Consider the following 133,725-nt stretch of genomic DNA (forward strand, 5'->3'; position numbering starts at 1 on the left):
AAGTTGAGACATGCAAACCACGGAGCGGAGTTATCCATGTACCCAGTACCAAAGTGTTGCTTGCGGGTTGTAAGAAAATGTATGTAACCAGCCTACGATAGATAATTGTGAGTTTGTTTTACACTAAACGCCGGCAAGAAAAATTAGCACTTGATATCTGGCTGGATATGGCAATGTTCTTTTTTCCTTGATTGATACACATTTTCTTATTCTACGTCGCTTTTTTTCGTTCGCCCTTCTAGAAAGGCAAGGCTAGCGCAACATATAGGTGTGAACAAGGGTCAAGAGCCGGAGATAAATTTATAAAGTCCTTTCATAGATAACGCGTTGACGTAATACAATTGAAGTGTTTGTTACATATTATAGGCATTCAAAGCAATTGTAATGCCTTGTTAGCTACGTCATGCGAATTCTGTCAATATCATTCTGGCTTGGCGATTTTTTTTTGTCTCCCTGTATTGCTGTGTGCATTCATGATATACAAATAACATTGACTATACAGGTACTTGCATAGATATATTCCTAAGACTGCGAAATAATTTCCAGTCAGAGAAAGACTCTGGTCCCGGACTGAGCATGGGTGTTCTTTGTGAATGTCCTTTCATCAATTCCATCATATCATTACTCACCCTCATCGGGAGTAGCAGAAAGCGAAGTAAAATAAACCCAATCAATCAAGATAGAGAGAACTAAAAATCCTTTAAAAGAATTAAAATACTTGTTTTCTGATGTTAAAGTTCACAGGAAGCTGATACTTTGTTCAAGGATTAGCCGGACTGAAATTATGGTTTTGCAGGCATGGGAAGCAAGCCCTTTTAATTGTAAATGTGCGTTCTACAATAAACTCTGTGAGAACAAGTTCCAGCATGTTTGTGGTTGTTGTATGAACATAGTTGTATATATTTACTTACTTATTGGGTTTCTCATGACGAAATTAAGTTTTTGTAACTTTTTTTTTCACTTAACCATGTTTACATTGAAATATTTGCATATGAAAATTAGCAAACAACATATAAGATATTGCATAAAGGGGAAATATATTGAAAACTGGAAAGATCAATTATTAAAAAAATACATGAATAAAAATCTAACCTATATGCATGGACACACACCAAAACACACATAGACGCACAAACATGCAGACTTATGGTTTATTGATAATAATTTGAAAGTTGGAATTTTGGGTTGGTTCAGGATTCCAGTGTCGTGCACCTACATGTATACATGCTGTGCTGTGTGTATCACTTGGTACAACTTCTGTGTAATGTTTCACAGCTTTTCTAGCATTTTTAACACTTACGTTTCTTTGGTAGGTTGAGATCAACTCTACTTTCCCATCCTGGGCAGTGTTTACTAAGTAATCACCATTTCTAACCAGGGACACGGAGAATTAAATGTGAGTATTAAAGGAAGGTACTTCTACATGCTTTAGAAAGTTTTTTTTTGTTATTTTCAGTATATTGTGAGAAATATTTATCACCTTTTAACTAGTTAACATTTTCATCAAACCTATGTGATAACATTGTTTCGGCTTACCATTACTGCTGGTTTGTTTTGATGTGCCATAATTTTGAATGTGATTTACAAAACAATTGTTTGCAATTAATGCAAACATGAATTTTAAAATTACAAAATTGCCTTGTTATATATGCATGTTCATAGCTGACATTATTGGTGACTAGAATATATCTTGGGTGCAGTTAAATTTCAATAAACATTCCTGCCTAATAACCTGTCAGGAATTATGAATATTTTTGTCATAATTCATGTCAGATCTAAGAATTTCACAATTAAGCAAGTGATAGAGGTTGTGTTAAATATTATACGTATTATGAAATAGACAAGTATTTACATAATATTTTGAATTCATTTGTGCATGTCTTGTGTATGAAAATTGAGGAAGAGATTTTAAGGGGGACATGTTATGAAAAGTGTCATACAGGAGATTTGGGTAATGGTGAAAACCCTCAAGCTCCCGACTTTTGCAGAATGACTTTAACATTTATGTCCAAGGTAAAGAATTGTGTTGTCCTATGAAATTTTTGTCCTCTGGTTTTCTTTAAAGTTTGAGTTTTTTTTTATATGTATAGAGACTTGAACAAGTATTGGTGCATATCAGCTCCTGTTTCACACTGAAATTGTGATGTATGAAAAAAATATTACAGTTAGCAGATGGAAGCTCTTTAACGCTTAGCTCTGTGGAGCCACTCAGCATACACTGATGTAGCCATGATCATCAGAGGCCTATATAAGGGTTAGGGTGCCAGGATTCAAGTTAGTCTGCTTCCTGCACCCACAGGTTTGAAGTGGACTGCTTCCTGCACCCACAGGTTTGAAGTGGTCTGCTTTCTGCAGCCGCAAGGTTGAAGTGGACTGCTTCCTGCACCCACAGGGTTGAAGTGGTCTGCTTCCTGTGCCTGCAGGGTTGAAGTGGCTCACCACTCTTAAGGAAGGCCTTCGACATTTGGATATCAATGGCAAGTCTCTTCCTCAACACTTAACCCTTCACTCCTTTCACATGTATATCCTCTACTCTAAGGTGGAGTTCTACTTTTCATCTGGACTACTGTTTTATCCATACATTATCCTACCTTGCAAGAGTAAGGCACAAGTTTTTTTTTTTATTAGGAATAGAATGCTTTCCTAGCAGTTAGGCTTGGCTGGATCTTTGCCCAGTGCCAGGCAGATTTATTCACACTTCCCTTTCCTTTCGGAAAACTGCTGTGATATTCCAAAATCTCTGAAATTACTTCAACTTAGAATTCCTTCTAGAGCATTGACGTGAACTTGTGTGGATTATTTTCCCTATTATCTGTATAGTTTGCAATAGTTTCGTGATTGCATAAGTGCAGTAATATATTGATAACTGCAAAAGCAAACCACATGAACATTCACGTTCGTGCTCTAGATGGAATTCTAAGCTGATGCAATTTTTCAGCGGTTTTTGGAAAGGAGAGGACAATTTGAAAATATCTGCCCTGGCAGCGGCCAAAGGTTTATTCAGCCAAGCCATAATAAGGAGTTATCAGACTCTTCTTATTTTAATAAAGCATGATAGACAGTACAGAGTTGATTGGTTCATGACACACATTTAGTTCTTAAATTTATTGTTATTTTCTTAAACCTGTGCATATAGCACCAAGCCATGAAGGCACATTTAGGAAATGTAAGTATAAGGCCCCACATATTCTCGATCTTGGATATTTTGCAGGTGATGTGAGCACCATGCTCTTGCTGCCTTTCCCCTTGCCTAGAGTTGCCCCCTGGTACCCATTTATTTGAGGCTGAGTGAGTCCCAGAACCACTATGTGGGGATAAGGCAGGGAAAATTCAGACCTTAGATCACCCACCCTGGGAGTTGAACCCTGGTCTCCCGCATGGAAGACAGGCACCCTACTGACTAGATTTCCAATACTCATATCACATACAAATATCCATGCAATTAAATCTTAGTTTTCTGCACTTCATTGTGTCTTTTCGGCCCCTTGATGAATATCCCAGAAAAGTATAGAAATGTAGGGAAATTAATCTTGGTTGCAGCAATGCAAAGGCCTATTTTGTAAGAGGTCAAAGGTTTCATTCCCGGTAAATAGGAATTATTTGCCGTAATATAACTTCTGTGTGTTGATTTTATTCAGTAGTAGGAAACATTTGAGAATCTCATTCATGTCCTTACTTGCAGTCCCGTGCAACATGTCAGGACCTAAACTTGTGGCTCCATTTGTGCGAGATGAAGCAGCAGAATTCGAGCTCCTCCACTGGGGCTTCCATGGAGGGGAACGCAACTCACCAAATTTCAGGGCACATGTTGTCAAAGAACCTGTTGACGAGTGTGGCCGGTACGTCTCTCCCAGACTCAACACAGAGATTGTTACGGAACGAGGACATTCTTGGGGATCTGGAGAACTTCCAGGACTTAAGCGACTGGTGCAAGACTCCAGAGCCCACATTGGATATGGACACTTCTACAAATTCAGACATGACTTTGGCTGAATTAACAAATCAAGGTGAGTCCAATTTAGATGTTGAAGTCCTTAAACTTGCTCGTAAATTGCGTTTGGTACAACCTGTCATGTTTCCTGCACTAGTGATCACTCAGCAGTTTCTGTGCCAATTAGAAACGAGGAAACCATCGTCTGCTGGACAGGGATGAGCAAATGGAAGCCAGAAGAGAGGCACTTATGCAGATGCTGTTGCCACATGTTTTGTTTGGTCTTGTTGAAGAAGCTCATTTTTTAAGCATATTGCTGGTTTGTGTGTTATCTTAATCGCAGGCTGCCTCTGCTTCCCCCAAAGCAGAGTTCACTCAGTCTACAGCGGCAGCGCTGCAAGGTTTCTGCTAGAACTGCCTTTATTTTTTTTTGTTTTGTTTTGGGCAACCCGCTCACTGATTTATTTAGCCACAATCACTCAAAAAAGAACTACCACTCATGAGAGAGTTACCATGAAATCCAGTGAATAGTAGTCGAGCCTTGTCAACCATATCTGTTTCTTTGCATCTGTTTCTTTGCAAAGAGGTGGATAGGGGAAGAAGAACCACACATTCGGGTCAGTTTGACGTTTCTGCGTTGAGCAGACTACAAAATTTCCCTCCTGCAGCGATGGAAGTCCAGATGTACATTCTACTGTTGCCAACTTAGTTTTTTTGGAGCAAGGTTTGTCCAAATCACGAATCGCATCAAGTACTTATCTTTTCGGTCTCAGTTGTAGTGAAAGCCAGCTTTGGCTTTGCAGTCTAGCTCTTGTGGCTTCAGAGAAATTGTATCCCCGTTTTAGGCTGGATTTAGCTCTTTTCTGGAAATCCAATGTGACGACACTTGCTGATCCGGTAGGCTGCACCAGCAACAGGGCCCCTAAACAGGCATATGAATAACCCCATAGCACACTTGCCCCCAAGTCTTTCCCCGCTGCTCCCTTTGCATTGGCGGGCACCCTTTCCTCTTGAGGGCAGCGGAACGGCCTCTCTCTTCGCTTTTGTCGGTTGCAGAAAAAATGTCCTCTGCAATATACTCAAAACTCGGTTAACTTATTTAACAATGTTGTGGTTTTATTAAGAAAAAAACTTTGTGATTTCTTTATATTTTCTGTTACCTGCGTTAACACCGGTTACATGCATGCCACGCCTCTGGACAGTAGTCAGAAACGTGGTAGGTTGTACCAAACACAGGTTAGTTAATAATCTTGTCAGTCAGTATGTGTGAGTTAGAAATTTTAAAGCTTCCAAAAAGTTCAATTTTCCAGCTCCTCTCCCTTATCTGCTTTACTTATTTTCTCTCAGTAATGTATAGCTTCATTCCTTTCATTAAAAGAGAGAGAGTGAACAAAACTGAAAGGAAAGGTGTGTGTGTGGGTGGAGGGGGGGATATGAAAGGGAAACTTTAGTTATTGTATATGACTGCTCTCGTGGTTGGATAGATCTTTGGCCAGGAACAGAGTAGCCTTTTTTGAACTTTCCTCTCGGAAAACAGCTATAATATTCCACAATCTGAAAACTTACATTACGAAGCATTCACATGCATCCTTGTTTGATTTTGCTGTTGTGTATGTATTTGTGATAATTGAATAGGCTAACGTAGCCATGAGACAATTGTGAATATCTAGGCAACAGCGAACGACTCGATGATTCAAGTTAATGTTCAAGGCATATGTAATTTTTCAGAATTTGGGATATCGTAGTGGTTTTCCAAAGGAGGAAAATCCGAAAAAGCTAGCTAGCATACGCCGAAAGTCCACCAAGCCTTAAGAGCAGCTTTACAACTTGTTGGAAAATGCAGTTTCTACTTTATTAATAAATAAAAAACGGGAGAGACCTTCAGTCATTACCTGCTTTCAATCCTTGTTCCGTGGTATGTTTGTACACCATTGGTACCAATGCCAACTGAAGATGTGTGCCACGGCCCACATTTAAGTTTTGTACTTGAAGACCGGACCCTACCAAGGCAAGCCATACTGGAATAGCAATAATTTAAAATGGTAGGTTAGGTGTTGAGCTCACTATTTCATCAGCATCTTGTCTTGAACATGTAGGTGAAATTTCCACAACAATCTGATCCGAATAGGTAGACCAACAAGGACATTGTGATTTCTGATTTGCCTTCTTTAAACCAGTATCTATATGCCTTTCATTGTTTATATATAATCTCAATGTATACAGCATAGAAATTGAATTATAAAATGTCAACACAACCTCACTTCCACATAGTACACCCTGGACTGCAGACTTACGAGGCTCTGGCGACCCCCATGGACAGTACTGTGTTGTCCTGTGTTTTGTCCTTATTTGTGCTGAGTCCCCTTTTTAGCTTACCAAGATGAGGGAAGTTTTGTTTTCAGACATGCTTTTATTTTTGTTAATATAAGGGGCTGGACCCCGTATCGTGTGATGGGTGCAAAATAGCCTACATTATCAAGTAGAATAATTCATATCAGATGATAGGGTGAGCATAGTCTTTCCCTGATTTTGAGCATTATTACACAAAAGATTCAGAGACTTGTTTTTTTTTGTTTTGGAAATGGCATTGAAACACAAACAGTTTATATTAGGCACAGACATGTTTTAAAACTGTCCCACGGAAAATGGAGGGGATCTGATGGGAATCCATTCCCTCTTGATGCAGTCAAGAAGGTGTAAGGTTGCTAGCATTTTTGTTAGCACTGAGACGAAACCACTTTGAACTGATAGCGATACTTGCACTGATTCCTGAACATATAATGATTAAAAGATGTTGAAAATATTGAATAATAGTAACCTGTAGGTATTCCACTCTTAATTATATGCATACATTTACCATATTTTTAACTTTAAAATGTTGAAGAATTAAATCTCAAAATTCAGTTTTTTCACACATAAATGATAAGAAATAGGATGAAACTTCAAATTTTGCATAATTTCCATGATAATTAGACCCACGAAAATGTTGCATGTCAATTTGCAGACCCCGTGAAAGACAAAAATGCTGGAGTAATATGAGCCGGTATTTTTAAATAAATTCCAACCGATACTTTCGGATACCGATACATCGACATTGGCTTAGCCGTAATATTTATTTCAATTTCTGTGCTGTGTACATCATGTGCGTGTGATATTTGCTAAGAACTATTGTGCACTCATTTGTTTGATTCTGCTAATAAATGCTGTTTTTATGTTTCAGAACCTGAACTGACAGAGTTTTCGAACTCGAACCAGTCTTTACATGATGATAATCTCGATCCTTGGGGATCTCCTTACCCACTCAACGTTGAGTCACAGAAATCCGTTCTTGATGACCTTTATGACGAGATCCAAGATGAAAATAAGATGCCTGTAAATATATCGGAATCATTACCAGGGGTCAACAACACTGGCAATATTGAAACTGGAAATGATATTTACTCTCAATTGAATGAGTTTAATACGATGATTGATTTTAATAAACTAAGCGAAGAAATGATCACGAGTGACGTGAACAGTAGTTCTGTAGAGTATAATAACGAAAATATCGGGGAAAATGTACCCCAGATGAAGCAAGAAGCTGATGATATTAAGAAACAAAGCTTCAATGTTGCCGAGGTAATAGAGATGCCTGCTACCGAAGGAAGTAGGCCAACAGTGATTTTAGTCTTGACCGTTCCTGAAAATGGCATTATGCCAACTGTTAATTTGCCCGTCACTATACCAGACGTAAAGCCTCAGGTTTCAAATGTAAACGAAGTGAAGGTGCCCAGTGGCAGTCCTAAGGGACTTGCAACAATCCCAACCGTGACGGCAGGAAGCACCCTGTGCAACCGAACCAGTAGGAAGATGGAGGAGAAGCCTCTGGGCGAAGCCAGGAGAAAGCTGAGCCAAGGAAATCTGAAGCTGAACCTCAACAAGAAAGCAGCGACTTGTGTGGTTCCCGACACACCAGAGGTCATACGCCAGCTTACAGATGTCGATGAGCGTTACGATCTTCTATCTTTCATATGCAATGTGAGTATATTTTAAGAGTAGTGTAATTTTAGATGCAGGAAAACCTTGTAAATATGAACCTCCAAAAAAATGTTGACTTCAAGTTATAAAGGGTGACTTGTGGGAAACGGACGTTTATCAAATGAAGAGTATGCAGTTGCCGTGCAAGAGAAATAGAGTTTATAGGTACGGAACGTAAGGGCAACAGTTAACATTTGAGTTGACATAGTCGGGTATGGAAAAATGATGTCACGCAGGTGGCGGCTAAGAGTTCCATTCTCCGCTAGAAGTCTGCCATGACGCGGGCCAACAGCTCAACGTCAATCAAATGCACCTCGTGCGTAATGCCAGCTTGCAACTCCTGTAATGTGCAGGGGGTGTGACACACTTTCTTTCAAGTACCCCTATAGGAAAAAACGAACTGAAATGGCGACTGAAGTTCTGCTGTGGTGCGATGACAGACTCCCCATTTCAAACACATGTTTCATAAGCGAACATGCGGTGCTGTATAATCCACTGCTGCATTGGAACCGAAACAGCAGGCTGCCCCGAAACGAATGGCCCCTTCCTGAGCTCCTTTCCTCCACTACCAGCTGTCTACTATCCACTTGGCAAACAGTCAGTTTCCGACAAGTCATCCTGTACAAACATCTTACTCAGTCTTATAAGACTATAAATGAAGGATGGGGAAAAAACTAGGTAATAAGTCAATTTTCTGTCATAAGCGAGGCAGTGTTGTCATTTCCTGCCATGTTGATGATGTACTGGACTTGACAACATATTACACACATTTGACACTACCATTCTTCAAAACATATGTTTTTTTTGGTACATTTTCATGTCCAGCAACATTTTGAAGTAAAATTTAATTTTCCGTACCTGGTTTTTTCCCGGATCCTTCAAATTATGTTCAAAATGGATATTTTAAACTCCGAGTTTTTACTTAATATATCCTACTATTGTTTTTTATATTTTTCTTGTATGTATGCATTGTAGAATAGTTATTACAAGCATACAAACAGTTTTTCGTTCTGACGTTTCGGAAGAACACACGCTGAGGTGTATTATATAATAATTATATTATATAATGTCTGCAGAAGTCAGTGTGTGTTCTCCTGAAACGTTACAATGAAAAGTGTGTTTTTATGCTTGTAATATGTAACAGTAGACTAAAAGAGAAAAAAAAGTGTTCCCCTGTGCATAGCACCACGCCATAAAGGCGTATAGGGGGTGCGGGGGTAACGCCCCACACTTTCTTGATCCGGTCGTGAGTGGGGGTGATGTGATCAGCATCACGCCCCTGACCGCCTTTACCCGCCAGGGTTTCCCCCAGGTACCCATGTTATTCGACGCTGGGTAGGCGCCGGGGCCGCTTCCACCGTTAGAAAAGTTCCCGGATTTGAACCGGCCGTGGATCGAACCCGGGACCTTGAGCATGGTAGTCAAGACGTGTTACCGACTGAGCCACCGCGGCCACAAGAGACTAAAAGAGAGATTATGCTATTATTTTTTAGTTTCAAAGAAACATATTGGTACTTTAAAGAAAGGAATATATGTTATGCACACTGAAATATACGATCTTGAACAATAAAGTTCAGTGTCAGGATTCAGAAAACTTTGCCATATATTGAGTTTTTTTTTTTTTTAAGTCCACTTTATGCACAGAAAGGCTAATCAGGACTGAACCTACAGTTTCAAGTTGGATCTGAACCACTAGTTGCCTCTACGGGGTATTGAACCTGAGAACCCTTGATTACAAGGTGACATTTCCACTCGACCAGGAAGGCCGGTGACATAATTTTATGAAACCTATTTTACTGTCCTTGAATGTAATCCCTGTTGAAGGAAACACATTTCTGTGTACTACAAGTCCTAGAAACACGGACTGAGATGCCTCCTCGATGTTGCCTTGTAATCTAGAGGTTCCAGGTTCAAGCCCAAGTGGAGGCAAGTTTCACGGTGTTTCAGACCCCACTTGAAGCTGTAGATCCAGTCCCGATTAGCCAATCTTCAGCAAGAGGTGTACCTAAATCAAAATTTGAGCATTCTCTTGTTATCGGAACAGGCAACACATATCACTTGAATGACTGCGTAAACCTTCAGTCAACCAGTCTTCTGACACGACATGTCACTGTCACTCCTGTGTGGAATCCATGTCAACCTTGAAAGATTCTTTGTGATTGTCCCTTCATCATATCATTGCTCATCCTAATTTATGCTATTAACCAAAAGTCGCAGAAGAGCAAAGTAAAATAATCCAAATCAATTTGAAGAGAAGGTGAAAAATGTCAAAATTTAATGTAACTGTACCTGTTTGAGTAATGCAGCTAAGGAGTTTCTGCAACACATCTTGGTTTCAACTTTGTGTGTAAGCACTGTTCCTCTGGTACCAACACTTAATCAACTGCCTTTGCTTGTGGAATTACATGAAATATATGTGCTTCTTAGGCGATTACTAAATTGTTGCAACATTGTGAAACAGGGTGCAACATTTGCAGTCCTTGGTTTTATGTGCTTTATTCCCATGTTGCACCACCTTGTGTGCAGGAAAGTAGAGATGACGAACAAATTTCCTCAAAATTGCACTTATTCCCTCGAAAATGATTTTCATATTATAGGGCATTCCTTGAGAGCTTTTTCTTGCTGTCTGATCCTATATTGATTTGCATATTTCCCGGTGTTATTTGAGAAGGTTTGTACTTTACAGTCCAATAGGGTGTTGTGAGACAGTCCTCCACTTTCATTCCTGAATAATCACATGTATGAACTTCCAGTGGAGTGACATAGGTTTTTAATTTCACTGTAGTAATTTTAACATGGAGTACTCCAACCAGCACGTTATATCTATATCCAAACTTCTAATATGTGAACAATATGTGCTGTCAAAAAGAAAGACGTTAGTTTTATGAAACATTTGCAACTACAATCAATAAAGCTCGATTTTTTTTTTTTTTTTTGTTTCATTTGTATGTTATTTATTCATTCAGTGAAAACTAATCATCCTATGAACGTAAAATATGTACATAATGCAGATGATATATATTCCATCATGTCTTTTCCTTGCTACAGTGGAACCCTGATTTTTTTAAGGGACAAAACTGAAAATAGTCAAAAATACAGAACTTAAAAATCCAAGAAAAATTTTTATCATTTTGCTATCGTGTTGCCATCAAGATAGAATGTATACTGTAAAATTGGTGTTCTGCTGTATAACAGGATTAGAATTGTTGCATTGCTTAAATTTTTAACCATACATAGTCACTCATGTAAGAATTTACTCTTTCCTAGGACAAACAAGATGCGTCACAACTGTGGTTGGACACAGAGAATGAAATCAACAGTAGAGTAGAAAGTGAACCTTTATCTGCACAAAATGTGCAACTAGCAAGACCAGTTGAAGTTGAAACATGCAACAATGCAGTTGGTGTTTCACCAGTGCAAGCTATGCAAGTAGTTGAACCAGTACACGTTGAGGAGTGTAACAGTGCACTTCAAAGTGGGATTTTGCCAGTGACCATACCAGGAACCCAACCTGTACACGTCGATAACACAATATTGCCTATTATTGAGATCTACAGTGAAGCAAGTACATCGTATGATGCCCAGAGTCCTTGTATGTCAACCCAGAGCGAGAGTGACAGCCTAATTATTCCAGTAACGAAGACTGAGACTTTGCAGGACAGTATTCCGAGCACCAAGAGGCGTCGCACGCACAAGAGGAAGCAGGATGCCGACGAGGCAGAGTCTCCACCGAAGAAGAGATCATCTCCCGTCGTGACCGTGAAGGAAGATACCGACGAAGAGTATTACAGTGATAGCCGCAAGTATAGATTGCAACGGGATCGTAACAATGAGGCTTCTAGGAAGTCTAGGCAGAACAGGAAGCAACGGGATGTGGAAATGAACAATCGTGTCGAAGAACTAGAAATGGACAATGCGAGACTTAGAGCGCGGGAGCAACAATTGGATAATTTGGTGAAGACTCTACGTGACATGTTGCTGCAGCAGGTTTTGCAGGCAAAGAAATAATTTTCAGAACAGTTTTGATTTGTAGTTAATTATCTTGTATGGTAATTGGAACGTGTTAATCAAGTATTGATATTTTGTATCTTTTTTAGATTTTTTATTGTTTATTCAGTTGTAATGGATGATACTTAAATCAATGGGTCAGCTAGAATTTAAATCTGTACCCATGATGGCATAATGTAAATAAATGGTCAGTCTATGTAAGAATGTTAGAACAAGAAAGAAAATGTCAGTTTGGTTTGATAGTTCCAATTAAATAATTTTGAGTGAAGAATCTGTTGTTTTTTTTTAAACACCTAAACCTTACAGCTTGTGCCAATATAATTGTTTTTTAAACTATATTTTTGACAGGAATTAGTGTCACAGGTTAAGATAATGAAATACTTTAATGTTGTTTGCAGAAATTATAATTTGAATGAAAATTCAAAAGATCAATACTGAAAATTATTTTCCTAATAAAATATGTTATACGTTTGGACAGTTGAAGTTTGTGCAACTTAGCTAAACAGAAGTGTTCACTTCTGGCATTGGATGAAAAGAAAATGGTTCAATTTATATTGCAACTGCAGACAATGCATTGCTGTTTCACTCAGGTGATTGTGGTTGTGAATATTTGAGTTATGTGAAAAATCAACAGAATTACGCTAGTACACTTCATCACGTTCACACAGTGCCCTCAGTGTGTCCATTGCTGTTTTTTTTTTACTTTATCTTGGATGAAAATATTCTGATTCTTGATCAGGTGTTGACCTATGCCATGCTGGCATTATTCTTTCTATTCTTGAGCTCAGCATTGCGCAATGGAAAAGAACATTGTGATAAGATAGTTTGCCAAGTTATTACATTTGCTGCCAACTGTACACCAGAGAGAGATGATTTATTAGGGAGAGAGATCACACTAAAGTGACAAGTTGCACTTGTTTCTCTGCTCAGTTCGCATGATACAGTAATTGCATTAATCAGTTTTATTAGTCACCAGAAGATAAAGTAAAGAGAGATTTTGATATGTAAATCATGTAAAATTTGTGCAAGCTATTTAATCTGGTGAGAGAATGTAGGACTCGTGTGCACGGACTTCAATCAAATTGTATACACTAGACTTCCCACCCATCCTGGATAAAACAAAAGACCTGCACATAGTGGGTCACAATGAGATCATGGCTTGGTAATTTTTTCTTTTAAAAGTCTATGCCCGGATTAAAAAAAAATTCCTCGTAAATACCTTTACAGTATTTAAAACGTTATACATGAATTAACATATGCCACTGAAATTAAATATTGATGAATAAATTCTGGCATAATCATGTATAGTAATAGGTCAATTATGTCTAGGCTTGTTGACAATTATAGCATTTTCCAATAAGAACGATATAATTTTACAATGAAATAAAATAAATACTATTTCTGATACAACTACACTTTTTATATTAATTTGAAGCATAGTGTATTACATTAGGTTTTGAATTACGCATCATTTAAGTGTGTACCTCGGCGAATTCGATGTACCCAATTTTCGATGACTTTGTGCAATAGTGCAATAATGTGAGCCTAATGTCACAAATGCAGCATTCGATGTTCAATCTTAATGCATCAAGGGTTCGTGGTCTGTTTGCATAGACTATACATTTCAAATAACCCCACAAAAAGCAATCTAAAGGACTTGGAATCCCAAATTCTTGGAGGCCAACTAACAGTTGTTGCATTTCTTGAAATTATCCTTTCACCAAACTCTTCTTGCAATAAGTTGATAGTGGCATTAACAGTGTGACATGTGGCACCGTCTTGTTAGAACCACACATCCTCCAAATCAATTTCATCTAAATTTGGCCACAAAAAATCTGTTAACATCAATCGGTGCTGCTTATCAGTCACTGTAACTGCATCTCCTACCTAGTTTTGGAAAAAAAATATGCATAAACCACACCATACAGTGACCTTTTGTAGATGCATGGGCTTCTCGCAAATCTCTTGTGGATTGTTTCCACGCCAAAAACTACAATTTTGTTTAATATACCCACTTAACCAGAAATGAGTTTCATCTGAGAAGATATTTTTTTACCCAAAATTATGTTCAATTTCAAGTTAAAAAAAAGAACGTCAATTTTCATAAATTTTTTGGATAATAACCAAACGTTCTTGAAGCTGGTATTTAGCCATGATGAATTCACTATACTAAACACAAATGACAACTAGTGACAGTTGCAACATTTGAAGCATAGTCGCCAGTTCATTTCAAAATCATATCATTCTTATTGGAAAACACTTTATAAAACTAATGGATGCAAAGTGGTAACATCACATTGTGATCAATTGATCCTGGGTTCAATATCAGGTGGAACCACATAGTAGTTTGGATCCCACTTTAAAACTGTAGGTCTACTCTTAAGGAGTCTATTTGTGCATAAAATGGACTCTCAACTCAAATATGAAATTAGAATTGTTATTTGTACACCACTTTCAGCAGAACCTCTTGTCGCCCAGTATAATTAATACCAGACAGGCGGTTGAGACACTGCACAAGAGTATCCTACCAAGCTATTGCAGCCAATCAACAATCTTGATAAACTTAATATATCTACAAATCAGAGGCTCAAAAATGATGCAAGGCATCCAGTTGGGCTCTGTTATAGTGTGTGAATGAAATATAACTACTCTGGGTGAAGTATTAACTGTACAGTCAACAGCAAAGATAATGGTGGGCAAATTGTCCATTGCTAATTTCATTTCATTTGTATTCTACATCCTGCATTGTTTTAAGGAATGAAACTATATTGGTTCGAAGCAGGCATTGTTCTCTGCTTATTGACATCTTTATTTCAATTCATTGCCATCACATTGTGCAATACGGGCTGAATGAAAGTGGTGGTGGACAATTCGCCTACTGTTTCTTTTTCTGTTGGGTGTACATGTGAGAACAAACTGTCAATACTATGCACTGTGTTGCACAACAACCCACCCAAAAAGTCCTTTGCCCATCTGAACAAATACAAGAATAGGGTGACCAGAGAGACACATTCAAAAAAGAGGACAGAGCATGGCGAAAAAGGAGGACAGAGTCATAAAAAAGAGGACACCGCAGAAAATTGCACCACATTTTCCATAACACACAATTTAAGCAATATTAAAAAATCTTAGCAACATTTTGCTCATATACTTTTCAGGTGATCTCTTTCAGTAACTTCCTCTTGCCTTTAAGCAAAGAAAGCTATCGCCTAATCTGTTATTTAACAAAGGACAAAGAATATCTACAATAAGAAACACATATTTTTACCCCTTTTGTAATTCTTGGATATTAGATGAAATATCCCCACAACTGAATGCAAATGTAACAAGTAAGATTTATTTTAACTTATTTCCCAAAACCGAATTAACATTTTAGGTAGTTTAGATTGTTTCAAGAAATATGATTTTAATGCCAGGAACATTTCTAGCACACTTTCAAAAGCAGGGGAAATTGACAGGCACCTTACACTTACCTCATATTCGTTTCTTCCATCCTTTTCTTGCAAGATCATTGTTGATTTTACACTTTCAGATCATTGTTGATTTTACACGTTCGCTTCATTATTTCATGAAAGTAAATATTACTTAATAATAAAAATTCTCACTATGCGTTTCTGTATCGTCTATAAATAACTCGAAAAGGAACTGGCCGATCTTCATAGTGGAGTGGTTAGCACACTGTGCCACAATGCCAGGAGTCCTGAATTCTAATCCCGGACCTGCTATGGGTGTTCTTTGTGAGTGTTCCTTCATCAAAATCATCATATCATCGCTCATACCCATCTTCGCGATTGGCCAAAAGTGGCAGAAAAGTGAAGTAAAATAAACTAAATCAATCAACCGAAAAGGAAGTGCACAGACTCAGTCGTTAGGGTGTCTGACTACCATGCAGCAGCGTAGTGTCCACGTAAGGCTTGTAAGTCCACCTTACAAGCTGAAATTATTGAAGAAAACGTATTTCATTCCCGTATTTAACGCTTGAACACACATAGCAATATCAGACTTCAAGTAGAATTTTTAACGAAACAATTGAGGACTTGTTTTGTTTCGAGTTGTTTCTCTGTAAGGCCTCTTGAGAGGACTTGCGTGCGGGTGAATGGAAAAAATGATTTGGACTCGCCCATGGCAGGTGTGTTTGCTTACGTAGTATCTTATCAACCAATGACAGGGCGCCCCGGTTCTCGCGCACTGTAATGCACATTACGAGTGGGTGCTATCTAGCGAGATTTCTGTCCCCGCTGCGTCTGTTTGCACGGTCAGAAGAGAACCAAGAAATTCGACTCCCGTATTGTTTCAACAATGCTTGACGGGCGGTGTAGCTAACAAAACGGATGTCATTTTAAATGTGTAAACTAACTATTAAGTTCACAAAGAGATGGTTTAATGTTGGATATTACCTTCATTAGAAGCAGCGAAGTTAAAGATAAAAGAGGAATGTCTGGCAATTCTAGATCCGGCAGCACCCGCAAAGTTAGGCGCGTGCATCCCAGTTGCCCGTAATGTTAAAAGCATGCGCGTAATACTTAGCGTTATAATTTACAGATATTTTTTTTACCTTTTCCTTTGTCTAAGTTGCTTGATATGCTTTTCAAAATGTGCGCAAATATTGTAACCATGATAATGAGTAATATTTTTGAATGCATTTGCATTTGCAAATTGTATCTTACGCATTTCCCACAAATGGCTTTTTAGTGAAACAAAAAGAATAATAAGAATAAAAATATGACATGGTCTTTCCAGAAGAAGAGTTTGTGTGCTTAACTAAGCTGTATGCGAAATTTGTCAATTGCTACCAGTTGAAAGTTGAGCTATAGGTAATTTATTCTGAAGCCGAATATTGAGTATAGAGTGTGTTTGAACTACCCATTTGAATGAAGCTGTTGAACAAGTGTACTGAAGTGTACAAACTAACAGAATTCTTCCCCACTGTTCCTGCCTCAAGCTCGTCGGTGGAAAAGTAGTTTTCTGCACTGAAGAGGATTCACACATTTCAACGCAGCACACTGACTCAGGCAAGGAAATCTGACTTGGGACTGATATCCATTGAAAAGCAGCTGCTAAAGAAATTGACCAGAAACTCCCGATTCTACGACGACGTGGTGGAAGTGTTCAGACTAAAGGATCGTCGGATCGAGTTACAGTATAAATGAGAATTTTCATTAAGTAATACATACATACATATGCTATTATTGTTAACATAGAGTGTGTGCATTTTGTTTGAAATTGAGTATGCCCATGCATGAGTTACATTCAAATAGATTCTATTTAGTTAAGATATCTTTGGGTTTTCTTTATCCAATATTCAGATCAGGTTTATCTAAGGAAGCCTTACACCTTTCATAGAATCATGCTACGCCACTGCTACCATGCGAGAAAGAGGTTCGATCCCCGGCGGGAGAGATCCAGGATTTTTTCTACCTGTTCAAGCAGCTCCGACGCTCACCCAGCGTCGTATTAAGTGGATACCTCGAGGAAACTCTGCGGGGTAAGGCGGCCAAGGGCTTGGTGCTCACCACATCACCCCCACCTTCGGCTGTGATCAAGGAAGTGTGGGTTGATTGATTGATTGATTTTATTTTACTTTGCGTTTTGTGCCTCTTGACTAATTTGCGATGGTGGGGATGAGTGATGAAATGATGAAATTGATGAATGGACTTTCACAAACAACCAAGCCTGAGCGGGATTCGAACCCGGGACCTTTGGCGTCGCAGCGCGATGTGCGAAGGAAGTGTGAGGCACTAACCACACCCCCTATACTCCTTCATGGCAAGGTGCAAAGCACAGGGGAGCACTTTACTTTTACATACCATGTGCGTTCCTGCAGTCTCAAAGGGCGAAGCAACGAGTTAGAATAATACTAATGACTAGGGTATGGATTTTTTCCTATTTTATTTCTTTTTAGTAAAACAGGCTTTAATGTTTAAGTTCGTTTCATGGTGTTTCTAGTCCAAAAACACATTTTTATAGTGCCTATAAATGCCCATTTTGAGGGTGAGTGCCTATTTAGCTTAATCGTGCCAAAAAATCGCTATTCTGCAATTTTTGCATACTTCAGGTTTTTATTACGTGCCTTTGGCTTTCCCTACATTGAAAAAGGTTTTGTTGATGTTATCTGATATTCGCCAGATTTGAGGGTCTCAATTGGAACACTGTTTTCATTTTCTTTGTCACAATGATGCAAATTGTTTTTTCATCATTTGTTCAAATCTGCACAGTCATAAGAATAAACTCTTTGTGTGAGAATTACTTTAACTGATGATTCCCCACAAATGTGAATTTTGATCAAAAGAGTATTAATAGCACTAGGGAACAGCCATTTTGTATCCTGTTAGGTAGTATGTGTTCTTAACTAATTTTGGCATGCTGATTTCGGATTTGCCACTAATTTTTCTCCATCACGTATCATTTTCGAGATACGGGTGACATATTTCGTATAATATGGGTAATGTATGCACCGCTAAATTCTGCTTTTCTTGTAATCTGTCAACACTGCAAACTTTTTGCATGCCAAATCATCATGTATACCTTCAGTCGTGTCCTATGTGTTGGTATGTGAGGTTTATTGTAACCCTATGTGCTACAATAAAATATATTATTCCATATCGTAATAAATAAACATGCAGTTTACAGTGTTTGATTTGTGCAGTGACACAGTGGACTATGCTGTGATAAACTATGTTGACTGAAATAACCCCTTAGCTGTGTATATCACCCTGACACATTCTGTTACATTTCTGAGCAATGCATTCCAAAATTTCAATGTAAAAACATCACAAATTGTGTAAAGATAGTGTACCGACTGTTCTTTGGTTGTCGCTGGTAGATCATGGCCTCCCATGGCACATGTCATAGCAGTGATGTAACACTAAGAGAATGGTTGAATGGTATTCATTCAAGGCTTTTTGATATCTCTATGGTATGGATTGAACCAAGGAACCACGTTATTTTTGTCGCACTGAAATGCGTGGCTATTTCTAGAAGAATAAAAGCATGCGTATATGCCGATGTGCCCTTCGCATTGGTCGGTAGCACATAGTGAGGGATTCCCAATTCCTAAATCAATATCCACCACAGTGGAATTGAACATTTCTCGTGACCAGGAAGGTTCTTTCAAATATAGAAGATAGTGTGAGATAGAAAAATACAGGTAGGTTGCTTTTTTGCACCATAAATTTCAAATCTTTTGTTTCATCTGGAAATCAATTGAATAACATCGCCAGATGTCGGCACACCTGGTACTTGACTCTGACACGACTAATGTTGCCAGTACAATTCGTAATTTAAAAGAAAACAACATATTTTTATGAACATGACATAATCAATCCTATAAATCATCTGTAATGCACAGAATTACTCCCACATCCCCTAATGTGCCTTTATTCCATGGTGCTACATGCACGGGGAACTTCACCTTTTTTCCCTTTTTAGGCATAGAATGTATAAAAATGTATCGTTCTTTTATCAATTCGATAAATACGCATTGAGACCATGGACACACATCGAAAATTATTTTAAGCAACTCCATATCTGTCTTTTATCCATGTTTTTATTTCCTTCGTACAGCATATTTTTTACACCTTACAAGCTTTTATTCCATACTGAACGTTCATGCAGAGAATTATTTTCATGTTTAATGTTTATAGAATATCCATATAAACAAAGTTAATAACTAATACAAGGTTCGTGTCTCTATCGTTTTTTGTACAAAAGTTAAGAACATTCAAAGTCTCTGTTCCGTGACTTTTGGTACACCCTGTATATCTCGAAAATGTGACGTGATACACAAATTTTGAGACCTTCTCTGAATTTCTAGAACCGAAATAAGTAAGGAACGTGCAATTTCATCCAGGATACAGAAAAAAAGTTGAAATTTGTTCCCTAGTGATAGTTCGTTAATCGTTATCACACTTTTGTTGCTAATACAGTATAACTCTATCAGTGGCGTGCGGTGACATTTTCCGTTGGGGAGGCAGCAGGGTGCGAAATCATTGAAGACTGGTGGGAGGGAGAAAGATCGTAATCTACAAATCACCCTCCCCCACAAACATTCATATAAGTTATATGATATACATATTTATAATGTTATTAAAAATAAACATAAATTACTAAATTAAAAATATTATTATTATTATTAATTACAAAAAAGAAATAAAATTGTTATATATGATATATTATAACGTAGCAAACTACTTCCTTTACTAACTGGTTAAAGATGTTAATAAATTATGAAATAGTTGAAGTGGTTTTATTATGTGTAAGTTTTTATTTAGATTTTGCTTTATGTTAATATAAATCAATTAAATTTCATAGTTGTTATTGTTTTTCATTCTTTTATTACTTTTATTGTGTGTATTGGTGTAGATTTGTTAATGATCTCTTGAGAGAGAAAAAGCATTGAACACTCACAACTACACTAATATGTGTATGTTTTCGATATTATTCTTAGTACAGTATATTTGAAATTTAAAGTAATTGCTTATTTTTCGTTTGTTGTAAAAAAAATCTCCCCCCGAATTTTTTGGTGGGGGGATTTTTGAGGGCAAGATTGTTGGTGGGGAAATCCCCCGTCCTCCCCAGGATTTTGCACCCTGGGAAGCAGATCCATAAAAATTAAGAAAACCAAGAATTCATTGCTTCTACATGGTATGTTACACTCAAAAAATGAGCACTCTACCTGATACTGTTTCCATAACGTCTCTAAGGGAAAGATGAATGTCCTGGCGCAGTTGTTCATTTTTCGAATTTCGGTTGGTCTGTTGTCGCAACAAACAAATTTAATGCAACAAACGATCGGGGATGATTAAACAATTTTCAAGATTTTCACACATTGCAATATTCACAAATCCACTTTGGCACCACGTAGTTCTTCCCGTAGTAAATAGTATACAATGCCAACACTAAAGTTTTTGAAGCAAGCAAATAGAAATTCTCCCGCCTGAGAAACCGTAACTTTTCACTTCGCAAAGCACTTGAAAAAAAGTGTGACCGCGGCCAGCAAGTTTTACCAGCTCTATTTGGCGGATGGGTCCATGGACATATTAGCTGTCTTAATAGACCGAACGCTCGGTAACGTTTATCTTCCCATAGAATATGTCATCCGTGTGTCAGCAATCATATTTTTGTGTTTCTCCTGTGTTTAGAAAACTTTAAAGTTTATTTATGAATATAAATTTTAACTAGTTTGGTGGATATGCTATGTCGCTGACAGTATACAGCGCACTTGGACACTTATCGTGAAGTTCGCAACACTGAGGTCACCAACCGAGTGAAACGATGGCTCTCTGGCTTTCGTTCAGCGCTTGCTCATTGGGAAACCAAATTTCCCCCTACATAGTTTAAAGTCCCATTGAATCCGTCAAGGTCGTCCGTTGGTTCCCAGGGACCTTGATGACATTGGCTGCCTACAGGCTGGCCAGTGGCCAGGGTGATGTTACGCACAAACCAGAGTGCACGCGCATGAACTCTATATTGTAAGAAAAAAACTGAAAAGAGTTCTCATTCATTTAATGTTCCTTTTAATTTTAGAGTGCTTATTTTCGTGCATTTTTTTTTAATATATAGTGCCTTTTTAAGTGCCTATTTTCATCATATTGGTGCCCATTTGAGAGGTTTTTAGTGCCTATAAATCCACATCCTTCTAATGACTCAGACAGAAAAGTGAGCGTGTTGAGCTCCCAGATGCTACGTGAGCATTGCTCGAATACTTAACGCACCCCAAGTGCAGCACATTTGCAATGGTCGATGCCATACTCTTTCCAAAAAAGGAGGACATTTACCGATGTAACCGATTTCTAAAAAATCTGCCCGGACGCTGGACAAACACCTAAAAAGGACGACATGACCAGATAAAAGAGGACATCTGGTCACCCTATACAAGAAGTATTAATGAGCATTAGAAAAATAGGAATGTTCCAATAAAAATATATTTTTGTCTTAACTGTGTGCATATTTTTCTTGTGAAGATTGTTGCTACTGGAAAGGCTCTGAAATTATTACCCTACAAGAAGTTTTGTATCTTTGGATGTACATTAGTGTACAGAGTTTGGGTAAGATAGTGAAAATCATAGCAACATATTGTGAGTGATACTACATATTATTTATAATAAATTTTATTCCATATTTAAGACTTGTGATCAAGTTAACACTTCTGTCGCTAGATGGATGGCAACATCGATTTACAGCCAAACTGCACTCTTTCCGAGCTGGAGTACAAAATCATGCATGATATGGTAAATTAATATAAAAATACAAATGAATGAGAACATCTTTGTGTTACATCCATATAGTATGCAAAAGAACTTCAATTCATGAGTAGGTTCTAGAAAAGAAAATAGCAATAAATACCACTGTGTACAAAAGAAGAATTGAGTACAAAGCTACCATACTTTTTATTCCATTTTATTTCCTCAAATTACTTCCTACCATGTAGTTCAAGGTTTTTCTCAATCTCTATGAAATCTATATTTCTATTGAACCATATGGAACATTTATTTTCCATGATCATTCTGTTCAAGATTTACTTCAAGTCATAGTTTCTCTAATGACATTGATTTTTCGATTCATTTTGCACAATTTCCTTTATTTTTACAATTTTTAGTTCTAGCTTGTGTGAAAATTCACGTTTTTATGCAAGGAAACTTTAATGCAAAATAAACAAAAATGCTTTAAAACTTTTCTAACAAGACATTAAACACAGAGATCATATATACACATGATTTTGTAACACCCCTGTGAGCCAAGAAGAAAGAAGTGTGCTTGACTGGAGTCCGGACCCCCTGCTCCCCCCCCCTGGAAAGAGAAAAAGAGGGGGCAATTCTTTCTCTCTCAAGGGAAAGAAACACAGATAAAAGAGGGGAGAGAGATATAGAGAGGTGCTCTCCCCCTCATTAGAATAAAGAAGCAGTGCTCTCTTCAGTTAAAAATTCATAAACTCTATGTTCAAGATCATTCATTTGAATTATGGAGAGAAATCCAAGAAGTATATCTTCACTATTGTATGTGTTTACCATTTTTTCTTTCATCTTTCCTTGAATATACAGGGTGTCAAAAGTCCCTTAATGGACGTCCTACTTTTTGAGACCTATTTTCTCATATTTTGCTATTTTGACAAAACTTAATCCAGTTTTACTTTTTTTAAAAAAATGTATTTTTTTTGTCATGCACACACTAAAGAATTAACGGAGAATATTTTTCATAATGAAACAAAATAGTTTTCCACTTGTCATAGATGGAAGAACTTACTTTAATGATCTTTTAAGAAATTAATTTGATCCATTTTAATGCGAATACATGTTGTTTTCTGCGAAAATCTCTGTCCGACATGCTGTTTCTGCTGCCACCATTTGCTTTCTACACGAGATCACAATGTTCCGTGTGTTAGATGACGTAAACCCCATAGTCAGTGTTTCAAACTCGCCGTGTTTTCACTAGAACATGACATGTCGAGTATTTTAATTTTTTTAAACTTTTTTTAAACTATGCTTGCCTAACCTAACCTTACGGAAAATGGTTTTTGGGGCTAACGTCAATGGTTTTTGGGGCTAACCAATGGCTTCGAGGTATTAGCATAATTTCAAAACCGGGCACAAAAGTAGGTATTTTCCGGTGAACAAGATTGCAACACTGCATAAATTGACAAAACACTCGCACAACGTGCGATGAACCAGTACACTGCCGCCATAATGTGTGTAAGGTAACAAGAAGTACTCGTAAATGTAAGAAATATACATTATTTTAGAAATGCATTATTTCACCTCAGGAAATATTCCGCATTCCAAAAGAGTAAAGCCCCTTTCACACGGAACTGGATTTCTAGTTGGAATGCCCTAGTTGGCGATGAACTGACTTTCTGGGTAGTAATCATGGCCGCCTGGCTGACTACTTGACTGGTTTTGAGGAATAGGACATGTTCTAATTGCTACTAACTTCTTCGACTAGATTCTGTGGAACAGCCAATGAGAGCAAAGTTCGGCCATGTGAAGATATTCTCTGAGTTTGTAAAGTAGCCTTTTTTTTTTGTCTGTGGCTTCCGAGTGCATACAACACGAAAGGCATGTTTACAATTGAAAAAGCTAAAATATTCTTCCATACGTCTATAGTAAACGTTGTAAAGTACGTATTTTATCAGCGCCGTTCTTCTCTACCTAAAACCATTTAATGCTATGCGATATTCCTCTCGGTTGGATAGTTATCGTATTTTAAAAGTGTGAAGTGATACGTTGTTTACATCTCGCGCGGCCGCCATTATGGGAACGAAAGACTATCGACAAGTACGGTATAACAAGTACCGTGTGAGGCGAAAACTATCAAATGGGTAGCCAGTCCAGCGTCAACTAGAGCATTCCAAATAGAAATCCAGTTCCGTGTGATAGGGGCTTAAGTTAGCAATGTAAAAAGGTTCGAAATATATGACTTATAGGTGTCACCCCCATAGTGAACCAGTACCAGAAAAGAAGAAATCCCTCGACAATGGAAAGAATCCATCATGGTTAAAAAAGGTGATAAAATTAACTCCAATAATTCCCATGAAATTTCTCTACTCTCAGCATCATATAAAATATTATCTAACATTCTTTTAACAACACTAATCCCATATCAGTGTGATTCTCACTGTGGATTTAAATGTAACGGATCAAATTTTTCACATCAGACAGACACTTGAGAAAAATTGGGAATATAATCAAAATGTCCAGTAGCGTACGCAGGATTTCGTCAAGGGGGGGGGTTATTTCTAAAACTTTCTCCAAATTCACATTACCTTTGATTTATTATATTTTAATTAAATAATAATAATCACAATTAATTAATAATACTTATAATTAATTAATTAGCTGAATTACTACTAATAATACTACTAATACCACTACTACTATTATGTAGTAGAGATATACATAAATATACCATTTATGAAAACAATAGAAAGAAATTACTTTCTAATCATTCAATTTTTATCAAATCCTGGGAGCATTTTTTTTTTTTTTTTTTTTTTTTTGTCTGGTCAACGAAGTGAGACATTTCAAGGTGAAGAAAATCCATAAAACAAGAAAACATATTAAAATAAATTGAAATAATCAAAGTATGGAACTCATCCAAGAAGCTGCGGTGGTCTGGTCGATAGAGCATCTGACAATCATGCGGGAGATCCGGATTCGTTTCCCGAAATTGGTTGGAATTTTTCCGGCTTCTTCCCCTTATAAATGTCCCCGATAATTCACATCTGGATTGTCTCACTGTTCTTACCAACAAAACATTTTCCAATAGTTAAGCTTATTGTCTTTGAATAATTGTCTAGTCAACAAGGTGAGACATTTTAAAGAGAGACATTCAAACGTGCTGCGGTAAATAATACAATGGTGACTGTATTCTTGTCCGCCTAGCCTTTGTCTATACATTAGCCTCTAACAACGAACCAAGAACTTTCTTTAGTTAATTCTCATTGTTCACAAAAAAAAAAAAAAAAAATACATGTTCCTTGAACACTGACGTACGTAGAGGCATGGCCGATGGTTAGAGGCACATACTTTTGGTAAATAAAAAAGCAAAATTTCAGTATAAAAACAGAGTCAATTTCGGGTTCAAAAGCTGTAAATAAAATGAAATTTCGTTGTTATAGCGGTGAAAAAGCGGTATATAAAATTACATTTTGGTTTTAAAAATGTGAATATAATCGCAATTGATTTAAAAACTGCACTATTACACAAAATTAACATATCCCTTCTAATAGCACATTAAATCATTACCAGAATATTAAGTTTATTCCTGTATAGAGGAGTCCATTTTTGCATTTCAAATATTTACAGCAAAATTAATAAATTTTCCGTGAATTGCATAACACACAGGATACTTCAGACTTCAGAAAGTGTCGCGTCGGTATATAAACGGTAAATTTCATGTTTAAGAGTCTATTTAGCATTTTGCAGTTCATTTCGCATCATTTCGAGACAAAACAGGGTAGGAAAATGCACCTCACACCTTTCAGAAACCTTAAAAATTAACATTGCAATGTGTTATTTCAAATTTCGTTTTCTTTTTGTCAAAAATGAAATATGCATGCCTCTACCGATGATGCTACAGCCCCTACCAAAATTTTGAGAAAATCAGAATTTTCAAATAAAAATCCGTTAAGAACTTTAAAAAATCAAAATGTGTAAATACGAAACCTCTTTTAAAGTGAGCCCCGATTACCATTTTTGTCTTTGAATACAATTTTAATAGACTGAAAAGCTCCAAAAATACGAAGTATTTTATTATGCATCCTGCCCTCCAAAACGAAGCCATGTGTTATCCACATTTACTATTCCGGCCCCTCCCCCCCAAAAAAAACTGCGTACGACATACAAAACATTTTATTTCTCTTTTAAATCATAGTTACCCTCATATTTCACTTTCAAGAACTTGTGCTTATTTTCAAGGCATCACTCTGAAAGACGCGTGTGCTTGGAATGCTGTGCTTTTCTCCATGCTACATGGAAATAATAATTCAAATTATTATTATTATTATTATTATTATTATTAGTAGTAGTAGTAGTAGTAGATGTAGTAATAGTAATAGTATTGTCCCAGATCTTTGACTGTGGTAAATTGGCCATTTAAATTTTTTTCCACAGCATTTTTCATAATATTTCACAAGCTCAAGGGGGGGGGTTTAAACCCCGTAACCCCCCCTTGCGTACGCCACTGAAAATGTCCGTCAGCTATTCATTGATTTTAAAAAAAGCATATGATTCGGACAAAAGAGATAAATTATGTAATTATTACCTGAGTTTCAAACACCTAAGAAGCTCATTAATATGATAAAAGTATGCAACAGTGAAACAAAGTAATACAGTATTTGTGTTGGTTTTGTATCTGACAAATTTACAATTCATGATGGGTTAAAACAAGGAGATGCATTCTCTCCATTGCTCTTTAATTTTGCGTTAGAATATGGTATTAGGAAGGTAAAGGAAACTAATGAAGGACTAAAATACTATAATGGTGTGACACGGTTGTTAGCATATGCAGATGATGTAGACTTACTAGGGGACGGGGGCGCCGACTTGTCAAAATTATTGGGGGGGCTCTGATCACTGAAATAAATTAATGAATGACTCACTCCCTCCCTTTTTTAAAAATAAAAATTACGTCTTCGTATAGGAGTTTTTAAGCAGCTATTACTGTGTGAGTCTGTTAAAAGAGGGCCCGTGGAAAATGTGCTCCTTGCATGTAGGCAACCCTGGTACACTGAAGAGAAGAGCGGGGTAGAGACCAGTCCAGGATATTGGTGCCAAGCAGTTTAGACAACATGACATAGAGGGGGTTGAAAAGAAAGTGTCCAGTAGTGACCTTGAGGCAGGCAGCGTGCAGGTCAGTTCAGCGGCGAGGAAAGTTGTGAGTCTGGTTTGGTGGGTCAGCATGGTGTTAACGGTGCAGTACCGTATCTTTGTTGTCGAGACGTATGCACGCCTCGGTTCTTGGAAACAGTGTGCAGATTTGTTTACGACGGAGTTCGCGGTGAATGGAGTTCCAGCGAAGGCCCCAACCAAATCAGTAATGCAAAATCTGATTGCAAAATGGAGGGAAACCGAATCCGTGCTGAAAAGGCCAAAAATGCGTCCAAAGATTGAGGCAAAGGTGGGGGACGCAGCGCAGCTAATGATACGCAGTCCACGCAAATCATCTCGGCGTTTGGCACAACAGTTGCAGGTTTCCCAGTCAACCGCTATGCGGATCCTGAAGCAGGACTTGAACTTGCACGCATTCAAAGTAACCGTGATGCATCAGGTGCGGAATGTGGACAAAGCAGCTCGCGTGCGGTTTTGTGAGTGGTTTCTGTCCAATATTACTCCGGAAGTGCTGCTGGATGGTTACTTGTTCATTTCCGATGAAACATGGTTCCATCTGTCAGGGTACATAAACTCCCAGAACACGCGACACTGGTCAGGTGACAATCCACACGTCTTCATGGAGGTTCCACTGCACGCCCAGCAACTCTGTGTCTGGTGTGCGTGTCGTCACGCCGCATCATCCCCGTGTACTTCCATGAGACTGTGAACTCGGCTCGTTGCATCAGTAACATGTTCAACGTGTTTGTTGAACAACTGACTGCGGATGAGCGAAGGAACGCTTACTTTCAGCAGTATGGAGCCACGGCGCATACAGCATGTGCAGCGATCACGCGCATTGAGTCAGTGTTCCCGCATGATCGCGTCATCAGTCGTGGCACGAACCAACCTTGGCCAGCTCATTCTCCAGATTTATCACCCTGTGATTTCTTCTTGTTGGGAGCTCTAAAGGGACAGGTGTATAGCAACAAACCTCACACACTCGAAGAACTCCAGGACAACATTATCACAGCTATCCAGGCCATTCCTCAGGATGTCCTCGCCCGTGCTTTTCAGAACATGTGGTATCGTCTGCACACGTGCCTCGAGGTCAACGGAGGACATTCCAGCACCTCCTGTAGGTAGGTTGTTGTCACACTGTACTGTATTTATAGAAGAGATGTTTCATTCATTTACGTTTATGTCAAGTTGTCTAAACTACTAGGCACTCATATCCTGGACTGATCTCAACCCCACTCTTTTCTTCGGTGTACCAGGGTTGCCTACATGCAAGGAGCACATTTTCCACGGGCCTCTTTTAACAAACTCACCCAGCATATTCCTCATGCAAATGAAATGTAACATGAAAAACATTTAGAAAATGTTTCAAAGTCTCTATATGTCTTTTGTGTCTGCTCATTTGTTTTTTTAGATAATTAACATTTTTATTGAAAAGTATGTATTTACATTAAGAGGCTAATCTAACAGTTTTATGCCGGCCTCGGTAGCCGAGCGTGTTGGGTGGTCGACTCAACTCGCTTTGATATAGAGGTCTCGGGTTCGAGTCCCGGCGAGGGCATGGGTGTGTTTTAATGTCCGCAACAGACATGTGACGGGTTGAAAATAACCTTAGTGTTGATGTACCCATAAAATAACGAATATTTAACATTTTTATTTAATTATTTACATACATGCTAACACAAATCGCAGGAAAATAGATTTACTTTCTTTTGTTCTTGCTACAATATTTTACTTTTTTAATTGAATTTTGCAATAATAGAAAAATTAGCATGTACACTAAGATATAAAGTGACATACACAACAAAAACATATGAACATGTTTAAGAATATAGCAAAAGTTGCTCTACGCACTGGGTTATTTTTTTATAAACTCATTAACGAGCGGTCTCAGGTCCAAATTACCAAGCACAGTTTGATGTATGTGGAGTGCCGCTAAGCTGTTTAGTCTCTTCTGCCCCATTGTAGATCTCAAATATGTCTTTAGTCGGCGAATAGCAATGAATAACCTTTCGGCTGTGGCTGTCGTCACTAGCACAGTGCGGAGGACCATCATGAATTTGGCAACTTCAGGCAGAAGCTCCTGGAGGGTGCTGTCTTCCAAAAGAAACTTCCTTATGTCACGCATGGTAGTTAGAACCACTTTCATCTGTTTGGCGATATCACCAAGCATGGACATGTGTAAGGAGAGCCTATCCAAATCTTGACGAAAGTATTCTCGCGTTTGCTGGAAGTTTGTTGTGCAACTGTTCACAGCTGAGATGCATTCTTTCTCTACGGATGTTACTTTTTGTACTCCTGTAGATTCATGTCCTTGTTTAACACATGATTTTGCTGTGTCACACACGTCAGTGTACAGGATGGCTCAATAAGTCACTTAACACCCTCAGTACAAGGCCACTGGGGCATGGACAGTGGCGGCTGGCCAAGTGCAACAAGTGCAGATGTTTTCACCTAATTTTCAAATTAATATTGACATTTTTCATTTGCTTGTTAAATTAAACTATTTCCCAGCAGAACGCACACGATAATACTCAAATAACACGCCGCTCGGCGCTACGCACGTATTGAGTTCGTCCCAACCCAAGAGCAAACACCGCTAGGTTGCGGAAAACTTAGCCGGTTGTCATGGCAACGGTGACATCACCTAGCGTTGGCCTTGAACGGGTGTCGCCTTCTAGATGAAGCAGTTCTCTCGTCGGAGAAAACATCGCATCCAGTGCTTGTGGCAAAATCTTCGCGTTCTCGCGAGATCTTGTTCCGCGTGTGTGTTTCGCGTTTCCTATCGTGTTTTGTGTTCATGTGTTGAGCTGTGGTTTCTACAATGAACCCAGTAAATGACTTAGTGTGTAATTTGTTGCAGACACCATTTTCCAGATGGACGGATGAAGACAAAAAAGACGTTTTAAATTGGGGGGGGGGGGCACTGGCACTTACTATTTGTTTTCATTGCCTATAAATATACTTCTTCACCTGTTATTTTAGGCACGAACCGCTACAATGTGAAAATGGCGATGACCAATCATTGCCTGGCCAAGGGGGAACCACATTGACACCACCCACACGGTCGGCGGCCATCTTAATGTCCGCCATCTTGAATTCAACTTCAGAATTTTAAATGGAAAGGGGGTCGTGCGACATATCAAAATGGGCTAGAATTTCACGAGAAATGCAATGGTGAAGGTGTTTTCGACGTATCTTTAACCAGTAAAAAGTTATGACTGAATTCTTGTACCAATTGCTCCTTTTCGAGGTGTTAGAAAAATGCCTTAAAATTTGTTTAGCGCTTCGGTAATGCATCGAGATCAAAGTGACGTCTAGGGAGAGAAGTTCGCATGCCATTGCACACGATTTTAATCGGATACATCCATGAAGAGCTGCGCATTATAAATGGTTGTCGCGAACAATTTACAGTGTGACGCTTCCATTGAATTAAAAGTCCTTCACAGTGACAAGGCTAATGTTTATGTTCAGAAGGAAGTTCATAAACAGAATATGCGACCCTTGTCATCTGATAACTAACTTTGGACAAAAACAGGTTCATAACGTTCCCATAAGTGTTCTTCCCTATTGAAAAAAAACTCTGTAAAAAGTACCTTCTTTCATAAGCAAGGATGAAAAAAACTGTTTATTTAACAAATCCAAGTAGCCTTAAGCATTTAAGGTTCCGTTGATGGAAAATTGACTAACCAATCGTGTTCCACACAGCACCCCACACCATTAACTTACCAACACTAACCATTCAGCTTTGATCTGTCGAAAATGGGTTATCAGATAAAAAGCATCGAATATTCTGTTTATAAACTTCCTTCTGAACATAAACATTAGCCTTGTCACTGTGAAGGACTTTTAATTCAATGGAAGCGTCACACTGTAAATTGTTCGCGACAACCATTTATAATGCGCAGCTCATGGATGTATCCGATTAAAATCGTGTCCAATGGCATGCGAACTTCTCTCCCTAGACGTCACTTTGATCTCGATGCATTACCGATGCGCTAAACAAATTTTAAGGCATTTTTCTAACACCTCGAAAAGGAGCAATTGGTACAAGAATTCAGTCATAACATTTTACTGGTTAAAGATACGTCGAAAAAACCTCACCATTGCATTTCTCGTGAAATTCTAGCCCATTTTGATATATCGCACGACCCCCTTCCCATTTAAAATTCTGAAGTTGAATTCAAGATGGCGGACATCAAGATGGCCGCCGACCGTGTGGGTGGCGTCAATGTGGTTCCCCCTTGGCCAGGCAATGATTGGTTATCGCCATTTTCACATTCCATGCCGCAGTGGCCTTGTACTGAGGGTGTTAAGTGACTCATTTATAATGTTATTTTGGAGTGTAGAACTTGTGAGTTTTGGCAGTATCAGGATTTTCGTGTGATGCTAGAATATTTGAAATATTTTTCCAGTCTGAAATGCCGTGAGTTGCGATGTTTATCCTGCCCTTGAACAACCTGCATGATGCCCAATTAACGGCACCAGTGCTGCACGAATATACCAAATAATTCCGCAAAATTGATTCGCCATTTACAAGTTTACGAAAAAAACACTATTATTTAAAAAGTCTTTTCTTACCTGCTATGGGTCTTTGCGATTTAGAAAAATCGTTTTCAGCATTCTGATTAATTCCACGTCTTAGAAGAATGTCAATTGTAGACTCATTCAGACACCACTCGGCAGGATCGTCACTAACGAAATTTGCACTCTCACTGCCACAATCAGAAACTCCTACGAACTGAGGGGACACTACCTCAGGTGCACTTTCTTCCTCCACTAAACCCACAATATTTTCGACATTTTGCGTTTCACAGAGTTCACTCGATGTAGCCGCTTCCACTTCAATTATTGAACTGCTTTCGGAAATCACTTGTTCCTTTCGCCTAAAAAACGTGTCCACTGTATCAAGCTTTTTCTGTAAGATTGCTTCTCCTTCACGCTTTTCGTTTGCAAGTTTAAGATAAGCCGCCCCACTTAACTTTGTTCGCTTCATGCTGCGTGCTGCATAAAAAAAAAAAACACCAAATCGCAAACGCACTAGCAACAAACTGAATGCACCAGCCAGAGAATACAGTAAGACAAAAACTAGTTGCGGTCCACGCGAAAGCTGCACTCACTCACTCACTTATAAGCAGTGTTTATGTGTTTATTTTTTTTAAGACTGGCATTGTTACAGATGCGAGTTTCAAACAATCAGTCTTCTTTCCTTCCTGGCCATTAACAAAAGCTTAGTGGAAGATCGAGGGGTATGTATTTACAAAAAACAAACCAACAAAGGCTGGGCGGCTTGCATTGTAATTGTAAGCGATAAAAGCCACAGCACGGGTTAAAAACAAATTGATTGGCAACTGAAGGAGGCAGAGCAGACGAAACATTTCTTGATAACATATAAATCTGATACATCAAGGTTTATTTCGTATGAAGCAAAAGTGTTGCAAACCGTTGATTTGAAACATTGGTTTCATAGGTCTAAATTGTCAATGTGTACGTAAGACACTTTTTATTATTCTTGATATTCTGGAAAAAAGATTTGCCGCCCCCAAGAGCTGCCTAGTGGGCCTATTTGGTAATCCGCCACTGCATACATAATCGCAAAAATTTAACAGATAGTGTCACTTATTTAAAAAATGGATTTGCGAATCAGAAATCTGGTTCCCAGTAACATATCATATGATGATGTCTACGATCATAAGTAGATTAAGACCATCCTGATTTAGTTTCGAGAAATTACCACACTAATATACAGATCCTAAGTCGATGACGAAAATGGGAAGGCTGAGTATTTGCAGTAAAAGTTTATTTATTTTACAACTGAGGGGGTTGGACCCTGAGTCTGGCTAGTTAGCACATCGCGCTGCAACGCCAAGGGTCCTGGATTCCAAGCACATCGCGCTGCGACGCCAAGGGTCCAGGGTTCGAATCCCGCCCGGGCGTGGTTGTTTGTGAATGTCCATTCATCAATTTCATCACTCATCTCCATCTTCGCAAATTAGCCAAGAGGTACAAAACGTGAAGTAAAATTAAATAAATCAAATCAAAAAATAACTGAGGGGGGCAGGGACTAGCTAACTATTGTGAGTCCATCCCACTGTGGCATCTTCTCGACATTTTTTTCACTAAGCCCCCCCCCCATATTTACTTGCAGGGGCACGAGAGATCTGCGCTAAGGCACTGGCTAAAGCCATAAACCTTCGGGTTTAAGAAGGCTAGAGAGTTAGTTAGTATGTCATGTAGAATTGCTCATTAAAAAAAATGAATGCCAGAACTAGCACACCTTTATTTTTCTCATTTCTTTTGTTATATAGTGGCGACGTGCTTAAGTAAAATCTTTCGTATGTTTTATCAAGTCAATTAAACAAGAAAGAACTTAGAGGCATCAATAAGGTAAGTAAATAAATAAGCAGTTCACTAAGTAATAATTAAAACAGCCCTAAAACAATACAGTCAATACACATACGCATGTCCCGGTGGAGGCACATAGTGATTCGGATCCCACTTTAAACTGTAGGTCCAGTCCCGATTAGCCTATCTGTGCTTAAAGTGGGCTTAAAACAACAACTCAATCAATCAAACGCATGTCAGGTCAGAGGCGCAACCAAAAAATTTTGTGTGGGGTTGGGACAAGTACAGAGAAATGTGCCAATAATAATAATGACATTATTATTATTAGAGTAAATATTATTATTATTAGAGTAAATTTTCCCGCACAATGTACTTTTGAAGGAGAATGCATGATGAATATAATTATATTTTTGTACATATAACATGCATAACTTTCATGTACAACATATGTGTTTCACCTATGCAACATGTTAACACTAAATTGTGTACACATTCAAAGTTTCTTTGATATACAACATATTATTTAGATGCATTGCATAATCAATTCTTCTGCCTCATAAGAAACCAACAGTAAAAATCATGTAAATTTTCTCTGAACAATTGTTCATGCATTTAAGACAAAACTGTTTGGCAGCAACAGTCTGAAGTACATAGTTGGTCTTTCTTCTCCCTCTGGTAATATACAATGTGTTACAGAAAAGAATCATGGGAACGACTGAAGATGACCGGACCCTCCTCCGATTTTCTTCATATTTGGCATACTCACTAATTGAGGCCTCCTAATCACGAATCTGAAGTTAAAAGTGGTCGGAAACTTCTAGAAATTGCAAAATAAGCGAAAATAAGGTGTTAGTTTTCGGAATGGAAACAGTCTATTTTTGCGAATTTTTTTTGTTTCACAAGCAAATATATATATTCCTGATACTACCACGACACCAAATTTTAACTATGTTTGCGTAACCTAACCACACGCCAATGGTTCGTGGGGCTAGCACCAATGGTTCGCGGGGCTAGCATCAATGGTTCACAATTATTTTGCAATTTCTAGACGTTTCCGACAAATTTTAACTTCAGATTCGTCATTAGCAGGCCTCAATTAGTAAGTATGCCAAATATGAAGAAAATTGGAGAGGGGTCCGGTCATCTTCAGTCATACTGAATCATGTTCTGTCCAGATTATCCTTACTGTGCATAAGGTCCCGGGTTCGATTCCCAGTGGAGGCAAATAATGGTTCGGATCCCACTTTAAACTGTAGGTCCAGTCCGGATTAGCCTTACTGTGCATAAAATGGATTTAAACCCCAACTCAATCAAGAATCATATTGCAAACTAACCGAGGAAGAAAATTTTTAGATCTAAATTTTTGCAAACTGAAAACAATATTGATTTAATAGGGTGCAAATAATTTCATGGGGCACCATTGGGTAACAGTTCCTTATATCGGAGACACATTTCTTCATTTTTACAGAAGAAACTACTTACGGAAATGAGTTTCTCTAAAGTTAATAACGTTCGTCGAGGTATTTTCTTTCATCGTGGAATCTATTTGACTGGGAAATCATGTATTTTGCAAGAGAAATATCTCACTGATGCACAATTGCCATTGCTTTCCTACGTGAACTGGATGCTCCATAACCCCCTGTCAGTGTTTCCAACCTTTTTTTTTTTTTAAACTATGCTTACCTAACCTAACCAAACCTAACCTTATCGGAAATGGTTCGTGGGGCTATCCGTCAGCTACCCGTGCATAATGTACAATTTGCACACGTGACGAACACGATACTAGGTATTTTTTGATGAAGGTTGGAAACACTGCATAACCAGAATGGTAGTCAACCTGTGCCTTCCATATTGTGTGTTAAGAAAGCATAATGGCACCTTGAACTATGTTCCGCAATACACAATTGTTAAGTGTGAACTATGCGAAACACAAAATATCCGATTTTAATGTGTCTCTGATATAACGAACTGTTACCCACCATTGCATTCTCTTTTACAATATTTAAAATTTAGACTGTTCATGCCTCTGAACTTAACGACACTGTAAGAAAAGCAGATATTGCGAGCGAAGCTATCAAGAAAATTTTACAAAAAGTAATTTTATGTTTATAAAATTTTAAATTGATAGGGCTATTGCCTCTTGTGCCCTCTTCCCTTGCAGGTACCCTTGTCTGTGTGGAAGAAAAAGTGCAAGATATACGTGAAAACAAATTTCATTACCTGTAAGTTCTCGGGACAACACCTCTCACTCATTTATTTCGTCATTTTTGACATTCGTACTTAACTATTGTGCATTGCGAAACATTCTTTAAGGTAAGATTTTGCTTTTCTCACGAAAATGATTTCAATTTCTAACATTAACAGTAATTATTATTCTTCCTTTGTTTGCTTCCGTAACACACAATATGGCGGGCACAGCTTGACTAGCATTGTGGAATTCAGTGTTTCCAACCTTCTTACACACAAACCATTCACACACAGCCCCACAAATCATTCACGGTAAGGTTAGGTTAGGCAAACATAGTAAAACTTTGGGGTCGTAGTTATATCAGGAATGTATATTTCATTTTTTCATCTTCTTGCAAAACAACGGTGTGGTTGGAAACACTGACAGGAGGTTTCGTCATCAACATCCGGTTCACGTAGAGGAAGAACGGCAATGGTCTTCAAAAAATGCATAAATTCCCGGTCCAATAGATTCAACGATGAAAGAAAATACCTCCACTAACTTTCAAAATGTCACAGAACTTCATTTCGGTAAGTAGTTTCTTCTGTAAAATTGAAGAAATGCGTTGTCCCGAGATCATACAGTTACCCTAATTTCATCTTATGTATACTCTTGTCCTTCTACTCTTAGATTCTGGTAGTCCCTGCTTTTTTTTTTACTTCAATATTTGCCCCCCTTCCCCCTAGAATTGATTTACGTCCAAGGTTGGGGGGCAAACAATATCGTATGTATATATTTTCTAGCATATTTAGTGCTAAAGCATTGTTTTTATGCTGCATGAGAGTCAATATGTTTTACTGAAATAAAATAAGATGCAAATTAAAAATAAGTTTATTTATTTTGAAGAAATTCCAGTTACAGCACAGGAGGCCATTTTACACTGAAATTGTCAACAATGAAAAAGCAAAATAATAATAATAAATGAATCACACGGACTGGATTTCCAATGTCCTAGTTGGCTCTGGACTGGCTACCCACCTGCTAGTTTTGGCCTCACAGGACACTTGTTACCGTACTTGTCGGTACACTTTTGTTCCCAAAAGGGTAAAAATTTACTATCCTTCGGACACCTCTAATTTTTTCGTTTCGTCAATTTTTGACATTCGTACTTACGTATCTGCTTCGCGGAACATTCCTGAAAGTGTATCAACGTTGTTTTGATGAAATTTGAACTATGTTTCCTAACCTAACAGAACTAACCTAACCACGCGCCAATGGTTCATGGGGCTAGTGCTAATGGTTGGTGGGGCTAGCGCCAATGGTTTGCAATTATTTGCAATTTCTAGATCCTGATATAACACGACACCACATTTGAACTATGTTTCGTAACCTAACAGAACTAACCTATCCACGCGCCAATGGTTCGTGGGGCTAGCTATTCTCCGTTGGAAAATTAATTTTCAACGAACAACATGAATTTCAGCTATGAAACATTCCCACATCACACAAAACACCTTCCCGATGTTCGACAATGCTACAGGAACTTATTACGGTGAGTAGTTTCTTCTGTAAAAATAAATAAATGTGTCCGAAGGATAGTAAACAAGTACCCTGCTGTTATTAACAATTAAAAAAGAAAGGCATGAACTAGAAATTGGCAATACAGAAAATATAGTAATCAATGTGTACTGAAGAAGCTTTTAATGAACTCGGATATGCATAGTCATCCACGAGATTCACAGGATTCATTCATAAAAAATAAATGTCAAACATTTAATACACGTGTAATAATAAGGATTTTCATTAATTGCTAATCATATTTGTCACGTACAGTCACGGACACTTCTGGGTTATAACAATTCCATTAACTTTCAATGGAATCGTTCCAACCCAGAAGTGTCCATGACTGTACAAATCTCATCCTTTTGCATACATACCTAAATATTAATGAACTGAACACGAATGCACATCATATCTTAATTTTTCTTTAACGGGAAGTGAACAAAAGCAACCAACACTCTGAAACCGCAGACAAGAAACTTTTCTTTGGCAAAGTAACAGATTATCGTCACATTGGCAAACTTCACTCTGATTGGCTGTTCCACAGAATCCAGTCGGGAAAGCCAGTTTCAATTAGAACATGGCCTAATTGTTAGAACCAGTCAAGCAAGCAGCCCAGTGGCCATGATTTCCACCCAGGTAGCCAGTTCAGCACCAACTAGGACATTCCTACTGGAAATCCAGTTCCGTGTGATTCGGCCTTTAGTAAAACCGTACTAGTATCTCACAGATACAGCATAACCTTTGTTTTTGCTTTTGCAAGTGCGACTGAAGGAGGGTTAAAAGAATGATAGAAGGCTCAGTAGAGAATCATTCCGAGAAAATAAAATCTTGACTATGTATTGAATACATGGTAAAAAAAACAACAAAAAAAAACAACTTGATGGCCCATCAGCTCAACACACTTCAAAAAGAGAACTTTCTCATGCAATCACACAGATTTACTCTTTCAAATTAAAGCACCGCAAGTAGCAGGATTAAAATACAGGGCTACTACAAATGATTCATTCGATTTCAAAGTTTTCCACTTACAGATATGAATGATACATGAAAGTAACTGTAAACTCACAAAGCTTTCCTCACATTCTACAAATGTTCTGTGTGTGCCCGTCTGGCCATATGACACACATCCAAGCGGTAGTCGAGTTCCTTCCATACAATTTGTAGCAGTCCCCTATCAGTGGTCATCAGAGAAGCATTGATGCGCTCCCTGAGCTCTACCAGCATTCTTGGCAGTGGGGGTACGTAAACAAATGCTCTGTTTACATGGTGGTTCTTTTCTCTACTCTCTTCTGAATGCACGCTGCTCTGCAATAACAGATGAACATCTCGCGTATTCCAACACACAAGAACTCTTTTCTCGGTTTGTCACCATTTTATACAGGCACTGCACTCATGCTGCCAACTGGTGTGTCATGATGCTAACTTGGTAAGTTTACAGTTATTTTCGTGTATCATTCGTATCTGTATGTGCAATACTTTGGAAAATACAGTGTTTTGAAATCGAATGAATCATTTATACTAGCCTTGTATTATGAACTCCCCATACACATCTAACAAATCAAAGCAATGAAACAGTACTTAAAAGATCGAGCACTGTATAACCTTCTTTTTACAAATATAGTGTTGTAATCCTGTATTGTATGATATGTTCCATACTCATATATGGGTTAACGGAAATAAAGAATTTATTATTATTATTTCAGAATAACTTCAAACCTGGACCATCTCAGCACCAACTTGATCGATATTTTGAAACTGATTCACGATACCTTCTAATTTTTAATTCCTCTATCATAGCAAGATTGTCATAATACTACCACAATCAATAAGTTCATGGACTGGTGTCTCAAGTGTAGGCAGCCATGCAACATGGTGTATAGTTACACAGATCCACATCACCCCTCAAAATAATTGGACACTATGCACATCTGCCAACATTGGCATAACATGTGGCACGTACCATGGCTAATCCCTACTGCTGCTGCAAGATCGTCTACCATTTATGTGTGTTTGGCATGCACTAACATTGCAACTTCTTCGATCTTGCATTCAGTTCACCTCGTTTGTGACCAACCAGCATGCACATCATTCTCCAAACTGTCTCTTCTCTGCACAAAGCGCTGGTGACACTTAAACAGCACTGTGGCCCAAGCATCGTTGCCAAACTCTTGCTTCATCGTCTGAAATGTTTCACTGGCGGATTTGCCTAATAGAACTTGACATTTGCTCGTTGCTCAAACTGCGACATTCTCGTATTTAACTACCCTTCACAACAGAGACCGTAGTTCTGCTTACACTGCATGCATGCAACTGCCTCTTGCTGGACCAAGAGAAGAACTGATATGGCACCATCCCATGGTGCAACCTTTCCCCTGTAGTGCATCACAGCGACACTATGCACCCAGTCCACAAACTTATTGACTGTACTGCGTATTTGTTTTGTCTGTACTTCAGAAAACTGTCTTTGAAAATAGCCCAAGTTGATGGCAAATCTCTTAATATTCTTCCCCAGGTAGTCTGGAAGCTGGTAATTTGACCATGAGGCTCGTCTTTCTGGGAACAGCATCCTGTTACCCCACTGCCATCAGGGGAGTGTCGTGCACAGCTTTACAGTTCGAAGGTAATAATCAAATTTAATAGAATATACACTGTGTAACAAAAATACAGGGCAAAGCTTCAGGAATTCATTCCTTGTATGTCAAGAAGAAAAGGAAGCTATGTCAGTACGGGTCTGTAAATGCATAATTTCTAAGTAATATGACTTACATGTATGATCATAGCAACTTCAATACATGTATTTGCTAGGAATTGCACATTTCCTGATCCATGTTCATATTGCACCTTCTCAGCACATGAGGAATCCAGTCCTGAATCCAGTGCTTCATATTAATATGCACATATACAATAATAGAAATGTTGTGTTCTGTATGTGTACAGGATAGGAATGAAATGGAGGCAACCAATTCTTTGTAGCCAAACTACTCGAAACATAATGGTGAAGTCCTGTTTTTACATTCCTGAATTTTACATTTTGCTGATTGGAAGTTGTTTTCACCTCGATCTCCTCTGATTGGGAGTTGTTTTCACCTCGATCTCCCAAAGAAGAGCAGAATGGATTTGATTTAGTTTTGTTATTTAGCCTCGCTTTTCTGCCACTTTAGCTAATCGCGACGACGAGGATCAAGGATCACTGACGATACGATCAAATTGATGAAGGGACATTCACAAAGAATAACAATGCCCAGGTCTGGATTTGAACCCGGGACCCCTAGCATCATAGTACATTGCACTAATAACGATTTTACCACAGAAGTCTGTAAGAGAAGAATGGAGTTCCTGTTCAGATGAAATATTCGAGGTAAGAAGTTTAATATGTAATTATTCTCGCACATAAGCCTATATAAATATTTCACAATATGGGCCTCTATATTTTATAAATGACCATGAAATACTTGAAATCCTTTCCTTACCTTTTTCTATATTAATGAAACAGTGACATTTTTATAATTATTTGAAAATTGTAAGGTAGTTTCTAATCACAATGTCACATCACTTCAAAATCCAAGAAATTGAACATAAAAGAGCCTCCCATTTGAGCATTATGATATGAAGAGATAGCCCAGGTTTTGAATCCAGCATATGCCACTGTGTGGATCCCACCTTAAAATTCCAGGTCTTGTCCCAATTAGCCTATCTGTGCATAAAGTGGACTTAAAAAAGAAGGAATTAATTAATTTAACTAAGAATAAACATCTCATGATTTTTTAATTAATTAAATAAAAAGGACATGGCAGAACACCCCTGATGCCCCTATCCAACAGTCAACTTCTATTCAGTTTCCCTTCTCAAATATTACTTTTAACTTGGTTAATTAGGATTCTAAGTGTGGTGTTAGCTAAAACGTTCGAGCACATGAATAATAGTATTATATTTTGTTGATGAAATCATCTAATTAGGCCTGTGGTTAGTATTATTTAACGGTGCCCCTATTGACTTTGTCTGGAAAAGTCTTGAAATTTTGTTTTTATGAAATTTAGACACCCTGCTACTGTCATTTAAAGCCTCATGTCATATATTTGATAGGATACGTGCACTCTCATATGCAAGGGGGGGGGGGAGCTGATGGGGGCTACAGCCCCTCCCAAAATTGTGAGAGCACAAAATTATCAGACGAAAGAAGTTGGGAAAAGATCAAAGTGGTGAATGCAAATTCTCCTTAAAATGACCCTCCAAATACAATTTTTGTTTCTTAACAACTTTTAAAATGAAGGCGAAAATAGCAGTTACATAATATTTTGTAGTGTATCCTGCTCGTACCTAGAATGCAGCTATATGATATAACTTTTAAAATTCCAGCCCCTTCACCCCCTGAAAAAGAAATGTGCATTCACCAATATTATTCACAGTATAAAAAGTATAAAAAACTTACGTGAGTGAGTATAATAGTCGTAAAACTCCTTGCAGACGACGTTTCGCGAAGCTACACTTCGCTTCTTCAGGTCTATCTTTTCAGTATATAAAATACTTCGTCATATATGTAAAAATGAATCCAGGATTAGGTAAAAGAGGGTATTGGGATATGAAATTTAAAATTACATGAAGTTAAAAATGCCATGAAGGCTAAGAGATAATTCTAAAAGAACGGTGTACCCATATTACCATACAGAATGATAGACCTGAAGAAGCGAAGCATAGCTTCGGGAACATCGTCTGCAAGAAGTTTTACGACTATTATACTCACTCACGTAAGTTTTTTATACTTTTTATACTGTGAATATATTTAGTGAGTAAACGCACAAATTTTAAAAAAATACCAATTTTATTATCGATGATGTTCGTGTTCGGTGTACCAAGCACAGCCATCCATTTCATCATTCATCCTTGTTGTTGCGATTAATACAAGAGGTAGAAAATCAGTGTAAAGTAACCAGATTAGAATCGAAGAGAAATGCAGAGAATAGCCAACCAACAAAAATCAGTAAGAACAGTTTCACTATGACACTTAATTACTACTTCTGTGTACTAATAAAGCTATATATCCAACATAGCATTTTGTCAATAGATAAGGTGCATTTAAAAAAAAGGGCCAATTGTTTATATCAAACAAAAAATAAAGTGTAACAACACCGTAATAGTGGTTAGAAACATACATAAACACTTCATCTTTCAACATAGTCACCATTACTTACGTGAAATTTTAAACTGCGTTTACCGCATCCATCATGAATAGTGACCATTATTTTCCAAGCACTTTTGGTATCCTGGAACAAGCTTCTTAATAACCTCTGCATAGAAGTTTGCTACCTGGGAATTCAGCCAGTTCAACACTACCATTTTCAACACCTCAGCTTATTCAAATCATTGAAATGAAAGCCACGTTTTGATGTACAGGAAGAGGTGATATAGAGCAACCACAAGGAAAAGAACCTTTGGCCAGAAGTACCTTCCCCTCCATCAGTTCAACTCGTGCCTTAAGGAAGCATGCTCCACTCTGTTCCCCCCCCCCCCCTTTGTGGGAGGATGATGCACAGGAGTCTAGGGTCTGTGCAGGCTCTTTTGCCTGTGGTTTCATTATGGTTACTAGGTGGAAGGTCTGGACTATATGGGGAGTGATCAAAAAGTTTCCACCTGAACCTCTGAATTGTCTAGACAGTGAGGGCAGCATTGTCATGGTCCCAGAATACAGTTGCTATGACTTTTTCGTGCAGATAGAGTTTGAATTTTTTCTTCTGTGGTGGGTATGAATGCACGGCACCATAGCCATATTTTTTCTTCACTCATTACACTTGGACGTAAACTTCACACGATTCCCGATGACTTTTGGCAGCATTATGATCTTTGGCATTAAGAAATTGAATCACAAACCATACTTCTCAACTGGCAGGATTGTGTAATTGTTCAGCCATTTCAGCAGGCTCTAACTCATAGATAACCAACAGCTCACTAGTGAAAATGTGGTTGCTGGGTGGTCCATGTACCAGCTGATGTTATTGTGCAGACACGGTCCGATCATTGTTGTCGGTCACTTTTTATAATTGGCCCTTTATTTTGAAATTTGTGTTGTAAGTGAAAGTTGACAGAATGAAAGAGAAAAATTGAAATTAATTTCAATAAATTAGTCATTGTTAATATTTTTCTCTTCTTTTTCAGATGGCTCTGTGTGGCTGTTTGACTGTGGAGAGGGCACACAAATTCAGCTGCAAAAAAGTTCAATAAAGCCTGGGAAAATATGCAAAATATTTATAACACATCTTCATGGGGACCATGTATGTTTATGTACCTAATAGAGGTAATTTATAATAAGAACGTTTATGATTGAATCCCTTTACTACTGTAGTTAGATTGAATGTAGTATTTTCATGTGAAATATGTTTGGTTGCATATATTTTCATGTGAAATATCTCTCTCTTTGTACATATTATGTTCCATATTTTCGTGTTGCAAATTGAATTGTTTTTGTGATTAATTTTGAAGGACTACTGCCTTTATTAACATTAACAGCCATCCAGGAACAAACAAAGCAGTGACACACTCACTCCTTTCCAGGTGCCATAGCTTTTGTTAACCCCTTGAGTCTGGATACGCTATCTGCAATGTGCTTTTGCATTGCAGAAGGTGTGTATTTATGCCTTATGTTTGCCTCGACTAGATTTGACTGTGGATGGTGTATATATACACATCCACCCAGATGTTGAGAACATAACAATCACGTTAGGTGAGATTATGACTAAAACAACATCAGAAAAGAGCAAAGATGAAAAAGAAGAAGGAAAATATAATTTATGTTAAAGATAAGAAAAGTTATCTGGTCTCATGCCGTGCCATACTTCATAGGTAATAGAGGTGTTTCACTTGCTTTCGGCCTCTTAATTTCGCTCATAAAAATCAGACTATTGGTCATAATGTGATGAAATTTTCTACGGTCATACCTTGGTGTATGAGAAGTATGGTGACATCATTGGAGATGGCACCACACAGTCTCTAGTCCTTGCGTGAGCATGCACGTTCATCTGGGTGATTCTGCCATTAAATGCCAATCGTACGGACGTGTGCTTTCAGTCTGAGTTCTTGGCCCTGTTGTTATGATGCACCTGATAGTGTGAAAGTTTGAAAGTTGAAAGTTTGTGCTTACAAGCAGTGGTTCGTGATTACAGTACAGTATCAAAGCAGTACAATATGAGTTGATACTCAGTTGAACAGCATGTGTTTATCATTTGCACATACTGATAAAGGAAAGGCCTGTCGGAACATGCCATGGACTATCATGGAACTGCAAGAAAGCATTGAGAACGAATTTGATGCTGTGGCTCCTGATGTGTTGGTGGCTACCTTCTGTGACATGGAGAGGCATGTGCAATCATGCTAATGGCGACCACTTCAACACTTGCTAGGGTGTCACCATGCTTCTCATAGACGAAGGTATGTCCGTAGTAAATTTCATTACTTTATGACCAGTAGTTTGATTTTTATAAGCGAAAATCAGGGACTGGGAGCAAGTGAAACAACTGTAGAAAACTGAAATATGATTCAAGAACAAGGTTTGTGTGATGTGGACAATTTTTTTGTATTTTTTTTTAAAAAAGGTTTGTTTTTGTTTTATGCATATATAGTGTAATCAGGACTGGAAACTATGGTTTGAAGTGTGATTCAAACTACTGAGCAATGTGCCTCCGCTGGATATTGAATATGGGGCCCCTTGATTACAAGGTGACAATGCACCATGCCATCAGGCAATCCCGACTTGCACTAGTTGTTGATCTCTGAAAGCAGTGACGGTGAATGAATCAAAATAAAAAAGTAAAAAGTGTTCCCCTGTGCTTAGCACCATGCCATGAAGGCATATAGGGGGTGTGGGGGTAAAGCCCCACACTTTCTTGATCCGGTCGTGAGTGGGGGTGATGTGATCAGCATCACGCCCCTGACTGCCTTTACCCCCCAGGGTTTCCCCCAGGTACCCATGTTATTCGACGCTGGGTGGGCACCGGGGCCGCTTCCATCGTTAGAAAAGTTCCCAGATTTGAACTGGCCGGGGATCGAACCCGGGACCTTGAGCATGGTAGTCAGATGCGTTACCGACTAAGCCACCGCGGCCACTGAATCAAAATATGAAGAAGAATAATAAAAGAGTGATGAAGGGAAATTTTGTTTTTTAAAAAACTCCATTTTCCATTAGTGACTTGTTCAGAAAATTCCACACTTAAGGGGTTAATGAATGCAGTAGGTAAGGGTTAGGTAAAGTTCCCATTGCACTTTGCACCATTCCATGAGGCATATATCCCCATGGAGGTGTACTGTCCCACACATTCTTCGATCACTGCCATTTTGGAGGTGATATTGTGTCATACCCTTAGGTATGTTGAATCGAACTGGGTGATGTAGTTCACTAATCATTCATCCTCTACAATGGAGCAACTCACTACCCATGGTGAGCCTGATGGTAAGGTGCAAGAGGTAACAACTACATACATATGAATGGCAAAACACAACACTCGAGTTTTAACCCATTCAGACTGGATCAGCATGGCTGAAGGAAACGGTCAGTGGTCAGAAGTAGCGAGCTACTTGTAGCATCGCTACTGTAGCTAGCTACAAAATTTGTAGCTGTAGCTGTAGCGACGCTACATTTTGAAAATTGTAGTTGTAGCTGTAGCGAAGCTACAAAATTCCTGTAGTTGTAGCGAAAATTTCGCTACAGCTACATTTTTTCTGGGCATTTTGAGGTGAATTTTGAATGTGGCAACAGCGTCAGAAAAATCGACAATAACCCTTAATTTTGCAGGAGGTTCATAAAGACAGCCTATTACATGGAGATACAGATTATCTATATTGTAGATTATAGATATCTGCGTAATTTATTTAATTAGTATCTGAAGAATTCAGATATCCAGATAACTAACTGACATATATGAATATAATTCCTGCTAACAGCTACGTTTTTTTAGCTGCATCGCTATTTTGGGGAGAAACATGCCTTGTTTGCTGCACCACTGGAAAAAAGTGCCTCGTTTGCGTCACCCCCGGAACAAATCCTGTGTATATTCATGGTGTAAGAGACACCAAAATGTCATTAATTGCTGTGTAAGACACAACTTGCAGTGCAAAGCGAGCGATGGAATTTCCACTGCACTGACAAGGGAATATCGCCAGCAATAAATGGCTCAGTACGTTAACAGCATTGATCATCGTCAGTATATAGGATCTCACCAGCAAGAAATTATTGTTACAAGAATGATAGAGTTTCTGGAATTACAATTATTTTCGCGGTAGTATTTGTTCACAAATTTTAAAATTACAATACATTTAGAACACTCAGGTTTACACGACAGTTTGCTCAATAATTTTATCATATTGTAAAAAGTATGTACGAGTTATTGACTTTCCTGCAGAAACGACAATTTTCTTTAGTTAATATACATAGTTTTCAAATTTTTGTATTTCTCCTACTTTTGCGTCACTTTCTTGTAACTTTTGCTAATCATGACACATCATCATCATTATCATCCTTCGCTGTTTCCTGTCTCTGGCTGGGTCAGCATAGAAGGCAAGCCTCTCCATTTTTTCCTGGTCTTCCACCACTCCTCTCTTTCCAAGGTGTTCCAATCTTGTCTCCTAACACTCTCAACTATCTGCTCTTTCCACCAACATCTTGGTCTCTCCCTTGGCCTTATTCCCACTCCTTGTGCATTATAAGCTCTTACTGGTAGTCTTTCTGCATCCATCCTCTTCATGTGTCCGAACCATCTCATCTGTGCCTGATCTATTCTGTCCTGAAGCTTCACTACACCCACTGTCTGTCGGATTTCCTCATTTCTTATTCTATGCCACTTTCGGCTAATTGTGAGAACGAGGAAGAATGATGGAGCAGGAGGATCTCATCCTCCCAACTTGGCATCTTTCCTAGATTTTGTTTCGAGTCCATTTTATGCATAGATAATCTGATTGAGACTGGATCCGAACCACTATGTGCCTCTGCTGGGTATCGAACCTAGGGTCCTTTTGTAGTCAAAAGGGCTACAGGTACTTTTCATTCAAAATGCTGACTTGATATCAGTCTATAAAAATGAAATATTTATTCTCAAGAAAAATATGTTGATGTGAACATAAATACGTAATCCTACCAAATTTTATTTGGGTATAGTTGTAATAATTAATTTGGGTAACACCCTAATTGCAATATTCATATATCAAATTTGAATTGATATGCCACTTGCATAGGTATGGTATTCTCAAAAACTATAGTAAAAATAAGTAACTGAAGTAACATTGCTATCAAAATTATCGAATGACTGGAATCATGATAATAAATAATAGAATCTATTTACCAGTAGTAGGGTATTTTTTTAATAACCATATCGTTGTTTTCATTTTTTTATACAGAAGTAGCGCAAAAAGGAGCGAAGTAGCAAACAGGAGTAGCGTAGCGAGCTACTTTTTGGTAAATGTAGCTGTAGCTGTAGCGAAGCTACATTTTGGAAGAGTAGCTGTAGTTGTAGTGAAGCTACTTTTAAAATGTAGCGTTCTGATCACTGGAAACGGTATACCTGTCTGTATGGCAGCTGAAGTTCTGCGAAGTATGGTCGTGACTGTACAAAGATTCTGACTTGAGACTCGCTCTAACAAGTTCTTCCTCGGATCGTACTCCTGCTTCTTCCCATCTAATCGTCCTAACTCTCCTCTCAATCTTCGTTCTAAAACTCACCGCAACTCACTCACCACTGACTCCCATCCTCCCAGACATTTATTCCAATCTAATTTACTCAATAATGCCGACTTAGTTACCCGTAGTCTCTTCCTTGATTGCGGTTGTTTGCACCTGTTTGCAACAATTGCGATCAAGGAAGCTCGGCAATGTCTGACAAGACATTCCTTAGATGTTTCTGGATATTTCCTGTCTGGAAAGGTGATGGCTAACTAAATGTCTGGAATTTGGAATTCTTTGTACTTTACATTTTCAAAGATTATACAGATCGTTACAATATGATCAACACCATGCTCCAGCTGCTTTTACCCTGCAGGTACTAATTTATTTGAGGCTGGGTGTGCCCCAGAGCTGCTTTATGTAGGGACAAGGCTGGAGAAATTCCAACCTTAGATCACCTACCCTTGAAATCAAACGTGAGTCTCTTTCATGGCAGTCAGATGCCCTACCAACTAGACCGTTGCAGTTTCAATGAATGAAGTGAAATTTATCAAAAAACAAATTAAATTTGCAACATGAAAATATGGAACATCACCTATAAAATATAGAAACTGCATTTATCGCACCCACCGTGAATATCTTTCTCCTGTTTACAGGATTTCAAATTTGTTAAAAACTGGAATCGTCTAGAATTTATTTCTGTCTGATTTTTCCTTTTGCAAACATGAAAACTTTAGGTTACATTGCAGTTCAAAGAATTCATTCATAACACACATAAGTAAATGTTCTCATGTATGTACTGTTCAGTATTTGTGTATTAGATCATCTAGAATGAAAGAGCATCAGACACACCTTAGGTTCTCTCATAAATTCTCAATCATAATTCTATCTTGTTTACTTTTCATTGAATTTTTACACTGCCGTGAATTTACATTGTTCCATGTAAAATTATATTTTCATATCATTCTACAATTAAACAAATAGTGTATATGGACTATTTTTTACTTAAATATTAAAATCTATTTTGATGTAGCAATTTATCTAGAATATGATTTCAGTAATGTTTGATATGTGGAAGCCCCAGTGTCCTGTAGTAAACCACATGCAAAGAATTATTTTTATCTTGCGCCACTGTAGCACAGGCTCACAGGCAACTGCCTCCTTACGGCTGCCTCCGATTTCAACCTATACTTTGATATCTTTTTAATCCTTCTTGCTAGTTCACTTTATAAGCCCCGAGTTGCAGTCCATAATTTATCAAATATAGGTGATAGCCTATTGTCAGCCAGCAAAGCCTTGTGCCTAGGAAAGCTTCTTTCCACTTTGAAAGGAAGCTAGTTTAAAAGAAAGTTCTTTATACATTGAAAAGGTGGCCAAAAAACTGATGAAATATGTTAATCATGTAGAAATGGCCACCCTAATTTTTATTAGTTTTCCATCACACGATCTTCTGTGTATTTCACCCTTACCAAAAGTCATGAAAATCTTAAGGCTTAACTGCAAATTGAGAATTTTCCCGTTTGTTTCTTTTCAGCTGTTTGGACTGCCAGGGTTGATTTGCACTTTAGGAAACCAGGTACAGGAAAGGCCTTCATTTAAGTTGGAAATCTTTGGGCCACATGGACTGAGAAAATTTGTTAGGAATACCCTGAGTCTTTCCAGGTCTCCACTGCCATTTGAGTTTGTTGTAAGTATCAATTTAGCATAGGAAATAGAGAAGGAAGCTTGCCAAACTATTAATAAAACAAATAGTCAAAATGTGTAAAGAAATACAGTATGTAAATAAAGTCATGGTGGGGTTTCAGAGCTAAACAAAACAAAAACAAAGGATGATTATTACACTGCATTGAAGAGTAACTCAAAGAGTTTCCTTACATGTTTAGTACAGTTTGATGTGGCTTCCGTTTGTTGCCCTACACACATCTAATCGATATTCCAATTCTTTCCAATTGAGGTGTAACAGACTGGACAGCTTCTCTGATTCTCTCTGTCAAATGATGAATGTCATTGACACGATCATACATTGTTTGACGTAGCCCCAGAGATAAAAATCTAAAGGCATCAGGTCCGGCAATCGTGATGGCCATTCCTTCCATCCACCCCTTTCTATCCACCACTGTGGAAATGTCTTATCCAGAAACTCACGAACAATGTTGCCATAGTGTGGAGGAGCACCATCTTGTTGAAAGATGACTTCTTCACCTTCATCTTAAATTTGTGACACTACATATGATTCCAACATGTCAAGGTAGTTGTTCGATGTCACTGTAGGCTCAGCAAAGAAAAATGGGGCTATAACTTGTATCATGTGAGAGGGCAGGCACACCAGATGTTCACTTTAGGACTGTTACGTTCATGCTCCATGTAGTCATGAGGTTGTTCATTAGCCCATATTCTGATGCGATGTCGATGAACATGACCGCACACATAGAATGTTGCCTCGTCACTAAACACAATCTTCTGCAAGAACAGATCATCATTGTCCATTTCACCAAGCATCTGCACAGCAAAATCAAATCGTGGATTTTTTGGTTGGGTGGATAGCATGTAACAACTGCAAGTTTGTAACCCGTAAAATGGAGACATTTCTTTAAAACTTTGTGAACTGTAGTCTTCTTCAGATCTAGATTTCAAGCACAGACATGCACCGATTTCTTGGGCTCCTTAGGTGCTCTCCCATACAGCTTCAACAGACTCGTCACTAACTAATGGCCTCCCGGAACATTTTGCATCCAATAAACTGCCCATTTCCTTAAGCCGGCGGTTCCGCCGGCGAATGTTGTTTTCATGTGTAGCCTCTTCATTGTACATACAACGATATTCAAAACGAACACGCATCACGGATTCAAATTTCGCAAGCCAAAGGACACATTGAACTGCACCGTCCACATCTTGACTGACATAATGGCGTGATTTGCTTCACCGTCACGTGATTACCTGCACGTGCATGGTAAGTCTTCGCTACGCTTCCAAAACTATTTGAGGAGTTACTCTTTAATGCAGTGTAATAATCATCCTTTGTTTTTGTTTCGTTTAGATATTATAGGACTCTGAAACCCCACCATGACTTTACAGACATACTGTATTTAAATATATTTATTGTGTTCTTCCTAAAGATTTGCATAACCACTTTTTGTACATTAAAAAAAAAGATTATTATTTTGCATGTATTTATTTATTACTTGCCTGCAAGTAAAGATGGATCCAGTTAATTGTATTAGCCCTCATTGATGGCATAGTGGTAATGCTCTCACCTTGTAATCGAGCAGTGGCGTGCATTCAAGGTAAGCTACCGAAGCACTGCTTTGGTATTCTATTCGAATTTTGCATAACTCTCAGGATAATTAGACTCCCTGCAAATGTCGAGAGACATTTTTTCGGAGCCCAAGAAGGACTAAAATGCCGCAAAGCAGTGGCATGTGGTGCTTTTATGAAGGCAAGCCTGCCCCTTGATGTACTATTGTTTATTTAAAAATTATATATTCAGTGCTTCGGCTATCTAAATGGTCACGGCACGCTACTGTAATCGAGTCATGGGTTTGATACTCAGTGTAGCCATACATTGTGCTTAAACTGTAGGTCCAATTCCGATTAGCCTAAGTTGACTTACAAACAAAGCCCACCATTGCTGTATTGCATTCCTCATACTGCCTCTCCTCTCCCATGAAGAAGAAGTCATCTCATGTTACCTGCTATACCTGTAAACCAACTTTCTTCACATATACTCAGAGCTCGAAAAATCTTCTTCAGAGCTACACGCCAGCTCTGAAAATCAGGCGCCAGGAAACCACCTACTAGCAATTGTGCACAGGGTGCGAAATCATTGAAAACTGGGGGGGGGGGGGGGGGGGGGTAGAAAGTTCTTAATCTCTCCCCCACATGTGTATTATTAAAAGTAAAAATAAATCACTCAATTAATATTATATTATTATTTTTATTAATTACATAAAGGAAATTAATTTGTTACTTTTATACATATCAGATATTGCAAAGCAGCTAACTAATTCCTTTAGTAACTGGTTAAAGATGTTAATAAATTATGAAATAGTTGGTGGTTTTATTATGTGAAAGTATTTGTTTTGTTTTTGCTTTATGTTAATATAAATTAATTAGATTTCATAGTTATTCTTTTCTTGCATTCTTATTTTACTTTTATTGTGCATATTGATGTTGATTTGTTAATTATAGAGAGATCACAACCACACTAATGTGTGTGTATTATTCTTAGTAAAGTATATTGGAAATTAAAAGTAATTCCTTATCTTTTGTTTATTGTAACAAAACTCTACCATCTGGGAATTTTTGGTGGGGGGATTTTTGAGGCCAAGATTGTTGGTGAGGGGGATTTCCCCTGAGTGCATACTATAAGAAGATGAGCCGGCCGCTGTGGTGGAGTGGTTAGCACATCACGTTACGATGCAAGGGGTCCCGGGTTCGAATACTGGCCTGGGCATGGATGTTTGTGAGTGTTCATTCATCATATCATCACTCATCCCCATATTCGCAAATTATCCAAAAGTGGCAAAAAACTAAGTAAAATAAAACAAATCAATCAATCTATAAGAATCTGAGCATCACTATTAAAAACATCGCTAAATCATGTGAGAAAGCGGGTTCAGGTACAAGGAGTAAGAAATTGTTACTGATTGTATGGAATCTTCACAACATTGATAAAAAAATCATTTGCTAACTTACGCTGTACTGCAATTTGAACTTAGAATTTTCAAAATTTTGTACATGCAAACTTAAAAAACGGCAATATTACAGCAAAAGCTCACAGTCACCAGGCTCACATTTTTAGTCGCCATGGTGACCTGGATTTTTCAAGCCCTGCATATACTCTATGTGATGAGAAGTATCTGGACACCCACCTGAGAATGAAGTACACCTGTGGGCCACCCTCCATCGAGAACACGGGCAGTCAATATGGTTTTGGCCCACCCTTAGCCTTGATGACAGCCTTCACTCTCGCAGGCATACTTTCAATCAGCTGGCGGAAGGTTTCCTGGGGAATGGCAGCCTATTCCTCATGGAGCGCCGAAATGAGAAGAGGTATCGATGTGGGTCGGTGTGGTCTAGCATGAAGTCAGTGTTCCAAAACATTCCCGAGATGTTCTATGGGATTCAAATCAGGACTGTGCACATGCCAGTCCATTAGTGAGATGATGTTGTTGTCAAACAACTCCCCTGCAAGCCCTGTAGTAAGAACAGGTGCTCGGTCGTGTTGAAAGTGTAATGATCATCCCTGAACTGGTCCCCGATGGTAGGCAGCATGAAAGCAGTTTAAATGTTAATATAAGCTTGTGTAAAGCAACAAGGGTGCCAAGCCCCCTCCAGGAGCTGTAACCCCGCCACCCAAGAATTTCACCGTTGGCACTATACAGGCTGGTAGATGTCGTTCACCAGACATTCGCCACACCCACACCCTAGCGTCGAATCGCCACATTGTGTATCGTGATTCATCACTGCACACGACTTTTTTTTTTACTGTTCTATGGTCCAGTTTTGATGCTCGTTGCACCACGCAAGGTGGCATTTGGCATTTGCCTGTGTGATGTTTGGCTTATGGGCAGCTGCTCGGCTATGGTAACCAAGTTGCCACACCTCACGCCGAACAGTCATGGTGCTTGGAGTAGATCCTGATGCAGTTTGGAATTCCTCTGTGATGGTGGCGATGAATGATTGACCATTATGCTGTACGACCCTCTTCAACACTCGACGGTCTGTGGAGGTCAACATGGTAGGTTGGCTTGCATGCTTTTGGGTTGTACAGGTCCCTTCATATTTCCACTTCGCTATAACATCGAATAGTGTACCTAGGGATGTTTAAGAGGGTGAAATTCTCGTGCACAGACTTCTTACACAAGTGGCATCAAACCACCTGATCATGTTGAAAGTCTGTGAGTTCCTCAGACCATTTCATACTGCTGTCTGCTGTAACGGTCAAGTATTTGAATGTTCCTTTCTTTATTTCTACATGGCTTTTGAGTGCGATTTTCGACGGAGATCACTTAATGAGATGTCTTCACTGTCTTCGTGTCCTCTAAATCCCTTATTTGGAGTAAGGGCAAAACGATTAAGGAAGTGTGGATTGTTTACTTCTTAGCCATGACCATAAGAAGCATCCCCAAATATGGACCTTCCTGCGTTTCACACGAGGCAATAAAAATAGCCCTGTTGAAGGCCACCCCTTAAGTATAAAAAGCCCAGAAAATGGGTAAAAATGTGGCAGATCTGAGATGTGGCCTGAGCCGCTGTCCAGCCTCCGATCCACGATGACCATCCACCCAGCCGAGTTCAGGCTGTCTCCAGGCACTTAGAAGAACAAGAATGTACTCTTACAGCTTGCTAAGTATCGCTAATCTACCTTTCTTTCCAAGCAGCTCCCTTACCTTAACACTTAGGCAGAGATACTCTTCATATATCAACAACAACTATTCTTTGTAATAAATCTTGTTACTGTTAACCATTACTATATGTCTTATTGTGTCTATTCTTTACAGGTTCTCCCACTTAGTATTAAGACTCTACCAAGATGATGATGCAGTCTCTTTCAGCTATAAGGCCAGCCATCCGAGTTACATTCCCTAGTGGTAATACGGGGTCTCTCCTCATACTGCTGCATGCGGCACCTTAAAATCCACTCCCTAATTATGAGAAATATAGATTTCAAATATCGTCAGTACTCATAAATTTTGTATTGGTAAAAATTTCCATGTGTTTGTTCATCCTTTCTGGTAAGCAGGTTGTAGTGTACTTTTTCAGAAGTTATGGGTTAGTGTTCAGCATGCTGTAACATATTTTTTATATTCCTTTGTACCTATTATTGAATTCTGTCTCAGCAATGTTTTACAGTTTTGCTGAAGTAATATGTTGTTGCAGGTTCATGAATTGATGCCTGAAGCTGGACAATTTCCAGAAGACTGGGAGGGCTGGAAAGTTGATCATGATTGCGATGAGCATCCACATCTTCAAGAAATGAGTGGGAGGTGTATAAGCAACGTGGACCTTACATGGGATGTGTAAGTAGTGCATATCAACTCTTTATCTACATTCAGGATTGCCAACGATCTGCAAATCATAATAAAATAACCCATGGTAAAACTGCCCATTTCCGTGTGCCGTGGTTGGAATTCATCCAACCGGTTACGGGGTGACGTGTGGTCAGCACAATGTATCTCCAGTCCTTGCTGTAGCTTTTCATGACCAGGTAACGCTACTCGTTTGTAGCTCTCCAATTTCCTCATGATGGTGTGTAGCCACTGGTCCCATGCACAGGCCGATATCTCAGGAGAAAATTGTATAAATCGTGAAAAGGCTGAAAAAGTCTGGGAAATCAATGTACGAGTGAAAAATTCCTTGAAAAGCCAGGAAAGATGAATTGTATTTTTTTTTAACTCATTAGACTTTGGGAATGAAAGTAATTTCCACTTCCCTTTTAATGACGGTAAATATTCTATATAAAATGTGCATATTTGTTCATTCATTTTCAACAGTGAAAAATGTCAGAGAATTGGTTTTGCCAAAATATCAAGGGATCCTGGGTTCAGATCCCAGCCTCAGCATATGTGAGTGTCCCTTCATCAATTTTGTCATATAATCACTCATCCTCATCGTCACTCTTAGCCAAGTGACAGTGATGCTATATAGCGTAATTCTAATCAAAACAGATTGTTGTTGAACAAGCACCATTAGGCCTTTGGGAGGACAATTAGAGACAGGTTCAACCAAAGGTGCAGGAAATTCTCAAGTTGGGAGAGGCGGAATGAGTGGAGAAATGTCACTATCAACACGATTGTGTTTTCAAGGACACAGATTGTTGTTGTGGTACAAGGATGCAGGTGCAGTGGCGTCGCTAGGCCCTTTTTGGGATGGCTTCAGCCCCCCCAATCCCTCGATAAGCCCCCCCAATTTTTAGCTATTATTACATACAGTATTTCGAGAAAATATATTTGAACAATTGTTAATGCAGGAACATACCTCTAGATACATATTCTGGGAAAGAATCGTTTCGTTGTGACATAGTTTTTTTTAAAACCATGATCTTACATCTGACACGTCATGTCTTTAGCTGGCAATAGTGCAAACGATAGCCGTCATTTGTTCTACAGGGAGGTTATTTCAGTCGTTTACCGCCAGAGTGTCGGCCGTTCGGCGGCTTCTTCATGCAACAGGTCCCGGCAAATTGCGTTCAGGAAGTCCGTGACAGAAACAGCTTGTTTTGTAATGTTTCCACTTTTCACAATTACAGTTACAATTACAATTGAAATAAGCACGTACCTTGTCGCAAGGATGCTGGAAATGGTGTCCTCCCAAATACAAATATTTCAGGCACCTTATTTCTGACATCTAATCTTGGATTAGACATCGCTACTTTATCCTCAGTTGACAGAAATAGAAGATAGCATCCCGGCGCATAAAGCAAACCGAAAGGGTAAAATGATATTTAAAAGTAATAAAAATAATGATCACTAACCTCCTGTGTTATAAGAGATGTTGAAAATGACCTCCTTTAACAGCAATACAACACGTTTCTTAGGTTCAAGAGATCCTGTCTATCGTAATTCCCTGACCACTTTTCTGCAAGAATTCGTTTTCACGTAATTATCGTACATAAAAACTCTCTGTTCAAGACTATATTTGTTTAACGACATAACTAATGAATGAATAACAATTAACACACAATAAAGCACTAGCACTGAACAGCACAGCAACTCAACACAGTATAAACAACACGCATACTGATAAACGCAAACAGAAGTGAACATGAGCGTAGACTCACAGTCACTACGTCTGGTAGCCGACAGTGTTGCTAACCATTTTCCGGAATTTTCTTTACTTACAACAAATTTTGACTTGTTTTTGAACCCTCAATTCTTGAGTGGTTTTTGTGACTATTAAATTACAAGTGCCGATCGCTGAAATCATGGTTGCAAAAAATTACTAAAGAACTTGACATACACCATCACATCCATAGTACATTTAATGAACGCCATTCCAAAAGGCATGTTTCCGAACTTATGCAGAATGTTGCAAATTGCAGTGACAATTCCTGTGACATCAGCATCGTGTGAGAGGAGTTTTAGCTGTTTGAATCAAGATATTTTTGCGTAATAGTATGGGCCAAGACAGACTTTCCTCACTTGCAATACTGGCTATAGAAAAGGAAGAGTGTCATGAATTGTGTGTAGATTGTGTTATTGAGAATTTTGCAACAAATTCGAACCGCAGAGTATAGCTGATACATAAAGACATAGTTCACCAGCATTAGAAAAACAGGACAAGAATATCCATCTGTTTTCATAAAAATTAATGCAGTAAGTCTATGTTAGTTTTAATTCCTTATGCTTGTTATATATTATTGTCTTATTAATCACTTTGCTATTTTCAAACATTAAAAATATTTACAATAGTAATAAGTCATGTATCTGGTTGCAGCCCCCCCAAAGCAGATGGCCTAGCGACGCCACTGTGCAGGTGGTATGTAGCAAGCCTTTTCTGGTTTGACACTGTGTGGTATGATGGATGTGAAGGCATCGCCCACTATGTTCTTTGGTTACACACTTTCAACTATTACTTTCCCCAAAGTTTGAAAAGGTATTTGGTGTTCACCATTTTACCACTAGTAATAATCTTTTTTTTAAATTTGTAATCGTACGTCCTCCCAATAATGAAGTGTATTCATCCAGCAGTGAAAGAAGCTGAAAAAAAAGTCCTTAAATTGATTTCATGAACTTTCAATCATCCTTGTTAATATCTAGCTCGATTAGCTCAATGCTCTATGATGCCAGAGGTCCCAGGTTTGAATCCCAGCCAGGCCATGACTAACTAACTAACTCTCTAGCCTTCTTAAACCCGAAGGTTCATGGCTGCAGCAACAACGGCCTTCCATCTGTTCCTATCTTGAGCAAGATCTATATACTCTTTTCCATCCCTACCGATTTCTTTTAGGTCCATCTCAACGTTGTCCCTCCATCTTCGTCTTGGCCTTCCTACAGGTCTCTTACAGCCTGGCCATTGGTGTTCTTTATGTGTTCCTTCATCAATTTCATCACTCATCTTCATTGTTGTGATTAGACAAAAGTGGCAGAAAAGGCACACTAAATCAACATTATTAAAAATCTAGCTCGATTCTGGATACAATTTTAAATTTTCCAAAGCAACGTCTGAAATTTCCTGTGTGGGGAAAGCGGGCTAGTGATCTCGAAGATTCACTGAAATATTTTCTATTTTATTTAAGTTATCAGTCAATTCTGTACTGGTAAAAAGTTTATTGGTCCGTCCCCACTGAATTAAATTGATTAAATTACCAATGTACAGACATTTTGTTTGAGGTGAAGAGGGACATTACGCACCTGTTGTGCATTTATTTCAATATCGTCGGATTGGGCACTGCTATTTAAAAAAGGTTATAGTATGCAAGAGAGTATTAATTTCTCTCCATGTTGCAAGTGGAAACTGTTTTTCAAGTTGATTAGTAAGCTAGGCACGATGTTTGAAAAATACGATTAATAAGTATTTACAGAATCACGTATTCCCTATGGGAAATTAAGTTCAACTTCAAATTACAGCTAATCAAATGCGAGTTTCGACTTTTACTACTATGACATAGTTCAACGTGACCTTTATCCGTCCATGTACTTTTCTACGACATTGGATGTTTGATATTCCCGAGAGAATGAATAAAATAATGGTCCCATAAACCTAATGCATTTCTCCTTCCTCCTACGGCCATCCTGGCAGTGTTGCCAAACCTGATGTGCATAAAAGAGCTAAATTTCACCATTAATTGAGTTAAAGATGACTTTCAAGGAGCTAAATTAATCAAGGCTGCATAAAGTGTGTCGTAGGGTAATTTTAGGTGTCAGAGCTATTACCGTTAGCTTTAAAGTGATGACAATGTATTCTTAGTTTTCACCGCCTAGATTTGGCGGCATCACCCATCTCAATATTCCACTGATGCTCATATGAAATCGAAAATAAAGGATTCCCGGATAACAATATATAAAAGTACCTGGGGAGGTAAGAGGGGTTGTGTGGCGCAGCATATATATGAATATCATGCCACGTGCAAAATGTACACTCATGGCAAAAGTTGGTCTATGTGGGCCGGAGCCAGTGGTGGCATCATAGTGGGGCAGAGAGCGGGTGTCACAGTTCACAGCCAAACGAGCGCACGAAAGAGCCAGATCTGGCTCCAAAAGAGTGAAGATGCCAACAGTGATTGGCAGCTGCCCCAGTGAGAAAGACTTAGGGGAAAATGTCCTTCTCCCCCTTAATGCAGATAGATTTACAAGGTGTATAGGGTGACCCTTTGTGAAGTCACCCAAATGTCAATTTCTTTTCCATGCAGTACACACTGGACTGCATTTTGCAGACTAACGAGGCTCTGGCATGTAGACTCACGGCAGGCTTGTGTTGTGTTGTCCTTGTACGTTTGTGATTGTCCCTTCATCCATGTCACCTTATCACCATTCGTCCTTATGTTCGTCATAGCCAAAAGTGAAAGAAAAGCAAGTAAGGTAATACAAATCAATCAAGCATCTAGCGTTACAGTTAATTAATCATACTCCTAGTAAATGTAACAATATTACTTGTACAAATTATGATTGATTGATTTGCTTTATTTTACTTTGCTTCTTGTTCCACTTTTTGGCTAATTTGCAAAGATGAGGATGAGTGATGATATGATGAAATTGATGAATGGACACTCACAAACATCCATGCCCAAGCCAGGATTCGAACCCGGGACCCCTTACAAATTATGACAGATCGTGATTGTTAACCTAACAGTTGCCAACGACAATACTGTATTAATGAATAAAATATGTTTCAGGTATGAAGATTCCCATGTCACTGTACAAGCAGGGCCTATTGACCACCGGGTTCCCTGTTTCGGATACGTTGTGCTGGGGAAGGAGCAGCCTGGAAAGCTGGATGCTAGGCGGTTGGTGGAACTTGGAGTCAAACCGGGGCCCTTGTATGCGAAGATAAAAAATGGGGCCACGGTGACTCTAGAGGATGGGACGATTGTATCCTTCACTGGGCGAAAACTCTTTGACTTTTACTTTCGTAGTCAAGTTGTTTCGGTTTATCTGGTTACTTGGTTTCTGTGCCTAGATGTCTTTTCACAAGCTCTCTAGTGTGAAATGGGCACAATTGATAATGTTACAAAGTATGCTTTTAAGTGTATACATTATTTTCTTTCGGTATGAGAAGTATGAGTATGATATTTCATATTTTTTAGCTATTTACTAGGGATGGGCCAATACCGATAAAGTACCAATATAAAATTTACCGATACTGATAACTAGAGCCCAGATTTGTATGTAATTACATATTCTATTCCTTTCTACATACACACTTTGAATAGGAAAATGTCAACGAATTATATAAGTGACATGATTTGGCATAAGTTTCATGTTACATATTTTTACATATTTGCCAGGATATTACATATTTTACATATTTACTTTACATAAAACAAAATATTCATACTATGGGAATGAGAGACGCGAGATAATTCAGCAGCACCTATCAAATGCAAAAACTGCCCAACCCACCACCGGACTGCCAAGCATATCAAATTCCACAATCATAAAATTGAGAAAGTACATATCAAATTCCACAACCATAATATTGAGAAAGTACATGTCAAATACAAAGCACACACTCTCATAGACACAAAAATCAAAGAAACACACACCATCATGTACTACAACCATGAACTGAACATAGATAGTGGCCAGGCACACCACGCCTGGCTTCCGTTATTGCAACAATTAACACCGCTGAACAGCAGATGGCATATACGCAGACAAACAGGCGACAGCAGCACACCTAGCGGCGATTTAGGAAAAAAACAACAGAAACTCGCCAAGAAACAACACAATGAATTCCTACGATAATGGTAGCAGTGGCTACCGAAATTAATAGAAAATAATGTAAAACATCTTCGCGGAAAACGTGAGTACCTTAATTATAAAACAAAATATTTCAGTATATTTTCCTATCTTGAGCCTTTTTCCTATATTTTTGACCTCTGAAACATGATGAAGACAATTTGTACAAGGTGTACAACTTTGCTTCCGCAGTGTTTCCCCAAAAATATGACGCTGGAATGAAAAATATTGCTTACCCAGGCATTATTCAAAGTATTGTCCATCGCTGGCCACTACTTTCTCCCATCTTTCGGGCAGCGTACGAATGCCGCGTCTAAAAAATTGTTCATCTTTGGAGGCGATCCACGAATCGATCCACTTTTTGACTTCTTCATAAGATCGGAAGTGTTGGTCAGCCAGTTCATGAGCCATTGATCTAAACAGGTGATAATCAGAGGGAGCGATGTCTGGAGAATAAGGCGGGTGGGGTAGGACGTCCCATCTTAATGTTTCCAAGTACGTTTTCACCACTTTGGCAACGTGGGGTCGTGCTGTCATGCTGCAAAATCACTTTGTCGTGCCTCTCGCTGTATTGCGGCCGTTTGTCCTTCAATGCTCGGCTCAAACGCATTCTTCTTGAGTTTGACGCGAGTCTTCAATCAGCAATGTCTCCAATTCTGCATCTTCGAAAACTTTCTGTCTTCCACCACTATGCCGGTCTTCGACGTTAAAGTCACCGTTCTTGAAGCGTTGAAACCACTCACGACAGGTTCTCTCACTTATAGCGTCCTCACCATACGTAGTGGAGAGCATTCGATGAGCCTCAGCCGCAGTTTTCTTCATATTGAAACAAAAAAGTAGAACCTCCCGCAAATGGCGAGAATTTGGCTCGTACACTGACATTTTCAATCGCGAACAACTTCACGATGCACACACCACTCGACTAATGTTTGAATGGGGATATCTTGACAGAGGTCCAAGCTAACTGCGTGATGTCTGCGATCTGCTTCTTTCGACCGCTACTTCCTGTTGTTGCCACCTGTCGGAAAACGGCGGAAGCAAAGTTGTACACCTTGTAGCTCATGTGATGTCACATTTACTAATCAGTGAGATGCATAGTGCTTACGGCACTTCCAAGTCGAAAGACAGGCTGAAAACAAACAAACAAAAAAAAAACATACAGAAACTGTTATTTATCGAAAGATGCCGAAGTGTAGTGGTTCACTCTGTAACAAAAGATATGTAAGTCCTGTGTGCATTAATTCTTCTGCCCCTACATTTACATATTCTACAATAACTTGCAATGTGAAAAGTAATTAATAGTTGACAAAATTGGTTTCTTATGTACACATTGCTCTGCCTTTTTAGTTTATAAATTTGACACAAATTTTAATTTGAACAACTCATGTCCTTAAAATTATGTTGAATATGTTCAATAAAATAAATATCTAGCAGGATTCTTGAAATTGCATGAATATTCAATTATTATTATTAATATTACATATTCTTTGATGCTACATATTGAGCTTGATATCCTTTTGATAATACATATTCAGGTACATATTTTATCAATTATTGCTACATATTTTGTACTTTGATATTACATAAAAATCCAGGGCCTACTGATAACTGATATAAAATTCCAAATGGTCCTTGAAGAACCTGAATAGTTCATTGATTTCCTCAATAAATGTGCATTTCCAGGTGACTGCAGTGCAAAAGAAGTTGCATATTTAGACATTTACTTTTTTTAAAAGTAGGGCATTGAGATCATCCATGAAAAGAACAAAATTGCAGAATTTTGCACTAAATTAGAAGATAATTACAGATATATCGGATTAGTAAAATGATCAGTAATTTTACTGATAAACTGATATATCTATGAGGGCTAGTCAAAAAAGAATGAGAATGAATTTTTTACTTATGAAATACATTAGGCAGGGTCCTATATCGAGTTGTCTGCCAGTCCTGAAAGACGTGCTGGAACCCATCTTTTGACATCGTCTTCAGAACCGCCTCCGTCTTCTTCAGAACGGCCTTTGATGAGTCTAAACGCTTGGCCCTCAGCTCCGATTTCAGACGTGGGAACAAAAAAAAAAAAAAAAAAGTCATACGAAGCTAGATCCGGGATGTATGAATGGTGCAGGATACATTCAATGTTTGTCGAGCCTGATATTGGGCAACAACGTTGGAAACGTGAGGGCGTGCATTATTCTGGTGTAGCCGCCAACCAGATGGATGCAGCTCAGGGCATTTTCGACGGACATGTTCAGCTAGGGTCTTCAAAACTGTCACGCATATGCATTTGAAATTTTATCTGTCAATTCCACGAGACACGTTCTTCTCGCGTAAATTTGTTTTACTGCTGCATGTTCACTGTGTGATATAAAAAAAAAAACATTCTCACTCTTTTTTCACTAGCCCTCGTATATCAGCCGATACCGATACAGTACCAATTAATCTGCCTGATCCCTACTTTTTACTTTCGAAGTTGGGACATGAGACATTTTCAGTTTCACGTATGCTCTGGGTAACTCTGCATTTACTTGCTAACAAAGACAGTAAATTTGGCCTGCTTTTATTGTGAAGTTGCCTGTGTTTTCTATTTTTGCAACAAATATTTAGATGATTTGTGGTTGAATGGTGAGTTTACTTTTACAGTTGGAAGTAAGTCAACATTAGGAGCTCCGGTGGTGTAGTTGGTAAGGCATCTGACTGCCACTCAGGAGACCCAGGTTCAATTCCATGGGGTGGGTTACCTAAGGTTGAAATTTTTCAGCCTTGTCCCTTCGTAAAGTGGCTTCAGGATTCACCCAGCTTCTAATAAATGGGTATCTGTGGGGGTAAAGGCAGTCAGAGCATGTTGCTGACCACATCAACTTTACCATTACCTTAAATCAACTTTGGTGTGAACATCCATTTGAGTCACAAATAGTCAACATCTTTTGTGGCTTTTACTAGTACAAATTGCTACTACTTTGTGTAATTCTATTTCAGTTTGACTGTAGGCATTTACATTTTAGTTCACTTCTGAAGGAAATTATTTTCTTAACAACTCAGATTCATCCATCACAAGTAATTGGACCTCCAAAACGAGGACGGAAAATTGTCATTCTAGGTGATACCAACAACCCTCTCAAGATGGTCGATATTTCAAGGTAATGTGCACAGACTTTATCCTCTCACACACATATACATACATGCATGCATAGGCACCGACTCCATAGGGCTTGGGGGGTGCTCGAGCCCCCCCAATAATAATGATGTTGGGGCAGAGCCCCTCTAATAATTTTGCTTAAGAGAATCTAATGTATTATTTTGCTTCTCTTGTAAAGTTTACTCTGTATTGTGCCACTTGAACTTAACTTTAAATACACATTTGAAATGTTCTAGACCAGTGGTTTCCAACTTCAAAATGTCCGAGGGCCAAAATTATATCCAGCAGTTGATTGGTGGGCCGCATTTTTTTTTGGGGGGCGGGATTAAAAATTACAAAAGTTGTAAGTACTGAACTGAAAATGTAGTACTTTCGCATGACCTAAATTTCTAAAATGAGGCAATAAAAACAATGGAATCAGAAATCAAAATTGCATAATTACAATTTATTTCACAAAAACCCAATACTTATGGATGAATTGAAAGAAATGAAAATCACACCATACAAATAAGAATCCTTCATAGTAAGTGTTCAATGTGAAAATTGAGGCCGATCTATTTGTTTTATTAAAGTTGGAATGTCCACTTCAATTTCTGTATTTGAAAGTCTCGGAAGGTGAAGCAGTGAAGAATCTGCAGTTGGCTTCTGTAGCGGTTCTTGATGAACTTCATTGAAGAAAAAACACTTTCACACGTGTATGTTCTGCCGAACATCGATGTCATTCTTTGCCCAAAACTACGAAGGTTTGGAAAGCATTCCTTTGAGAGGTATTCGAAAAACTCTGACTCCTTTTCTTGCCTAGTTTGAAGGAACACATCGCCTTGCAAATCACACAATTCAAGTTGGAGAGAAGCTTCTTGTTCTTCGGTGTTAATGCCAAGAGGATTGCTAAATAGCTGAATGCTGCTTTTAAGTCAAACTGGAGTCAAACTCATCCATTATTTATTTCATATTTGCACTGAATTCAGAAAAGTCCAGTCATCCAGTGTTTCTTCATCATCTGCTAGCCGTCGACAGCTTGGAAAATGAAAAAGGTTATTCCTCTCCAAAGTACCGTTGAAAATCTTCAGTTTATTATGAAACCCATTTATGTTTCCCATTAAATGTGACACCAGCTGGTTTCTTCCCTGCAGTTTCAAGTTCAGTTTGTTCAGATGACCTGTGATATCTGTTAGAAACGCCAGTTGTTTAAGGAAGCCCATACTCTGAAACTGTTCCAGTTGTGTTCCAGTGAAGTGGTGGGAAGCGGGCGAGTACAATCTGCATAGTGAAGGGGTGGAATGAATGGTGTGAAAAGAAAGTTGCGTTATTTTAGATTCCTCTGATGATCATTATTGACTGCAAAATCAATTTTACCTGTGATATTGTCTTTCTTCACAGAGCTTCCGTTCCTTCAGTAAAAATAGAACGTATTTTAATAAAAATACATAAAATTAATGTATTTTGCAAACTGTCCTCGTGGGCCGCATGCGGCCTGTGGGCCGCCAGTTGGAAACCCCTCTTCTATCAACTTTGGGGGGCTGAGACCGCTAAACCATCAACTTTGGGGGTCTATGACCGGAGACAGCAAAACACATGACTTATTACTATATACTAAGTATATAATTGAGTATTGTTAACATTTTTACTAAAAAGAGTTTCTAAATAACAAGGTTATATGATAATTATACCAATATGTTGTTTAGTGAATTCTCAACAATTTGAGGTCGTAAACACAACTTTCAGGCAATATTGATATGTACGATATTTAGTTATCCTCGAAATCTCTTCCTCTAGTCCAAAGAATAAGGGGAAAATAATTCTTTGAGTTTATTTAACACTGGCTTGCAGTAAAGTACGCAAGGAAAGCTTATGAAAAGTCTGTATTGCAAAAGTGGGAACGGCTGTGATCAAATGCATTATTGCTAAAGCATGGCGTGCTATGTGTTTTTTATAATTGCAAAATTAAATTTAAGAAGTAAAATATTGTAGCAAGAACAAAAAAGTAAAACTATTTTCCTGCGATTTGCGTTAGCATTTATGTAAATAATTAAATAAAACTGTTAAATATTGTAAATATTCGTTATTTTTATGGGTACGTCAATACTAACGTTATTTGCACCTGTCACATGTCCTTTCTTTACAAGTCTGTTGCGGACATTAAACACACACCCATGCCCTCGCCGGGACTCGAACCCGAGACCTCCGGATCAAAGCAAGTTGAATCGACCACCCAACATGCTCGGCTACCGAGGTCGGCATGAAACTGTTAGGTTGGCCTCTTAATGTAAATACATAGCCTACTTTTAAATAAAAATGTTAATTGTTATAAAAAAAAACAAATGAGCAGACACAAAAGACATAAAAAGACTTTGAAACATTTTCTAAAAGTTTTTCATGTTACATATAATTTGCATGAGGAATATAATAGCTGCTTAAAAACTGTTATACGAAGACGTAATTTTTATTTTTAAAAAAGGGAGGGAGTGAGTCATTCATTCATTTATTTCAGTGATCAGATGCCCCCCCCAATAATTTTGACAAGTCGGCACCCCTGCATGCATGTATACATGTGCAGTGGAACCCAAATTTTACATTGCCACACATTATACACTTTACTTTTCCAGTACTCCATAAAGCAAAATTTTTCAAAATGTTCCTTAACCTTTAAACAGCCGAGCCGGTTTTCGAAAGTAACCCCTCTCTCGTCGTGGCCTTTGAGCGCGATTTTTAAATTTTTACACTTATTTCAGAAAAACGTTATATCTCTGAGACTATTTGAGCAATCTACTTCGGATAACTTTTGTTTGAAAGTAAAAATATCGAAGCACGCGGCCGTGTACAATTCAGAAAGCCCAAGTGAGAAAAACGGGGTTGGGAGGGGCCAAGTCCCCAAATTTCAATGAAAAAAAAATCTGGCGTTCGCCCTCTCTTCTCCCGTTATTTTGAAAAAACTGCGCAAACTTTTGCATTGTTTTCAAAGAATAGACCTTTTGCAACAAAGTGAAACTTGTTTCAAGTCTCTAGTCCTCATACAGGCTGAAAAATGATGCTATATGTACAATCCTGCATTTTGGCAAAAATGGCTAATTTGCATATTAGAGAATAAATTCGTATATCTCTGAGACTATTTGAGCAATCTACTTCGGATAACTTTTGTTTGAAAGCAAAAACATCGGAGCACGCGACCGTGCACAATTCAGAAAGCCCAAGTGAGAAAAACGGGGTTGGGAGGGGCTAAGTCCCCAATTTTCAATGAAAAAAAAATCTGGCTTTCGCCCCCTCTTCTCCCGTTATTTTGGAAAAAGGGCGCAGACTTTTGCATTGTTTTCAAGGAATAGACCTTTTGCAACAAAGTGAAACTTCTTTCAAATCTCTAGTCCTCATACAGGCTGAAATATGATGCAATATGTACAATCCTGCATTTTGGCTAAAAATAGCTAATTTGCATATTAGAGAAAGAAGAGGGAGGGGGGTGGGTGGGTTTTCTTCCACATGACATTTCAAAGTCTTATCTCAACATCTGTCAGCATTTACAACCTCATATACAAGTATGAAGGTCCTAAAAGCACGTGAATGTTGTAATCGGCACCATGGGTCATATATGACACATCGGCTGTTTAAGGGTTAATTATAAGTTCTTGAGTTCTCATGAAAAAATGTAAATTTGAGATTCCAATGTTTTGATTGATTGATTTATTTTACTTTGCACTTCTGCCACTTTTTGGCTAATCGTAAAGATGAGAATGCATGATGATATGATGAAATTGATGAAGGGACACTCACAAACAACACTCATGCTTAGGCTGCGATTCGAACCCATGACCTCTGCCATTGTAGCATGCTGTTTTTACCACTCCACCCTCGAGGTCTGATTGAGGTTCCAATGTAAGAGTTATTTCCATCTGCACGTTTAATCAGAATACAAGTTCCAAGGATGTTAATACAGTTTACACTGCTTTATAAACTCAATTCTGTGTTATATGCAAATTACTCTATGTCCCGACAAAATATAATTTAAAACAATGTTAATTAAATACCATTTGTATGTAATTCATTTATGTGTAATTTCGGTGTTATATGCAGTGCTCAAAAAATCTTCTTCAGAGCTAGTCGCCAGCTCTGAAAATCAAGCGCCAGGAAACACTTACTAGCAATTGTGGATACTATAAGAAGCTGAGCCAGCCCCTGTGGCGGAGTGGTTAGCACATCGCGCTATGACGCTAGGGATCCCGGTTTCGAATCCTGGACTGGGCTTCGATGTTTCTGAGTGTTTGTTTATCAATTTCATCATATCATCATTCATTACGATCTTCGCAAATTAGCCAAAAGTGGCACGAAAAGCGAAGGAAAATAAAGCAAATCAATCAATCTATAAGAAGCTGAGCATCCCCGTATTTAAAACATCGCTGAATCATGTGAGAAAGTGGGGGGTTGGGGACGAAGAGTAAGAAATTGTTACTGATTCTATGGAATGTTCACAACGTAGATAAAAAAATCACTTGCTAGCTTACGCTGTTCTGCAATTTGAACTTAGAATCTTCAAAGTTTCGTACATTGAAATTTAAAAAATGGCAATATTACAGCAAGAGATCACAGTCGCCAAGCTGAAATTTTAGTCGCCATAGCGACCTGGATTTTTCTAGCCCTGGTTATATGTATTAATTTTCATAAAATAAAGTTGAATTGTATGTAACCAAGCTACAACAATGTCACAGACGTGACAGTTTTCAGTTGCTACTGGTCGTCTATGCAGAACAGAAAGAGGAAAAGTTGCACCTTTGACCAGAAAGTTAAATTTATATGAGAAGTGGATGCTAATCCAATAAAACTAAAACTGAAATAGCTGCAGATTTAGGCATCGTCTATGCTAAACTTTGCAGTCATTAGTAAAAGAAAATCTATTTTTGACGATTTTTTAAAAATTGGGTAGTAAAACTAGTGTCTACTGTATTACCGTATTGGCCCGAATATAAGCCTCACATTTTATCCAAATTTCAATTGTGAAAAATTAGGATGCGTCTTATATTCGTGACCGTAAAGAAATTATGACATTTAGTCAAATCATATTCTGTTAAAAATGTGCTGATTTCTCATTTGAAATAACGATAATGCAACAATAGCATTGTAGAAACTGGCCGCATTGTATATACCATAATGTTATCCAACAATAGCATTGTTGTTTCTAACTGGGCATTGTAAAAACTGTCTGCATTCTTGATAGCATACTCTTTGATTTTATTAAGATTGTGTTTGCCTAGGGCTGAGCCGATACCACTTTGAACCGAAGCCGATACTCTCACCGATACCGATACCGATACTTGTATAATTTCAATTTAAAATAGAAAAGGATAATTATATATGTGTGTGTGCACGCATGTAATTTTTATTATTATTACATTTTATACGTATGCATTTCTGACGAGGGGCAATAAATAAATTAACCCACCAAACGATGCTCTCTTCCAACGATGCATCTCAACTTTGCAGTATTTTTTTTTTAGATAAGTGACAATCGATCAGATGTTTCAAATATGTGAGAAGTATTAAGTGCAGCTAAGAACGAGGCAATCGTGTCGTCGTTGTCCCCTCTCCCCCAATGTTGAAAAATGAGATCATGCCTCTTCAACCTGCTCTAAAACTAAGGGATCACTCTTCCCAAACTAACATTAAATCATCAGTGAATGCATGAATAATTGGCGATTTACCAGCCCCGGACATGACGTCTAAAACTAACAGTAAAGCTGTAATGTGAAACCAATCTTGTCTCTATTTGTCCTTTATCAAAAATAATAAAAATTAGTAAACAAAATTTAAGGAGAGAATGAAAACTTACCAGTCTCTTACTTCTATATCAGGCGATCGACTTCAGTACAGTGTTATTCCGACGTGACTTTGCTTTCGATAATATACTATCGGAAAATGATTTCTAAAAGAAATAAATGCAAAGTTCTATCGCTTGGCATGGAAGGAAATCCAAATCCATCACTACACTTTCCAGAAAGTAACTGCCATCAACTGTCATTCAAAGAAAATTATTCCCTTGTCACGTTGCCTGTGCTCCCAAAACACCCCTGTTGAAACCCAGTTATTCAGGTTGGGACAAACAAAAGTCTCTAAAATTGGAAAGGAAAAGGGGGATTAGCACAGGCATTTGATTGATTGATTGATTGATTTAGTTTATTTTACTTCGTGTTTTGTGCCTCTTGGCTAATTTGCGATGATGGGGATGAGTGATGAAATTGATGAATGGACATTCACAAACAACCAAACCCGAGCAGGATTCGAACCCGGGACCCTTGGCATTGCAGTGCGATATGCTAACCACTCGGCCACAGGGTCCAACACACAGGCATTTGAATTTCCAGGAATATGCTACGTACTATGTCTGAGACACGTCCACCACTCACACGGGCGATGACTGTTTTCACTGCGGGAGGTCTCTAAAGAGAGAGATGTCCACAATACACCAGGTGCGTCGTTAGCTACCGGAACCTCATTTGGATTATTGTTACACGAGAACACATCTGTATGTAGGAACAAAGCTTGGTAGACTTTGAAGGAACTCCTATGGGGATAATTTCAAGTTACCCTTGATTTGCAAAATATTTCACCGCGAGTCTTATCTGCATAGGGATCTTTGTGTCGTGTACTTGCTGTTCACGGAAACTTGAGTACAGGTTCACTTAACAAATGCACAACTATTTTTTTTTTTCAAAACCAAAGGTAAGTTGGAAGAGCTGAATGAACCAGTATCATCCAGTATTGGTGCAAAAATATCAACCGATACCGATACCCATCTTATCAGCCAATACCGATATGTCAGTATCGGTTCAGCCCTAGTTTGTTCTTCTCTAAGCTCTGAATCTGCCAGTAAATAGTTACCGGTATTTTCTTTTCTTCCCTCGGCTTATATTCGGTTATTTTTTTTTATTTTTTTTTTCGCTCCTTCAAATTTTAGGGTGCAGGTTGTATTCGGGGCAATACGGTACTTTAGCATCAAATGTTCACTAATAAAATGGCAAATGTAATGTATTTAAGAATCAAACTTTTAGATTCGTTAATTTACTACTTTATGACAGAAATAACCTGTATTAAACTGTATCTTGCTTGTTCCTCAAAATAGATACAGTTACAGTATTTTAATAATGATATGACATCTGATTTGTAAGTAAACCTCAGTAATACATATTTTCTCTTCACCCTGACATATGTATAACTCAGGTTCGACTGTATTAACAGCTGAGAAATCATTAGTACTCTCATGTTAGGTGGTGGAGGCACATGGACAGTGGTTCGGATCCCACTTTAAACTGTAGGTCCAGTCCCGATTAGCCTTCCTGTGCATAAAGTGGACTTAAAACAACAAATCTCATTTTGGGGGTGTCTCATGATTGGGATGACTCATAGGGTTTTCAGGGTGGCTACTCACCAGGAATTCCTTGAATTCTACGTGAATTTTTCTCCATAGACATGAAAAATTCCAAATTTTATTAATCCAAATCCCATTGAATTTATACGTATTTATTAATGCCCTGAGGCAGATTATTCACATTTTTTTTACCGAGGAAGGAAAATAAAAGAAAACTGCGTGGAAAATAAAACAGAATTCTCCCAATTCCTTTACTTTGTTAGCCTCCTTTGTAGAACAATCTATCTCACAGACGGAAAATTATTGCAAGATACCTTGAAGTTGATTAGGTAAATTTGAGTTTGAAATTCTGATACAATTAACAATTTATTTTCCTGTAGTTTACGGTTATTACAAGCATAAGAAAATAGTTTTTCTTTGTGACGTTTCAGGAGAACACACGCTCCTTTCATCAGACATTTATTTTCATTTTGACTAAAGATACAGTTATAACAATGGTTAGTAATTTTTTAAACAAAAAGAATCCCTTATATAATGGATGTTGTCAATGTTACATTGTTGTAATATAGCAACTTAACTGTGAAAAAAGCAGTCTGTTTTATTTTTATTTCAGATTTTTTTTTTAATAAATAAATGAAATAATGAAAATGGTAACATAGATCCAGTATGGAGTTTTCTCTTTCACAAGTGGAGTAAGCCACCATCTTTAAAAATTTAATGTTACAGAAAACATCAAGAGACTTTGTGAAAACAATGATGAATTTGAATTACCTGATGATATTTGGGATTCATAATTTAAAAAAAAAAAATCTGAAATAAAAATAAAACAGACTGCTTTTTTCACAGTTAAGTTGCTATATTAAAACAATGTAACATTGACAACATCCATTATATAACAGATTCTTTTTATTTAAAAATTACTAACCATTGTTATAACTGTATCTTTAGTCAAAATGAAAATAAATGTATGATGAAAGGAGTGTGTGTTCTCCTGACTTGTGTTTGTAGATGTATTTCGAGTCCGAGTATGTGAAATGGCAAATATAAACTCTACACATTAAATAAAATATATATGCCGTTTAATTGAATTGAATTAGAATTTTTCGATAAATTGGAATCGCACAAACCCTTTATATTGCTAATATATTCGTGACTTGTGTGCACATGGGTTGTGAGAGGAGGTAATACGTAAGGTTGAAATAGAGAAAACATCTGCTTGTACCCTTGAATTTTTGGAAAGTTTTCCTTGAAAATCAGGAATTATACTTGAATTTTATTAAGGTCATAGAGTGGCCACCCTGGTTTTCGATCATCCACCATCCCAGTGTAGAATTCAAGTAAATATAGTTCCCTCTCCTCAGAAATTAGAAGTAGTAACATTAGTGGAGCAAAGATCAGTACAGAACTCTGGAGAGTGGATTAGAACAGCAGATTTGTAGTAAAATCAAATGTATGTCGTAGGTTCAATTCCCACCACACCTGAAGACGAGAGAAGAGGCACTCTCTCGAAACGTAGTGTTAGAATGAGTACATTTAAAAGCACTAAACAGAGGATAATATCAAATTAGCGTTGCGTGCAAATTTGATCTATGTAGATTATGTGTATGTAAATGATAGCAGAATAAAATATTCGGAACGATAGTCGTTTCAAAACTTTCCATACAAACTGATGCTCTTTCATGATTTGTTTTTGTTTATTGTAGCCAAGATACCACTAGATGGATGAATGTGGCCATCACATAAAGAAAATTATTTCAGCTTTGTAGATTAGCGCCATAAAGAAAAATATAGAGTGGTTATAAATTACTGAAAAACAACACACTGTTGAAGCAACCTTTTTGTTGCAATTGATAGAGCAACAGTAAGAGTTTGTGTCAACATGACTGAACGTACATGACACTATGGTGGTAAGGTAGGGAACCTCAGTACCAAGATAGCTACCGTACAAGAGAAAGTTATGTTCATTCTTTGGTTTCGTGAAACCAAATTTGCAAAAGCTGTTCCAAGATGTTTTCGCTTAGAGTACAAGCATAATCCTCCTAGTAAGGACTCCATATAATGTTGGTCTCGGCAATTTAAGGATACAGGAAGTGTTGAACGTAGGAAAGGTGCTGGCAGACCACCAGTCTCGGATCGAGTGAGATGCTTTTACAAGACGTTCGGATAAATCAACTCATTGCATGTATTTTAAATAAAACTGTTCAACATGATCTATTAAAGATGACAAACTAAATATGAGCACTTAGTTCTTTTTTTATTCATGCCTGAAATGTATTCAATAATTTATAATCACCCTGTATCATGGCAGGCAATACTTTTAATCTTTATTACCCAGAAATTTTCTGGTTCAACTGTTAATGGGATTTGTTATTTACTTGTTGCAGAGACTGTGATGTTCTTATTCATGAAGCAACGTTGCAGAACGATCTTCAGAGCACGGCTGTAGAAAATGGGCATTCCACACCAGAAATGGCTGTAAAATTTGCTCGTGCTGTAAATGCGAAGGTTCTTATATTGAATCACTTCAGTCAGCGATACAAACCAGCTGCACAAGAGCCGGAGGAAGAGGTTAGTTCTCAAAGGAATATTAGCATTGAGCCAGTATAGAGCGACCACAAGGAAAAAACCTTGGACGAAAAGTCCTCGTGTAGCTTTCCCTTCCTCCCTTCAGCTTGGGCCACAAGGAAGCATAGTCCACTCTCCCCCTCCCCGTCACGCGGGAGTACGGTGCCCAGGAGTCGCGGATCTGCGCAGGTTTCTTTCCTTGTGGTTCCACTATACAAGTCAGTGCAATCAGCATCGAATGAATCCTGCATTACATGCATGGGGTACCAGTTGCAAGATTGCAACACTGTGAACTATAGTGCACATGGGTGCTTTAGCATAGCTGAACATTTTTTCTTTGTCTTTGTTCTAAGTCCAGTTGTCTTGTTTTGTTGCATGCACCTAAATATGTAAGTAGAAAAATATCAAACCGAGAAAGACAGAGCACAGCAGATTCAGATGTTATACCAGGGTATCTACCAGTCAAGTAAGTAGAGAAAATGTCAAGAAATCAATAAGAAGTGAAGAAATTATACATGTGGTCACATTGCTATCACAATAACTAATTGATTGATTTAGTTTATTTTTCTTCACACTTTTCTGCTCCTTTGCCTAATCGTGAAGGTTAGGATGAATGGTTATAAGTTGAGGTGGATGAAGGGACAATCAGTAATATATATTGTAATGTACAGCTTTTTTCTGCTATATGTAAATATAAATTTTTCGTGTATGTGTATAGATATGTTTTTACATTGGCCTGCCTCGTTGCTCGCTCCCTCTGCCGGTTGAGGAACGCGTTCTTCGGCACCCTTGTTCGGCTACAGGAATGCTTTTTATTGCGAAATCCACTTTCTCCAATTTCACGGGTACGGGGGGAATTCTTCCTAAATATCGGCATGCACCGTTATTCCACCCCCAATCATGCGCTAGCCTCTCCCGGTCTTCAACCAAATTCTGTTTTTTTGTATTAAAAAAGGAGGCTAAGTCCTTCGTTACTGACGACATGTCGCAACGTAGGACCGACGCCTGATCTCTCCTTGAACCTAAGCGCCGGTGGGCATCGTTTTGCCGCTTCTCCTGTCCAGAAATGTATAGGGAAGCTTTGATTCATTGCTTTCCGCACTTGTGTCCAAGGAGGGGTCTGTTTTTTTGCCGAAAGGTGCCATGCCAGTGTTGCCAACCACGTTTCGCTTGCCCGCAGCAGCGATTGCAAACCCCCTTAGAAATTCACCATCTACTTATCTAAATTATACTTCATATTCCGTGTTGAAAACGTTCCTTCAATCACAATCGGCATGAGTTCAGTGTAAGAATATTAATATGGTGTTTAGGGGTAGTTCAGCTTGCAAATGAGAACCATGTATTTGTTATTAAAGGGGGGACTTTGATATTGTATTAAGATGTGTGTATTATTTTATTGATAAAGGGGGAACATTTATGTTCAATGAGACAGTGCATTTGGGGGTGATATTTAATTAATAATTGCACAAGACATGCAAATGGAATAGTGGGGATGAAGATTTTGTTCATCGGTGTGTGCGTGTTTGCGTGGAGGAGTCCCTAGATGGCAGCACCGGACGGTAAGGACATCTTTGGGGCCCCGACGAGCAACAGCCCCAGGGCCGCTTCCAGCAGTACCATGGGTCCAAGTGTGTCTATTGGTCCCCATTTAGATTCGGTGGTCATTCCAAAGGAGTGGATGATGCCAAAATATGTGGCAACCCTGGAATCGAGGGGGACCGGAGGAGGACAATTTTTGAGAGAGAGGAGACAGTTGACTTAGAATCGCGGTGAGATAGAGAAGGGAGTTTCTAGACACTTAATGTACTACCGTTAAGTTATACTCAAGTAGTTCCGGGTGATATCACTTGGGTGATATAAAGAAGTACGTTTGAACTGTCGGTCACGTATGTGTTCGAGTGCCCGTGGACTGTGATACCGTACGGAAATGTAACCTCGCGCACTGACCGCAGTCGTAGTGTCGTTGCCCGAGCTTCCTTCCCCATGCTGTCGGGACTCGACCCGAGGACCCCACCGTGACCCTGCACACGGACCAGCGCTGGACGGAGGACGACGTAGATACATTGGCCGGACCAAGGTAGGATTGTGGCCACCATCCCCACAACAGTGATTTGTGAGTGATAGCGCGCAACACTATTTTGGGCCCAGGGGGGAATGTGTTGGGGTACGTTGGCCAACGTAGATGGTTGCTTTATGTTTGTATATATATCTTGTGTAATAGGGTCTGTACAGTATTTTCATGTGTCTATATAATATATGTATAAAGTCGACTATTTGCTTTTCTCCAATGCATCACCCTCTTCTAATGCAGAGCTCGTGGGCATTGGCTGGCGACTTGGTGAGGTAGACGAGCATATCAAAATTTATTTCAACTCCAGCGACTTTTTGCTTAGTATCCATGCTCTACCGGCGCGTCTACCGAGCTACAGCCGCAGCCGTGCATCACAATATATATATATATATATATATATATTAAACTAACTCTCTAGCCTTCTTAAACCCGAAGGTTCATGGCTGCAGCAACACAGGCCTTCCATCTGTCCCTATCTTGAGCAAGTTCTATATACTCTTTTCCATCCCTACCGATTTCCTTTAGGTCCATCTCAACGTTGTCCCTCCATCTTCGTCTCGGCCTTCCTACAGGTCTCTTACCATCAGGTTTCCCAACAAGAATCCTGTAAACTCTTCTTTCCTCTCCCATTCGTGCCACATGGCCTGCCCACCTAAGTCTTCTTGATTTAATCATTCTAATAATATCTGGACATGAATACAAATTATGTAGTTCTAAATTACACAGGGCCACATGGGTTCTGTTGTTTTTATAATTTTGGGTGTTTTGCATGTATTTGAACTTGCTGATGCTGAAACTGGCATTAGTTTTCTCACATCACGCAAGAATTTTTTACAATTCATGATTTATATATATGTGGGTTGTGGTATGCACGTTTCAAGGCACTTGAAGTGATTGTTGCTAGATGTCACTGGTACGTTTCAAAATTATTCAACAAGTAATGAAGACGAATAAGCTTTAAGTACAGAGAAGTTTTGATTTATTTAAATTAATTAATATGTTTCTTGCCTAAATGCTGAAAATAATACTATGTAAAACATTGATATATCATTTGAAATTAATTTTATATGTAACTGTCAAAAGTCCTAATTTGCTTCCATGGTATGTAAGATACGTTTGATCTCCTACATTAACATTTGGTTGTTCAGTGTGGTACATTACTGTGGTGTGGCCATGGCATCTCGTGGTTGTCTGAATAGCCCAGATGTGTTTTGCTACATCTGCAGTGAATTTGTTCCCCGGGTACAGAGACAGGAAATTACAGATTTTGTAAGAAGAGCATATTACACATACTTTAAAATGAAACTAGGAGATCAAGATAAATCGTTGGCCCCACAAAGGTATGTAGATCATGTGTGGAATCTTTACGAAACTGGAGCACGGGAAAGCGGCCATCTATGCCATTTGCAATACCCATGGTGTGGAGGGAGCCTCAGGATCACAGCAATGATTGTTACTTCTGTTCCTGTGAAATTGTAGGTCGAAATATTAGAAACAAGAAGAGGATAGTGTATCCCAATATTCCCTCTGCAATGAGACCTGTGTCGCACGGTCCAGACTTGCCTGTACCGACACCTCCATCAAGTCTTGAGTGTGTAAGTGATCCTGGTTCAGTAAGTGATTCAGTGGAAGGAAGTGAAATGGAAGATGACATTTATGACCACCCTCACAGATCTCGTGATTCATACCGTTCACTCAAAGCAAACTCAATGATTTAGTTAGAGACCTAAATTTATCTAAAGAATCAGCTGAGCTTCTTGGTTCCAGACTTAACGAAAAGAACTTGCTGGCTTGTGGAACAACATTTTCCTTGTACAGACACCGAGAAAAAGAGTTTGTGCCTTATTTCTTGAAACAAGATTCTCTCGTGTTTTGTTGTGATGTGTCCGGTTTGCTGACTAAGTTAAATTTTCCTTGTCTTTCAACTGATTGGAGGCTATTCATTCACTCGAATAAAACAAGTTTAAAATTTGTTCTGTTACATAATGGAAATAAGTTCCCCTCAGTTCCTATTGCTTATTCTGTGTCACTAAAAGAAACCTACAGCAATATGCAACTTGTTCTTAATAAAATTAAATATGAGGACCATGGTTGGTTGGTGTGTGGTGATCTTAAAGTTTTGAGCATTTTACTTGGACTACAATGTGCATATACGAAAATGCCATGTTACATCTGTGAGTGGGATAGTAGGGCACGAAATTACCACTGGGAATGAAAAGAATGGCCAATATGGAAAACGTTGAACCATGGTTCAAAGAACATCGTACAACAACATTTAGTCAGTCCTGAGAAAGTTGTACTTCCTCCTCTTCATATCAAATTAGGGCTGATTATACAATTTGTGAAGGCACTTAACAAGGAAGGACAATGTTTCAAGTTCATATGTAACAAATTTCCATCCCTGTCATACAGCAAAGTGAAAGAAGGTGTTTTTGTTGGACCAGACATTAGGAAATTATTGAATGATAAAGACTTCAAGGAAACAATGACTGTAGCCGAAAGAGATGCTGGGATAGCATTTAAAAGTGTAGTGTTGAACTTCATGGGAAACCATAAAAGTCCTGATTACAGAGAAGTTGTTGAATATGTTACTTAAATTTCAAGAGCTGGGTTGTAACATGAATCTCAAATTACATTTTTGGCATTCACACCTTGATAACTTTCCACAAAATCTTGATGAATTAAGTGAGGAACAAGGCGAACGGTTCCATCAGGACATGAGGGATATGGAGAAAAGGTATCAAGGACGTTGTAGTGTTAGCATGATGGCTGACTACTGTTGGACATTGTACAGAGAAACGCCAGGAGAAAATCACAAGAAAGTTAGGAAAGCTTACAGAAGAAAGTGTGCTAAACAGAACTGAAAAATATGTATTGTGTAACGATTTTCTTGTGTGTATATTATAGACTGCTATATGTCGTTTTCTATATTATATGGGTCCTTTGTGTCTGTCTATATTCATTTTAAAATAAACATGTTGATGCGTTTAGTGTGATAAGCTACTTATTCTGATTGAAGAAGAGAAAAATTATAATAAAACAGTATGCAATATTGGACAAAGCCCAAATTTTGAAATTTGATTTGTAAGAAAACCTTGCATGATAGAGAAAAACGAATTTCATATTCGTGATCAGCATGGCACAAATAATAAAGTTCACCTATTAAACAAAAAACAACATTAAATTGAATTTAATTTGCGGCCCTGTGTTATGTAACCTTCTCCACTCACCTGTCTCCTCATCCCTTTTAGGTCCAAAGATTTTCCTAAGGATCTTATTTTCAAATACTCTCAATTTATGTTCCTCTTTCAATGTAAGGGACCAAGTTTCACATCCATATAATACTACAGGCAAAATTACTGTTTTGTATATTTTAACTTTTAGTTTCTTAGATATTAAACGAAAAGACAAAAGTTTATGAAGAGAGAAGTAACATGCATTTCTTGAATTAAGCCTACTTTTTAGTTCCTCTTTAATATAATGTTCATTTGTTAATATTACTCCTAAGTATTTGAATTTGGAAACTGGTTCAAACGAGTTGTTATCAATAATTAGATTTTGATTATTACCTAACACTTGGTTTCGGCCTGTAAGCATATATTTAGTTTTCTCTTTGTTAACTTCCAAACCTATCTCTTTAGCAGTTTTGAAAAATATTTTAGCATTATTCTTAATTGTATTCACATCATCCCCCAGTAAGTCTACATCATCTGCATATGCTAACAACTGAGTCACACCATTTAATTTTAGTCCTTCTTTAGTTTCTTTTACCTTCCTAACAGCATATTCTAAGGCAAAATTAAAGAGCAATGGAGATAATGCATCTCCTTGTTTTAACCCATCATGAATTGTAAATTTGTCAGACATATTAATACCACACGAATTTTACTTTCTGTTTCACTGGTGCATATTTTTATCATACTAACAAGCTTCTTAGGTATTCCAAACTCTACTAATATATTATATAATTTATCTCTTTTGACCGAATCATATGCTTTTTTGAAATCAATGAATAGCTGATGGACATTTTGATTATATTCACACTTTTTTTCAAGTGTCTGTCTGATGTGAAAAATTTGATCTGTAGTTGATCTGTTACGTTTAAATCCACATTGATAATCACCTATAATTTCATTAGCATATGGGGTTAGTCTTGTTAAAAGAATGTTAGATAATATTTTATATGTCGTTGAGAGTAAAGAAATTCCACAGTAATTATTGCAGTTCATTTTATCACCTTTTTTAAACACAGGAACAATTATGGATTCTTTCCACTGTTGAGGGATTTCTTCTTTATTCAATATTAAACAAATTAATTTATGAATTTTACATATTAATGAATTTCCACCATATTTAATTAACTCCGCTGGTATTAAATCAATGCCAGGTGCTTTGTTATTCTTTAGCCTTTTAATAGCATCTTTAACTTCAGTCAAGTTAGGTTCTGGAACTAAAGGTTCTGCTGTGTGTACTTCATTCACTTCTGATTTATCTCCTACATGGACATTTAAAAGGTCATTAAAGTAGTTCTTCCATCTATTTAGAATATCGTTTGGGTCAGCTAGAAAATCACCGTCTTTATCTTTTATCAAGTTTACTTTAGGTTGCCACCCCTTTCTAAATTCATTTACAACTTTATATAAATATCTGATATTTTTGTTTTTGCTGTTTATTTCAATTTCGTTAATTTTGCTTTTCAAGTAATCTCTTTTTTTACTACTAAACGTGCAGTTAACTTCTCGCTTTATTCTATTATAATTGCTTAGATTTGTATCATCAGAGTTATTTAACCACCTAAGTCTAGCCTGATTTCTTATTTCTATTAGATTATGACATTCATTATCAAACCATGGCTTACTTTTTCTTGGTTTATGGTATCCTATACTTTCTTTAGCTGCTGATTCTATTGCATTACGTATGTGCTCCCAATTCTTATTTAAGTCTGTTTCATTTATATTTTCATCGTCATTTAAATCCTGCAAAACATCAAATCTATTTGACAGTTTAATTTGGTAATCTCTCTTAATTCTTTCATCAGCAAATTTTCCTGTATTAAATTTATAACTTTTAGATTTTGTTGCTTATGATTTATCACTGCGAGTCTTTCTCTTAATTTAGCAATTACTAAATAATGGTCACTGGCACAGTCAGCACCTCTATGTGTACGAACGTCAATTATACTAGTATGCCTTCTCTTATCAATGAGAATATGATCTATCTGATTATGAGTTTTACCATCTGGAGAAGACCAGGTATATTTATGGATATCTTTATGTTTAAAAGTGGTACTTTTCACAATTAAATTCTTTGAGGTTGCAAAAGTAATCAATCTTATACCATTATCATTACTTAATTCATGAAGACTTTCTTTACCAATCGTGGGTTTAAATGTCTCTTCTTTGCCAATCTGTGCATTACAGTCACCTAACAGAATTTTCATATCATACTGAGAAAATTTATCAAAGACCTGTTCTAACTCTGCATAAAAATCATCTTTAGTATTATCATCTTTATCTTCCGTTGGTGCATGTATGTTTATTAAAATAATTTTACACCACCTACCCTGTAAAACTGCATATGATATCCTATCATTAATAAATTCTACTGTTTTAAGAGCCGAGATAATTCTATTATTTATGAAAAAGCCTGTTCCAAAATTATGATTTTCAGTACCACCATAGAAAAAAGTATAATTTTTAGTTTTACAATTCCCTTCTCCTGGCCACCTAACTTCCTGGACAGCTACTACATCTAATTTATACTTAACTATCTCATTAACTGTACACTGAAATGCCCCAGGCCGGTAAAGGCTCCGAACATTCCAGGTGCCTAATTTAATATCCTTATTTGTAATGTAGATCTTATCCTTAGTTCAGGGACCTCCCAAAGTAGTCCCCACCCAGAGATCCGAACGGGAGACTATTTTACCTCCGGAATATTTTACCTTGGGAACATCCATGGCCTCATATTGCTGTTTCTTGACATGTCTTTTTACAGTGCAGAGTTGTCAGCTCTACGCCTAACCCCCAATATGAATGGAGAACCGCACCTGTCGTTGGTCAGCGGATCCTTCGGATCTAGCTGGGAGGATCACATTGTAGTTCATCAACCATGCCCCACTTCTGCTGATTGTGGGACGCTCATAGAGCCATGACAGGACAGCTCTGTAAATCACAACAGAGCAAAATGTTGACCATTTCACTCTGTTGGTTGACTAACTGCAGTGAACAAGTCACGTGGGGATGAGGTCGTCACATCCCTACGCCTGATATATATATATACAGGGCCGTATGAAGGTTTGTGGAGGCCCTGGACAAAATGTTTTGTGGGGGGGCCCCCATTTTTTATAATTGTTTGCTAGGAGCTTTATTAGCTCAATGTGTTAACCACCAATTTTCAGCAGTTGAAATGGTAGACCTCATTTTAGAATCAGTAGTCATTCACAATCGAACATATCGCAGATAGGTTTGCAGGGAGAATAGTGCAGTAAAATAAAGTTATAGGACGAAAATTGCAGTGCTATAGCAGCAGTAAAATTCTGCATCTAAATGCCTATAGTATATTACAATATATAGTAAATACTAAGGGGGTTCAGACAGAAACAGAGAACTGAGCAGTAGACTGTACTTACGTACATAATTTATTATAAATGATATTATTTACAATTAAGAGTAAATATGTCACTACATATGCACGGTCCATCTACTGCACAATTACCATGGCCGAAAGCCGAAAGAAAACAATCAACTCATTCCGTCCCATTTTCGATACCCGGTGGAGGCACATAGTGGTTCAGATCTCACTTTAAACTGTAGGTCCAGTCTCGATTAGCCTTTCTGTACATAAAGTGGACGTAAAACAACAATTCAATCAACTCATTCCGCCGTCCGTTAGCTTATGTTAGCACGGTTCACAAAATCGCTGCTTAAAGTTAGGTGTCACTGATGCACCGAGAGAGAGCGCTAGTATCTCCACATTTTTTTCCCCTAGAAAAACCTCACAGTTCTAATACGATGTTATTAACGGAAGAAAGTTATGTACTTCGTAGGATTATTTATTATCTTAATCGTATCTGAGAATTGATTGTTTGAATAAGTGTGCCTTATTTCCACACTACAGCCAAATCAATCCATGGTATAAAGTATAGGCTACTGAGCTTCAGATATCTACAAACAGATCGACTGAGAGCTGTGCTACAATTGGATCCAGAAGAATGATTTTTAAAATACAACTTCTTATGTAATTTTTTATAAGCTGGTTAAAATATTATTTGGTGGAGGCCTTTCACAGCTTCCTTTTGGTGGGAGCCCCGGGGCAATTGTCCCAGTTGCCCATAGGTTACGATACGATTCCCACGCAAGATTATACTTGCTGTTATAGTGCAGTCACTTGAAACTATTTTTTTTATAACAAGCTGAAATTTGGTATGTAACGTCTTTATAGCATTGATAACAACATACCAAAAGTCCTCGGTAATCACCCATACGCTAAGTCCGCCATATTGAAAAATGGCAGATAAATTCATGTTTTCAGTAAATAAAGAACTAATTGACAGTACCTTGCTGTTTGATACATATCTTTCTTATAACACTAGTAACATCAATTACAACATGTTAAGTTTTCTGCAGATCATTGACGCTGTAGGTAACGGTGCCATATTGGAAGCACAGTGGATAATTTCAATATTTTGCATGAGAATGGAATTGACTTGTAACAGAATGAGATTTGGAAAATGTGTTTGGTACGTAAGGTATGACAACATTCTGTAATATTTGCCATCTCATCAGGCAGGCTATTGTTTTCACGTGTCTCGTTCTGTTCACAAACTAAATCAGATTGTCACTATCGTAATGCACACTTGTAGGTAACACCTGTAGGTAATGCACACCACAAAGACATATCTGATTGAGAGAGTTCGTCGCTTTCATCGTTGTCATGTTGGTCATCGACGTCTTCACCATTGTCTTCTCTGGAAACACTGAAAACATGAATGGACTTCGTACAGGAAATACCTTGGCAAGGGACATCTGAAGCCTGCTTATATGCAACTACATTCTCCATTGCAGTTTTACAGGGACATTTGCCTCTACTAACCCTGGAGAAAGATGAATAATAAATCTGGATTTGCTTCTATTATTTCTTAGAAATGACATTTGACTGGCGAGAAAATCACCAGCCAGCTGAAACTAGAAGATCAAGGCCCCTGTCACTACCTAGCTACCACCTGTTCCAAACGATATACTGAATTTAATTTCATGAGGATCTACCAAAAACTGCGATGGAGAATGTAGTTGCATACAAGCAGGCTTCAGATGTTCCTTGCCAAGGTGTTTCCTGTACGAAGTTCATTCTTGTTTTCAGTGTTTCCAGAGAAGACAATGGTGAAGATGTCGATGATCAACATGACAATGATGAAAGCGACGAACTCTCTCAATCAGATATGTCTTTGTGGTGTGCATTACCTACAGGTGTGCATTCCGATAGCAACCATCTGATTTAATTTGTGAACAGAACGACACATGTGAAAACAATAGCCCTCCTAATGAGACTGCAAATATTACAGAATGTTGCCATATCTTACGTACCAAACACATTTTCCAAATCCCATGCTGTTACAAGTCAATTCCATTCTCATGCAAAATATTGAAATTATTCGCCGTGCTTCCTAGATGGTGCCGTTACCTACCGTATCAATGATCTGCAGAAAACTTAACATGTTGTAATTGATGTTACTAGTGTTATAAGAAAGATATATATCCAATAGCAAGTGATTGTCAATTAGTTCTTTATTTACTGAGAACTTTAATATATCCACCATTTTTCAATATGGCGGAAGCGTACGGGTGATCGCCAGGGACTTGATATGTTGTTATTAATGTTACTAAGATGTTATATACCAAATTTCAGCTTGTTATGACTTATAGTTCTCTTGTTTCGTGAAAACTTTCTTGTCCGCCATTCTTCAATATGTCAGCCTTAGCGACAGGGTGATCGCCGGGGACTTTTGGTATGTTATTATTAATGCTGCTACATACCAAATTTTACCGTGTTATGAATTAGTTCCTTTGTTTTTCCTATTTTGACTGCACTATTAGTCCAGATGCTGTTCTGGCAAATGCAGTCCAGGATTAGGCTTACCATATTTTTTTGGGTCCAACCCAGGACATATTCGCGATCAACTCGTTACTGTTGAATTTCAGAGTTTTTTTACAAAAGTAAAGTGAAATTACTTAAAAGCCTTAACATTTTATTGGAACATTAAACTATAAATTGTACAAGAAAGAATATTAACATTCTTTTCTAAAATAAATCAATCAATTAATTTTTGTATTCCTGCTGCAGGTTAACGTTAAATTCACACTTTCTTTTGCCCATTGCCAAATTCAGAGCCCTTGTAATAATTATCAAAAACTTGTAGACGAGTTACTTCACACGCTTGCAAGACCACCAAGACATTCACGGAAGTACGGAAACGGAACCGCTCGGAAGTCGATATCTCGAAGAAAGAAAAGGTATAATTGATCCTTATAATCGATCGATCCTTGCCGATCATAAATTCTGGTCGTGAATATTCAATACCGGTAGCTATTTTCATGTTCAGATTCTCAAAACTATGGACATTTTGCAATCCCGGACAGCACTAAGAAACCAGGACTGTCCGGGCTAATCCCGGACGTATGGTAAGCCTATCCAGGATGCATTAATAGATCAAGCAAGTATAATTCTCTTGTTAAATACAGCTTCAGTTTTCGTCTTCACTGGCCAATTGGTAGAGAATTTTCATTAAATAAATATGTATTTTCTTAATTTGCTAATTTCCACCTTTTTCTAAGTAGGGATCGAATAAATAAAGGTTATGAAAAACAAAAGAATATGTCATGAAAAAGTCAAGAATTTTGGATTTGTTATTTTGGTAGAAACCCTGTATGCAGAAGTGAGTTAGTGAAAAAGGTGAGAACATCAGATTAAAAATTGTAGATACTCCAATTAAAAAGTAACCAGTAGACTTACATAAAAACGAGTTACATCAAAATTTAGCAACAGGACACACAGAGATGTCCGTTGAACGGCGGAAAATGCTGGCGGGTGCTATGAGAGAATGATCGCAGTGTTGCCACTTAACACGTACAGCCTTACCCTTCTGAATAAAAATCTGTATAAAATCGGTTTTGCAATGTGAATTAACAATGATAATGGATTTTAAAAACAGATTCAAAGAGCTTCAAAACAAGACTAATATTGTATTTGTAGGACTATCCAATACCAAGAAAAAGTTGTTTGGTAAAATTAAAAATAACTGTTTTTTGAGAAATTTTGAAAATCTGAAAATTAATAATTATGTTTAAAACCTTTCTGCCTGCTACAGGCAGAAAAGCAAGCTGCAATTAGAGCATGATCTAGTTTGCCAAAACCAGCCTGGTAACAAGTCCAGTGCTAACAAGACCATTCCAGTAGGAAATCCAGTTTTGTGTGATTCAACCTTTAGCATTGTAACTTATATTTTTCTCTCTTTTTTTCTTTTCAAAAGGGATGTTGTGTAACAACTTTATACTCGGAGGCGGTCAAATGTATGGGTGATTCTTCATGCAAAGTAGTGATTGCTGAGGACCTAATGGAGTTCCCAGTTGCGAGGTGATGGACATTGCTACTGGTGCTGTAAAGGACCACAAAGGGAATGCATATTGTACACTTTTTGATAAATGAATTTGTGCTGGTTCACCATTATAATGTTCCTTGTACATAATATGCTTGTGTTGTCTCTATAAATATATTTTGGTTTTAAAAATGTGAATATAATCTCAAATGATTTAAGAACCGCAGTTACTACACAAAATAAATATATCACATCTAATAGCGTATTTATGTTGTTACAGCAGAATTAACAAATTTTCCGTGAATTGCATAACACTCAGGATAATTCTGACTTCAGAAAGTGTCGCGTCTGTAAATAAGCTCTAAATTTCGCATTTTGTGGCTCATTTCGCATTATTTCATGACAAAACAGAGTGCGAAAATGCACCTCACACCTTTCAGAACATTGAAAAATTAACATTACAATGTGTTATTCCAAATTTCGTGTTTTCGTCAAAAGCGAAATATGCATGCCTCTAGTAATAACACTTTCAAACAATAGAATTACATATAGTCATATATTATGTAAACAAGCACACCCTGTTTTAAACTGACAATGTTGAATTCTCACACAGTATTTTTGTAGTCACACGTAACTGATATTCCCTAGTAGAATGTTTATCTTTTATGTATTTCCCTCTTGAAACACTTGTTATATGGCATACAGTTTTAGAAGTGATATCGGACAGGGCGATGGTGATCAGCCAATGGCGGGAGTGCAACATGTTGCGCAAGTTGAATGTCGTGTTCTGTATTTTTCTTCCATGCAAGCAAGAAGTTTCCATGAAATTCGCCACTTTAGGGTTCATAATAAGATGGGGCAACACATTTTGAACTTTACTCTCCAAGTCCCATAAATTCCCGTCGTTCTACAGCTGGAGTTATAATTTCTTCAAGAAACACTGGGAAACAACACATCTCAAAACACACACTATGACTCTTTCATTGTCCTTCCGTCCGTTTTTCTCATTGCCATTGTGTCAGCTGAGTTGTGTCTTGCGAAAGCAATAGGTGTTAAGTTCATCTCAATATACACATTCACCCTCCATTGTCGTGGGCATTCTCGAACATTCCGAGTCCGATTCAGTTTGAGTTCCATCATTTTCGTAGGAAGGATGGTGTAAAATAATTTGCTTATTGTTTACTCATACGCCACAAACAGTTGTGAGAGGATTCAATACAGCTCTTTGTGCAATAGTGTGTGTTCCAGAGTGTTATTTAATAATGTCACACTTGAAACCTAGCACCAGTAGTAGAGACACGGAAAGTAAAATAATGCATTCACAAGGCAGAAATATTATTTTCGTCGGAAGAAGTGCATGCAAAAAAAATTAGTTTAATATTTGACACAGGGAATTCTCTGTCTTTCTGTTCCGCTAGGAGTTAGTTTGGCAACAGCGCATTAGCGCTGGCTGCGTATTGGCTGAACTCATGTTACTTCTAACAGTGTACACGGTATACTCATCTTTAAGCTGCTATAGGTGAAATGTATGTACCCAAAGTATTATGTACTGAATACCTGAAGAGTCAAACATTCTACAGCCTTTCAGCTACAAGAAACAGCTGAAGCTAACTAAAATTACAGGATGACACTGCAGACAGAAACCACTATTTGTCTACATGTATATGTAAATGTGGTCACAAAGATGAATAATCGCTTATTATGAACACACATTAAGAAAAAATGACTTACAAGTGGTTCTGATTAGATGTTTTGATCTTTAAAACTATACTTCTAATTTTATTTTCCAGGTTTCACACTTCTACTTAAATAAGAGTTTTGTCTTCATTGTATAACAAGGGTACAACATTGAGTCAGTTATTAGGGTATCTGATGACAATCACAGGGAAACTTGGGTAACTGATTTTGAAATTCGTTTTGGTGAATTTCCTATGTAAGTAATAATAATACCGTCTTTATTGAGAGGGCGTGGCTTTGAAAGTTTTCCAGCCTGTTATCAATGGATATTTGAAACAGATTTTGCAATGCCCATCCATTTCTACCTTTTCTTGCAATATATTCCTTTTACAATAGTTTTCAGTCTGTCTCCAATGTTCATCTGCCAGTATGCCAATTGTCACCACCTCCAGTGCCTCATGCCACATACTGTTGGCTAGGTGATGTTACTATACTGAGAGCCAAAAAACCGAGCCTCAAAGTCAACCTCCCCTTCCTCCAGCATTAAGAGGGCCGTATATAATGTGGAAGGAAATTAAACAAACTTCCAAAAACATGAGAACGTTACAAAAGAGAAAAGAATATAATGGAATTAGATTAGTTTGATAAGGAAGTAGTGCATAGATCTGTTTTTAGTTTTTATAATCATGGAGAATATCCAACTGCTGAAAAGCTGTCTTGATTTAGCAGAAAAAATAAACTTTTGGGGTTAAAAACCTTTTTCAAATTCTGCATAATTTAAAGCAAAGTATAAAATAAATTATAAAAAAACGTAAAAATATTGTAAGCTGAGGGGGAGAGCGTCAGCCCAACAGCATTCTATCTATGTGTGGTTAAGAGCTTACTACCTCAAAACAAACGCCTGCATCTACAATTTTCAGTTGAAGTGTTCTATACAAAGTTGCAAAAAGATTATAATTTTCCTCATGGAAGTTGCTTTCTATTTCTCATATATTTTTTATTAACAATATTAGGCTACATCTGTAATTAAACTGGAACTTATTCTTTGCAATATTGATAGTGCCGATAGTAGTTGACCTTCGGTATTAATTTGTATTTGTTCACAAATGGATATTTTAAATATTGTATATGTTTTTACTTTTCTTTAGAAGCCGTTTCAGGAGACTGTTCAGTGGAGGGGAGACCAATACCTTCCACAATGCCTCATAAAATTATTCACACTGTAATTATTCTTCCTGGTGGCGCTTGTTTATTTTAAAATCAAGTTACGACATGCTGGTGCAAAAATAGTACCATCACCAAAATCATCGTGATTAGCCAAAAGTTTTAAAGTTGTCAAATCAATTGGTCGTAAAACATCTATTTGTCTTGTTTTGTGGGAAATTGAAATGGATTTTTTTGTACCTATTTGTTTTCATTGTAATGGGTTGTTGCTACGATTTTCAAAACAAACTCATTTTGATGTATACATTACTCAAAGAGGGGGGGGATGTCTGAGGATTCTATTCCCCAGTTAAGAAAATTATCATAAAATGTATGTATCCCAGCTGTGCTAATTTGCACAAGCACCCCCCCCCCCCCCCATTGCTGCATTGTCATGTTGATTCAGCCCTCTCCCCCCAGCTAGGAATCTCAATCTCAATCACTGGAGGTTTAGATTTGATTAATTTTACTTCACTTTTCTTCCACTTTCAGCTAATTGTGAAGATGAGGATGAGTGATGATATATGAAGGGACATTCACAGAGAACACTGATAGACACTGTACCCAGGCCAGGATTCAAACTGGGACCCCTGGGCTTGCACGATGGCATAGTGGTAACATTGTCATCTTGTAATCAAGGGGCCCCGCGTTCAATAACCGGTGGAGGAAAGGGGGCGGGGGTTGGGGTTGGATCCTACTTTAGCCTTCCTGTGCATAAAGTGGATTTCAAAACTCCATCTCAGGGACTCATGACATCGTAGTGTGCTGGTGCTAAGCACTCCACTGTGGAAGAGGTCCAGTCCCAATTAGCCTATTTGTGCATAAAACATATTTATTCCTGCTTGAGGCTTGAGCCAAGACAAATTTTTAATAAAACTTGGACCACTTGGTTTGTATACTAGTCTTATACCCTCTGTAATCAGCTGTGGATGCTAGGACTTAAAATAAGCCGTGGGGTGCCCAGGATTTTCGAAAGGGGCGGGTTACGTTACAGAGGCAAATCCAGAGGGGTAACAGGGGCACGTGCCCCCCCCCCCGAATGCTCGAGCAAATTATACTCGTAATATGTAATTTACAAAATTAATAAAAAAATCTTATTAAGTATGTGTACACTTTTGAAAAGTAGTGCACCCCGTATAACGTTAAAAATTGCTGATGCCGAACATAATTTGAAGTTGCTGCTCACTGTGCATTGTTGGTTGAAAGTTGGTGCCCCCCCCATACACCATTGGAAGTTGGTGTCCCTCAACATCGTTGAAAGTTGATGCCCACCTGCATCGTTCAAAGTTGGTGCCCCGTATGCCATTGAAAGTTGATGCCTCTCAAACATCGACTATATTTCTTTCATAAATCGTCCTTTGTAGTTTCTCCCTGTTCTTTGTTCCATCATGAAAGAATCAAAGGGCATGAAAGTAAGGTTTAAAGTGCATTATCCTACCCAACAATGCAGGTGGTGCGATCAGAATTAAGCTCCCACTTATTAAACAATGTTCTCATCTTTACATTGTTTACTCATCTCTATTGGATATAAGAAAGAACAGTGCTCAAGAGTTTGATAAAGTCTTTCAGGAAAGTAAAGCACTTGCTGAAGAGCTGAATGTTGATGTAAAAATCCCAAGAATTGCACAGAATCAAACACATAGGTCAAATATTCCCTCAAAGAATGTCATCGATTATTTCAGATGGGTTGTGTTCATCCCTTTTCTGGATTATTTAATTTCATTATAGATTTCAAAGAAACCAGATTGAAGTCTTAAGCACTCTACAGAAAGTAATCCGAAATTCATTGTTGAAGAAGATGGCCCAGCTGAAGATATAATTGAGACAGCTAAATTTTATGAAGATGATGTGCAGTCTATTTTAGCATTAGAAGGGGGAACTCAAGTTATGGAGAGCCTTGTAATCAAGGGGTCCCTGCAGTGGCGTGCCCAAGGGGGGGTTGGTGGGGGTTATAACCCCCCTCTTTAGCCCAGTATTCCTAAAAAAGAATGTCAAAGGTAGAAAAATATGACAAAATGAGGGCTGACTACCAAGAAAAAGTATACGTAACCCCTCCCTTTCGAAAATCCTGGGCACGCCACTGGGTCCCTGGTTCGATACCTGGTGGAGGTACATAGTGGTTTGGATCCCACTTTAAACTCCAATCCTGATTAGCCTTACTGTGCATAAAGTGGACTTTAAACACCCAATCAATCAATCAAATCAAGTTATGGAGACAATTCTGGTTATTGGAAATCTACCCCAGATAATCCAACAGAGGCATACAAATTTTCTTCCTTGTATCCCAACATTAGAAGTTTGCTTCACCTGTTGTGTGTGATTCCAGTGTCCAGTCACAATGGCTAAAGCTGAGCGTTCATTCTCCAATCTGCGAAAAATCAAGACCTACCTTAGATCTACAATTGGTAATGAACGATTGATTGGTTTGGCTCTCCTGAACATCCATATAGACAATTACCAAGTAAAACTAGAGGAGGTTATTAACATATTTGCAAGGTAGCATTCACTAAAACTACAGCTACAGTATTTGTAGGGTGAGGTAAATATCTTTAGTATGAGTAAGTTCCAATTATTTGACGATTGAAAAGTTAAATTGGTGTCCAAATTACTAGCAGCTTTATCATGTATCATGCATGTTACTGAAAAGAACTCAGGTGCTACATTAAACTAATTATAAAGCAAAAAAGAATTAAGAAATGAAGTAAAACACACTGTTTATAATATGAAAATACTTCTGTAACTTGTGCGTTTCTGTGTTCGCGACGAATACGCTATTTTTAATATACTGTTTTTTTTTTACAATGTAATTTTTAAATATATTTGTTCTTAATAACTTGGCCGCATGTACAGATGACTGGAATTGGTACTTAAAGAAATATTAAAGTATAAAAGACTTGTTTCACTATGGTAAACTTTAATTTAAAGTAGTACTGTAATCTTCATTAGTATTTAGTGTACACTTTTGGAAAAAAGAATCCTGGATCCGCCCCTGGATATATTTTTTTAGTAGTGAGTCCTCATTATGCCATTTTCCCCTGCCTTTGATTTTTTTTAAAATTCTGAGCCAAAATGGGTTTATGCTCTCCACCAAACCCTCTTAGGCACACCAATTACAATTACAATTACTGGTTCCTGGCGGTTTCTATTGGCCCAAGTTCGGCCGCTTCAGAAGTAGCATTCCAAATATTTTCTCGAATGCCGGGCCAAAGGGGTAGCCTCTAAAGACTAGTCACGCATATGTAGAGTGGCCATCACGTTCGTATATGCTATAAATTTACAAAAAAATACAAAAATAAAAGTAGGCTAATTTGCTCGTTGGCTTCGTTCAACTTTAGTGGTTACTCTATGCAAGGAATATAGAAGTATTTTAGGAAGAGCATTCCGAGACACGGAGCTCTCCCATTGGCCAGAAGCCGCAACGAGCTCTGACGTGACCAAGGGGATCTGTCAAGGGGCGGGGCTCGCGTAGCAATGGAAGCTTACGGGAAATATTTTCATTTTTAATTGTCCATATCTTGGTTCTATTAACCATTTGAGGCAGAATAATAAGCAAAACGCAAGGAATAAGACCTAGGCAATAATATGAAGAACTTTACAGCACGCAATTACAATAAATGGCGTTATACAAATCAAACAAAAAGTAATCACGACTATCCTCTTATATCGCCCCTACATTGAACTCTGAAGTTGCGTATGGGTAAATAAATACAATTTTACGTATTAAATATTTCGCTACCACACCAATACTTATTATCCTTCATACCTTCAAATTTTCACAGATGTTTGTTATTAATAATTTGTTCATTATAATTTATATATCTAGTATACATAGGATGTCGCTGTTGTTATATGACGTCGCTTTTCTGCGTATTTAGGGTAACCGCAACAATAAAAATGAATGATGAAATGATAAATTTGATGGGAGCGTAGGCTAGATGAGTGTGGCAAGCACTGGCGTACGCAGGGGGGCTTAAGGGGCTGCAGCCCGCCGAAATTCTTAGAAAATAAAAAAATCAAATGAAGACAGTAATGAATTATAACACCAGTAATGAAGTAAAAAAACAACTTTTAAAATGACCCCCAATAACTATTTTTGTGTTTGAATAACTTTTAAAACGAAGGATTAAAATGGTAATTGGAGCTCGTATCTAATGAAAATAGAACAACGACAACGGGATATCAGCGAAATTGATTTTCGGCGATACATTCTATGAAACAATCTGTTTCATAAATTTTGAAACTCATTCTGTTCAGTAAAGGTTAGATTCATGGCACTGAACCCGCGTACAATTTGAATTGAATTAACATAATCCTTGAGTGAGGTGGAAATGGGTTTTGGATATATATTTTTTTTTTTTTTGTAGATGTGAAAATCTTTAACTAGTGATGCACACATGTTTTCGCTTACATTAAAGTTTACACTATGGTAAAATTGAAGAAATATTCTACCTAAACTGATTTGTGTTTAAAAAACCGTAACATCAAAATATGTTTTTTAGAACTTAATAAATAAATAATAAATGGATAAAATGCAATGTCGTGGGAAAGCGTAATCCCTTAATAAATTCAAGAAAACTCGTGCCAGCTCGATGGCGAATCTGGTCAACCGCGTGTTCGACTTTGAATCACATCACTGAAGTTCCCGACTTGGAGTCACGTCGTGGGCATTGATGTTCTTTGTGCCTGCCCTTTCATCAATTTTATGTGATCAACACTCATCGCCGCGATTAAATATCAGTAAGAATAAAAATTCATTACAACTTACCCTTCCTGGAGACTTATGATTTTGAAGACGATGCTACCCACTGTCGTCTTTTTCTCGCTGCACTTGCTTCCATGGACTTGAGTTTCATTAGTTTATTCAAAGAATTCTAATAAAAGTTCTTGTTCTGACATACAGGGAAATAATCTTTTCGTTAACTTCAGGAAATTTTGACTGAAGTACTGTCTTTAGAGTGTCCATAACTTTATGTTGCTTGGAAACAGTTGACCCATGGAAGGATGCAAGCACAATTTCAAATTGAATAACTTTTTCCATATCCGAACCACTACGTGCCTCCACCGGGTACCGAACCGGAATCCCTCGATTATAAGGCGATGACGCCACCACTACGCCATCGGGGAGGCCCTCAAAATAGAAATGGATGTGGTGCCAGATTCCTTAAAGCCCCAATTGGTACACTCTGCAACAGCACAAGAATGTTTACCTTTGGCACGCTTATTCATGGTACAGACACCGAATAAACGTAATACGACCTAAAATTACTCGCTTTAATATTCAAGACAAACAGCACAAGCACTTCTGTAAACGAATACCTGATCGCTACTACTGGACCTGCAGATTTTTCTGACATCTGGGAGAAATCTGTGCCTCGAAGTTGGCTTATACCGAACAATGAAAGCCAGGTCGCTTTCGGAAACTGGAAGAAATTAGATTAGATTAGATTAGATTTGATTTATTTTCTTTTTGTGCGAGCCATAGGCTGTACGCACTACATATTTTTGATTTTTCTACACTATTTTGTTACATTTAGTCTTCGTTTAAGCTGTCTCTTACTTTGTTCCCTATATACACATTCTTCCCCTCCCTCGACAGTTCTTATTTCAGTCTTTCTCCTGACTTCTCTTTTCCTGCACTCTCACCAAAACACGCATACATGTTGCTTTACACACACTTACACTATAAAGATGGCTCGTCTGGAGCATGATCACTCATTTCGCTACCTTCTCTAATAGCTTTCCCCCGCCGTTCTCTTACCTCTCCCAGGTATTTCCCCACTTGCTGCGCCGCTTCCTTTATCTTTATTCTGTCGTCTACCACTTCTATCATCTCCCTGCCTGTTAAGTTTTTCATCCATTTGTCCCTTAGGTCACGTGTAGAAGGGCAGTGCAGTAGGATATGCTCGTCCGTCTCCTCCCCATCGCACAAAGGACATATCGTTTCCCCTGCTTCGTTTCTCTTTCTTAGTTGTTTCCATCCCCCTAATCTGAACCATGCCAGCGCGCCTCTTTCATTTTTTCCCACGAACTGGATATATCTCGCTTTCCCCCATTCTCTTACTCTTAGCTGTTCCCTGATTGAGGTCTTTGTTTGGCAGTCTGCTATTATTTCTTGCCTGTCTATGTCGAGTAACCTGTCCCTGATTTGATTTTCTGTTGAGATGCTTCCCCTTCCTCCCTCTTCCCATACCCAACCCATTCCGCTATTATATAAGAGATTTTTCACTTCCAGGCCCCAGCTGTAAACGTTATGCTCTCTTGTCTGTATTTCCAAACATTGTCCCCTCAGCGTAGTTTGGCCCTCTTGTGATAATCGCATCCAATATTTAACAACCCTCATCCGTGCTTGTACCGCGTCTCTGTTCAGTCCCAATTCCTTAAGAATCCCACAGTTGGCCGTGCCTCTGCTTACGCCCATTACTCTCTTATAAAATTCTGTTTGTATGCCAATTATTGTGTTGTCCCCCCTTAACCCCCACAGTTCTATTCCATAGTTTAATGTACCTAACACTACTGATGAATAGAGGTTTTGAATGACCGGGAAAGGCATTTGAGGTGCCTTATTTATTGTCCTTATGACTTGTTCTATTGCAAATTTTGTTTTAGTTTTTCTTGCCCTTATGTGGTGTGTCCAACTCCCTGTCATGGAGAGCGTTGCCCCCAGGTATGTGAAGTTTTTAACCCGCTCGATTAACTCTCCCCCGTATGTCCATGTCTCTTGTCTGCTAAATATGTAGCCATTTTTGAAAGCAATAATTTTTGTCTTTTTAATGTTTACCTTTATTTTATATTTGATGCACCCCTCATATATGCTATCTATGCCCCTTTGAAGACCCTCTATTGTCTCGGACAAGATGACTATGTCGTCTGCATACATAAGGACTGGTATACTTTGCACTCCTATACATGGGATAGAATCCTGGTCCATGTTAATTTCATGCGCTACCCAATCTATGAACAGTGAAAATAGCACTGGTGAAAGGATGCATCCTTGTTTGAGTCCCCTGAGCGAAGGCTGCAGTGCCGAGACTTGGTTTCCTTCGCATCTTACTCCGAATTCTACCCTCGCATATATTGCTTGCAGTGCTCTGATCATGCGCGCGGACATTCCCTTCTCATACAATTTTCCCCACAAAATATCCCTATGAACTTTGTCGAATGCTTTTTCAAAATTAATGAAACATGCGTATAATTTCCCCCGTTTCTGTTTTATTTTCCTCTGTACGAGAGTTTGTAATATGAATATGTTGTCTAACGTGCTGCACCCTTTCCTGAAGCCCGCTTGTAGTGGTGAAATTTTGTCGAATATTTCTGTCCATTTCTGGATCCTACGGTTTAAGATGTGTGTGTAAATTTTACTCCATAAAGGTAATAAAGAAATGCCCCTGAAATTGTTTGCGTCATTTCTGTCTCCTTTCCCTTTATAAATAGGACAGATTATGGAGTTTGCCCAGTCCTTCGGAAAGTACCCCTCTTTAAAAATCTTGTCCATTAATTTGCTTTGTGCTTCCACCATATGAATGTCAGTTTCGTTGGCTTTGAAAAATTCCGCCCCAATGGAGTCAAGTCCTGCCGCTTTCCCCTTTTTCAGTTTCCTTATCGCCATTTTTATCTCGTCGACCCCTATATCTTCGTCGAGAATCGGAACGAAATCCCCTAAAAAGTATATTTCCCGCGTAACTTCTAGGCGTGGTGGCCCCCCTTCCCCCCCGACGACACGACGACAGTGTGCTTCCCAAATGTAAGGTTCAATATGTGCCCAGTTGCTCTTTTGTCCCCGTAATTTCCGTAATATGCCCCACAAAGCGGTGTTATTCTTTTCTGCTACGGCCTTTTTTATATCTTCAAAATTTCCCTGTTCCCATTTTTCCTTTTCTTCCGTTAAGATGTTATTATAAGCCTTTCTGCTCGATATATAATTGTTTCTGGTTTCCATGCTACAGGGAGGTTATTTCAGTCGTTCACCGCCAGAGTGACGGCCGTTCGGCGGACTCTTTATGCAACAACAGGTCCCGGCAAATTGCGTTCAGGAAGTCCGTAACAGAAACCGCTTGTTTTGTAATGTTTCCACTTTTCACAATTACAGTTACAATTACAATTGAAATAAGCACGTACCTTGTCGCAAGGATACTGTGTGTGTGTGGAAAAGGTGTCCTCCCAAATACAAATATTTCTGGCACCTTATTTCTGACAGAAAATCTTAGATTAGACATCGTTACTTTATCGTCAGTTGTCAGAAAGGGAAGACAGCATCCCGGGGCATAAAGCAAACCGAAAGCGTAAAATGATATTTAAAAGTAATAATAATGATGATCACTAACCTCCTGTGTTATAAGAGATGTTGAAAATGACCTCCTTTAACAGCAATACAACACGTTTCTTAGGTTCAAGAGATCCTGTCTATCGTAATTCCCTGACCACTTTTCTGCAAGAATTCGTTTTCACGTAATTATCGTACATAAAAACTCTCTGTTCAAGACTATATTTGTTTAACGACATAACTAATGAATGAATAACAATTAACACACAATAAAGCACTGGCCATGAGTAGCACATTACAATAACACAGTATAAGCAACACGTGTACTGATAAACGCAAACAGAAGTGAACATGAACGTACACTGACGTCTGGTAGCCGACAGTGTTGCTAACCATTTTTCGGCAATGTCCCTACAGACGTAGTCAAAATGTCCCTACAACTGACCAAATGTCCCTACGCCAAGTAAAGCGACTAAAAAAATTATCACCTCATGAGCATGCAAAACAGAAGATAAAATATACACATTTACTTACCAAGTCTTTCTGCTCGGTGCTTCCACAATTAATGAAGGAGCGAATTTACATTTGCCTATCCTAACTTAACCTAACCGTACCTGGAAGCGGCCCCGGCGCCTACCCAGCGTCGAATAACATGGGTACCTGGGGGAAACCCTGGGGGGTAAAGGCGGTCAGGGGCGTGATGCTGATCACATCACCCCCACTCACGACCGGATCAAGAAAGTGTGGGGCGTTACCCTCACACCCCCTATACGCCTTCATGGCGTGGTGCTATGCACAGGGGAACACTTTACCTTTTTTGTACCTGAATGGTTCGTGGGGCTATCCGTCAATGGTTTGTTGGGCTACCCGTTTTTCGAGCCCAAATTTTAACTATGTTTGCCTTGCCTAACCTAACTTAACCTAACCTTACCGAGAATGGTCAGTGGGGCTATTCCTGAATGGTTTTGCGGTAATTGTGATTACGAACCGATAAAAAATATTTTTTTCGTAGCACTTTAACATCATCGAAGACGCCATTTTAGTATCCTGCAATTTTATGATTGATGTAATGTTGCCAAATTTACCTGTAATCAAATCAGTTCTTCTACATCGTGATTGTCGCTGTCACATGTAAGCACGTTCTTTGGGCAATATACTGAAATAAATAAGTTTATTAATTAGCCCTCCTGCACACTCCACCTAACAATCTGTATAACATTAACAACTTTTTTTACTGTTCTCTTCCGCTATTCTTACACAATCCATGCTCTCCAAGTATGAAATCAACAGTGTGGCAACGCTGTAGACAGCGTAACTAATTGTAATTTGTTCATATCAACAAATATGGCTACCATACTTGTATACGGAGAATCATTGCGAGAATTGAAATGCTTATTTTACAACTTCTACACGTTAATTAACATTTTTTCCCCCTCACCCCAACATGTTAACTTGAGATAAATCATCACGAATAATTATTTCGTGAGTATAAGACGTAGCATAGAAATTACAGAAGGGTCCGGTATTGTAAATTCTTGCCTTAATGAATAATAGGGGTGTGCGGGACAGAATTTTTTGGGTCGGGACGGGATCGGGACGGTAATTTTTTTAAATCCCGACATTCGGGACTGAAAAATTTGCAATTTCCCGACCAAGTCGGAAAATTTTCGGGACGGGAAATGTTCGAAATTTCCCGAAGCACTGGAAATCTCGAATTTTACAAGTCATTTTCACTTTAAGTGATTGTTTTCGCATTTCTAGAATAAAAACTTACATTTTTCGATAAGTTCCAGAAACTTACAAGGCAGAAAACGTCGAGAATTAACGACTTTTTAAAGTAAAGGATCCCGCACACCCCTAATGAATAACGTTGAGTCGTTTACTGTTGATTATGTTATTTGAAGTCATACATGCTGCTGCTGTGCAGAGATAGATGTTGGTTGGTGATGCTGTATTTCCTGCAGTCTTTAACAATTCTGGTCCCATTTTATTTCCTTTTTTTGTTTTTGTATCACTTAACATTGAAAATATTCTTTCCGTTTCTGCTTTAGAATGTGGCAATGTTAGCACTATTTTCGCGAGAGTGGAAATGTTTTCAAAAAGGAACTTGCCTTGAAAGTTTTTGGTAACCGATAACATGTTCCAAAATTCTGATGGAGATTTGTTAGTTAGTTCTTTTTTCTCCTCTTCGCTAAAGTATCCAGATAAACTAATTCATAAAATGTCATTTACCAAGATTGAAAAAAGTACCTACGTTTTCCCTCATTTGGCAAAATCTGTCCCTACGTTCCTACGCGGGCGAAATTTAGTGAAAAGTCCCTATGCTTAGGGACATGTCCCTACGGTTGGCATCACTGCCGACACGTGCAGTATGAAGCGCCCTCTCGCGGCTGACAACTCACCCAACCCCCGATAAGCTGCCGGCGCTGTCGTGACAACTGAGGATAAAGTAGCGATGACTAATCTAAGATTAGATGTCAGAAATATGGTGCCAGAAATATTTGTATTTGAGAGGACACCTTTTCCAGCATACTTGCGACAAGGTACGTGCTTATTTCAATTGTAATTGTAACTGTAATTGTGAAAAGTGGAAACATTAGAAAACAAGCAGTTTCTGTTACGGACTTCCTGTAATGCAATTTGCCGGGACCTGTTGCATGAAGAGTCCGCCGAACGGCCGTCACTCTGGCGGTGAACGACTGAAATAACCTCCCTGTATTTACGTATCTATACACTTTTAACGCGTGATCTAGTTTCTTTTTCATCGCTTTACACTTCCCGTTGTACCACCCTGTCTTTGCAGGCCTGTCCCCCTTCCCCCCTCCCTTTACCATATTTCTTCCTGCACGTTCAAAGATATCCCAGCTGGACCGCTTCGTCTATATTGGATTCGTCACATGCGTTCACGCATCATTTTTGTTATGTCATCCCCCATAAAACCCACGCATCGTTCCTCCCCCTCCTTTGTCCATATGTATTTACGTATATTTTCCCCGGCTCTGTCTTGAGTTTCGTATTACTGTTATTGAAAACTGCCTTCCCGTTTATTTTGTACTGGAGGGAGAATTCGAGAGGCATATGATGCGAATGCGTTTGGGCATGTACACGAAAATCCCTGATTTCTTTCAGCAAATCGAGTGAGCATATTGTATAGTCAATTGTGCTGCTTCCCCCCTCCCCCACGTACGTAAAGTGTCCTGGTTGATCATCGAAAAATTTGCCGTTTAATATCTGCATCCTATGTATCGCACAGAGATCCAACAGCGTCCTCCCCCCCGCGTTTAAAGTTTTGTCCCTGCTTTCTCGCCTATGTCCCAAATACATTCTGTCATCCGTCATTTGGACCCCATCGATCTCTCGGTAAGTATCCCAAGGAACTTCCTCCCCCCCTATGCGAGCATTCAGGTCGCCCGTGACTACGATGCTGATTCCCGGGTGATCCTCCCCCAAACGCAGCAAATAGTTTCCAAGGTTATCGAAAAACTGTTCTGAGTAGAATTTTGACCCCGGTGGTTGCCTGTATACTGCTATTAGCATGAAGTTCAGAGACCCCCCCGAAAATTGAATCCCCAGCATCCCCTCATAATTAATATCTAGTGGTTTTATGAACTTTTTCCATTTTTGTTTAAATATGATTGCTATCCCACCCGGATGCCTGCCCCTATTAGCCCTCCTCCCAACTGCAGGTATGAACCCCCTCGGTGTATGTCAAATCGTCTATCGTATATCCCTTACCTGGAGGAATCGCTAGCCTAACGCTCTATGAACTCAGAAGCGAACCTTGGTTGAGGCATGGGTGTGTATCATTGTGTGTCTTATCTATTTCATGTTTCATTTTCATTTCATTGCCCTAGTTTGCTCTATATGTCAAAAAGCGACGTGAAATAATAAAACAGATTGATTGAATTGGCGTTTTAAGTCCAGTTTAGGTACATTGAGGCTAATTGTACCTACAGTTTAAAGTGGGATCCGAACCACTACGTGCCTCCACCGGGTACCGAACCCGGGATCCCTCGATTATAAGGCGATGACGCCACCACTACGCCCTCAAAATAGAAATAGATGAGAACGTTAATTGGTTCAGTAACGATCTCGCTACCCAGCGAAGGTTTAAGGCTCGAGTTCCGCCTGGACATTGTGTCCCTTTGCGGGTGTCCATCAATTTCATCTTTTCGTTACTCATCCTCGCCTTCCAATTAGGTAAAAGTTACAGGAAAGCAACCCAAAAATAAGAAAAAAATATTTGCCTCGTAATGACGCAATTTGACAAGGACGACCGCAATATTTTTTTCACAGGAGAGGCAGCAGTGCTCAAAGAGGGAAAGGTTTTGGAATGCTATCTCTCCAGTTAAGAAAATCCTCTTAAAGAAAATTCCCCCACTAGGATAAATTGCATAGACATCCTCCACCCACTGCATTTTCTCTATGATTTTGCAATATACTCGTACTTATTATGTTATGCAGCAGTAACTTCAATTAATTCTTGTCAACAATAAGTCGCCCCTGCAAAGAAGTTGCTGAAATTCTACTGCTGGAAATTTTTAAAATACAACACTACCTGAATATATGTACAATATATTGACATAATTTGATGCATGTTTCTTCCGTATCAAAAAAAACTACGTGTTAAATAAAAGTTAAATAAGAAGGATACTGTTATAGACATTCGTATTATTGAAACTGATGGCAATATTTGCATTCATACGGCTTAGACGTTTATTATTGCGTAACTGTAACTTCATAATAATAATAGTTTTATTCACACGCACACAACACCGAAATTTTGGAGCTTCCCGTGGATGCAACTCGACAGGACTCATACCACTGCATTTTACATACTAGTGACTAGCGAGGCTCTGGCGTCTGGACTCGTGGCCATTATAATCCTTGGTGGGGCTCGTATTGTGTTGTCCTTACATGTTTATGATTGTCCCTTCATCCGCCTCATCTTATCACGATTCATCCTCATCTTCACGATTAGCCAGAAGTAGCAGAAAAACGAAATAATAACAAATCAATATGCATGTATGTGTCGTTCATTTAAAGACGAATTTCTACTGGGTTGATCGCTACTATGAGGATGAATGATGAACTAATGAGTGGAGAATGAGACAAACATTGCTATATGCCTTACTATGGTTCAAACTGGGGCCTCTGGCTTCCTAAAGCGTTATGCTGTCATGAAGACCCGTTATATACATGTAGAGGGACTTACTTAATCCTTTCCGTTCAATCTTGTTGCAGTTTTGTCCACGCTATAATTAATTAAGTTAGTAAACTATTTGCATGAAAATATGCGCACGAGACTCTACTCCCACCCCCCTCCAGCACACACAGGCATTTCAAATTGTTTCACTTTACGATTTTTCGGGTGTTCTCTATTGTGCTCGTCTCAAGATGAGACTCTCATCTAATAATCATTTAACTTCATTGCTGTGTCTCGTAATCAAGGGGTCCCGGGGTCGATACCCGGTGAAGGCACATGGTGGTTCGGATTCTACTTTAACATGTAGGTCCAGTCCCGATTAGCCTTACTGTGCATAAAGTGGACTTAAAACACCAAATCAACCAATCAACCAACCAACCAACTTTATTGCTGCGTGTAGAAGTGTAGACAAATAGTGTTAAAGAACCAAAGACATTGATTCCCTTTTTGCTGAATTCAGCATGAATTTGTTCGTTTGCCATCCTCAGTTAACTTGAGAAGGTACGGGAAAGCAGTGAAGAAGAACTACATGTTATAAACATTGCTTCCCAAGAGTTATATTCGCCTCTATGAGGCGATAAACTTGTATGATTTTACATGTTATTAAGCGGCCCGCAGCTGAGGGATCCCCTTTTTGACGTCACTCTAGCAGAAGACCTTCACGTGCCGCCGTAGCGCGGGAAGCCGGAATAGCACCCCCTGACTCTATGTTCAACTCTCATACGTGGACAGTTTGAATATAACCCATGTCTCTCTCCTCCCCCCTTCCTCTCCTTATTGGACATCTGTGGCCGACATCTTGAACGTAGTCGGTAATATTTGTTAGTTGCATCGAAAGGAGAAATATAAGAAGGTTTCTTTAAACCAGGAATCATGAAAGGCTTGGATGCAAAGAGTCTAAAACATCACCCATCTGTAAGATATGTTTAAATCTACGAGTTGTGTGTATACATTATTTTATCCGCGTTCTTCTAATCTAATCAGCTTGAGCTTTTTGTAATCTTTATAATTAGGATTGAGTAAATAGTATATCATTTTTCGTGGTGGTAATGGGCAATTTCAGACTGTTAGCAAAGTAAAGTTTCGAAACAACCGTCTTATCATTCTGTTTCTCAGAATGCTGCTATCAGAAATAGTTCATTGTACGTAAATGTTTCCAGAAATCTTACATATTCTTATTGTACTACAAACATACAGTTGTAACGGGTAGTGGAGATGACAAATTTGCGCATGAAGAAAAAGTGAAAATACGACGATGGTGTAATTTCGATCGTTTTTTGGGGTCGTTTACCCACTGTACCCCCTCGAGAATGACGTTGATTTTTTTTAATCGACAGATTTCAATGTTTTACGCAATGTAAAAGTGGTCCCATCTTTAGGAAAGCACAAATAACGGAGATATTTGATGCGAAATAATGGCCCACGTAAGTTAAAACCAGCAATTTCAGAGTATTTTCGCCGCTTTTTGTTAGTAAAAACTGTTTTTATGCACTCTAAAATAGCGAAAGAACACGTCGAAAATAACTATCAGGGAACGACTTAAGATGACCGGACCCCTCTCCGATTTTCTTCATATTTGGCATACTCACTAATTGAGGCCTCCTAATCACGAATCTGAAGTTAAAAGTTGTCGGAAACTTCTAGAAATTATGGTACTAGTTTACTATTGTTCGGACAGATTTCTTCATTTCTACAGAAGAAACTAGTAAAATTTCAGTAAGCACCAAACGTCTCTAATTCCCTTATTTTCTTATTTTTCACATTGATATTTACGTATTCTGCATTCCTAAGGATTCTTGAAGGTGGCATTTCGGTTTTTCCACGCAAATAATCTCAATTTTAGACATATCGACATTAATTTCACTCCGATGCACGAAAGCTGTTCACCATGGAATTTTGAAGGAATTGGAATGGTTCGTGGGGCTATCCGTGAATGGTTCGTGAGGCTATTTATGAATGGTTCGTGGGGTTTTCGAACCCAAAAAAATATTTTTCTAATTTTAAAAACAAATTTAACTATTGTAACCTACGTGACGCTACCTAACCTAACCTTGCCGTGCATGGTTCGTGGGGCTATTCATGGATGGTTCGTGGGGCTATCCGTGAATGGTTCGAGGGGCTATTTATGCTTGGTTCGTGGGGCTATCCGTGAATGGTTCGTGGGGCTATTTATGAATGGTTCGTGGGGTTTTCAAACCCGAAAAAAAAATATTTTTCTAATTTTAAAAACAAATTTAACTATGTTTGCCTAACCTAACCTAACCTTGCCGTGCATGGTTCGTGGGGTTATTTATCAATCGTTCGTGGGGTTATCCATGCATGGTTCGTGCGTTTTTCGAATCTGGAAAGAAATACAAAATCAGTAACACCAAAGTAGGTGTTTTTCTATGAAGAAGGTTGCAACACTGCATAACCACTAATCATGGACAACGCTAGTCAAGATTTCTCCGCCATATCGCATGTAACGCAAGCGAAAGTGAACAATATAAAAATACTCGATATTTCTAAAATTGACATTATTTGCGTCGAAAAAATGAAACTCCACCTTGAAGAATCCTTAGGAATGCAGAATACGTAAGTATTAATGTAAAAAATACGAAAATAAGGGAATTAGAGACGTTTGGTGGTTACTGAAATTTTCATGAAACTACTTACCGTAATATGTTCCTGTAGTATTGTCTAACGTCGGGAAGGTGTTTTGTGTGATGTGGAATGTATGATAGGGGAAATTCATGTTCTATGTTGAAAATTAATTCTCCGACGGACAATAGCCTTTGGCGCGTACACCTTCGTACATCATCACGCATCGGGATTGTGTTTTGTTCATGTTCATTGGGTATCCAGTATTTCGAACTGTCTGTGTTGCAAAGAAAGGGTAACAGTTTCATACATCGGAGACACATTTCTTAAATTTCACACAAGGGTTACAACGTTCGTCGAGGTATTTTCTTTCATCGTGGAATATATTTGACCGGGAAATCATGTATTTCTGAAGAGAAATATCTCACAGACGCACAATTGCCATTGCTTTCATTTGCTTGCCCTACGACAACCGGATGCTGCATACGTTTGATGATGTAAGCCCCTGTCAGTGTTTCAACCCCCCTTTTTTTTTTACTATGCTTGCCTAACGTAACCAAACCTAACCTTATCGGAAATGGTTCGTGGGGCTATCCATCACCTACCCATGCATAATGTACATGTATAGTTTCCACCGGTGACTAACACGATTGTAGGTATTTTTCGGTGAAGAAGGTTGGGTAAATTTCTGTTATATCGGAGACACATTTCTATCGGATATTTTCAGTTTCAAATGGTTCGTACTTACCAATTGTGTATTGTGGAACATAGTTGAAGGTGCCATTATGCTTTTTACACGAAAATAACTTCGATTTTTCACATTACAAGTAATTCTTTTGTGTCCTTTCTTCCATTGCGGAACATACAATATGGCGTGCACAGCTGTGGATAATCACGCGTCGTGCTTGTGTTTTGTCGATTTGGAGTGGGTATGCAGTGTTTCAACCTTCTTAACCAAAAAAAATATCTGCTTTCGTGTTCATTATGTTATCACAAACCATTGACGGATAGCCCCAAAAACCATTCACGATAGCCCCACAAACCATTTCCGGCAAGGTTAGGTTTGGTAATATAGTTTAAAAAATAATAAAAAAACATTCTCGTAAAAAAAAAGGCTCGTTTGGAAACACTAGCGAGACTGCGTGACTTTCGACGCTCGTGCCATCTGCAGGTACATAATGGAAACAACGGCATAATGTTGTCGCTTTGCACAAAATGCAAGTTTATTATATCAAAAATGCTTATTTCTTGTTGTGCAGCATTCTACGGTGAGAAAATACCTCCACGACTTTCAAAATGCTACAGAAACTCATTTCCGTAAGTAGTTTCTTCTGTAAAAATGAAGAAATGTGTCTCCGATATAACAGACATTTACCGAAGGTTGAAACACTGCATACCCACAACGTTAGTCAAGATGTGCCCTCCATAATGTGTGTTCCGGAAGTGAAGAAAGGAATAAAAAAAAGCACTCAAAATGTGAAAAATTGAGGTGGTTTTTGTGTAAAAAGCATAATGGCAGCTTGAACTATGTTCCGCAATACACAATTGTTAAGTACGAACCATGCGAAACACAAAATATGCAATTTTAATGTGTCTCCGATCTATGAAACTGTTACCGGGCGGTAGGTCAATTTCCCCAGGGGCAGAGCCTGGAATCGGTGGGAAATTTGGACTCAAAAATTTCAAACTAAAATAATTTTTTAGTTTAAATTTCCCACAGATTCCAGGATGGATAGCCCCAAAAACCATTCACGGATAGCGCCACGAAACATTACAATTTTCTTAAAACAATGCGAAAATGTTAATAAAAAAAATTGGATCAGATGAGCTTTGTTCATGGGTATTTCTTGGGTTCCGAAGGTTGAAACACTGCATAACGAATGAAAATCGACAAAACACAAGCACGACATGCGATTATGTAGGAAGGTGTATGTGCCATATTGTGTCTCAGGCAAGCGAAAAGACTACGAGAAAGAAGTACTGGTAATGTGAAAAATTGCAATTACTTTGATGAAAAAAACGTCAATACACCTTAAGGAATGTTCCGCGAAGCAGATAGGTAAGTACGAATGTCAAAAATTGACGAAACGAAGAAGTTGTAGGTGTCTGAAGGATAGTAAATTTTTACCGAAATTATAAAATATGCGAAAATAAGGCGTTAGTTTTCGGAATGGAAACAATCTATTTTTGCGAAATTTTTTGTTTCACAAGCAAATTTATATATTCCTGATACTACCACGACACCAAATTTTAACTATGTTTGTCTAACCTAACCGAAACTAACCTAACCACACGTCAATGGTTCGCAATTATTTTGCAATTTCTAGACGTTTCCGACAAATTTTAACTTCAGATTCGTCATTAGCAGGCTTCAATTAGTAAGTATGTCAAATATGAAGAAAATCGGAGAGGGGTCTGGTCATCTTAAGTCATACAAACTATCAGTACCAATCCTAACCTAACTACGTAAAATTATAACGGCTGTTGTGGAAAGTCGTTTTGGGTGCTATATTCACGTGTGCAAAGCCTTCGGCCTGTTCTGCTACAAGGAAAAGTAACACACTAAGATAACGGACGTACTTTACTTCACAAGAACAATTTTCCGAGAGCTAAAATAAACTGAAAACGTTCTTAAACAACAAAATATTCATAAACCATGCAAGATATTTCACTTTCTCTAGGGGGTACAGAGGGTCAAGGGTACCATTGTTTACTATGCTGTGCAGAATGGTTTTCCATCCCAGTCTAAAATGCTGATGTGCAGGGCTCGAAAAATCCCGGTCGCCATGGTGACTAAAATTTTCAGCCCGGCGACTGTGATCTTTTGCTGTAATATGTACGAAATTTTTGAAGATTCTTTATTTCCGTGGGTGAGGTTCATGACACTTTTTCATTCAACCCATAAAATCGCCAATCAAAAATCCATCAAATGCTGCACATGATCAATATTGGTCGTAAATGACAGATTGACATGGCATCGGACATCTAATTATGACCCTTTGATAATTTCTTACATATTTTTCTCACTCAAAAATGCATTTCTGGAAAAAAATTAACACTACCTTCCGCCAGTTATTAATTTATCTTTTAGCATTGAAAAATATCTCAATGGATAAGGCTTTATAATGCAGAAAACTCTTACGGATTTCAAGATATATATATTTTTAAAGTTTGGGTTGCGCGATTTTTGAAACACCGTAGTATGCACAATTGCTAGTATGTGGTTTCCTGGCGCCTGATATTCAGAGCTGGTGCCTAGGTCTGAAGAAGATTTTTCGAGCGCTGATGGTTGTGACTATATTAGGTTAGGTACTCTTTAGGTTTCATTGCCTTGTCTTTCCCCACTTTTCTTCATCTCCAGCACATATTTTTTGATGTTTTCTATGTGGAAATATGTGTTCAGAAAGCAGCGACTGGTACAAGCTATTTTTTGTAACATGCAACTTTAAAGCACCTGTTAGTTCCTTCAAACTCCGAATGCTTAATGATGTTTGACAAATTTTATAGACGTAGTATGAAGTGCTTTAGATTACTGAAATTACTGTGGAAGTGAGTTCAAAGTTCGAAGGAACTAATTAGCATTATTTAAGTACCTGAGAACTTCTGATTTGAAAAGTAGCTTATGTGAGCATCTGCACTTTGCAGCAAGTTTGCGGTTGTTTTTTAAACATGGAGTTTTGGCAAATTATCATGCTAAGCTCCTAGGGGGTTTTGTGCTTGAGTTCAAATATTATGTTATCAGGGGTTTTTGAAGTATTTATGGACATTATTTTAATGCTAAGAGCCCTAAATCTGACCCACCTACCCTAACAATGAAAGGATTTAGGGATGTTCTATCGATGTTAAGACTCTAAACATGACTTGCCTAACCTAACAAGAAAGTTTTGGAGATGTAATACCCCTTTGAACCCCCCCCCCCCCCCACACACACACACAGTAGAACTAGCAGCAGCAGTCAATATCCAAGACGACAATAAACTAGTGGCTGATGGCAAATAAAGGAATGATATAGGAGTATACAGAAGGGGAAAATCGTTCTCCAAAGAACTTGCACCAAGATTAGTTTGGAATTAACCTTCGAAAATAAGGTGTTACTCGTATTTTGGTCAATTTTTCGACCATGCAGCTGATTACAAAATTCCTGTTTTTTTTTATTATCTTGATACTTTTGATACTTTTCTATTATGTCGGAAACACTTACAGTGGGTTAGATGGAGCTTTGGCACGTCATGTGGATGCACCCCCCCCCCCCCCGACTCCAAATTTACATGTGGAAGATGGCGCGAATTTTTAAATTCGTACACTTATTTGGCAAAAAAATGTTATAACTCGTAGGCTATTTGACAAATCTACTTGGGGTAACTTTTGTTTTGCAGCTAAAACATCAGGGCATGCAACCGTGCAGAAATCAAAATGCCAAAGCCAATAAGAGGGGTTTGGTGGGCCGAGGCCCCAACTTTCAGTGAAAAAATCATGAAAATGGAGACTTTACCCCCTCTTCCCCTGCAATTTTGAGAAGGGATGCAAACTTTAGCCTTATTTTCAAAGAATGGTCCTTTCTCAAGTGAATGAAAGTCATTTCATGTTCCTGGGTGCATTACATTATCGAATATGTGAAACAAAGTCCCCATTTTATGATTTTTTTCATTGAAAGTTGGTGGCCGCGGCCCATCCAACCCCTCTTATTGCCTTTGGCATTTTGATTTCTGCACGGTTGCATGCCCTGATCTTTTAGCTGCAAAACAAAAGTTGCCCGAAGTAGATTGGTCAAATAGTCTAAGAGTTATAACATTTTTTGTCAAATAAGTGTACGAATTTAAAATTTGCCCCCAAGGCCTCAGCGGAACCGGGGGTTACTTTTGGACAACCCCCTCGGCAGAGTAAAGGTTAAGCAATCATGACTTGGTGCTCTTATTTCTACACTTTCCAGTATTCTGAACTTATTGGTCATATTCTTTATAATTTGTGAAAACTATTGCACATCTGAATCAGAGTAAAGGTTATACATGAATATCAACATTGGAAGTGGCCCCGGCACCCACCCAGCGACGAATGACATGGGTACCTGGGGGAAACCCTGGGGGGTAAAGGCAGTCAGGGGCATGATGCTGATCACATCATCCCCACTCACGACCGGACCAAGAAAGTGTGGGGCGTTACCCCCACACCCCCTATATGCCTTCATGGTGTGGTGCTAAACATGGGAGCACTCTTTTTTTTATATTATTTTTTTATGAATATCAAATGTTTATTTCAATGTTGTGCTTAGCCAGGAGAGTAATTTAACCTTTTGGTGCCCGATTGTCAAGGTCGTAGTCTTTACGTTATAACTTCGCTATTTTTGGCTAGAATTCAGATTTTCTTTTTTCATATTGTTGTTAACACATGTATTTAACAGAAATGATTGTTGCATGTTTTTTCTCATGAAAATGGCGGGAAAAAGACAACTTCTTTCTTGCATCTTTTTTCAAGGGAAAAATTTTGCCAACAAAGGAAGGCCGGCTTTGTTGTTCTAAAGCAATGCATTTCCCTCACCCCTTGAAACGAAGGAAGTTTGTTTATTGGTACTCGCAGACGCAATGCTCATCCTGCTGCACAATTTGATGACGTCTGCGGCGTTTCGAGACAGGAAGATATGTCACAGATGCGATCAAATGTTGTGTTGGGTTGCCAACATAGAGGTGGCAAAACGGATTTTTTTTAACGTTTGTTGCGCCTAAACGTTGCACATGTTACCGAGGAAAGTAGTTTGTTTTGACATCCTGTGATTGTGGACACCATATAAAGCAATACTATAGTCTAATTACACATACACACTCGCATATGCACGTTACATTTCTCTTCTCATTTGAAGGTACCGCTGCATTTTGAAGCTTGAATCGGTGGCGTGCTGACCATTCCTTTTGGGGGTACAAATCACGTTACATTTGTCATACGATAATAATGCAAATATTTTTGTGTTCCTTACATGCCAGCGATATTTCCATGTGTATGTCGACACTGTCATGTACTTCTTTCTTTGGGGGAGAGAGGGGAAATCTCCGAATTTTGGGGTTCTCCCCGCCCCCACCACAGATACGCCAAATTTGCATAAATTTTATATAGTCTAAATCTCTGGTTCATTCCGCATACAACGGTATATCATTCATCTCCCTAGGGCAATTAGCTTCCGATCTACACTCATTTAATTGAAACTCTGCATTTTGCTCAAAATCGGCTCTGGCACCAAGGGGGTTAATGTGAAAATGGCCTTGGGCTCCAAAACTTTAAAGATAAATGTGAACATAGCATATTTCCATTTTCTCAAATGTTCATAATTTAGGAATTCTTGTTCTCTGCATTTTCATGATTCTAGTAAGTTGAACTAGTTTGATTTGGCTGCCTTAAGAGTTCCGAACTTCCTTTCTGTAAAATAAATCTAAATCAAATCAAAATCAAAAAGGCATAACATTTTTTAAAACAGTTTGAGTTTTAGTTACGAGCCTTTAGGGAGAATTCACATGAAGCAACAGGCAACACGTGTCCCTTGAGGGTTTCACCAATCAAATGTCAGGTTGTACAGCCTGTCGTGCCGCTATGGTGTGAAACGTTGCTGTTGATTGGCCCGTTCCCACACAACACCTGTTGTTTGTTGCTTCGGTATGAATTCTCCCTTAATCTTTTACCATGCTAAGTTAAAAGATCTCTCCAATGAGATATGATAAAAACAATTGTATGATCTGAATCGTTCTTCACCTATGTAGCAAAACATTGTGAACTTTTTCATCCTGAAGAAAGCTTTGCAAATAAATCTGAAATGTTGCTACATGAAACATTTAAGCTTATTTAATTTGTATTGCAATAACAAGATTACTTTTAGACATATTTTTGCTACTTTGAAGTTTGGACAATGCATGATTTTATGTAATTTTCAATTGCTTACTCTTTTTCAGCTGCTTCCCCTGTATGCCTGCATTGTAGTGGGAATGGGTGGGGCATTTTGGTACACAATGAGGCTAGCAACCAAGAGCCCGGAAGTGACGTGGAGCAGGAAGCATAACCCTGAACCATGGAATGAGTACAGAGCCAAGCAGCATAAGGTTAGTAAGCATGTAATCAAAATAAAGAGGTGTGATAAATATGTACAATTTGCCAACTACGGTATCAAACGGGTAGAAAAATAAAGGGTGCCTGAATTTTCAAATTCAGTTTTAAAATTAGAAAAAGAAAATGAGTACAGAATGTTGAATAAATTCTCTTGGACTCTACTAGGTCAGTTCTGAAACAGTTTCCTAGCTTTCGAGAGCTAATGTCACTCTCATCTTCAGGGCAGAAGCTTGGAAACTGTTCCAGAATTGACCTAGTAGACAGCCTGAGAGAATTTATTCATAATTTGTCGCTAGGAAAACTTTTAATACTTACTACGAGTACAGAATGTGTTTGTTTAATGTTTGCATGTTTTCTGTATCATTAAATCAGAATAATAAACATGCCATTGTAAATTATTACACTGTTGCTAGCCAAATTTTAAAATTGGCAGCGATATGTCACAGTCGGCCATATATTAGAATGTGCTGCTTAGTTATTCAAACTGTTTTTTTAGGAAGGGCCTCTCCGGCACAAGAATTAATCAGTTTTAATCCAATGTTGCATTAATAAATTATATTCTTTAAAATCCCATTTCAAAATGTGTAACTTTATCTTAGTTGAATTCTGTTGGCACCTGAATTAATTTTAGTTTTTTTCTACCGCTGGTATCAAACCTATTTAACATATTCAAAATTTGTTTAGTAACTTACAAAGAGCAGATTGAAAGTAATGTGCAGGAAGCTCATGCAAAATACTTGCATTAATGAAGTTTTGTTATTTCTCTGTTATATTGTATTTCAGTTATTTCACATCACTTTTTTGCTTCTCTGTGTTAATAAAGGTAACTGATGAAATAAATGAGGAAGGAGGAAGCTAAGCATGGTGTGTGTAGAAGCTATGCTGGCTCAAGTTCTCATTGTGTAATTCGAGGGTCACCCAGAAAAAAGGAACGTTTTGGTGTAAAATCAAACGGCAAATGATGTATGCAAAAAGAATGTATGGTGCAGGAACTACATAGCTTTCTCTATTTTTCCACATATTCGCCATTCCCATTCAAGCACTTAACATAGCATGATACGTCATTGTACTTGGTTGCTGCCAATGTATTCAACCATTTACTGACAATGGCAGTGTGCTCCTCAGTCGGCAGATGAGTGACCCATCTGGCACAGATTTTCTTGTACCGAAGGTGTACTGTAGAGTACTGCATCGGACCACTTTCGCTCGCTCAAACTCGTTCGAATCTCCCACGCTCGATTGTACCGCACTGCTAGTGGAATGATTGACAACGTCCTGTATTTCAGAACCTAATAAGCATCACTGTGAACCTAAAGCCCATACAAGGAAGGAAGCCACTCCATGCAATTACAATTCTAAATCATAATTCCGTATATCATTATGTAAGGCTCAAATACAGCACATATGAAAGTATGCAATATCTACAGACCGAAACGTAAAATGGATACACATGCTGACAGACCTGCCTAAGCAATTACAAATGTTGTATCACAGTGCAACAAGTACGTGTACATCATTGTTCACTTACCGAAAAGGATAATCATATTCTGTGAAATAATAAAATGCAGTTATAACATTCAATCGAACATCGTTTCAATGTGACAATAATTGTAGAAACATAAAATGTCAGCCTAAGCAGTTGCAGCCCATAATTATCTATTTCATTTTCACATATCTCAGTAAGATACACAAAACTGCATTTTAATATGGAGATGATGACTATGTTCACTTATTTTTTAATTTCACTTAGTATGTTACTTCATGATCAATATTTTAGGGCCCACTACCATAGACAAATGACGGAAATACCTGTAATAATAGGGTTCGAGAGTTCGAATGTTTTTGCTCGTTCGGTTGTTTTTCACTCGAGCGGAAGAACTATCAATTCTGTAGTGTTGCCTGTATGAACTATTTGGTATCACGCTCTGATAAGTGCTTGAATGGCTATGGCGAATATGTGGAAATATAGAGTAAGGTATGTAGTTTCTGTACTCTACCCTCGTACATACATGTTAACATACTGATAATGTGCTGATTGCTCACAATTAAATACAAACTAAAGGTTAAAAGATTAAAAATCAGTAACTTACGTGTGTGCATGAGATTTATCAAACTACGTTTCGAAGGTTATACTACCTTCTTCTTCAGGTTGAAACGATGTTTTCAGACACCTGACATGGTGCCTCGTCGAGAAAGTGATGGTTGAGGATTTAGGTTAAAATGGTATAGGGAAGACACTTTCTAAAAAAAGAATGTAAAATACACATACTAAAACCGCGCAATACTCTAAAAACAAAAGAACGTTCAAAGCTGATGACGGCGAACTGCCGATCGGTGCTTGGGGTAGGCGAATGCACGGTGTCAGCTCATATCCGGAGAACCCCCCCACTCTTTCCTCAACTGGGGCTCGTGAGTCACCAATCCAAGGTGAATTCAACTTCCACCTCGGTGGCTTTCCTAACCTCAGGGGTAACATGGAAGCCCATCTCGTCTCTACTCATGGCGGCTTTATCCCATTTTTTAAGAAAGTTTATCCAGCCGTCTTCCAAATTCCCATCATCCCTATTGAGTTTATTCCTATTATCCGCACATATATAGGCTGCCTCATACACATTCCTGTCTAAATATTGTTAATCTTCCTAATAACTTCTCTTATGCCGGTTAACTAATACGTGTTCGGATAATCCTGTCTTGGGTATACCCTCCTTTACATCTTTATCGTGTTCGCCCCACCTAATTTGCATACTCCTCCCGGTCTGTCCCACGTATTCCTTTCCGCATTCACATACTATCTTGTACACTCCCTTTTGCTCTTCAGGGTTATCGCGCCTATCTCCCCTCCCTTTCTTATAAGACGTGAAGTGTTTTTCAATGCTCCGAGGTGCTCTCACCCCACATTTTATCCCGTATCCCCTTACGGATTTTTCAATTTTCTCGGAAACACCCTTAAAATATGGAATCCCGACAAAATACGTGTTCTTTTCACTGTTTCCCACCTCCGTTTTTATCTTCATCTTTATCATTTTGTGATATTTCTTGTCTAACAATCTTTTTCGCTTTCCTAGCTACTTTTTCCATGTCGCGGATAGTATACCCATTCTTTATACCCACCTTCTTTATCCATTCTTCTTCTTTTTCTTTCTCTTTTTCGTCATTGCACAGTCTTTCGGCGCGAATGAAAAAGTTAAGAAAAACATTTAACTTAGTTCTATTCGAATGTTGGGATCTCTTATGGAGGTACAGCTCGCCAGCCAACGGTTTATGAAAGACCCCGGTTACAATCTGTTGTCCGGTTTTAGTTAGACACAAGTCTAGAAAGTGAATCTTTCCGTTGGCCAGATCTTCTCTCGTAAAACCAATTCTGGGATCTTGTTTGCCCAATTGGTTGAAAATGCTATCAAGTTTGGTTTCATTCCCTATGATGAGGATGTCATCTACGTATCTCCCATAATATTTTACCCCTCCCCCCACATGCTCCATGGCAGATTTTTCGACATAGTGCATGAAGATGTTGGCCACGAGGCCGGAAATGGGGTTACCCATGGCCAACCCTTCTTTTTGTCGGAAGATTTTATCGTTAACGTAGAAGAAATTGTACCCCGTAATGAGAAAAAACCACCGGACATATTCCCAGGCGACCAAGATTTCCACATTTTGTTCTATTAACCATCTATACAAGCAATCCCCGGCTTTGTCCCGGGGGACACTGGGATACAGATTAATAACATCGAAACTACAGATTGTGTCTCGTTCTTCTATGGTAAGTTTCTCAATGGTTTCTTTGACCATAAGGGAGTTTTTGATACTAAACTGAGTGTCCATATTAATTTTCCCCATCCTCTTAATCATTTCTTTAGCTAGACCATACCCCGGATGTGCATACATGGGGATGATGGGTCTGAGGGGCATTCCTTCCGTATGGGTCTTTGGTATCCCAAAGGCCGTGGGAATATTCCCTTCTTTAACACTCTTAAGTAGTTTCTTTTTTTCTGTGCTTCCCAAAGTAAAACTGGTTTCAATGCCTTTTTTAAGTTCTCGTTTAATTTTGTTGATGGGGTTAACTTTGGTTTCTTCGTAGTCATTACTCCTAAAGCAATCTTCCAACTTGCTATGGTATTCCTCTTTCCCGATGATAACCATTTTGTTTTCTTTATCAGACCTAATCAAATACACATCATTATCTTTAACCCATTTTTTCACATTGTGAAGACTCCCCCTAAGCTTACTTTCCATTTTCCCCTTTGGTGTCCTATGATTGGTTGCGGGTGGGCCTTGTTCCCTTATGTTTAGGTGCATTTGTTCGTCAATGATGTCACGTATTTTTACCCTGACACTAGATTTATCCTCTTTTTCGTCTAATTTTCCTGCTATTTTTTCCGCCACAATGACGAATTCTTCTTTTTCGAAGTTTTCATCCCTTATGGCAAACTTATGTCCCATTTTCATAATTTCCGCTAAGGCTTTAGGGGGCTGAAGTTTAGTTAAATTTATTTTAGTATGTGTATTTTACATTCTTTTTTTAGAAAGTGTCTTCCCTATACCATTTTAACCTAAATCCTCAACCATCACTTTCTCGACGAGGCACCATGTCAGGTGTCTGAAAACATCGTTTCAACCTGAAGAAGAAGGTAGTATAACCTTCGAAACGTAGTTTGATAAATCTCATGCTCACAGACGTAAGTTACTGATTTTTAATCTTTTAACCTTTAGTTTGTACATACATGTTTTTTATGTGAACCTAATTTTGTACGTATCGAACAGTTTTGCTGATGATTTCTGCATCTTTTATGCAGAATAGTTTTTCTGCTGTGCTACTTTGCCGACAATATTCCTGCATAAAGCTGCTCGTGGGCTCCAGCCTCATGTGTGTGGGGGTAAATGTTGCTTGAGTGTGGTGCTTTCCCCATCACTTCCAGTATTGGCCAAATGAAGCTTTAGCAGACAGGAGCCTCTCATGTTTGTAAGAGACTCCCGACAACAGCTCTTCAAGCATGCACTTTCAAACTTGCAACGATGTACAAAAAAAATCGTAGCTCAAGAACTAAGTGTCGTAGAGAGATGATTATTTTTTCACAAAAATTCATATTTGGCATTCCCCTCTGGCTACCACAATAGACCAAAGTGCATGAAAAAGATGTATGTAGCAGTGATACATTTCTACAATCATGCAAAGTTGCATTGAAAATGGGCTGATACTTTTTTTGGGGACAACAGTGTTGCCATCTTATGGGAAAGATTACCGGAAAATTACATAAAATGCTGGCACTATGAATGCTGGATGGACCAAGTGTGCAGGGAAGCCTGACAAAAGAACATTTTGTCGATATGTAATGCCTGTCCCCCAATTTTGGGGAAAAAAGGAAAATATGCAACATTTTAGAAAATCATAATTTTTGGGCAATTTTGAAAATTCTGTTTCCTGCAGGATCCCCAAATTTTCACACATTGTAAACATGAAACATGTTTATGACCTAAAAAAATTCAAAAAAGGACGTTAGAGAGAGTGACCTTAAAATTATTACAAAAATGACCTAAAATAATTTTTGCTCTTAAAATGGAGCCTTTTCCCTTGCGCTTAAATTACAAGAGAGTAGTTGAATAATTCACAACAATTAAGTGCTAATGTAGTTTTCTTTATTTTTACTTAAAGGTTACATATAATTCACCGCAAGGTTTTTCTGTTCGTCATTCACCTCCTTTCAAAGTGGGCTTTGCACAATATAGTAGTCGGTCAAAATCAAAATATAATTTTATTTCACATGCATCAGATTTTATTATATTTTTTAATGTGACTAATTTTACTTTATTAAACACAAATTAAGGTGATGATAGTGGCCAGCAAGGGAATCTCAAAGTAAGCTTCACCCAAAGTATTTTAAATTTGCTGGAGGAAAAATAAATTTACCCATTTAGTCATTTAACCCATTGCAAATCTTTAGTTAAAAATAATACTGTACTTTTGCATTGACCATATTTTCGATGCCCTAAAAATACCATTTCAGAAAATTTAAATATGCATATGCTAGTAAACAGGTTTAAAATTCCAGAAACAACAGGGAAAGAAGTATCAGCAAAAAGTGGCGATTGGAGAGTAATAAGTCGATTTGTAAGATGTATTCATTAATAACCTTTATTTTTGAAGTTTATGTAAGATGCTAACTTTGTCTGTTTCTTTTACAGTTCTACTCCCCAATTCGTGACTACTCCAAGACCGAGAGCCCTGCACCAAAATATGAGTAAAATATTTGTGTGTGAATCTCTCATAGTTAATGAAAATAAACTGTTAGGTAGGGATAATTTGAACATCTTCATTTCTTTTGTTTAAAGACATTATGGCTTTTCACTGGGATCATAACTATAAATTTGCAACTTCTCTCAGTGAAATGTTCCCAAGATTAGGAAGGTAATATGTTTGTTTTAAACTGCATCGTGTAAAAGGACTGTAAATAAAGTGTTTAAAGGAGTATATTTTGTAGTATTTTCTTTTGCACAATACTGTATGTGTTATAATTTGTAGGAATCACTTATTTTATGTACAGGGTGATTGAAAACTGGCACAAGAGGACAGTGCAGAGTGAAAACTGGAAAGAGGGGGAATATTGGTTGGAACGTGGTTTTCGAGGCTGAACACTGGTACGTAAAATGCCCCTTCAGAAAGGTCCAAGTTGTAAATGGTCCTTTGCAGGTGTCTTTTTTAATTTTGAGCTAAGGGTTTTAGACAAGGGAATCTTCTCCGTATGCACTGAAGAGTGCAAAATGACCATGCATGCCGACGCACCCAAGAATTTTAAATCAATCGATCAGTCAATCTCAATGCCTTGTTATCTCAGGCTTCTTTCATTCACATGTTCAACTTTTCACTTTGCCAGTATATATGGGCCAGGAGGTGGATGATTGCTGCCTTTGAGGAGTATTGTGATTGTGTTGATACGAATAAAACAATGAAGTCCAGGTTCTGAGTGCAGAGATTGTCGATTCTGAGTTGAGGACTGTGGATGTTTCCCCCTGGTAAAAGAATGGTGGAAAATTGTCCGTAAAAGTCAGTTTTTTTTCATCTCGGTCTGTAATTTGTTGTTTTATGAAAAAAATTGTCAGTATTTTTTTTTGTGCTGCAATTTGACGTTTCATTTTGATACTCCATTACAACTCCCCAGTGAGATAATTTTTTATTGTAAAAAGGCATACTTTTAAAAATTTTTGCTACCAGTGATAAAAGCATTACTTCAGTATTGGCTTTCTTTAATTGTTAACACAGTTCTTATTTTACTGAGGGCCACGTTTCCTACTATGTTATTTCATATCATGTGTGTGAGATCAAGGTAACTTAATATCACACAGGAGCTCTTAAGGATGGCAGGAGCAGTTCAGGTTCATTACAATCATCATTGTAATGAACACTACTTTTGAAGAGGAGCAAAGGGAGGTAGAAACGAACAAAGGTTTACCTTGTTAATGTCTGTTTTAGAACTGATGACTTTTCTGGTGCAGGCACTCCTAGAAATGCAAGGAAATGGAATTGCCAGCATCAAGAATCATTTCTTTCGGAATATTTACCTTATTCTCATTTAATCGCTGCCTTCAATTTGTCAAATTTTGCCACTTTTGCCACCACTCCTCTCTCTCCACGGTGTTCCAATCTTGTCCTCTCCTCCCAACACTCCGCTATCTGCTCTTTCCACAGACGTCTTGGTCTCCCCCTTGGCCGTATTCCCACTCCTTGTGCATGGTAAGCTCTTACTGGTAGTCTTTCTGCATCCATCCTCTTCATGTGTCCAAACCATCTCATCTGTGCCCGATCTATCCTGTCCTGAAGCTTCACCACCCCCACTGTCTGCAGGATCTCCTCATTCCTTATTCTATCCCTTCTAGTCTTCCCCAATATACTCCTTAAAAATGTCATCACTGCCTGCATCTTTCTTTTGTCTCTCTGTCATTGTCCAAGTCTCTGCTCTTGCCAAGTATCACTCACAAAACCACGCTTAGGTCCACATCATCTGCACTGCAAGCATGCACTCTTCTTGGATTGGAACTCTTTCATTACCAGTGCTTCAAAATTAAATGGATGCTTGATTTTGATATTTCTGTTTAACAACCCATTTGCCACACATATTTTCTTGACTTCTGGCGATGTGTTTCCATCAACTTTTGTTGCTTTGTAGGGCTTGTCGATGTCCACAATCTTCCAGAAAGTTTCTTGTTGACATTCTAAACGGTTCCATCTGCTTCAATTGGACTGATGATAATTCCCGTAGGTGGATATGCTAAAAATTATCTCCTAAACTGTATTTCCACTTCAACTTCGTTTTCAAACTTCCATTAGCACTTTAGGATAAATTTGCTACCAGGTGTATAAGCTTAAATCTGCTGTTTTGTAGTCAGAAAAACACATGGTTTGTTCATAGAAAGCAACAAGAAATTTATTCAAAGTACTTGCCCTCGCGAGCTACACATTTTGCCCATCTCTCGGACAATTTGTGGATACCACGCCAAAAAAAGTCCTTCTCTTTCGAGACAAACCACTCATCAAGCCATTTTCGGACGTCTGCATACGAATCGAAGTGCTGCTCAGCGAGGGCGTGGCCCATCGACGAAAACAGATGGTAGTCGGAAGGGGCCAGGTCTGGTGAATAGGCGGGATGGGGTAGCACCTCCCAGTTGCGTGTCTCCAAGTAGTTTTGGACCAGTCTTGACGTGTGTGATGGGGCGTTGTCGTGGAGGAAAATCAGCTTGTCATGTCTTTCTTGATAATCCGGTCTTTTGTCACACAGAGCACGGTGCAATTTGATCAGTTGTTGGTGGTAGCGGTGGGCAGTGACAATTTCACCAGGTTTCAACAGCTCAAAGTAGACGATGCCCTGTTGATCCCACCAAACACACAGCATCGTTTTCCGGCCGAAGCGATTTGTTCTCGAGGAAGATGTTGATGGTTGGCCGGGATCAACCCACGATTTCTTGCGTTTAGGATTCTCGAAATATATCCACTTTTCATCACCAGTCACAATCCGATGCAGGAAAGACTTTCTTTTTTGTCTGGCAAGCAAGATTTCGCATGTGTTTTGGCGTCTCTCCAGCTGCCGATCGGTCAATTCATGCGGCACCCATTTTCCGATCTTTTGAACCTTTCCCATGGCACGTAGACGCATGGAAATGGCTGCTTGAGTAACACCCAATTGCTCGGCAAGCATCTTTTGCGTTTGGGTATCGTCCTCGTCCAAAAGAGCCTGCAATTGATGGTCCTCAACCTTCCTGGGCCGATTTTCACGCTTCTTGTCGCTCAGGTCAAAATTGCCGTCTTTGAACCGACGAAACCAATCCCTGCACGTTGTTTCCGATACAGCACTGTCACCATAGGCCTCCACAAGCATTCGATGCGATTCGGCAGCCGATTTCTTCAAATGGAAGCAGAAAAGCAGAGCTTCCCGCATATGCTCTTTTTCTGGCACAAAACTAGACATGCTTACCACAGGAACACTGTCTGTTGTTGTCTGCACCTGCTAACGATGTGCACTGATTTGTGTTGGCAGATGTCCAACTCATAAAAACACCAGGTATGGCGTGCTCATGGTAGCTTCATACGCTCACTAACGCCATCTATGAGCAAACAGCAGATTTAAGCTTATACACCTGGTATGTTCAAAGCTTAGTCTGCCGTCACTCATTATTTCAAATTTATTAATCATGAAAATGTCAGAAAATTATGTAAGTTATCAGCTGTTAAAGTGTGTACACATTTTTTTGACCCCTGTATTCAAGAGAAGGAAGCAATAAAAGAAGCTGAGACAGCAACAGAATGAGAAGAGATGAAGACTTAAACATTGTTGATTGACAAAGGCTGCTGAGGAGGACATGGTGGAAGTCAAGGTGGCACAGCTCGTGATAGAATGAGTGGAGAAAGCAAGGAAAGAAGAAAGCAAGAAAAAAATTCATGACATTAATTGCAGATTTTATGCCAAATGTTTTTGCAAAAGAGTTAGATGCAACCTTTATGTGAAGCTTTCTTTTTTTTTTTAAAAAAAAAAATAATTGTTCCAGTATTATCAGTACTTGAAAATCATTTATTATGAAATGGTTTTCGGTGCAAGATTAGGAAACATATCATACTCATTAATATACGTTAAAATTGATTAGTCCAAATCGACAGGAACAGATGATATGGTAAACCCCGGGTGTCTTGTCCTACATCATCTTTAGGATTTCGAAGTCTGCTTTTGACTTTCGATGGCAGTTTGTGGATCGTCTTGATGATGTGTTTTGAAAGATTGCAGCTGATGACTGCAGAGAGGTTACCATTATATGGGACAATTCGTATCTTCTTGGTTATCAGGTGGGTCCGTGTTTGTTCGTGTGTGTTGCTCTCTCTAGTGTCTTGTTGATTATGCTTTCACTGTATCAATTCTGTCTGAAAGCTGTGCGCAGGTGTCTTATTTCATCTTGAAGGTGATGGAGATGACTGTGAAACAATGTCGAGAGTATGGTAGATCGCTGCGCTGGATGCTGAAAACTCTACATTAAGGTATAGGTTGGTGTGAGTAGGTTTCCTGTATATGCTGTGTCCTAAGGTTCCATCCGCTTTGCGTGTGATGAGGATGTCCAGGAACAGAAAGCTGCTGTTTGTCGTCTCCGTCTCCATGGTGAATTTGATGTTCTGGTGCTTGTTGTTGAGGTGATCGAGGAACGTCTGTAGTGCTGCTTCAATATGTGGCCAGATGACAAAGGTGTGGTCTATGTACCTGTAAAATGCAGAAGGTTTCTGTGGAGCTGAACGGAGTGCCTCGTGTTCAAAGTTCTCCATGAAGAAATTGGCTATTGCTGGTGAGAGCGGGATTCGTATTGCCTCTCTGTCACTCTGTTCGTAGTAGCTGCCCTTGTAGCTGAAATAGGTTGTAGTCAGGGTATGTTTGAAGAGGCTGATGAAGTCTGGTGCTCCAATTACATATAACCCTGCACTTCAGTTCCTGAAGACAAGAGTGACGTTAGCTCTCGAAAGCCTATTTGGTAATCACCTGACTTATATGCCGAGAAAACTTGTTCATACTCGAGAAGGTTTGGTGAGAATGGAAGTACCACATGAACATCTGTTGTGTCACACATAAAATGCATGTAAGGTCTGTGTGAAATGGCAAATATTCCTTTGAAATGGTGGTAATATAATGTATTTCTGTTCATGTTTAAACTTGTGTCAACTTATGGCCCTGTGTAAATTGAGCTCATAGCTTTTCAATTTCAAAACAATTTGTTATGAAATCCCTTGTCTCAAGTACAAGTTGGCCTTTTTTGTCCAAGCAAAAGTAGCCTGTTTTAGTTCATGCTGCACAAATGAAGGTGGTGTTCAGTTCTACTTGTGTGAGTTGGGGGAAACCTAAACTCTATCTTGGGTATCTCTGGAGTGAGTAAACAAGAAAAAGTGTCTGTGCAAGTAGTGACTCAAGAGGTCTTGGCCAATGAACTCGTGACTGGAAGTAAGTGTGGTTACCAGCCATTTACATAAGCGCACACTGCTTTGCTCTGCCAACTCGCAGTCTCACCTTCTCTATAACGTTATGCGTAGCATTGCTCCACAGTTTCCTTGGACAGAGTATAAAATTAGATATGCAACTTCTCCTTACACGAAGTTGCTTCAAATTCAAACAGTAAGGGAGATTTCAGGCCAAAGCGGCAAGCAAACCATTCACCGCAAATGCATAAACAAGATCCAAGGCAACACAGTATTGAGAAAACCTGTCCGAGTGACATATGCAGCTTGTGTTACTTCTGTTTGGAAGGTTTCCTATATTTTTAAAGGCTGGTTAACAAGAGACACGTGTCACTTGTTGCTTCACACTCTCTCTCCAGCCCCCTTCCCTCCCCATTCGGTCTGAAGAATCCCTTTCGAACCGAAGCAACACAATCTGCACATGTTACTTAGACTGGGTCATTTTCTTCATATGCATCGTGTCACCTTGGTCTGTTGTTCGTGATTACTCATTAAATATTGCGCTTTTGGAAGCGAATGTTGTGTAAACAATGCAACCTTTCGAACAGAATTGACAGGAAAAGCTCCATGTGTCGCCTCGGTCTGTTGCTCGAGTATGCACGGTATATACATACACTGGAGGGGCTTTTTTAAATATATATATAAATTTATATGGTTGTAGCTTTTCAGCTATGCACCAGTTACATTTATTTTACATTTTATAATACAATATTTTCTCTCCCAATATAGTTGGTAAGTACATATAATATTTTCTTAGGTTCCTCAAAAGTGTTGACAAGGTGTATGCGCTATTATATCCTTCTTCTTTGAGATCTCTTAAGAAATAATCAAGCGTTGTTACATTAAGATTTTTTTTTATTTTTTTTATAAAATATTTATTGGTTGTGGACAAAATCCATGCACCAGTTAACAATTTATCAATTGGTATTATATACATGTATGCACATAATATTTACTCACAATTATTCCTTTCATAATAAATAGTTTCCAAATTTCATTACACTTTTACAGAATTATATTAGACTTATTAAGATATTTTGTAAGAATATAGATTACCGAGGATGAAGGTGAAGTCAGTAAACAAGGCAGTGTCAGTGGCGCTTGATGTCCACTCCTGTACAATTCCTGTAAAAATTGTTCTCTGTAAGTTTCATAAAGTTTGCATTGAAATATAATGTGGTTTGGAGTTGCAGTATATTCATTGCACAAACAAACTGGTGAAGTCACTAAATTCTTCTTGTACAGATGAGCTGCGGCGATACTGTGATTTAACCTTCAGCGCATTATAGTTGTGAGGGAACTCCGGGAGAGTTGAATCTGTTTAAACCAACATTCCTTTGGAATTCTTTCTTGTATAGAATAGTAGGCCTTACCGCATTGAGTGCCAGTATTTGTCCACAAGTTTTGCCAGTCAGTAAATAGTATTTTTCTAGTGTGTGATTCCAAAACTATGGACGGAATCTTTATTGAAAGCTGCCGTTGGATTGTTTGATTCGCTGCATATTTTGCCAAAGTATCTGCTATATTATTCCCTTCTATTAAAGAATGTCCAGGTGTCCAAATAAAGTTGATATCATATCCCAATCTCGTTAATTTCAGTGTGAGTATTCTTATGTTAACAATGTACCATTCCGTATGACATGACCATGATGCAAACTGTAAAGAATTTAGCACAGAGGCTGGATCGGTTGCAATTAGAACTGAATTTAACTTCTTTTGTACATAAAGCAATGCCTGTCGTATTGCAAAAGCTTCTGCAGTGTATATTGACAGATACGATGGCAAAGGAAAAATTTTGAATTCTGCAGAATTATCACAGTAAAATGCTGCTCCTGTTTTTCCAGACGTTGATTTTGAAGCATCTGTATATATGATATTCACATTGTAATTTTGAATGTATGTAGTCTTGATATATATTATTTGAAATTGTAGGGATTGTCTTCCTGAAAACTCTACTTGGGTAGGCAGGAAAATGAATCCTCATGGGAGATATATTAAAGTAGTCTGTCATGAAGCATGGTGCATTAGGTAAACAAATAATATTAGCTTGAAATTTATTAATGTCCTTATAAGCATAATATAGTATAGGTAATCTGGATTTATATTTTGCTGTACGTCTGTTGAGCATCAAAGAGTCTAACAATTGAAGTTTTGGTATGATCGGAGATGTCGTGTTGGCAATTTTCTTAAGTAAAAATTTGCTCGCAAGATATTTAACTCTAAGTTTGTATGGTGGATCTCCCACTTCTACGAAAGTTGCTTGTTTTGGAGTTCCTTTCCAAAGGCCATAAATCCTGGATAAACTGCTATATTGGATAGAAGATAGCGTGTTAAAAACCCAACTTAAATTATCATTGTACATAAAGGAACCATACTCTAGTCTTGAGTTTAGCATCTGTTTATGGATCTGATGTAATAATTTAGGATCAGCACCCCACTTTTTCTTAACTGTCAACATTTTTATTATGTTAAACACTTGAGATCCCTTACATTGTGCCAGTTCTACTTGTGACTTCCATTTAAGTTTTTCATCTAATATAAGTTCCAAAAATTTATGACTTCTTTGTTGACTAATAGTTTTTCCGTTTATATTTATTGATATGCATGAATGAGATCTCTTCTTATTAAAAACTACCACCGAAGACTTATCTGGATTTACTTCAATTCCATTGATATCACACCATGATGATAATTCATCCAGAGATTTTTGAATTTTTTGAGCCCCTTCTTGAATATTTCTACTACTAGTGTATATAACAATATCATCATATTGTAATAGACGAGTGTGTTGAAGAATTGTTGAGCCTATATCTGCCGTGTACATATTAAATAGCATGGGACTCAGCACTGCGCCTTGTGGTAGACCTTTATGTGTATAACGTGCGGTGGATAACTGTCTTCCATATCGAATGTACAACTTACGTGCCAATAATAATCCAAGAATACTTTTTATAAAATTACGTGGAACGTTCATTTTCTCCAATTTTTGTAACAGTATATTTGGAAGGACAGAATCATAGGCGCTACTTAGATCGAGAAAAACTACGATACAAAATTCTCGCCGTATGAAAGATAGCCATATATCTAAAATTAGTGTCGCTAATACATCTACTGTTCCAGTTCCTTTCCTAAATCCCATCTGATGTTTCGGTAATTTCTGATTATATTCGACCCACCATGTGAGTCTGTTGAGTATTAAATGTTCATATAATTTAGCAAGGCATGATGACATTGCAATAGGTCTATAGTTCGTATGTATTCCTGATTGTTTACCTGGTTTTAATATGGGTATTATCACCACTTCTTTCCACTTTGATGGAATTTCTCCACTATTCCATATTGAATTGTATGTATTTAGTAAAATTTCATATCCATTCAAAGGCCAGTGTTGAATACATTCGTATGTAATACCATCTAAACCCGGAGACGTTTTCTTTCGTTTATGAACAACATATTCTAATTCATCCATAGTGAATAGCGATTCTAACGTGGATGTTTCTGGATATTTCATAGAGTTTAACAATTGACAAAGATTAGTTTCAACCGTATCTGGTGTCAACTTGCGGTGAAATTCTTTTATCCAGGCTGAATTGATATCTCCTCCAAAATAATGACAAGTATTATTATTGGACATACTTCTTATTATTTTCCAAGTCACTGAAATAGAAGAATCTTTAGTTAATGTAGAGCAAAATGACTTCCAAAAGTATGATTTTGATTTCTTTAGGAACCTCTGAGTTTTTGCTGCAATTTCTTTATATCTAATAAAATGATTGATGGTAGGATTCTCCTTATAATTTATGTATGCTTTTTGTCGTTCGTTTACCCATTTCTGGCAATCCGTTGTCCACCACGGAGTCACTTTTCTTTTGGATCCAAAATTAGATACTGTTGCATTTATTTGTTCTTGTCGAATGAGAGACACCAATGTGTCATACGATACTTCTTGTTTCAACAATTCATTCTTTATTGCATTGTTTACATTTCCGGAGAATTTCTGCCATTCAACCCTTCTTGATATATATTGACTATTGTTTTTTTCAGAGCGCATAGTAAACCACGTTGTATTTTTATTATGTTGAAAGGTTATCATAATTGGCATGTGATTACTGTTGTAACACTTCTCTAATACACTCCAATGGATTTTTGAAGCTATATCATTTGAGGTAATAGTTATGTCTGGAGCACTAGGCTGTTCATCAGGTCTCGAGATTATTGTAGGTGTTCCGTCGTTGAGTAATACAGCTGAGGAATCTTGCAAGTAATTATACAAATCTTTACCTGATCGATCAGTTAGAGAACAACCCCACATAGGGTGGTGTGCATTAATGTCCGCTGCCAGCACAAATGAAGTGTTTGGTGGAAGCTGCCCAACGATATTCTGCCACACTGTAACAGGGAGGTGCACTTTGGGAGGGCAGTAAATTGATACATAAGACGTATCAGCAATCCGAACACCTGTAATCTGAATTTGACTGTTTATATTTTGAAACAAAATAATGTCATACTGTATATTTCTTTTAACACCTATAGCTGAACCACCGTATCCATCTAAACGATCATCTCTTATCCAATTGTAACCTTTAAACTTCAATGTTGAGTCAGTTTTCAACCACGTTTCTTGTATAAGAAGGACATCTGCAGAAAAATAAGATAAAATATGTTGTAAATTATGTCTATTAGGAATTAAACTTCGTATATTCCATTGTAATATTTTCAAGACTTTGTCTGGCATGCTGGTTGTTGAAATAAGTATTGCAAAATACTTGTAGCAATGCAAGTCCAGTCCTGGTTAACGTTCAATGTCGAAGTCCCTGCTAGGCTACATAATTGTTCTATAAATAATGAAAAATTATTTAGGAATTTTGTAGAATTTTGTTCTTGTGCCCGATTTGGCTGGATAGCTTGAGCCGCCTCTGCAAGAACAAATAAATTATTTTGTTGGCATGTTGTCGATAAATCCGGAGCATTGTCTTTTCGAGATCCTGACAAAAAATAATCAGGGCTTGTCATTCTCTTTTTATATTCATTTTGTCCAAATGGTTTCAATGTTTGAGAAGATTTCTTTCTGGCGTTTTCCTTGAGAAGACTCAGTCTCTTCCAAATATTTTCCAGCTTTCTTTGAACTGTACAATGGCCTTTTATTAGATACACTGTATTGATCTTGTATTATATTATTATGATATGAGGTGCTACTCGAATTGTTAGATATCGGAGCATATGTAAACGGCATTACTGTCTTTTCTATTTCCTGAACATGGCCGGTAGATATCTGTTCATATCCATACATATAATTAATTTTTGGGACTTTCTTCATAGCTTCGTTAAACGTAACATTCTGAACTGTCATAATTTTGATTATTTCCTTTTGGTGTTGTTTTTCAGGACAGTTTTTGTCAATTGCAGTGTGCTCCTGATTACAATGGAAACACTTGATCTTATTTGTGCAAGAGGACGATTCGTGATTCTCACCACAGCGTTTGCATTTTAATTTACTTTTGCAATTAGCCCTGAAGTGCCCATAATAAAAACAATTAGTGCACTGTTTAATCAAGGGAATGTACCTATCAATATCAAACTTTTTGTAAAACAGTGTGACATATTGTGGTAAGGATTGCGAGTCGAATGTTACAATTACCGTTCGAGTTGGAACAGCAACGCGAGTACCCTCCTCGTACTTATACTTCACAATGCGTTTTACCTTTATTACTTTCGCTGTTGATGAATTTATATTTTGCAAAATTTCATCTTCACTTATTGACTGGTGTACATCTTTCATAATTCCCATTCTTCGTACTCGGTGTGATGGAACAAAACCTTCCCAATTATTCTGTAACAGTAATGGATTCGAAAGGAAATCATTTGTATAATTAGATGTCGTAAATGTAAGTCTAGCTAGATTTTTCCCAAGGCTATCTATCTCTTTCAAACCTCTAATATTTTCTTTGCTGACTATTTGGCCTAATTTTAAAATGTGAAGTTGACCAATGTTTCCTTTGCCATTTCCACCTGAGGCATCCTGATGTTTAGATTTCACAAATATTTCATACGGACCTAAATGATTACTTCTGTACTTCAATACCTGTTGCTCATAAACTTTTTTGGAACTTGATTTACTAATTTGTTGGGTGTAATCTATATTATTACACTGAGAATTCAACTTATTAACTTCTTCTACTGAAGTTATGATTTCCACGTTGCTGGAAAGTTCCATGGCACTAATGTCCGTGTCCATGTTGGATTCAGCTGGTTTTGTACCAGCAAATTTGGCTTTACGGCCTTTAGATTTTTTCATGAATTAATGTTCACATTGTCGCACATATATTTAGAACGACACTAATATTCAAACAGTAAACTATAAAGTCTCAAATTCTAACTTAGAACACAAAATTATCTTTGCAACAAATCACTTACACAATCACATTTGTAACCACAGACTCAATCCTACATTAAGATGACATTCAAATATAATATGATCAGGTGTTCTTTCAGTGGCACCACACTGACAGATTGGGGATTGCACAATCTTCCTAGTGTACAAGTCTTTAGGGGCTAGGGTGTAATTTAGCCAACATCTAAGAAGGCTTGTTAAAGAGTTTCTTGAAAGATTAATATCTTGATACCAGTGGCGTATACTGGTTCTAACGAGTGGGTAATCTCCGACCCTTCATCCTCAAACTCCAAAAGTTTCCGTGCAATTTATGTCAGGATCCATATTGGATTTAGGAATATTGTGTCGGAATGTTTGTCTTATTGCTACGACCACAATCAATTAATTCTCGTTATTGCAGTTTAATATATGTGTAGAATTTTAAATAATAAAACAAAACAGTATTATAAAGCTATAAAAAACAGCCTGTGAAATATAAAATGAAAGACGTGCACTAGTGAAATAAAAACCCGCAATATTAATTTAAGTGCAAAATTCAACTTACTCCAGGACCCGATTACTTGTGCCGTACCTCATCCAAAGAATGCTGTTTGTCCAGTTGCATGTCAATACATGTCTGCGAAAGATTGCAGCTTAACAAAGGAAGTTAAGTGACTTTTGGATTTTTCATGTTTGGCACAAGCGTTGCAAAGATTACAGTATCCGCCACGCGTCCATACATTCTTTTCAGCCCCGAAAAGTAAGCACGGCCAACAAAAAAACAAAGCTTATTAACACTTATACTTCCTGTCAACCATGGTGTTTTATCATAATTTGCTTGCGAAAATGCCTCACATATTCCCGATTTTTGTCTTTGTGTGTAGAAATAAGTTCAAGCGATGACACTGGACTACCTGTATTAACAATTTGCAACTTCTCCTGAAAAGATCTTGTTCCAAAAGGTTTCACCAGCAAATCTTATATCACATCCATTACCCTTTAACACAGCACTATCACGACAAACACTAACATCTAAATAAATAATAAACACGAAGCCAACGACCACACGCATTCAGTTTCACGCGCCAAACTTCTGTTGTTATGTTCCTGGCTCAGACTGAAATTCCCTATGAATGATAAAAAAGAAATCCCTTTCCGAGCTCGAAATGACAGGTTTTAAAAGTTCGAATCATTGCAGTCCAGATCCAGAATTTTATTTCGGGATGGTGATCATCCCTTATTAGCAGCCCCCACATAAAGTTGAAACAGTGGGGTTAGAAGTCCTGAAGATGAATCTCAGATTATTACAACGTATTATGCAAGGTGTTTAATCCTGCTAACGAAGTAAAATTAATTACCACTACACACTTTTTAAATTAGATAGTTGTAGGATTTCGGGGAGGGGGGTTTCAGCCCCCCGAGTCCTCCACCTGACTACGAGCGTGATGTTTTTTTTTTCGTTTTATGTTTAATTCGTTCATCTTCATCACTATTAATCTAAAGAGGCGGAATATAGCAACTTAAATTAACTAATATATATATATATATATATATATATATATATATATATATATATATATATATATATATATATATATGGCCGAGTCTGCTGCCACGCACGTGTCAGCAGCAAGAATAAGCGTCAAATTTGCTCCTGCCACATAGCCTAATTCGTCTGCTAAGAGGATGTTACAAATCTTAACAGATTAAGACGAGATAAATGCAAGTTTATGATTAGTGGAAATGAATGTACAGGTCACTTAGAACTTTTTTATTTAGAAAGCATTTAGCGATATTATTTTAATGCTAACAGAACCTAACCTAACCACGAGAGCATTTAGGTTTATTATTAGAAGAATGCTAAGGGCCGGTTGCACCATCGCCACTTAATCTGCCACTTTACAAAGTGTTGGATAACGACAGGCGGGAGATTTAGGCGGCGGTGGGTTGCACCAAGCATTTTTATCCTCGGCCTTGTAAGGTGGAACTTTCTACTGCTTGCCGTACGACCTGGCAACAGAAACTGGAGAAAGTTGTGTTTTCGATTGTGTTTTGTTTGTTTATTACGTGCTAATATCTGCTTGTCAATTCCAAATGCATGCTTTTTCAACTGAAATATGTTTAAAAAACTAAATATTTATTGCAATAAAATGAAACAGCTGATAGAAGTAGGTAATGCATGTGTCGTACTCTCATATAATATCAAATGTATGTTAATTGATACAATATAACCCGTAATCTTTCGAAGTAGTGGGAAGCTTATAAAATTTTCAATTTATTTTTCACGTACTCCAATTAACATAATGCAAAAAAGAATATTCCTCGTCTTATCTTTCAGTAAGACATACGGTCACTTTTTTAAAAATATTAAACACTACTAAAGAGTGACCAAAATTTTACGAAGTCGTAACAAATGCAAGTTACATTTATTCAATTTTTAATGCAAGGCTAACATATCTGAGTTTGTGTAAATATACGGAATGAGAAGAGCAATCTTCTATTCTGCTCTTACTAATTTATCATTCGTTTCTGTTAATAATTTATCAATCCGTAACCCCTTCTTTAGCGAATAGCGAGTATTAGTATTATCAACGTTGACCATCTTATAGGTTTCTTCTTTATTTATAATGCAGCTTTTGTGAAAGTTGGTTAACGATGCAGATGAAAATTAAATTTTTGTATTCAAAACAAATTCGAATAGCACAAAAAAAATCGTTAATCAACGGTTTCATGTACAAGGTACATTTTGGGAATTACTATCATCTTAGCACAAAAGGACGAATCAAATAGTAATGTAAAGTACCGTAGTACTGTATTTACGCATTTGTTCTTATTAAGAAAATATAAGAAACTCCAGGCTGTATATACTTTCAGATAGTTAGTTTCGTGCAACGTTATATGCTAGTGTAATGCAAGAACGTATATATTTCTTTACAAAAAACAGTAATATTCACCAGGAAAATATACATTGTATATACGTACAAGCTGTGTTCCTTTTTAGACGAGCAGATAGGGACAGTATTAGCACCTTGGGTAATACATGCTAAGAACACCAAACACGGCCTGCCTAACCTATCCACGTATGTATATAATAGCTTAAATAAACAAATTATAATTTGCCAAACATATTTACATGCTTATTTATGCTATTATATGCCTACGTGGATAGGTTAGGCAGGCCAGGTTTGGTGTTGTTAGCATGTATTTCCCAAGGTGCTAATGCTGCCCCTAGCCGCTCGTCTTTTTAGGCCAGTTATTTTG

General features: G+C 38.2%; 3 protein-coding genes across 5 annotated transcripts in view; all 3 read left to right on the forward strand.

Moving 5' to 3' along the window:
* LOC145982235 (uncharacterized) overlaps positions 1-12,172 on the forward strand; it is a 17,230-nt gene extending 5,058 nt beyond the window's left edge. For both annotated transcript variants that reach the window (XM_083115807.1, XM_083115806.1), the window contains exons 2-5: positions 1,314-1,396; positions 3,683-4,007; positions 7,152-7,948; positions 11,216-12,172. In XM_083115807.1, the coding sequence (XP_082971933.1) occupies positions 3,731-4,007; positions 7,152-7,948; positions 11,216-11,956 (1,815 nt within the window). In that variant the 5' untranslated portion in view covers positions 1,314-1,396; positions 3,683-3,730 and the 3' untranslated portion in view covers positions 11,957-12,172. The remainder of the gene's footprint in view (positions 1-1,313; positions 1,397-3,682; positions 4,008-7,151; positions 7,949-11,215) is intronic.
* Positions 12,173-33,559: 21,387 nt separating this feature from the next.
* On the forward strand, positions 33,560-86,770 carry LOC145982223 (zinc phosphodiesterase ELAC protein 1-like). Of its 2 annotated transcripts, XM_083115792.1 has the most exons (9): positions 33,560-33,663; positions 39,864-39,971; positions 43,502-43,617; positions 49,525-49,677; positions 54,873-55,012; positions 59,827-60,022; positions 63,932-64,029; positions 73,764-73,947; positions 86,544-86,770. In XM_083115792.1, the coding sequence occupies exons 2-9, from the start codon at positions 39,890-39,892 to the stop codon at positions 86,649-86,651; spliced, it is 1,077 nt and encodes a 358-aa protein (XP_082971918.1). In that variant the 5' UTR covers positions 33,560-33,663; positions 39,864-39,889; the 3' UTR covers positions 86,652-86,770. The 2 variants fall into 2 exon arrangements, with proteins under 2 accessions (XP_082971918.1, XP_082971919.1); XM_083115793.1 differs by lacking the exon at positions 33,560-33,663 and having other exon boundaries at positions 39,952-39,971; positions 43,502-43,640.
* A 16,940-nt stretch (positions 86,771-103,710) lies between these two features.
* ND-MLRQ (NADH dehydrogenase (ubiquinone) MLRQ subunit) lies at positions 103,711-119,087 on the forward strand. The gene is made up of 3 exons (XM_083115818.1): positions 103,711-103,870; positions 112,468-112,614; positions 118,802-119,087. The coding sequence occupies exons 1-3, from the start codon at positions 103,829-103,831 to the stop codon at positions 118,859-118,861; spliced, it is 249 nt and encodes an 82-aa protein (XP_082971944.1). The 5' UTR covers positions 103,711-103,828; the 3' UTR covers positions 118,862-119,087.
* The last annotated feature ends 14,638 nt before the right edge of the window (positions 119,088-133,725 follow it).

Source organism: Lepisma saccharinum (genome assembly GCF_977018435.1).
Source record: "Lepisma saccharinum chromosome 15 unlocalized genomic scaffold, izLepSacc3.1 SUPER_15_unloc_1, whole genome shotgun sequence".
NCBI classification, from domain to species: Eukaryota; Metazoa; Arthropoda; class Insecta; order Zygentoma; family Lepismatidae; genus Lepisma; species Lepisma saccharinum.

Excerpts from the sequence above, each read along its gene's own strand:
- ND-MLRQ (XM_083115818.1), top strand. The coding sequence starts at position 103,829 with ATGAAAGGCTTGGATGCAAAGAGTCTAAAACATCACCCATCT. Across the intron at positions 103,871-112,467 it reads GTCTAAAACATCACCCATCT|CTGCTTCCCCTGTATGCCTG; the intron begins GTAAGATATGTT and ends ACTCTTTTTCAG. Across the intron at positions 112,615-118,801 it reads ACAGAGCCAAGCAGCATAAG|TTCTACTCCCCAATTCGTGA; the intron begins GTTAGTAAGCAT and ends TTTCTTTTACAG.
- LOC145982223 (XM_083115792.1), top strand. The coding sequence starts at position 39,890 with ATGAGGCTCGTCTTTCTGGGAACAGCATCCTGTTACCCCACTGCCATC. Across the intron at positions 39,972-43,501 it reads CACAGCTTTACAGTTCGAAG|ATGGCTCTGTGTGGCTGTTT; the intron begins GTAATAATCAAA and ends CTTCTTTTTCAG. Across the intron at positions 49,678-54,872 it reads CACTGCCATTTGAGTTTGTT|GTTCATGAATTGATGCCTGA; the intron begins GTAAGTATCAAT and ends ATGTTGTTGCAG.